The 144,179-nt window shown below is 41.1% G+C and overlaps 1 long non-coding RNA gene across 2 annotated transcripts; it reads left to right on the top strand.

The window, feature by feature from the left end:
• The first annotated feature begins 34,850 nt into the window (after positions 1-34,850).
• On the top strand, positions 34,851-114,261 carry LOC143677037 (uncharacterized). 2 transcript variants are annotated; one of them, XR_013172355.1, is made up of 4 exons: positions 34,851-35,297; positions 75,277-75,430; positions 112,042-112,152; positions 113,908-114,261. It is a non-coding gene; the product is annotated as an uncharacterized LOC143677037 (long non-coding RNA). The 2 variants fall into 2 exon arrangements; XR_013172356.1 differs by lacking the exon at positions 113,908-114,261 and adding an exon at positions 112,705-112,744.
• The last annotated feature ends 29,918 nt before the right edge of the window (positions 114,262-144,179 follow it).

Raw genomic sequence — 144,179 nt, 5'->3', positions numbered from 1 at the left:
TACACTCTAGGCATTCCTAGATTATATCATCTCAGTCTTTATCATCTATCTTTCTTTCTGATTTCATTTGTGCCCCCAGCCCTCCTCTCTCTATCATTCTCACATTCAGCTTCATTCAGTGTTCTAACACAATAATTTACAGTTAAGTAATATTGTGCTTTGCATTTCTGAGTTTTTGCAATCAGTCCTGTTGCAATTCAGCTCCAATTACCCAATATCTTACCCTATTTCTATCTCCTGATGGTCTCTGTTACCAATGAAATTCTCCAAGTTTATTCACTAATGTCAGTTCATATCAGTGAGACCATACAGTATTTGTCCTTTTGTTTCTGGCTAATCTCACTCAACATAATGTCCTTAAGGTCCATCCATGTTGTTACATACTTCATAACTTTATTCTGTCTTACAGCTGCATAATATTCGATTGTATGTATATACCACAGCTTGTTTAGCCACTCATCTGTTAATGGACATTTTGGCTGTTTCCATCTCTTTGCAATTGTAAATAATGCTGCTATAAACATTGGTGTGCAAATGTCCGTTTGCGTCCTTGCCCTCATGTCCTCTGAGTAGATACCTAGCAATGTGTATTAGTTAGGGTTCTCTAGAGAAACAGAATCGACAGGGAACACTTGCAAATATAAAATTTATAAGAGTGTCTCACGTGACCACAGGAATGCAGAGTCCAAAATCCACAGGGCAGGCTGCGAAGCCATCGACTCTGGTGGATGGCCTGGATGAACTCTGCAGGAGAGGCTCACCAGCCAAAGCAGGAACAGAATGAAAACTGTCTCCTCTGAGTCCTCCTTAAAAGGCTTCCCATGATTAGATTTAGCATCACTAATTGCAGAAGACACTCCCCTTTGGCTGACTACAAATGGAATCAGCTGTGGATGCAGCTGATGTGATCATGACCTAATCCTATGAAATGTCCTCATTGCAACAGACAGGCCAGCACTTGCCCAATCAGATAAACAGGTACCACCACTTGGCCAAGTTGACACATGTCCCTAACCATGACACAATGGTATTGCTGGGTCATAACACAATTTTATACTTAGCTTCCTGAGGACCCGCCAAACTGTCTTCCACAGCGGTTGTACCATTTGACATTCCCACCAACAGTGGATAAGTGTGCCTCTCTCTCCACTTCTTCTCCAGCACTTGTTGTTTTCTGTTTTATTGATAATGGCCATTCTGGTAGGTGTGAGATGATATCTCATTGTGGGTTTTTTTTTTCTTTTTTTGGCATGGGCAGGCACTGGGAATCGAATCTGGGTCTCCGGCACGGCAGACTAGAACTCTGCCTGCTGAACCACTGTGGCTTGCCCATCTCATTGTGGTTTTGATTTGCATTTCCCTAATAGCCAGGGAAGTTGAGCATCTTTTCATGTGCCTTTTGGCCATTTGTATTTCCTCTTCTGAGAAGTGTATGTTCAAGTTTTTTGCACATTTTGTAATTGGGTTGTCTGTCTTTTTGTTTTGAATATATAGAGTTGAACAATCTCTCTATATATTCTGAATACTAGAACTTCATCTGATATATCATTTCCAATATTGTCTCCCATTGTGTAGGCTGTCTTTACTTTCTTGAAAAACTTCTTTGATGCACAAAATTGTTTAATTTTGAGGAGTTCCCATTTATTTATCTTTTTCTTCAATGCTCTTGCTTTGGGTGTAAGGTCTAGGAAACTGCCTCTTATTGTGAGATTTATAAGATATTTCCCTACATTTTCTTCTGACAGTTTTATGGTCTTAGATCTAATGTTTAGGTATTTGATCCATTTTGAGTTAATTTTTGTATAGGGTATGAGATATGGATCCTCTTTCATTCTTTTGCATATGGATATGCAGTTTTCTAGGCATCATTTATTGAATGAAGAGACTGTTCTATCCCACGTGAGTTGGTTTGACTGCCTTATCAAAGATCAATTGCCCATAGATGACAGGGTCTATATCTGAACACTCTGTTCGATTCCATTGGTCAGTATATCTATCCTTATGGCAGTACCATGCTGTTTTGACCCCTGTAGCTTCATAATACGCCTTAAAGTCAGGTAGTGTGAGACCTCTGACTTCATTTTTCTTTCTCAGGATACTTTTAGCTATTTGGGGTACACTGTCATTCCAGATAAATTTGGTTATTAGTTTTTCTACTTCTGAAAAGTAAGTTTTTGGGATTTTAATTGGTATTGCATTGAATCTGTAAATCAATTTAGGTAGAATTGACATCTTAACTATGTTTAGTCTTCCAATTCATGAACATGGTATGCCTTTCCAATTATTTAGGTCTTCTGTGATTTCTTTTAACAATTTCTTGTAGTTTCCTTTGTATAGGTCTTTTGTCTCTTTAGTTAGATTTATTTCTAAATATTTTATTCTTTTGGTTGCAATTGTAAATGGAATTTTTTTCTTGATTTCCCCCTCAGATTGTTCATTACTAGTGTATAGATACACTACATATTTTTGAGTGTTGATCTTGTAACCTGCCACTTTGCTGTACTCATTTATTAGCTCTAGTAGTTTTGCTGTGGATTTTCCAGGGTTTTCAACATATAGTATCATATCATCTGCAAACAGTGAGAGTTTTACTTCTTCCTTTCCAATTTTGATGCCTTGTATTTCTTTTTCTTTTCTGATTGCTCTGGCTAAATCTTCCAACACAATATTGAATAACAGTGGTGATCGTGGACATCCTTGTCTTGTTCCTGATCTTAGGGGAAAGGTTTTCAGTTTTTCCCCATTGAGGATGATGTTAGTGGTGGGTTTTTCATATATTCCCTTTATCATTTTGAGGTAGTTCCCTTGTATTCCTATCCTTTGAAATCTTTTCAACAGGAAAGGATGTTGCATTTTGTCAAATGTCTTCTCTGCATCAATTGAGATGATCATGTGATTTTTCTGCTTTGATTTGTTGATATGGTGTATTACATTAATTGATTTTCTTATGTTGAACCATCCTTGCATACCTGGTGTGCATCCTACTTGGTCATTGTGTATAATTCTTTAAAAATGTGCTGTTGAATTAGATTTCCTTGAATTTTGTTGAGGATTTTTGCATCTATATTCATTAGAAAGCTTGGTCTGTAGTTTACTTTTTTTGTAATATCTTTGTCTGTCTTTGGTATAAGGGTGATGGCTTTGTAGAATGAGTTAGGTAACTTTCCCCCCTCTTCAATTTTTTTGAAGAATTTGAGCAGGATTGGTAATAATTCTTTCTGGAATGTTTGGTGGAATTCACATGTGAAGCCATCTGGTCCTGGACTTTTCTTTTTGGGGCTCTTCATAGGGACTGATTTACTTTCTTCACTTGTGATTGGTTTGTTGAAGTCATCTATTTCTTCTCAAGTCAATGTTGATTGTTCATGCCTTTCTAGAAGTTGTCCATTTCATCTACATAATCAAGTTTACTAGCATAAAGTTGTTTATTGTATCCTCTCATTACTTCCTTTTTATCTGTGGGGTCAGTGGTTATGTCTCCTCTTCCATTTCTGATTTTATTTATTTGCATCCTCTCTCTTCTTCTTTTTGTCAACCTCACTAAGGGTCCATCAATCTTGTTGATTTTCTCATAGAACCAACTTCTGGTTTTGTTGATTTTTCTCAATTGTTTTAATGTTCTCAATTTCATTTATTTCTGCTTTAATCTTCATTATTTCTTTCCTTTTGCTTGCTTTAGGGTTGGTTTGCTGTTCTTTCTCTAGTTCTTCCAAGTAGACAGTTAATTCCTCAATTTTTTCCCTTCCTTCTTTTTTGATATAGGCATTAGGGCAATAAATTTCCCTCTTAGCACTGCCTTTGCTGCATCTCATAAATTTTGATATATTGTGTTTTCATTTTCATTTGCCTCAAGATATTTACTGATTTCTCTTGTAATTTCTTCCTTGACCCATTTATTGTTTAAGAGCGTGTTGTTGAGCCTCCATATATTTGTGAATTTTCTGGCACTCTGCCTATTATTGATTTCCAACTTCATTCCTTTATGATCTGAGAAAGTGTTTTGTATGATTTCAATCTTTTTAAATTTATTGAGACGTGCTTTGTGACCCAGCATATGGTCTATCCTTGAGAATAATCCATGAGCACTTGAGAAAAAGGTGTATCCTGCTGTTGTGCGGTGTAATGTTCTCTAAATGTCTGCTAAATCTAGCCCATTTATTGTATTATTCAAATTCTCTGTTTCTTTGTTGATCCTCTGTCTAGATGTTCTGTCCATTGATGAGAGTGGGGAATTGAAGTCTCCAACTATTATGGTAGATGTGTCTATTTTTCTTTTCAGTGTTTGCCTCATGAATTTTGGAGCATTCTGTCTCAGTGCATAAATATTTATGATTGTTATGTCTTGTTGAATTTTTCCTTTTATTAATACATGATGTCCTTCTTTGTCTGTTTTAACTGTTTTACATTTGAAGTCTAATTTGTTGGATATTAGTATAACTACTCCTGCTCTTTTCTGATTGTTATTTGCATGGAATATCTTTTCCCAACCTTTCACTTTCAACCTGTGTTTATCCTTGGGTCTAAGATATGTTTCCTGTAGACAGCATATAGATGGGTCCTGTTTTTTTAATCCATTCTGCCAATCTATGTCTTTTGATTGGGGAGTTTAATCCATTAACATTTAGTGTTATTATTGTACAGGTAGTACTTTCTTCTACCATTTTACCTTTTGGATTTTATATGTCATATTTACTTTTTCTTCTTTTTTACCTTTACTGATAGTCTTCATTTCTACACTCTTCTCCATACCTCTCTCTCCTGTCTTTTCATATCTGCCTCTAGTGCTCCCCTTAGTATTTCTTGCAGAGCTGGTCTCTTGGTCACAAATTCTCTCAGTGATTTTTTTTGTCTGAAAATGTTTTAATTTCTCTCTCATTTTTGAAGAACAATTTTGCTGGATATAGAATTCTTGGTTGTCACTTTTCCTCTTTTAGTAATTTAAATATATTACCCCACTGTCTTCTTGTGTCCATGGTTTCTGCTGAGAAATCTATGCATAGTCTCATTGGGCTTTCCTTGTATGTGATGGATTGTTTTTCTCTTGCTGCTTTCAGGAACCTCCCTTTCTCTTTGACATCTGACATTCTGATTAGTAAGTGTCATGGAGTATGGCTATTTGGATCTGTTCTGTTTGGGGTATGCTGCACTTCTTGGATCTGTAATTTTCAGTCTTTCATAAGAGTTGAGAAATCTTCAGTATTAATTTCCTCCATTAGTTTTTCTCCTCCTTTTCCCTTCTCTTCTCCTTCTGGGACACCCACAACACGTATATTCATGCGCTTCATATTTTCATTCAATTCCTTGAGTCCCTGCTCATATTTTTCCATTCTTTTCCCTTTATTTTCTTTAGCTTGTCAGATTTCAGATGTTCCATCCTCCAGTTCACTAACCCTATCTTCTGCCTCTTGAAATCCGACATTGTAGGTTTCCATTGTTTTTTCATCTCTTCTACTGTGACTTTCATTCCCATAAATTCTGTGATTTTTTTTTTCAGATTTTTGATTTCTTCTTGTTGTTCATTCCTTGCCTTCTTTATATCCTCCCTCAATTCATTGATTTGGTTTTTGATGAGGTTTTCCATGTCTGTTTGTGTATTCTGAATTAATTGTCTCAACTCCTGTATCTCATTTGAATTGTTGGTTTGTTCCTTTGACTGGGCCATATCTTCACATTTTCCTAGTGTGATTTGTTATTTTTTGCTGACATCTAGGCATTTAATTACCGTAATTAATTTATTCTGGAGATTGCTTTCACTTCATTTACCTAGGATTTTCTTGCTGGATGACTTTGTTGTCTATCTGTTCCTTGACATTCAGTTCATCTTATTCTGGACCACTAGCTTAGGTTTTGTTTAACAGGGCAGAATTTTTCAGTTCTTGTTTTCTTGTTTTTTGCCCTGCATGTATGGTGCCTTCCCCCCACCCTTTCACCTTTAGGAAGGTCTACTTAGGTATTATAGACCCCAGCCAGATTTTCCCAGACTGAACTGGCCTCCTGTCAGGAGGAAAGAATCACCTGCATCAGTTTACCCTGAGGGTGAGACCCAGCAGGTTGAGAAACTTTCCTATGAAGTCTTTGGACTCTGTGCTTTTCCTATCCTGCCCAATATGTGGCTTGTCTGCCTGCAGGTCCCACCAGCATAAGGTGATGTGGTACCTTTAACTTCAGCAGACTCTCCCTGCTGGGGGCACGGTGGAGACAGAGAGGTTGTAGGCTGACTTTAATCACTTAAATTTTCCAAACCCTGGGGTCTGATTTCTTTGAGGGAGGGAATCCACTGAGCTGGTCCCCACCTCTCTCCTGGGGAAGGCACAGGCTCCAGACAAGCTCTCAAACAAACCTGTTTGTGCCTATGTCTGGGGCAGCTGTAGCCTGAGAAGCCCTGCTGCTGTATCCAAAGGCAGTCAAGCCTTTGTAGAAACACAGCCACACACACGAAAAAGAGAAAAATCCTTCTCAGAGTAGGACCTCATTCCTTGGGTTTGCCAATCAAGAGCATAAGTTCATATGCTGCTTTGTGTACCTTCAGATCCTATGTGCCCCCTCATTTCCTTCAGGGCCCAGACTCTTTTAAGTGTTATGTGCTATCCAATCCAAAAAACCTCTGTTTCTTTTTTCCTTTTCAGTCAGCCCTGCCCCCTTGGCACCAGGGCAAAAATCAGCAATCTCCATTTTGATGAGGTTCAGCTGAACTGGGGGCCTATTTTTAGTAGTCAGAATTTGTGAATTAATTCCACAATTGGAGCTTAGTTGCACTCAGCCCCTGCTGCTAGTAAAGTCCCTTTCCTTTCCCCTCTGGAAAGCAGCTTGTGGGGGAGGGGCTTGGGGCACTCATGGTTCTGGGGGGAGGCTCACAACCAGTCCAGCTGGTCCAGACTGGGGTACACTATGTGTCCAGTCACTGATGTGGCCCCAGCAGTTGTTCTGTACTATTCCTGGCTATTTAGTAGCTGTTCTGGTGGACGAACTAAATCCCACACCTAGCTAAGCCACCATCTTGGCACCTCTCCCCCTGCTTTCAATTCTTGTGAGTATATCCTAGAATTGGGATTGACAGGTCATATGAATTGTAGAATTATGCTTAACTTTTTGAGGAACTGCCACTCTGTTTTCCTCAGCTGTTACACTATTTTACATTCCCACCAACAATGAATGAGAGTTCCTATTTCTTCATATCCTCTCCAACACTGGAAATTTTCTGTTTTTTTCATAGTAGCCATTGTACTGGGTGGGAAATGGTATCTCACTGTGGTTTTGAGTCCATTTCCCTAATGGCTAATGATGTTGAACAACTTTTCATGTGCTTATTAGCCATTTTTATATCTACTTTGGAGAAATCTCTTCAAACTTTTGCTCATTTTTAATTGTTTTTTTTGTTTTATTGTTGAATTATAGGGTTTCTTTTCATGTTCTGGATAGTAAACCATTATTAGATTTGTGGTCTACAAATATTTTCTCCCATTCTGTAATTTGCCTTTTAACTTTCCTGATGAAGTCCTTTGATGCACAAAAGTTTTTAATTTTGAAGAAGTTCCATTTTTCTACTGTTAAATTTTGTTTCTTATACTTTTGGTATGAAGTCTAAGAAACCATTGCCTGGTGCAAAGTCCTAAAGATGCTTACTTATGTTTTCTTATAGGAGTTTTATAGTTTGGGTTCTTATATTCAGATCTTAATCCGTTTTGAGTTAATTTTTATATATGGTGTAAGTTAGGGTCCACCTTTATTCTTTGGCATATAAATATCGAGTTTTCTTGGCACCATTTTTTTGACAGACTATTCTTTTCTCATTGAGTGAACTTGAGGGTGAGCCAGAGATGAGTTTCCTGGTCAGTCTTTCAGGTTTCCACTGATAGCTTGGCACCAACATACAGGCATCCCGGTATGTGCATAGGGGTTACTCTATTCCATCCAGAAAAGGACCAGTGACCCATAATGATAGCACAGTATGGTTCCACATCATACCATGGAGAGGATGGGAAGGAGTCAGAACTAAGTATCGCTAACTTCTCCTACCAGTTTTAAAGCTGCATTTTCTTAATTTAGTTCTCACCCAGTTACTAAAATCTTTTAATTCTTTTCTGGAGTTTGGAAGACTAGTTTTTGCTAGTTGTACAAAGATTCTGTGGGGGAACAATACCGTGGAACATTTTATTCTGCCAACTTGGTCATGCTGCTCAACTTTTAAATATGATTGGGAAAACAAAATGATAAAATACTTTGGAGGACATATAAGAAGAAATGTGCCAGTCCTATATGAAGAAAATGATAAAATACTTCTGAGAGACACAAAAGTAGACTTGAACAAATGGGAAGGCATACCATGTTTTTGTGTATGATGTCTCAGTAACATCAATATGGTGTCAGTTCTCCTTAAGCTAACATAAATTTAATGTAATCCAAACAAAAATGCTAATGTGCATTTTTTATTTCTAGACAAAAGCCATGTGTTGGTGATTGGGAGCCAGAGAAGGGAAGAAGAGAGGGGAGGAAAAAGTCTCTATAATTAAAACATCATAATATTGGAATACAAATAGACAGAGCAATGGAATGAAACAGAAAGTCCAGAAACAGGCCAAGTACATATAGAAATTTAGAGTATGGCATATAAAATCTTTGACAAAAAGAAGCAAATTTTAGTGAATAATGTGGGACAACTAGCTAGCCATATAGTTAAAAACAAAATTAGATCTATACCATATACAGTAATAAACTCCAAATGGATCAGAAGCAGAGTAAAACTTCTGACTGTGGTGGCATCATGATAACAAATGCTCTATGCCCCCAATATAAGTAAACAACCAGGCAAATTGTAATAGAAATTATCTTGGGAACCTAGAAGTCAACCATCATTAGGAAACAAATTGAGAAGTATTTATTCAAAAAATCTGCCAGAGCATTGGGTAAGAACAGCAAAGTGTACAGACTACTTGCTGAGGCTGCTAGTATCATCCTGTCCCAAAACACGCACACATCTGTTGGCAAGAGGTGTGATGTCACCAGTGCTGAGCTGGTCAGGAAGAACAGTAGTGTTGCTACCCAGGAGTTGGATGTGATATGAGGCAGAGGTAAAGCCCTATTGTGTTAGTACAGACATACCACATTTCACTGTACTTCATGCTATAGCACTTAACAGATATTGCATTTTTTACAAATTGAAGGTTTATGGCAACCCTATGTCAAGCAAGTCTATTGACGCATTTTTCTAAAAGCATGTGCTTACTTCATGACTCTGCCACATTTTAATTATGTACATTGTTTTTAGACATAATGCTGTTGTGTACTTAGTAGGCTATAGTATACTGTAACCATAACTTTTATATGCACTGAGAAAAAAAATTCATGTAACTTGCTTTATTGTGATAAATTCATTTTTTTGTGATGGTCTGGAACCAAACCTATGATACCTTTGAGGTATGCCTGTAAAAGTAGCAAACTCAGTAAAAATTGAACATGGGAAACCTACAGTTCTGATACCCTGAGGTGGTCATCCCAGGGCAAGGCAGGGCAAGTGCTGGAAGAGTCAGAAATTTAAAAGGGAGATCCTGGAAATGAAAGAGCCATAAAAGATCTAGATAAGTTCTCCCACACAATACTGACTGACTGGGAAAATATGTACCATGCTCATGGTGACTCAAAGGAGTCCAGTGAAAAGTGAAAGCCAAGGCATACTTAAGAACTGACTGAACTTTGAATGTGCTTCCCAATCTATACAAACATAGATCAGCAAAGGTGAGAGTGGAAGCCTTATGGAATCCATGTGTTTCAGGACAACCTCTGCCCAAATCATTGGTTGTCTACTAAACTATGTAGTCTCTGGAAAGCCAGATTAAAAAATTAAGATTAAAATTTAAAAAAATGGAGCAGAGACACCAGCAGCTACTCAACATGGAACAATTCTACAGCTGAAGTCCTGGAAAATTAGGAAAAAAATTCCTCAGAAAAATATTGGAATCCAGAGTTATTGCAATGTATTTCCAAAAATGTCCCAGGTTCAACAAAATTATGAGGCATGCAGAAAATCAGGAAATTATGATCTATTCAAGAAAAAAAGATGTCAATAGAAATGAATTCTTGAGTGGGCCTAGAATATTGGACTTGGCAGACAAAGACTTCAAAGAGCTATTATAAATGTTTTCAAAGAACTACAGGAAACTGTATTCAAAGAATTAAAAGAAAGTATAACAGTGACTCAACAGTAGATAATAGATAATATCTAATCCTTTTAATAGATAAAAGGAAACTGCTTTTTAAAAACAAAATGGAATTTCTGTGATTGAAAAGCACAACAGTTGAAAATAAAAATCACTAGATTTTCTCAGCAGCAGATTTGAGATGGCAGAAGAAGAAACCAATAAAATCAAAGACAGTGCTATAACATTTTTTAAAATGAAGAATAGAAAAAGTAATTGAAGAAAAATGAGCAGAGCCTCAGAGACCTTTGAGAGAATATCAAACATAACAACATACCTGAAAAGGGAGTCCCAGAAGGAGAGAAGAAAAAGAAAAGAAAAGAACAAATATTTAAAGAAATAATAGTTGAAAATTTCTCAATTTTGTTTAAAAATAATGAATCTACAGATCCAAGATGCTCAGTGAACCCCAAGTAATATCACAAAGAGTTACAGCTAGCTATATGATAGTTAATGATAAAATCCAAAGACAGAAAATCTTGAAATCAGCAAGAGAGAAATGATTCATCATACACAAGGCAATAAAAAGTGATTAATGGCTGACTTCTCATCAGAAGCAATGAAGGGACGGTAGTGGAAAAACATATTCAAAGTACTGAAAGCAAAAAATAAAAGTGCCAATCAATAATTCTATACCCAATATATTGTCCTTTGAAAGTGAAGACACACAAAAAATAAATATTTTCTTAGAGAAACAGAAAAATAGAGAGCATTCATTGCTAGCAACCTACAAGAAATTCTACAGAAATTCTAAAGAAAGTCCTTCAGACTGAAAGGAAATGATTAAGTGTTAATTTAAATCCACAAGAAAAAAATGAAGAACAGAAGAAATAGTGAATATGTCCTTAAAGTATAAATGAGTGGAGAAAATGGAGCTATAGTGCAGCAGATTTGCTATGTTTTACTACATTAACCTGAAATGGATTGTATTTAGTTATCAGTATATATTATTCTCTCTAGAGTGACCACTAAGAAAATAACTAAAAAATATATTTTAAGATTCAACTGTGGAACCAAAATAGAACACTAAATTATTTATTAATACAAAAGGCACTAAAGGTGGAACAGATTAAAAAAATGGATAAAGGAGACATATGGAAAATAAACAGCAAAATGGAAGACAAAAATCCAACCATATCAATAATTACATTAAATATAAAGGGATTAGATACTCCATTTAAAAGGCAGAGGATATTAGATTGGATTTTAAATGCAAGATATACCTATATACTGTCTATAAGACATTCACTCTAGATACAAAGATACAAATAAGGAAAAATGCCATGCAAACAATAATCAGAAGAGAACTTGAGTAGCTATAATTAATCTCAGACAAAACAGATTTGAAGACAAGAATCATAACTGATGGCAAAGAGGCATACTTTATGAGGATACCAGCACAAGTACATCAGGAAGATATAACAATTATAAGTATATACACACCCCAAAACAGAACCCCAACATACATGAAGCAGAAACTGACTGAATTGAAAGAAGAAATAGAAAATTCAATAATGATAATTGATTTCAATACATTCCCCCCAATAATAAATATAACTAGGCAGAGATGGTGTGGAAGATTTTATATGACATTGTAAAATGTGCCACCCAACAGCTGGAGAACATGCATTATTTTCAAGTGCACATAGAATATTCTCTACAGTAAAATTTAAACAAGGGGCAGTGTGATGGTGGCTGAGTGGCAGAATTCTCATCTGCCCTGCAAGAAACCTGGGTTTATTTCCTGGTGCCTGCCCATGTAAAAAACAAACAAACAAAAACCCTTAAGCTAGGTAATATACAGGTCTCAGTAAATTTACAAGGATTGAAATCATATAAAAATATTCTATAATCATAATGGGAAAAAATTATAAATCAATGACAAGGAAATTTGGAAAATCCCTCAATATTTGAAAATTAACATGCATCTAAATAATCCATGGGCCAAAGAAGAAACTATAGGAGAATTTAAAATTAACTTAAACAGAATGGAAATGGAAGCACAACATATCAAAGTATATGGTCTATAGCTAAAGCAGTGTTTAGAGGAAAATTTCTAGGTTTAAATGCTTATTTTAAAAAGGAAGAGAGATCTAAAATAATGTAAATTTCCGGTTCAAGATGTTAGAAAAAGAAGAGCAAATTAAACCCAAAGTAACTAGAAGGAAAGAAATAATATATTTTCAATGAAACAGACCACAGAAAAAACAATAGAGAACCAAAAGTTGGTTATTGAACATATCAAAAAATGGATAAACCTTTAACTAATCTGACTTAATAAAGAGAGAAGACACAAAGATCAAAATCAGGAACAAAAAAGGAGCATCACTACAAATGCTACAGGAATTAAATGAATTATAAGTGAATGTTATGAATAAGTCTATACTAACTGTGTTAGTTTGAAACTAACGTACCCCAGAAAAGCCTATATTGTTTTAATCCAGTCTTGTTTGGGCAGACACGTTGCTGGGTAAGACCTTTTGATTAAATTATTTCCATGGAGATATGACCATCCCTACCACTCAAGGTGAGTCTCAATCCCATTTACCAGGGCCTTTTAAGAGGGAGAGATTTTGGAAAGAATGTAGACAGAATGTCCTGGGAGCTGAGAGAGTTGTTTTGAACCAACCTAAGAGAAGGGCCAGCAGATGTCACCACATGCCTTGCCATGTGACAGAGGAACCTCAGATCTAGTGGCCCTTTTTTTTTTTTTGGCTTAACTTTTTTTTTTTTATTAATGGAAAGAAAAAAAATTAACACAACATTTAGAAATCATACCATTCTACATATGCACTCAGTAATTCTTAACAACATCACATAGATGCATGATCATCGTTTCTTAGTACATTTGCATCGGTTTAGAGGAACTAGCAACACAACAGAAAAAGATATAAAATGTTAATATAGAGAAAAGAAATAAAAGTAGTAATAATAGTAAAAAAAAAAAACAAACAAACCCTATAGCTCAGATGCAGCTTCATTCAGTGTTTTAACATGATTACTTTACAATTAGGTATTATTGTGCTGTCCATTTTTGAGTTTTTGTATCTAGTCCTGTTGCACAGTCTGTATCCCTTCAGCTTCAATTACCCATTATCTTACCCTGTTTCTAACTCCTGATGGTCTCTGTTACCAATGACATATTCTAAGTTTATTCTCGAATGTCAGTTCACATCAGTGGGACCATACAGTATTTGTCCTTTAGTTTTTGGCTAGTCTCACTCAGCATAATGTTCTCTAGGTCCATCCATGTTATCACATGCTTCATAAATTTATTCTGTCTTAAAGCTGCATAATATTCCATCGTATGTATATACCACAGTTTGTTTAGCCACTGGTCTGTTGATGGACATTTTGGCTGTTTCCATCTCTTTGCAATTGTAAATAACGCTGCTATAAACATTGGTGTGCAAATGTCCGTTTGTGTCTTTGCCCTTAAGTCCTTTGAGTAGATACCTAGCAATGGTATTGCTGGGTCGTATGGCAATTCTATATTCAGCTTTTTGAGGAACCGCCAAACTGCCTTCCACAGTGGTTGCACCATTTGACATTCCCACCAACAGTGGATAAGTGTGCCTCTTTCTCTGCATCCTCTCCAGCACTTGTCATTTTCTGTTTTGTTGATAATGGCCATTCTGGTGGGTGTGAGATGATATCTCATTGTGGTTTTGATTTGCATTTCTCTAATGGCCAGGGACATTGAGCATATCTTCATGTGCCTCTTGGCCATCCATATTTCCTCTTCTGGTAGGTGTCTGTTCAAGTCTTTTTCCCATTTTGTAATTGGGTTGGCTGTCTTTTTGTTGTTGAGTTGAACAATCTCTTTATAAATTCTGAATACTAGACCTTTATCTGATATGTCATTTCCAAATATTATCTCCCATTGTGTAGGCTGTCTTTCTACTTTCTTGATGAAGTTCATTGATACACAAAAGTGTTTAATTTTGAGGAGCTCCCATTTATTTATTTCTTTCTTCAGTGCTCTTGCTTTAAGTTTAAGGTCCATAAAACCGCCTCCAGTTGTAAGATTCATAAGATATCTCCCTATATTTTCCTCTAACTGTTTTATGGTCTTAGACCTAATGTTTAGAGCTTTGATCCATTTTGAGTTAACTTTTGTATAAGATGTGAGATACGGGTCTTCTTTCATTCTTTTACATATGGATATCCAGTTCTCTAGGCACCATTTATTGAAGAGACTGTTCTGTCCCAGGTGAGTTGGCTTGACTGCCTTATCAAAGATCAAATGTCCATAGATGAGAGGGTCTATATCTGAGCACTCTATTCGATTCCATTGGTCGATATATCTATCTTTATGCCAATACCATGCTGTTTTGACCACTGTGGCTTCATAATATGCCTTAAAGTCCGGCATCGCGAGACCTCCAGCTTCGTTTTTTTTCCTCAAGATGTTTTTAGCAATTCGGGGCAACCTGCCCTTGCAGATAAATTTGTTTATTGGTTTTTCTAATTCTGAAAAATAAGTTGTTGGGATTTTGATTGTGTCATGGTTAGGGACAGGTGTCAACTTGGCCAAGTTGTGGTACCTGTTCATCTGATTGGGCAAGCGCTGGCCTGTCTGTTGCAATGAGGACATTTCATAGGATTAGGTCATGATCACGTCAGCTACATCCACAGCTGATTCCATTTGTAATCAGCCAAAGGGGAGTGTCTTCTGCAATTAGTGATGCTAAATCCAATCATGGGAAGCCTTTTAAGGAGGACTCAGAGGAGACAGGTTGCATTCCTGCTTTGACTGGTGAGCCTCTCCTGTGGAGTTCGTCCAGGCCATCCATTGGAGTCATCGGCTTTGCAGCCTGCCCTGTGAATTTTGGACTCTGCGTTCCTAAGGTCACGTGAGACACTTTCATAAATTTTATATTTGCAAGTGTTCCCTGTTGATTCTGTTTCTCTAGAGAACCCTAACTAATACATCTTGGTACCAGGAGTGGTTCTTAAGGAACAGAATCTTAAAAATGGGTTTTTATGAATGGTTTTCTACTCTGACTGGGCTCAGAGACACTAAGGACTCTGATTCCCATAATCAGAATGACACTCCCAATCCATGGACTGAGTTGGCAAAGGAGATAGTCAAAATATCATCATTCGATTCTCCTAATGCTTCGCTCGTACGAAGCCAGACTCTGGGGGATAATGTTTTTGACACCTTTACAGAGTTTTGTAGGAATAAGAGTTATAGAGATGTTGGGTGGTTGTTGTTAGATACACTGTCTACATTAAAGGGTGAAAGGGATGGGCTTAAGGCTTCAAACAAGAAGCTTAAGTGCCGTCTGAAAGATGTAGAGGTTTCTATGAGTATCCTGAAGGAAAATTTTATTTCCTGTAGCCGTAGACTTGAGATCTCTGAAAATCAGACTCAGAATCTTATTGTTAGAGTAGCAACTTTACAACGTAAACTGAAATCTCAGTCTTGCATGGTGTCTGCCGTTAAAGTGAGGGCATTGATTGGAAAGGAGTGGGACCCTGAAAAATGGGATGGTGACATATGGATTGATAATGATGTTGGGGGTGAGGTTGAAACCCTAGACCATGCTGAGCCTTCTTTAGATAACCCTGTAATAGTCTGCCCTGAGGACATAGCCGCCCCACCTCCAGCTTGCCTTGAGGAATTGGCCACCCAACCTCCTCCTGAAGGGATTAGCCCTAGAGTTATTAATCCTGTTTCACCAGATGAAACTGCAAATGAAAGCCCTGAAACAAATGGCTTGGAAGATATTTCTAATTCTTTTCATGACCCACCCCCACCACCCCTCATTTCTTCTAGACCTATAACTAGACTAAAGTCCCAACAGGCCCCTAAAGGTGAGGTACAAAGTATCACACATGAGGAGGTACGTTATACTCCAAAAGAACTGTGTGAGTTTTCCAATTTATATAGACAGAAATCAGGGGAATATGTGTGGCAATGGGTCTTAAGAGTGTGGGATAATGGTGGGAGGAATATAAGGCTGGATCAGGCTGAATTTATTGATATGGGCCCACTAAGCAGAGATTCTGCATTCAATGTTATAGCTCGAGCAGTTAGAAAAGGTGTTAACAGCTTGTTTGGGTGGTTGGTTGAAACATAGATCAAAAGGTGGCCAACATTACCTGAGGTTGAAATGCCAGAACTGCCCTGGTATAATGTAGATGAGGGGATCCAGAGGCTTAGAGAGATTGGGATGTTAGAGTGGATTTATCATGCAAAGCCTGCTCTTACACCCCAGGAATGTCCAGAGGATGCACCTTTTACTAGAACAGTGAGAAATAAATTTGTGAGACTAGCACCATCATCCCTCAAGAGCTCTGTGGTTGCACTTCTCTGTAGGTCAGATATTACTGTAGGAACTGCTGTCACTGAGCTGGAATCCTTAAACACAATGGGGATGACAGGATCCCGAGTTGGCAGAAGCCAGGTGGCAGCACTTAATCACCAAAGACAGGGTAGACGTGGGTATTATAATAGACAACAAACTCAAAGGAGGCATCAAAATTATATGACACGCAGAGATTTGTGGCATTGGCTAGTAAATCATGGGGTGCCTAGAAATACAATAGAAGGGCAGCCTACTAAATTCTTGTTGGAGCTGTATAAACAAAAGAGTTCTAGGTCAAGGGAACAGAAGTCTAACCTGAATTACAAAAACACAGAGTCACGGCCCCTTAACCAATTTCCAGACTTGAAACAGTTTACAGACCCTGAGCCCCTTGAATGAAGGGGAGGCCAGGTCCCTATGGGGAAGAAACCTGTTACACTGCCACAAATTTATACTGTTAACCTTCCTCTAAGTCTTCCCCAAGGAGACCGACGGCCTTTTACCAGGGTAACTGTGCATTGAGGAAAAGGAAATGATCAGATATTTCGGGGATTATTAGACACTGGTTCAGAAGTGACATTAATTCCAGGGGACCCAAAACGTCACTCTGGACCACCAGTCAGAGTGGGGGCTTATGGAGGCCAGGTGATCAATGGAGTTTTAGCTCAGGTCCGTCTCACAGTGGGTCCAGTGGGCCCCCGGACCCATCCTGTAGTTATTTCCCCAGTTCCGGAATGTATAATTGGCATAGACATACTGAGCAACTGGCAGAATCCCCACGTTGGTTCTCTAACTCGTGCAGTGAGGGCTATTATGGTGGGAAAGGCCAAGTGGAAGCCACTAGAACTGCCCCTACCAAGCAAAATAGTAAATCAAAAGCAATACCGTATTCCTGGAGGGATTGCAGAGATTACTGCCACTCTTAAGGACTTGAAAGATGCAGGGGTGGTGATTCCCACCACATCCCCATTCAACTCTCCTATTTGGCCTGTGCAGAAAACAGATGGGTCTTGGAGAATGACAGTGGATTATCGTAAACTCAACCAGGTGGTAACTCCAATTGCAGCTGCTGTTCCAGATGTAGTATCATTGCTTGAGCAAATCAGTACATCCCCTGGTACCTGGTATGCAGCTATTGATCTGGCAAATGCTTTTTTCTCAATAGCTATTAGTAAGGACCACCAGAAACAGTTTGCTTTCAGCTGGCAAGGTCAGCAATATACTTTCACTGTCCTACCTCAGGGGTATATCAACTCTCCAGCCCTATGTCATAATCTTGTTCGCAGAGACCTTGATCGTTTCTCCCTCCCACGAGACATCACACTGGTCCATTATATTGATGATATCATGTTGATTGGACCTAGTGAGCAAGAAGTAGCAACTACTCTAGATTTACTGGTAAGGCATTTGCGTGTCAGAGGATGGGAGATAAATCCAACAAAAATACAGAGGCCTTCCACCTCAGTAAAATTTCTAGGTGTCCAGTGGTGTGGGGCATGTCGAGATATCCCTTCTAAGGTGAAGGATAAATTGCTGCATCTGGCCCCTCCCACAACTAAAAAAGAGGCACAACGCCTAGTGGGTCTTTTTGGATTTTGGCGACAACATATTCCTCATTTGGGTGTGCTACTCCGGCCCATTTATCGAGTGACCAGAAAAGCTGCTAATTTTGAGTGGGGACCTGAACAAGAGGAGGCTCTGCGACAGGTCCAGGCTGCTGTGCAAGCTGCTCTGCCACTTGGGCCATATGATCCAGCAGATCCAATGGTGCTGGAAGTGTCAGTGGCAAATAGAGATGCTGTCTGGAGCCTTTGGCAGGCCCCTATAGGAGAATCACAATGCAGACCCTTAGGATTTTGGAGCAAAGCCTTACCATCTGCTGCAGATAACTACTCTCCTTTTGAGAAACAGCTTTTGGCCTGCTACTGGACCTTAGTAGAGACTGAACGCTTAACCATGGGCCACCAAGTTACCATGAGACCTGAGTTGCCTATCATGAGTTGGGTGTTGTCTGACCCACCAAGCCATAAAGTTGGGCATGCACAGCAGCACTCTATTGTAAAGTGGAAATGGTATATACGAGATAGAGCCAGAGCAGGTCCTGAAGGCACAAGTAAGTTACATGAAGAAGTGGCACAAATGCCCATGGTTTCCACTCCTGCTGCCACATTACCTTCTCTTTCCCAGACCAGAGCTATGGCCTCTTGGGGTGTTCCTTACAGTGAATTGACTGAGGAAGAGAAAACTTGGGCCTGGTTTACAGATGGTTCAGCATGATATGCAGGTACCACCCGAAAGTGGACAGCTGCAGCATTACAACCCCTTTCTGGGGTGTCCTTGAAGGACAGTGGTGAGGGGAAATCCTCCCAGTGGGCAGAACTTCGAGCAGTGCACCTGGTTGTTCATTTTGCTTGGAAGGAAAACTGGCCAGAGGTGCGTTTGTATACTGACTGATGGGCTGTTGCTAATGGTTTGGCTGGATGGTCAGGGACTTGGAAAGACCATAATTGGAAAATTGGTGACAAAGAGGTCTGGGGAAGAAGTATGTGGATAGACCTTTCTGAGTGGGCTAAAAACATGAAGATATTTGTGTCCCATGTGAATGCACACCAGAGGGTGACTTCAGCAGAGGAAGATTTTAATAATCAAGTGGATAAGATGACCCGTTCTATGGATACCAGTCAGCCTCTTTCCCCAGCAACTCCTGTTATTGCCCAATGGGCTCATGAACAAAGTGGTCATGGTGGTAGGGATGGAGGTTATGCATGGGCTCAGCAACATGGACTTCCACTCACCAAGGCTGACCTGGCTACAGCCACTGCTGAGTGCCCAATCTTCCAGCAGCAGAGACCCACACTCAGTCCCCGATATGGCACCATTCCCCGAGGTGACCAGCCAGCTACATGGTGGCAGGTTGATTACATAGGACCACTCCCTTCATGGAAGGGGCAGCGATTTGTTCTAACTGGAATAGACACATACTCTGGATATGGGTTTGCTTTCCCTGCACGCAATACTTCTGCCAAAACTACTATCCGTGGGCTTACAGAATGCCTTATCCATCGTCATGGTATTCCACATAGCATTGCTTCGGATCAAGGAAAACACTGCACAGCAAATGAAGTGCGAGAATGGGCACATGCTCATGGAATTCTCTGGTCTTACCATGTTCCCCATCATCCAGAAGCTGCTGGATTGATAGAACGGTGGAATGGCCTTTTGAAAACTCAATTACGGTGCCAACTAGGTGGCAAAAACTTGAAAGGCTGGGGTAATGTTCTCCAGGAAGTTGTGTATGCTCTGAATCAGCGTCCACTGTATGGTGCTGTTTCTCCCATAGCCAGGATCCATGGGTCCAGGAACCAAGGGGTGGAAATGGGTGTGGTGCCACTCACTATTACTCCTAGTGATCCACTAGGAAAATTTTTGCTTCCTGTCCCTGCTACCCTGAGTTCTGCTGGTCTACAGGTTTTAGTTCCAAAACGGGGTGTGCTTTCTCCAGGAGAAACAATAGTGATACCACTGAACGGGAAGTTAAGATTGCCACCTGGCCACTTTGGGCTACTTATGCCTCTGGATCAACACACCAAGAAGGGGATTACATTATTGTCTGGGGTAATTGACCCTGACTATCAGAAGGAAGTAGGACTGCAACTACATAATGGAGGTAAAGAAGAGTTTTCTTGGAATATAGGAGATCCCCTGGGGCGTCTATTAGTACTACCATGCCCTGTGATTAAAATCAATGGAAAACTGCAACAATACAATCCAGGCAGGACCACTAATGGCTCTGAGACTTCAGGAATGAAGGTTTGGGTCACCCCACCAGGCAAAGAACCACGGCCAGCTGAAGTGCTAGCTGAGGGGAAAGGGAACATGGAATGGGTAGTGGAAGAAGGTAGTGATAAATATGAACTTCGACCACGTGATCAGTTACAGAAATGAGGACTGTAATGCTGTTTTGTTTGTGTTATACTATTTAAGTTGTAAGATATCAAGTTTAAGAATGAATGTTGCCCAAGGATTTGCACCCTATCCTGGAGAGATTTAATGTGTTTCCAGTTATATGCAGGACAGTTGAGTATTGTCAGGAAAAAAAAAATGTGCGTTTATTTGTTTTCATTTGGAAATTAAGTATGGTCTAAGGTGATTATATATATATATATACATATATATTTGTGCCAAGTTGACAAGGGGTGGACTGTCATGGTTAGGGACAGGTGTCAACTTGGCCAAGTTGTGGTACCTGTTCATCTGATTGGGCAAGCGCTGGCCTGTCTGTTGCAATGAGGACATTTCATAGGATTAGGTCATGATCACGTCAGCTACATCCACAGCTGATTCCATTTGTAATCAGCCAAAGGGGAGTGTCTTCTGCAATTAGTGATGCTAAATCCAATCATGGGAAGCCTTTTAAGGAGGACTCAGAGGAGACAGGTTGCATTCCTGCTTTGGCTGGTGAGCCTCTCCTGTGGAGTTCGTCCAGGCCATCCATTGGAGTCATCGGCTTCGCAGCCTGCCCTGTGGATTTTGGACTCTGCGTTCCTAAGGTCACGTGAGACACTTTCATAAATTTTATATTTGCAAGTGTTCCCTGTTGATTCTGTTTCTCTAGAGAACCCTAACTAATACAGATTGGTATTGCATTGAATCTGTAGATCAGTTTAGGTAGGATTGACATCTTAACTATATTTAGTCTTCCAATCCATGAACACGGTATGCCCTTCCATCTATTTAGGTCTTCTGTGATTTCTTTTAGCAGTTTTTTGTAGTTTTCTTTATATAGGTTTTTTGTCTCTTTAGTTAAATTTATTCCTAGGTATTTTATTCTTTTAGTTGCGATTGTAAATGGGATTCGTTTCTTGATTTCCCCCTCAGCTTGTTCATTACTAGTGTGTAGAAATGCTACAGATTTTTGAATGTTGATCTTTTAGCCTGCTACTTTGCTGTACTCATTTATTAGCTCTAGAAATTTTGTTGTGGATTTTTCTGGGTTTTCTACGTATAGTATCATATCGTCTGCAAACAGTGATAGTTTTACTTCTTCCTTTCCAATTTTGATGCCTTGTATTTCTTTTTCTTGTCTAATTGCTTTGGCTAGAACTTCCAACACAATGTTGAATAATAGTGGTGATAGTGGACATCTTTGTCTTGTTCCTGATCTTAGGGGGAAAGTTTTCAATTTTTCCCCATTGAGGATGATATTAGCTGTGGGTTTTTCATATATTCCCTCTATCATTTTAAGGACGTTCCCTTGTATTCCTATCTTTTGAAGTGTTTTCAACAGGAAAGGATGTTGAATCTTGTCAGATGCCTTCTCTGCATCAATTGAGATGATCATGTGATTTTTCTGCTTTGATTTGCTGATGTGGTGTATTGCATTAATTGATTTTCTTATGTTGAACCATCCTTGCATACCTGGGATGAATCCTACTTGGCCATGATGTATAATTCTTTTAACGTGTTGTTGGATATGATTTGCTAGAATTTTATTGAGGATTTTTGCATCTATATTCATTAGAGAGATTGGTCTGTAGTTTTCTTTTTTTGTAATATCTTTGCCTGGTTTTGGTATGAGGGTGATGTTGGCTTCATAGAATGAATTAGGTAGTTTTCCCTCCACTTCGATTACTTTGAAGAGTTTGAGGAGAGTTGGTACTAATTCTTTCTGGAATATTTGATAGAATTCACATGTGAAGCCATCTGGTCCTGGAATTTTCTTTTTAGGGAGCTTTTGAATGACTAATTCAATCTCTTTACTTGTGATTGGTTTGTTGAGGTCGTCTATTTCTTCTTGAGTCAAAGTTGGTTGTTCATGTCTTTCCAGGAACCCGTCCATTTCATCTAAATTGTTGTATTTATTAGCGTAAAGTTGTTCATAGTATCCTGTTATTACCTCCTTTATTTCTGTGAGGTCAGTAGTTATGTTTCCTCTTCCATTTCTGATCTTATTTATTTGCATCCTCTCTCTTCTTCTTTTTGTCAATCTTGCTAAGGGCCCATCAATCTTATTGATTTTCTCATAGAACCAACTTCTGGCCTTATTGATTTTCTCTATTGTTTTCATGTTTTCAATTTCATTTATTTCTGCTCTAATCTTTGTTATTTCTTTCCTTTTGCTTGCTTTGGGATTAGTTTGCTGTTCTTTCTCCAGTTCTTCCAAGTGGACAGTTAATTCCTGCATTTTTGCCTTTTCTTCTTTTCTGATAAAGGCATTTAGGGCAATAATTTCCCTCTTAGCACTGCCTTTGCTGCGTCCCATAAGTTTTGATATGTTGTGTTTTCATTTTCATTCGCCTCTAGGTATTTACTAATTTCTCCTTTGACCCACTTGTTGTTTAAGAGTGTGTTGTTGAGCCTCCATGTATTTGTGAATTTTCTGGCACTCCGCCTATTATTGATTTCCAACTTCATTCCTTTATGATCCGAGAAAGTGTTGTGTATGATTTCAATCTTTTTAAATTTGTTAAGACTTGCTTTGTGACCCAGCATCTGGTCTATCTTTGAGAATGATCCATGAGCACTTGAAAAAAAGGTTTATCCTGCTATTGTGGGATGTAATGTCCTATAAATGTCTGTTAAGTCTAGCTCATTTATAGTAATATTCAGATTCTCTATTTCTTTATTGATCCTCTGTCTAGATGTTCTGTCCATTGATGAAAGTGGTGTATTGAAGTCTCCAACTATTATGGTATATGTGTCTATTTCCCTTTTCAGTGTTTGCAGTGTATTCCTCACATATTTTGGGGCATTCTGGTTCGGTGCGTAAATATTTATGATTGTTATGTCTTCTTGTTTAATTGTTCCTTTTATTAGTATATAGTGTCCTTCTTTGTCTCTTTTAACTGTTTTACATTTGAAGTCTAACTTGTTGGATATTAGTATAGCCACTCCTGCTCTTTTCTGGTTGTTATTGCATGAAATATCTTTTCCCAACCTTTCACTTTCAACCTATATTTATCTTTGGGTCTGAGATGTGTTTCCTGTAGACAGTATATAGAAGGATCCTGTTTTTTAATCCATTCTGCCAGTCTATGTCTTTTGATTGGGGAATTCAGTCCATTAACATTTAGAGTTATTACTGTTTGGATAATATTTTCCTCTACCATTTTGCCTTTTGTATTATATATATCATATCTGATTTTCCTTCTTTCTACACTCTTCTCCATGCCTCTCTCTTCTGTCTTTTTGTATCTGACTCTAGTTCTCCCTTTAGTATTTCTTGCAGAGCTGGTCTCTTGGTCACAAATTCTCTCAGTGACTTTTTGTCTGAGAATGTTTTAATTTCTCCCTCATTTTTGAAGGACAATTTTGCTGGATATAGGAGTCTTGGTTGGCAGTTTTTCTCTTTTAGTAACTTAAATATATCATCCCACTGTCTTCTAACTTCCATGGTTTCTGCTGAGAAATCTACATATAGTCTTATTGGGTTTCCCTTGTACGTGATGGATTGCTTCTCTCTCGCTGCTTTCAAGATCCTCTCTTTCTCTTTGACCTCTGACATTCTAACTAGTAAGTGTCTTGGAGAACGCCTATTTGGGTCTAATCTCTTTGGGGTGCGCTGCACTTCTTGGATCTGTAATTTTAGGTCTTTCATAAGAGTTGGGAAATTTTCAGTGATAATTTCTTCCATTAGTTTTTCTCCTCCTTTTCCCTTCTCTTCTCCTTCTGGGACACCCACAACACGTATATTTGTGCGCTTCATATTGTCCTTGAGTTCCCTGATACCCTGTTCAAATTTTTCCATTCTTTTCTGGATATTTCTGTTTCTTTTTGGAATTCAGATGTTCCATCCTCCGAATCACTAATTCTATCTTCTGTCTCTTTAAATCTATCTTTGTAGGTATCCATTGTTTTTTCCATCTTTTCTACTTTATCCTTCACTTCCATAAGTTCTGTGATTTGTTTTTACAGTTTTTCTATTTCTTCTTTTTGATCAGCCCATGTCTTTTTCATGTCCTCCCTCAATTTATCGATTTCGTTTTTGAAGAGGTTTTCCATTTCTGTTCGTATATTCAGCATTAGTTGTTTCAGCTCCTGTATCTCATTTGAACTATTGGTTTGTTCCTTTGACTGGGCCATATTTTCAGTTTTCTGAGCGTGATCCGTTATCTTCTGCTGGCGTCTGGGCATTTAGTCAGATTTCCCTGGGTGTTGGACCCCACAGGTTGAAAGATTTTTCTGTGAAATCTCTGGGTTCTGTTTTTCTTATCCTGCCCAGTAGGTGGCGCTCGTGGCACACGTTTGTCTACAGGTTCCACCGTGAAAGTTGCTGTGGGTCCTTTAACTCTGGAAAACTCTCGCCGTAGGGGAGGTTCGGCAGCCGAAGCATCTTGGAAGAGTGCCAGCTGGCCCGGGGGTCCGAACGCGGGGAGGGTCACCGGCTGCCGCAGGACGGGAGAGCGCCCGTCCGAATTTCCTAGTCGGCCCGGGGCGCCAAGCTTGGCGGGAGGGCACCAGCTGTCGCAGCCTGGGAGAGTGCACTGTTCCCAGCCGGACCGGGGAGTCACGTGTTTGGAAGGGTCCCCCCGGTCACCGTTCTCCGCAGTCTGGGGATTTCCAACCCAACTCTCTCAGTTGGTCCAGGGGGCCTCGTGTGGTGGGGGCGCCAGCCGCTGTGGCCCAAGGGGACCGCCTGCCCAATTCTGCCAGCTGGCCTGGGAAGGAGGAAGGGAGGGACTCCGGCCGCTTGCCATCCCGCCCAGGAAAGCCCGCGCCCCTCGGTGATCTCACCGGAGGTGGTTCTTCCAGACAGTCAGCCGTGCCAGGATGGGGTACGCTGTCCCTTTGATCTCCGTCGTGGCTCCGGGAGCTGCTCTGTATTGTCTCCACTCCCCCAGTAGCTGTTCTGGAGGAGGAAAGGTGAGGGTGGCAAGGCTGTCGAGGCCGGTGGCGGAGGAGCCGGTGAAGGCGGAAGAGGGCACGGTGGTGGTTGGAGAGCCGCCGGAGCAGGAGGGGGAAGAGGGAAGAGGGGCCAGTGGACAAAGAGGGGAGAGGAGGGCGGGCGGGCCGGCTGGCTGCTGTGGGGCGTGGGCGCCGCGCGCCGGGGCCGGCGGACAAAGAGGGGAGAGGAGGGCGGGCGGGCCGGCCAGCTGCTGCGGGGCGTGGGCGCTGTGCGCCGGGGCCGGCGGACAAAGAGGGGAGAGGAGGGCGGGCGGGCCGGCCGGCTGCTGCAGGGCGTGGGGGCTGCCTGCCGGCGGGCAGTCATAAAGAAAGAAAATACATCAGGAGGGAACATCCAGAAACTGGAAGTTAACAGAACCCAGAAGAAAAGAGAGTGTTCAGGAGAGGCTTCCATGTGCATTTCCATGTGACCAAGGAATCCAGGCTAAGGATCACCAGCAGCCAGCCCAAGAATGCCAGTCTTCAGAAAGAATGCATTGCCTTGATGATGCCTTGATTTGGACTTCTAGCCTCCAAAAAAATTTGCATTTTATCAGCTAACCCTTTACATAGTGTTTGCTTTAGCAATGAAGAAATTAAAACACATTTTGCTACATTCAGAAACACTATTAGAAAACAGAAATGTTCATATATTGCTGGTGGGAATGTGAAATGAGATAACCCTGGTAATGATCAAATTTTATCTGCCATAAAAGGTATATTCATGGGCCAATCCCTGGTCCTGTGGAAAATGTTATTAGGTAATAAGTAAATAGGACCTTGGAAAATGTTATTAGTTAAGGTGTGTCCAAACTGAATGACACTGAGGGTGGGCCTTAAGCCAGTATGGCTGAAGTCATTACCAGCAAAGGAGACTGATGTGGAAGAGGAAGGGAAGGAACCAGGAGCTGTGAGTCAGTGGAACCCAGAAGAGAATTGAGAAGGTACCATCACGTGCATTGCTATGTGCTGGAAATGCCAAGTACCAAGGATCACCTGAAGCTTGCCCCAGAATGCCACTGATTTTGGACAAAAAGCATTGTCTTGCTGATGCCTTGATTTGGGACTTCTTCTAGTCTCAAAACTATGAGCCAAGTAATTTCCCACTCTTTAAGCCAACCCACTGTATGTTATTTGTTTTAGCAGGTAGGAAACTAAAACAACCCTATGAGGGGAATTTGGTGATATCTAACAAAAACTCTATATGTATTTAACTTTGATCTAGCTATTCCTTAACATATAACTCCAACAATAAAGAATACATATATATTAGGTCATTTATTACAGCACTGTTTGTAATCATAAAATATTGGAAACAAGGAGTGTCGCAGTTTGCCAGGGCTGCTAAGACAAATATCACGCACTGGTTGAGTTGAACAATAGGAATTTATTGTCTCACAGTTTTGGAGGCTGCAAAAAAAATTAAAAAAAAAATCACTCTAAAGAACATTATTGGGACAAGTAATGAAATTAGAAAATAATCCATAGATGAGATAAAATGTATTAATGTTAAATTTTTGAATTTAATGAATGTACTATGGTTTACAAGGAACTATTTCTGTTCTCAAGAATATACATGAGAGAATTAAGGGTAAAGGGGCATGGTATATAACCTACTTTTAAATGGTTCGAATAAATTTTTATTTATTGTATATATATGTATGTGTGTGTGTTTCTGTGTACAAAGAGCAGGTACAGAGTGAGAGAAATGATAGAACAAATTTAGCAAAATGTTAACAACTGATTAATATGGGTAAAGGCTGTATGTATGTTGTATTAGTTTCCCAAGGCTGCTATAATAAAATAACCACAAACTGGGAGGCCTAAACAACAGAAAATTATTCTCTCACAGCTCTAGAGGTCAGTAGTCTAAAACCAAGTCACCAGCACATCTGTTCTTTGTCGAGGCTCAGAGGGAGACTCTGTTCAGTGCTTCCAGCTCCTTCTGCAGTTGCTGTAGCCTCCGCTTCTGCCGTCTCATGGCCTTTTCCCTGTGAGTCTCAGGGTCCAGCTCCCCCTCTGTGTTCTCTTATAAAAATAGCAGCCATTGACTCAGGGCCAGCCCTAATCCAGTACGACCCATCTTAACTTGATTACATCCGCAGAGACCCTGTTTCCAAATAAGTTGCCATTCACAGGTACTGGGGGTTTGGACTTTACCTTTTTGGGGGATACAATCTAATGTACTGCAGAAGTTTTTTCTGCTCTGCTTGCAACTTCTCTGTATGTTTGAAATTATTTAAAATTCCAAAATTATCAAAAATTTTAACATTTAACAAAAAACTTAACATTTAATATTCAAAGCTCTGTTAAGGCTTATACTATATTATATGTGAATTAGATTACCCTTTGGCTAAAAATAGGGTATATACCACACCTGGAGACTCTTCATAATTTTCTTGTAAATAATATTAATTTTGTTTAAATAAAAAATAACCAAACTCATATATACACATGGTTAAAAAAAATCAAATAGCTCAGAGGGCTTTTAATAAAAACGAAGTTTTCCCCCAACTCCCTGTCCTTCCCGTCTTCAACCTCAGTTCTTTTTTCCTCAGGAACAATCATTTTTAACTCTTCCTGGTTTTAGTCTGGTTCCCATTGTATGTTAAATGACAGATACTCCTTTCAATTTGTGACAGTGTCAGCTGACTTCCACCTATGATAAATGAGGATTCGCGTATGTAGAGTATCATTCTCTTTTCCCTCCTTCCAGAAGAATTTGTTGCTATTTTCAGTCCTTTAGATGTGGCATTTTAAATAACGTATTTAAGTCTCTGCATCTCACATCAGCAAGAACAGACCATACCTGTGAACTTAAATAAGAACATTAACACTCCATTTCTCTCTACTTCCTCTTCCTTCTCCTAGTTTTTGTGAGCTAAACTTTTTCTTTTACATCGTTAAAGTCGTGAGTATATAAATTATATTCTGCAATTATAATTCCACTTTTTTTGCTTTGACTATAAGTTGATTCCAAAGTAGAAACCAACACAAAGCCTTTATCCTATTAAGACAAGGTGCTGACTCTTTATTGCAGAGCCAAGTACTGTGTCAGGTTACATTTCTCATTTTGTGTTTGCAATGTCTTTACTCCTCAAATGGATTTTTCCTTTCATTCCACCAATTGCTCAAAATCATATGACATTTTAGCTGATTTCATATTTGGACTCTGCTTTTCTTGTACTTGCCCTTCCCCGTTCCCCATCCTAAAATCCCCGATTGCTTTGCATTTTTCTTGTTAAGGGAAAAAAAAAACATGCTTTTCACCTTATTCCCTTTACCACCCGATCTCTCTGTTGCTCCACATCCATTTCATTCTTCTTCAAGTACACTGACCTCATTTTGTTTTGGACTAGCTATTTCATATTTTGATCATAGCTTTTTCAAGAGCTTTTTGTTTTTTTTTCTGGAATATCAAAGTGGTACTTTTTACTCCCGTGCTTTTTGGGCTTTCCTCATTCCTAGTGTGTTTTCAAATTCTCTCTTCTGTCTAGTCCCTTTCCTCCCTCCTCCCTCTACCTCTGGTTTTTGTTCTTACACCCTTCCTTCTCTGAAGTCTCTTTTTCCCTGATCCCTTCTGCACTGTTTGCTAAGCCTGTTTCATAGCTCTCATTCTGGGAGTTCCTTCTACCGTAATCCTGGACTGCATTCATTGTTTCCTGGATCTCACATCTTCCTCTTTCTTTGCTTCCTCCCCTGTTTTGTTGAAGTGCATCCTCAGGAAACTTAAGAGAGGATACATGGGATATAAACTTTTGTGCGGTTGTTGTATGTGTCAAAATTCTTTTATTCTTCTTTTGCACTTGATTAATCAAGTAATAGAATTCTAGATTAAAAGCATATTTTCCTCAGAACATTGAAGATCTTCTTCCATCTTCTAGCATCCCACATGGCTGATGAGACATATGGTTTCAAACTGAAATTTCTTTCTTGTAGGTAGCTCCTCCCCCATTAGTTTTACTGCCTTCTTGTTTTGGTTTTCTGGATTGCTCAAGCAAATGCCATGTGATGGGAATTTATTTGCTTACAATTTTGAGGCTAGGAAGAAAGTCCAAATCCAGTCATCATCAAGGCAATGCTTTTTCTCTGAAGACTGTGGCGTCCTAAGGCTGCCAGTGAACCTGGGCTCCTCTATGACAAGGCACATGGCGGCATCTCCTGGTCTCTCTCTTCTCTTCTGGGTTCCAGTAATGTTCAGCTTCTGGCTGCTTCCTCTGACTTTCTATCTGTCTGAGAATTTAATTCTGCTTCTAAAAGCTTCCAGCAAAGGATTAAGACCCATCCTGATTGAGGTGGGTTCACACCCGCAGGAATAGATTAAGATTAAGGACATATTTTTCTGGGGTGCTGTACAGCTTCAAACCACCACACTTCTACTTAGGCTTCCTGGTCTAAAATCTGGTGGTGATGTATCCAGGTGTGGGTCAGTACCCTCCATCCTCCTTGGCACACAGTTTTCTCTCTTAGGTACTCTCTCAATTTGGTGTAGACTTTCTGAATTGACCACGATTTCTTTTTATCCTTTCAAATATTTTGTATCTCTTTGTCTTCACAGTCCACATTCTGAAAGTTTTTCTTAACTTTATCCTCTGTTCTATTTATGTATTTTTACTGGGGGGATATTTTTAATTTCCAAGCAATCTTTTCTCTGAATGTTTCCCACCTCCTTAAAAAGAGCTACCCTGAACTTGTTTTAAAGGGGCAGCATTTTCTTGAATTCCACTGGAATTCTTTTGATCTTGATGTTTCTTGATGTTTTTCCTTTATACCGCAGGCTTTGCTTGACCAATCATTTTTTGACTGAGGCTCAGGAAAGGCTTATTAGGAGCACCTTGTATTTGTTTGGTCTTCTTGCCTGGCAGCTTTCCTTAGGATATGTAGGCTGAAAACATTTACCCTGTGCTTTCCCAGATGCCCAAATGGGAAAGGCTGACCTGTAGCTATGAGGGACACAGCCCTCATAACAAAGAAAGTGGTGCTCCCAAGATAACTTTTTCCAATCATTAGAAATACTTTCCTTATTAGTTCTTTCCCCAGAGTAAATGTCTAGTGTCTAGTCTTCTGCATATTAGAGTAGGTATAAATTATTTCATAAACAAACTCACCTCTAATTTTTGCTCCATTCTGACTCCCTCTGTGCCTCCTGTATCAGCCAGGGTTTTCCAGAGAAACAGAACAAAAAGGATACACACATACACACACATATATGCATATACACACACACACACACACACACATGCTTATACATAGGTATATAAACATATACATGTATGTATAAGAGATTTATTATAAGAAATTGATTTATTTGATTGATGTGATTATGGGGGCTGGCAAGAATGAATTTTGTAGGGCAGGCAGCAGGCTAGAAATTCTGATACATGTGACATTGAAGTCTTGAGGCTGAATTCCTTAGGGGACGTCTGGCAGGTGGGAAATTCTAGTAAGAGTTGATGTTGAAGTACTAAGGCAGAAATCCTTTTGATCCTCATTTCTTGCTGTTTAAATATCAGCAAGATTAAAAAATGATTTAATGTGGCCCACCCACATTATGGAGGGTAAGCTCTTTTACTTAAGATCAATTGATTGTAGATGCTAACCCCTTCTATGAAATACGTCCAACAGTAACCACTAGGCCAGTATCTGACCAAAGAATTGGACACAATAACCTAGCCAAGCTGACACGTAAAATTAACTATCACATCTCCTTTGGAGAGCTGCGTGTAATTTTGTCTCTATCATCTGTAGCCAAATCTACCTGATTCTTTCTAGGCTGCAGTTTCATCTGTTATCAGTAAAATACTCGTCTAAATGCTTTCCTTCTGTCTTTGTTGAACTCTTTTGTCTCCTGATGGCCCCCTCCTATTTAATGAGGTCTTGGGATGAATAAGTTATATGTTCTGTCTAATATCTTTGGGAATATGTTTTAATTATCACCAGTTTTGTAAATAGGGGACATTGCTCAAGTTCTCTGCCTCGAGGTAATGATGCCCTTATGCTGTCCTGGGCAGGTCGGAGAAATCCTTGTTTTAAATTTAGAGGTAGAAGTTCCTCAAGCATTTATTTCAACACCCCATTAATGCATTCCGTTTTTTAACTTTTGGAGGTATGATCTTACTCATTCTTGAATTAGTGATTCTTCTTTCACCAAGAATCAAAATTTATCATTTGATAAGTAATTCTGGTTTCCTGAAAGCTCCCCCAATCCTTATTTTTCCGGCGGCCAAGCCATGATTACAGGATGTAGAGTAATAGCCTTGTCTTAGCCACTGTTGTCTCTGAACTTTTACGCATCCTGTTCTTTCCACTAGAATGCTCCCTCCTCTCTCTCCCACCCCACCTGCCATCTCCTCCCATAAAAAAGTCCCCACCTGGGCCTTCCCAATTGCATGCACTACCAACATCCTCCTTTTAATGGAGGGGGTCACTGGAGGTTCCTTAAATGAGTACTGCCACGCTGGTACCCTGTGTGCCCCCTCCCCCATCACAGTTGATTGACTGAGGCCTGGCTGTGACCCAAGGAAAGGCAATTACAGTTGTGACAGCAGCCTGAGAGGTGGCCTTGCCTCGTTTTATCTGACAGGATCGATGGCGGCTAGATTGGGTGCGTTACTCTCTCTTGGTAGTTAGGAGACGGTGGGGAGGGTGAGCAAAGACCCGTGTGATGAGAACAGGCGCAGGGACATGAGCTGAGCCACTCTAACAGTGGGGCATTCAAGAGAGAAAAAAAAGAAAAGGCACTCACTGGTAGTATATTGGGTCCCAAGTGACCTTTGTCTTGCTTGAGACTCTGAAGCTCGGTTGTGCCAGGGGCCCATTAGACCCGTGAAGCCCAGCCGGACTGATGGTTTTCCAGGGTGGGGCTTGCAGTATGGCCTAGCAGAGGGCTAGGCAGGCGTCTTTTTCCGCACGACTATCCACATTCTTGAAATTCGCCTCCCATTTCCTGAGGGTAATGTGAGTAGGTTTTAGAACCCAGGCTGATGTGAGACGAACCCAATGCCCTGTTCAAAGGCCATGCACTCCAGGAAGCTGCATGCAACTCCAGAGAACTTTCCTTCCTCTAAACCCAGAACTGTACAGGATATAGTCTGTGCTGCCCCTGGTTTCCGCTATCAGAACTGTGCAATTACTTTCTCCTCCGGATTTGAAGAAGGTGAGGACCGTGTCTTACACACCATCGTGTCCGTCCTGGAGGGGGGTTGACACATAGGGAATATTCGGCGAATTTGCTGACCCAGAAAATGAAAAGATGGAAGGGCAAGAAAAGGAGAGAGAAATGGCAAAAGTGATTTGAATTAAATACATGTGAAAGCTTCTTTTTAGCTATTATTTGTCCCACTAAGTAAACGGATGCACACCTTTTTTCTTCACCTTTGCTATATATCATGTTATATGTACAAAGAAAGATAAGAAAGACACAAAGTTTCTTCTTAAGAGATTCTGTATACAATGGAAGAAAGAGTTATCCAGTAATAATTACAATATAATAAGATTTGGGTTCTAATACACAGACAATTCTCTGAAAGTAAAAGAGGAGCCGAGACACAAACCAGGAAGCTGTCACTAAAGAGAGGAAGGATTAAGGTCCTATTATGTCCCTGTTCTCTGTATACACTATCTCGGTCGGTTCTCAGTCATGTATTCATGTTCTATGGGTCCATCCTTTGTTCACTTTATAAATGAGGAAGCAGGCTCAGAGTGATTAAGATTTTTGCCCTGGGTCACACAGCCAATAAATGACAAATGCATCACTCATGTCCAACTCTTCTGACTTAAAACATTCCTACTCTTTTGAGTGTTGGGTACCTGACACAGGTAACCATTTCCAGAGTTGAAACCTACTCAGACCTAAGATCGCAGAGAAGAAAATACCAGGCTTGATTGAAGAAGATTGTCCTGGCTGTAACTAACACCCTTGGGGCCTTTAGGGGAAAAACAAACCCAGCTGGCTTCTGTGTTAAGGAGGCCTGGTTTTCCTATTTCGCACCTGGCCTTCAGACTGACATATCCAGGCCCCAGCTGCTGGGCCCCCAGGGAGGTGCAGACACAGGCTCCAACCTGCAGCTCACCCCGTGCTGCTCTGGACATGGGCTCTGCAAGGCTTTGTTTAGTTATCACGTTCCTACTGACTGAGTGTTTTTATTTTTTAAGTCTTAGATACTTAGGTTCGGGAAGGAGGTGGAAGAAGGAATAAAACATTAATCCACCATTGGCAATGTCATTACCAAGAGCAATTGGCACCTTCCAGGTCAAGGTCATCCTGGACCCAATTTGAAGCTAGGCCTGGTTCCAGGACAGGAAAATGGAGACAGTTGTTGGGGAAGGGGAGGCTGGGAGCCCTGAGGGACTGCGAAGCCCCCTGTTGCTACCAGTAGGCAAGCACCCAAACACAGGGGCTGGTGCTCCAAGGCATAACCTAGCGAAAGTGGGGATGGAGACACAGATCTCAAATGTCCATCTATGGGGCCCTGCAAAGATGCTAGCTTTTGCAAAATGTGGTGATGTGGCAAAGTAAGTGGAGAGGGTGCAAACAAATTGCCTTGCCCTCAGGCACCATGTGTCTTTCTTGCTGCACCATGAAGCAAAGGCTAGACCTCTGGGAGGAGGATGCTGCTGGTAGGCCATGGCTGTCCATGGCCCTCCTGATAATTTGCCCTCAAGGTTCATATATTTCTCCTGAGGACATCATATTTGACCCCCAACCCCCACTCTTATGAATGCTCTGAGTGAAACTGTATGTCCCAGGTTGGTTGAGAGAGAAGCTCACACTCTTCCAGAGAGGGTTAAGTGTAGAGGTTAAGAGCATGGCTTCCCAGTCAGAACAGATACTTTTCTAACTCCACCTCAATCACCTCCTGTCTGTATGAATTCAGACAAGGAACTTAGTTTCTCCAAGCCTTGATTATCTATACATAATGGTTAATGCTACCTACCAGTAGTTTGTTCTGAAGATTAAGTGAGATAACATATAAGGGGCACAAGATAAATAATAAAAATTCACTAAGCAATGGCTATTATAGCTGAAAAGAAACCGAGTAAAGGAACCTTAGTCTCACCCCATAAATAGGCCCAAGAGTTTTCTCAGACCCTTAGTGGGCTCCAGGCTGAGAGTCCATGCCTGTTAGATCCTCTTTGTTCCCTTTCCTTGTTTGGATGGGTTTTACTAGTCCCCAAATACCCAACAAAAACATTTCTCTCTCTGGAACTTGCCTGGACCTCTCACTAGGCTGAGCTGAATGTCCCCCCTCTGGGCTTTCGTGATTTGCCCTGTATACCACATTGCTTTAAACTATGTTTGTGTGTTTTTCTGTCTGACCAGGTCACATACTTCAGGAAATCAAGGACTATATAATTTCTCTTTGTCTTCCTGACATCACTCAGAGTTCATGACACAGAAATGGCCATTATGAGCTGATCTGAACTCAGGGTCTGGGTTTGTCCCTTTCCTCAAAGGTCAGGGCAAGGTACCTGCTAAAGGAGGGAGGATTGATAGCATCATCTTTTACTTTTAGTAGAACAGAATCCCAAAGAGGAACAAAACTTTTAGTCCTGCCAGTTCCTATCTGAGCTAGCAATATTTGTGCTGGCCTCTGGCAGATCTAAGATATTAAAAGAAAGAGAAAAAAATGGAAGAAGAGGAGAAACAGAAAGAGGAGAAGTAGAATTGTAATGGGTCCATCACAGAACTTTAGTAGTTGCTGATTGAGCATGAAAGTAGAAGAAAAGTATTAGGGAGAGGACAACCAAGTAATGTTTTATAGATTCAACCGCCTCTGTGAAAAGACTTGACTCCATGCAATGCCATAGATAAGCCTCAGTGAAGTCTCAATAAGTGGAAGGCAGGAGGGTACGGGGTTGAGGTCTCTAACTCTGGAGTCAGATTCCACCAATCACCATTCAGGTAGCTCTTAAAAGCTTTATTTTCAGATTCATACAATGTGGATGATAATAATAATGTCTATTTCAAGGTTGTAGTAACCATTAAATGAGACGATCAAGGTAGAAGCAGTTGTCAGAATGCTTGGTATATCAATTATATAAGTGTTGACACATTTTTTTGAACTTCCTGAGCCTGACTCTGGAGCCTCAGAAAGTAGGGTAGGAAGGTGAGATGAAGGAGAATCCTTTGGATCTAGGACAATATAGTATAAGAAATCTCTAACCATCCTCTGCCCCCAGATTTTCACTAAGACACTCAAACATTTTCACTGTGACTCTAAGGAAATTAGCCAGATGGAAAGAAAGCCCAATGGAGAGAGGAATCCTGGAGTCAGGATTCCTGAGTTCTGGTCTAATTCCCACCACAGCTGTTTTGTGACCTCGGGCAAGTTCTGTAAGCTCTCTAGGTCTCTGCTCACTCATCTGTCAAATAAAGGAATTGGTCTGTAAGGTCTTTTTTGGCTACAGCAATCATTGATTCTAAAATTCAGCCAAACTGAGTTGAACATATTTTTTTCCTTCTTGTCTACATGTACTTGCTACCCTATCCAGTTGGCTGGAGGCTATGAATTGATTAATAGGCTATGCAAACCTCAACAGACAGGCTCTTTTGTAAAGGGAATTGATGGTGGAATAAATACAGGCTACATCTATATGTTTAAGTACTTAAGTTTAAGAACCCAAGATTAAAAAGAAAAGAACCCAAAGATTTCTGGGCCAGAGCTAGGGGAGGGGTGGGAGAGGGCATGAGAAATGCATGGCTTCCTCAGAATGCAGAGCAGGACCCAGCCTCTATGTGGATGGTAGAGAGTACAAATAGTGACTGAACAAGGAAGGGGTTCTCAGACTGGGGAAGGGAGAATCAAGAGCAAACCATAAGGGCTGACCATACATAGCCAAAGGGCTCCCTGATGGAGGAGGGTGTAGAGCTGTCTGATGGAGGAGGATATAGCCTCCCTTGGCACCCCAGGGAGAAAAAGGCTATGACCAAGAGGGCAGATTTCAGTGCAAAGTAAGAAAACCATCCTTTATCTCTTAGAGTGGAGTTTGGCAAACTTTTACCTCTAGAGGGTCAGATAGTAGATATTTTAGGCTCAGTGGGCTGTGCAATTTTTGTCAGTAATTCACCTTTGCTGCCATAGTATGAAAGCAGCAATAGACGATGTTCAATAGGCATGGCTACGTGTCAATAAAACATTATTTACAAAAGCAGGTGGCAGGCTGGATTTGACTCATGGCTATACTTTTCTGACCCCTGCCTTAAAGGAGCATGTGGGGGACAGGCAGCAGTTGGAAGAAAGTGGTAAAGTAAGCCCCCTCCCTGCTCTCAACTGGGAGCATAGTACTCTACTGGAAGCTGAAAGACTCTCTCTCTCAATAGGGTGTGGGTATATTCCTGTCTTGGGTGGAGGTTCTTATTAGATGCTCTGTGAGGGCCTTTGGAACACTAAATTGGAGGGTAGATTGAAGGAAAGGCCGTGGAGTCCCATAAGTGTCTGTGAGGGGGACCTTGCAAGAAGAAGGGGGGCTCATAAGACAAACTCCACAGTTTTCCTGAGGCTGCTGCAGTCTAATTTGATGTTTCTGGGTGTATTGATTCCTCTTTCTTTGAAGGACCATTGTCTGGTGTGCCAATTTGAAACTGATATGTATCACAGAAAAGCTATGTTCTTTATCCTAATCCAGTCTTATAGGGACAGACCTATTGTTGAGTGGAATCTTTTTGAATAAGTTGTTTCCATGGAGATGTGACCCACCCAAGTGTGGGTCTTAATCTACTCACTGGAGTCTTTTAAGAGGGAACCGTTTTGGAAAAAGCTCAGGGTCGACACAGACAGAGACATTTGGAGATGCAGAAAGAAAATGCCCCCAGGGAAGCTTTTGAAACCAAAAGCCAAAAGACCAGCACATGCCAGCTATGTGCCTTCTGAGCTGACAGGGGTGTTCTGGATGCCATAGGCCTTTCTTTTTTTTTCAACAATATTTTTATTGACAAATCTTCACACACATACATTCTGCACAAGGTGTACAATCTATGGCTCACAATTTCATCACATAGTTGTGTATTCATCACCATGATCATGTTTAGAACATTTGCATCACTCCAGAAAAAGAAATAAAAAGAAAAAACTCATATCTCACATACACCTTACCCCTCCCTCTCATTGACACTAGTATTTCATTCTACCCAAATTATTTTACCCTGTATCCCCCCCATTATTTATTTATTTATTTTATTCATCTGTCCATACCCCTGGGTAAAAGAAGCATCAGACACAAGGTTTCACAATCACACAGTCACATTATACACGCTATATTGTTACACAATCATCTTCGAGAGTCAAGGTTACTGGAACACAGCTCAAAACTGGGTACTTCTTTCCAGCTATTGCAATACACCATGAACTAAAAAGGGATATCTATATAACACATAAGAATAACCTCCAGGATAACCTCTTGACTCTGTTTGAAATCTCTCAGCCACTGAGACTTTATTTAGTCTCATTTCTCTCTTCCCCTTTTCGGTCAAGAAGGCTTTCTCAATCCCGTGATGCCAGGTCCCAGCTCATCCTGGGAGTCATGTCCCACATATCTAGGGAGATTTACACCCCTGGGAGTCATGTCCCATGTATGGGAGAGGGCAGTGAGTTTACCTGCCAAGTTGGCTTAGGGAGAGAGGTTGCATCAGCCTTTCTTGAGTCAAGGCATCTTTATCTGGATGCCTTAGTTTGGACATTTTTATGGCTTTAGAACTGTAAACTTGTAAATTAATAAATCTCCTTGTAAAAGCCAAACCGGTTCTGGTATATTGCGTTCTGGCAGCATTAGCACACTAACACACCTGGAAAGGATTGTTCTTATATTGACTGATGTGAAGAGGATCTCAGGGATATGGTCAATTAGTGATAGATCAGAAGGGAAAAGATTCCTCTCTTCTTTCTTCTAATACTTTGGTTTTCCCTTCATTTCATCTGCCTAACAGACACACATGCACACATACAGACTGAATCCCTTGCTAGTTGTGTTTACATCTTCATGTAGAACAACTGAATACAGAAAAGGTATCCAATAAACCAAAAAAGAGCACAGCTTAAGTAGAGCACTGTAGCTCTGTGACCCATCTCCCTAAGGCCTCTTCTTCATGATTTGGTTCCCCTGAACACCTTTTGGGGTTTCTTCATGTCTATTTAAAATTCTACAAAAATAGAGCAGGACCTCAGAAGAAATCTGGGGCTGCTGGGGGTAATATTGCGTGCACACTCCCCCAGCTGCTATCTGATGAGTCTGCCAGGCACCGCTACATCTGGAATGGGAAGGCAGTGGGCTCCTCCCAGGGCTATCAGCATCTCATTTTGCATCCCATAACACTAATAAATCAAGCCCTTGTAAAGCCCAACTCAAGTGGAGCCAGGCAAGATTTGAGGCCTTTATCTGGTCATTTTCTCCAGGAAGAGTCAGGGGAGGCATTTTAGTAGAACTGTGCTGAATTATCTTTCTGCCTCACAGTATGGCTGGCTACTGGTTTCTAAGATCTGACCTGTTGAACACTGAAATTTTAGCATCTGCTGCATTTCAGAATAAAAAAAAGTGGTGGGATTTGTGGTCAGACCATTTGGGTTCATATCCTGGCTCCGTCACTCAATAGATAGGGACTTTGGCATGTAGCCCGGGGAGAGGTAGGCTACCCATTTGTGAGATGGAAATTTAAAAGTGAAACAAAATAAAGCCAGTTTAAGTACTTCAGAGGGTCGTTGTGAGATCTGTTGTGACAGAATCCAACAACCCTGCCTACTTGCACAGCCATCTAGGAGCCTATGTCCAGCCTACTTTTCCAGTCCCTCTCACTACTGCTCCATGGCACCTATTCTGTGCTTCACCTGTTCTTGCTGCTCTCTGATCAGGTAATGGTGTTTCTGGCCTTAGTGCCATTGCACAACCTGCACTTATCCTCACAAGGGTGAGCTGTTATTATTCTCAGTGGATACCAGTGGGTAGGGAACCTGGTCTTCCACACAGTGGTGAACTGTCTTTATGTCTGGCTCAGGATAAAAGGGCTTGACTTTGAAGATTTCTTTTTAAAGGCACACTCGTTTGTCCCATGAGAAACAAAACCTGTTTTCATTAAGGACCTGTTTGTTCTGTACCCCGCAATCAGGGAGAAAAATCCTGCTCCATTTTTCTAGGCTTTTAAACTCATGATTTTGGGAATCTTCACCCCTGGCCTGTAGTTTCCTCCTTTAATATATGCTTCATCAGGCAAGACCCTATAGAAAGGTGAGGTTGGAACAATTATCATCAAAATAGCATTATCAATCAAGACAATCCTTTATATTTCAGAATGCAATGACTCCAGGTCAAGGCTGGATGTCCTGGGGATGGAAGAACCAGTGATACAGAAAGCTCTATGAGTCTGGCTCCCAAGTAATGGCCACTGAGCAGCTTGGCTAGATGTCACTGCCAGCTGGGTTTTGACTCCGTCTGTTGCCTACCCTTTGGACATGAACTCTCAGTTCCTGCCTTGTTTCATGCCTATCTCTATCTGGTTCTGGGGCTCATTTCCATGTTTGTTTCATCTTCACTCTGGCCAGCTAATTTCCATCTGCTCCTGGCTTCCTTCATCTCCATACTTCTTGCCAAGGCTTTGACAGTACCATCTAATACCAAGAAGAAGTGGCACCAGGTAGTGAAAAGGACACTGCTTTCGGGTTAAAGCATGCATGAGTTCTGATCCTGTTCCCTACCTCTAATTATCTGTGTATTCTTGTGCAAGTTATTTTAGTTTTCTGTGCCCCAGTTTCCCCATCCATAATAAGGAGGGTTTGACCAGACTACTAAGGCCTATACCAGCATCTACATTGGGAGGGAGAGATGGGGGTGTGCATAGGTGGATGAGCTACACTTGCTGGCTCCAGGTCTAATGACAAATTTTCTCCATGGTTGTTAGTTTGAACAAGTTTAGTGTACAGATCTCTGTCTCCCCAGGCTTGGTGGTGACAATACCAGTATAAATACTGACTGTCAACAAAACTGAAAATTAGGCAAAAGCAGTAACAATATGTAATTTGGTTTTCAAGGTAATCTCACATCCATTTGTTACTCACCTTTTGGAGGAAAAAACCTCACAGGGTATCAGAGAGAGGCTTACTATTCAATTTTCTATTAATGTTTGGTGGCTCAGAGATTGGATTGAAAAAAAAATACATGCAGCCATATACCCATGAATCAAGGAAAGGGAATCTTCACACTTTAGGACATTTATAGTTTAAAATAAACCATGCATGATGATATTGATGCTGCTGCTGCAGGTAGTGATGGTGATGGTACTGGTGGTGGTGATGGTGACAGTAGTGGTGGTGGTAATGGCGATGGTGGTGGTGGTGGTGATGGTTGTGGTGATGGCGATGGTAGTGGTGGTGGTTGCGATGATGGTGGTGATGGCAATGATGGTGGTGGTGGTGATGGTGGTGGTGGTGGCAATGATTATGTTAGTGGTGATGGTGATGACGATGGCGGTGTTGGTGGTGATGACAGTGGTGGTGGCGGTGGTAGTGATGGTGGTGGCGATGGTGATGATGGTATTGGTGGTGGCAATAGCGATGATTTGATAGTGGTGATGGCAATGGTGGTGGTGGTGGTGGTGGTGGTGATGGTGGTGGTGGTGATGATTGTGATGATGGTGATGGTGGTGGTGTTGATGGTGATGATGGTGGTGGTGTTATGGTGATGGTGGTGGCGGTGTTGGTGTTGGTGGTGGCGGCATTGACGGCAATGGTGATGGCGGTGGTTGTGATGGTGGTGGTGGTGGCGATGGTTGTGGTAGTAGTGATGGTGATGGCGGTGGTGGTGGTGATGGCGATGATGGTAGTGGTGGTGGATTGATGATTGTGATAGTGGTGATGGCAAAGATGGTGGTGGTGGCGATGGCGATGATGGTGGTGATGGTGATGACAATGATGGCCAGCATATATAGAATGTTTATTATGTGTCAGGAACTGTGCCAAATTTATTTTCATATTATGAACTTTAATCTAACTGCCACATTAGATTATCACAGGTCACATTTATCACAAACAACAATACTGTATAGAAAACAAACCCAGATATACTTAGGGTAGAATGGTATTCCTAGTGATAGTATTTTAAACTTATTTTCATTCTATAAATTATTGCTTATCTGTGATCATCCTTCTGTTTGGCTTTGACAACAACCCTGAGATACGGATGGGGTAGGTGTATGCCACTTTATAGATAAGGGAATTGGAACTAGAAGAGGTTAAGTGAGAGGCCAAAGACAAGCAGGAAAAAAGTGATGCTCACCCCAGGGGGACTGGGTTGGAGATTTGAGAGGGACAACCCCATCATTGTACAACACTAAGGAAACAAAATGTTTACTCTTCTTTTGCAAAAGGATTTGCTTAATTGCATGCCCTTCAGCTGTGTGGAAACCTGACTTGAAAATATTTAAGACTGAAAAGTTCCCAAAATTCTTTAAAGAGAAAGCCATCCACTTTTCTCTCCATGGCCCTGGGCTCATTGTTTTTCTGTTCTGGTAGGATGCTGGCTTGGCCTCCCTAAAGTGCCTTCCTTGGGTGAGCTGAGGCGAGGTGGCTCCATCATTCAGCTACTGCTGTCTCCTACCCCCAGTGATGCATACTTTTTCTGCTGAGGTTTTCTTCGAAGTCATTTGACCTTTGAAATTCTAGCCCTGCTACATCTCCAGCCTGTATTGCTTTGGCTGTGGCCAGCTCTTAGACATGTGCTGTGCAAAGGGCAGGGATGGGCAGTGGAGTGCAGCCCTGAAACTTGGGTCCTCCCCCTTTCCACGCTGATTTCACTTCTCCCAAGTCAGGCAAAGGGCTATGAAAGACTAGAAGACGATCTCTCTGCAGTCTCTTCCAGTTTCCACATTCAAGAACTTAATGGACATGACCTTTTAATCTTTCCTAGCATTTCTACCTTTGTCTCAGCTTAGTACCATGTGCCTTTCTGAATAACTTTCTTCTTATTTTATCTTTTAGGTCATTCATAAGGATGTTAATTATTTAGAAAGATAGGAGTTTTCCCTACCTGGAGAATGCTTTTTCTTGAACTCATTGAAAATCTCTTTGATTTGCCCAGCAACTAAGAAAATAAAACCCAGACTATGTGGGAAAATATTCTGTGTGAATAACATATTTATAAGCTCTGGGTGTTGTATCAGATTCCCTGTAGAGGCCTGCTGGCTGCTCCCATTGGCAGAGGAGGTGGATGCCTGGAGTGTGTTTTCAAGTTTGCTGGGAAAAGCTTCCTGCCTCTAAGCATATTGCCTTGGAGCCTGCCATTACAGATATATAGTTCAGTGTGAAGTCTGTTTGTATGTTGGGGATGAGGACCTCTTTTAAAATCAGAATACTCTTAAGGAAGTTATCAGTCAGAATTGTGTTTGGGGTAAGAGTATGGATTTTGTTTTCGCAGGTATGGCAGGTGCTGCTAGTGCCCGGCTCCTCCATATCTGTCTTTAAGTTTCATACCACTTCCTGCAGGCACCCCTGACTCTCAGTCCTTGGGCATTTTCTGGCCTATGTGCTGAGCAGGCTGGAATGCTGGAGAACTACTGTCCCACAGAAACAGGCATCCCACAAGGACAGAGGGGATTTAGTGGGTTCATACCCCAGGTTCATCACCCCTTGGTGGGATAATTCTAACATATGTTCTAGACTGTCTCCCAGATGCATAGGTGGGATGAAATTCCAGTTTTCCACTGTATAATTGATTTGATGATACACCATTATAGGCCTCCTTCCCTTCCCTGTCACTTGCCACTCTATGATGGTATCTCATGGGATCAACTCCCAAACCAAAACCCAAACTCTTATCTCTGGGCTACTTCTAGGGAAGCCTAAATGAAACAGCAGGTAATGATAAAACTGAAGGGAGGCACTTGAGGCATTGGAAGGCCAGCTGCACGTGGCATGCAGGACCTTGCGGGCTGCTTCCTCCAGTTCTTCTGTCTTGCATCTGTGGTTTTCAACATCATGGTAGTAAGATAGTTGCTATACCTCCATGTGTCTGTCCTACTTTTCAGATGCCAGGAAAAAGAGAAAATACCAAAACTAAGACAGAGTCTAAATCTTCTCCTCCAGAGGTTTTGCCATTTAAAACAAGAAAGGATGCCTTCTCCAGAGAGTTCTACTTATGCTTCTGTGTTGGTTTGAAAGGAAGTATGCCCCCTAAGAAAAGCCATGTTTTAATATGGATCCCATTTCTTAAAGGTAGAATAGTCTCTATTCAATGCTGTGTATTTGGGACTGTGATGGGATCATCTCCCTGGTTGATGAGATTTAGTTAAGAACGATTGTTAAACTGGATTAGGGGATGACATGTCTCCACCCATCTGAGTGGGTCTTGATTAGTTCTGAAGTCCTATAAAAGAGGAAACATTTTGGAGAATGAGAGACTCAGAGAGAGCAGAGAATGCTGCAGCACCATGAAGCAGAGAGTCCACCAGCCAGCGACCTTTGGAGATGAAGAAGGAAAACGCCTCCCGGGGAGCTTCACGAAATAGGAAGCCAGGAGAGAAAGCTAGCAGATGACGCTGTGTCTGCCATGTGCCCTTCCAGCTGAGAGAGAAGCCCTGACTGCGTTCGCCATGTGCCTTTCCAGATGAGAGAGAAACCCTGAACTTCATCGGCCTTCTTGAACCAAGGTATCTTTCCCCAGATGCCTTTGATTGGACATTTCTATAGACTTGTTTTAATTGGGACATTTTCTCGGCCTTAGATCTTTAAACTAGCAACTCATTAAATTTCCCTTTTTAAAAGCCATTCCATTTCTGGTATATTGCATTCTGGCAGCTAGCAAACTAGAACAGCTTCTTTTGCCAAAATTGTGTCACTCCTGTCCGCAAAGGACACTAGGGAATTGAACAATTTTAGTTTGGCATTTTGCCCTGCCGAACAAAATCAGGGCTCTATAAAATAGGAAGAGAATGGATACTGGGTATGCAGGTAGCAGTGTTTGTCACAGAAGTTAATGCCGTATAATGAGTTACTAACACCTGCGTGTGACATCTGTTATCAGAGCCGTGGTACTGATCAGTAGCATTGGCATCACCTGAGAGCATGTCAGAACTGCAGGATCTCAGGCCCATCCCAGACCTGCTGAATCAGAACCTGTGTTTAACAAGACCCCCACGTGATTTGTATGGACAATCAAATTTGGGAATCACCATCTTAGGTTACATTCTTTGGAGTCAAGATGAACGAAAGTTTCCCTGGCTCCTGGTCTCCTTTCCCTGCTCTTGCCCAGTGCTTTGCCAATGGCAGATTTCTGCTGAATGACTGCATGAGCCATGTCACCCCAGAAGACCAGAGCTAGGGGAGAAGCTCTCTCTCTCGTCCTTCATAATCACAGTGTCCCCTCTCCTTCACACTCTGCCTCCAGTGCCCTTTGCGTCTCTCTTTTCTGGATCATGGGCAGTTTTGAACTGCTCTCATTGTTCTCTTGGACCAAAAGGCATAGGATCTTATCTTGTTCATCTCAGAATTACCCCACCCTGTTGCTTCCCAGGATCCAGTAAACCTTACTGTCTTTGTGCCCAGTTCCACCTTTGTTTTTTTATGTTTGTTTGCTTTTGGTTTTGGCTATTCATATCCTTGTTTCTTTTCTTAAAATAGAGCAACAATTACTACTAACAAGATAGTGTCTTCTTTCTGGATTTGTCTAGCATTGTTTTAAATAATTCTTGTATTTGATAAATAGGAAAGTGTATTGCAAATTAGAGATTTCAGACAATATTTGGAAGCAGTGTTCTTTCTGCAAATATGGAAATTCAGTGTGCACCCAGATTGGAGACAAACTTCTGTATTTGGATGAAGGGGTGGGGGTCCTGGACCCCCAGCATTGGCTTCCCATCAGTGTCTCACTCAACCCCTCTAGTCCAAATGTTTTGACCATTGTCTCCTTGCGTGGAGCAGAAGACTTCATGGTCCACCTTGTTTCCCTTTTTAGTTATCAAGAAGAGTTGGTGGGAAGAAAAAAGAAGTGAAGAAGAATTTAACTCAATAAATTATGGCAAACTTGTTGCCAGCAAGAAATATTTATCATTTATTATTTGTATTGTAAAAGAAGAAAATGAGCATATATAGGAGTCAATATATGCTAAAATAATGTCCTAGTGATTTTTATTATATTTTCTTTGATAGATGGTTCAAATTTTTCAAATGGCATGATTTCAGAGCAGCACATTACAAATTAAGAGCCCTTATTAAAGCAAGTCAGCACAGAGATATGGATAATTAACATTAAACTTTAATTATCAGAAAAATTATAGGCCCAAAATACTGTTAATGTAACTGCATTACACTATAGAGTTAACCAATAATTGATATCTTTAATTGATGATAATAAAAGTAAATGGGCAGCAATTTATATTTTAAAAAAGCGAAAGTAGCAGCTCTTGAAAACCTCACCAACTCACAGTAGCACTGAAAATCCAGTGATAAGCAGGCAGACTTTCTCAAAATTGTTCGGCTGCAACAACCCATAAGGCATTATACACGCAGTGGGAGCTGGTAACATGGCCAGGCTTTGCAAGACGTCCTCACTTTTTAGTGGGTACTGATTTGGACTCTTCAGCTAACTCTGAAAGTGAACTGATTTCTGTTTATGAATGCCAAAATTGGATCACCTCAATAACTCAACTTAAGTTGTAACTAAGAAGCACAGAGTCCCATGTCAAGAGGAAAATCTATAGAATTGTTCGTTGTTCTCTGCAAGAAGGGAGAGAGATTTGCATTGGCCAGGTTTTGAAAGTCACTGCTGCAAAGAAGGCAGAGAACGAGTGGAAAAATGATTCACTTTTCTCAAAGGAGGCGCCTTCATTATGTTGTGCTGCTGGAGATAGAGGCTCAGCTCACCAGATGGGCTCTCGGCAACCTCCACGGGCCAGGTGCGCATTCGTTTCTCTGTGAACTTGCCTTGATGTGGTGTGACTCACAGAGAAGTGACTGCTGTCAGTGCTGAAGGTTCATTAGCAGAGTCCCCTAAGGCCCTGGGAGGCATGTCGGTGGGACAGCTTCTGAATGCAGGTACTTTAATAGGCTGTTTTTTTGGAAAGCCATTTTACTCTTTTGCTTAAAGATCAACTTAAAAGCAGTTCAACAGTTTGCCACTCTCACATCACCCCCGACTCCGGCCACAGGGAGGCCGCCCGTGGGTCTCCTCAGTGCTCTCAGCCTCTACCAGAGCAGCCTCTGACTGCATGTGAGCTACCAAACATTTTGTAAATATGATTGTTGTTCATTTCAAAGGGTGCACTTCCTTACCTGAAGCCATAACTCTAGGCGGGCTTGCAGGTGAGGTCTGTTCAGCGTCATCAGGCTGTGGGGAAATGGAGGAAATAGAGGCTGGGCAGAGATGGGAACAGGGCAACCAACCCTTTTCCCCAAAAGTTACCAGAGTAACTAGGGGATGTAGAAGACACTCTCTTGGCTTCTTTTAACTTTAATATCTGGGGCAGTTCAGGAGCAGGCATGGGCTTCTGACACGCCAGGGAACTAGAGGCAGACTCATTCCATGTATATAAAGGTGCAGACCTAGCCTTGGGCACATGGTCTTTATGGCTAATCCCAGGAAAGTCTGATTACTCGAAAAAATGTATCAAGGGTACCTTATCTCCTTCTGGGTTTAGTGGACATGTCTTAGCCACTGTGTTAGATTCCATTAGAATCTATGTGCTGGGCATCCTTGGAGATGCCAGGTCAAGATAATTTTAAAATAGTGTTTACTCTTCCTAGGGTGGCCAGAGCACTTGACTAATTCTAGAGACAGCCTGTTGACTTAATCTGGACCTGAGAGAGTTCAAGAGCAAGGGTTAGATCTTCTAGGTCCTTGGGGGAAATTTTAGCAGTTCCTGTAGTACTGATAGAGCTATAAGGCTGTTTCACAAATGTTGGTGTGCATAAGATTCAGCAAGTCTTGGGTGGAGCCCAGGATTGTAAAGTTTTAAGCAAGCATTCCAGGCTGTTCCTATGTCTGTTGAGAAACACTGCTGTGAAGTGTAGTTTTATAGCCTGCACAGGGACAGCATTAGCTGGTTTGGGGGTCAGGATACAGAGTGTTTGAAATGATCATAAGGCCCGACTCAGCTATACACTGAGTCAGAGATAGGCAAGGGGTTATGGGGCTCAGTGGGGAGAGAGGCCTCTGATACAGCAATAGTGTATGGCTGTGGTTGGGTTTGCAGATTTTACAGGTGCTGTTTCCCTTCCTAAATTGCTCCTTGAAAACCAGTCATGCCCCCACAGTAACTTCTTACTCAGCAGCCCTAACCTGAAAGACATATAGTACTGATTTTTTGGCAATCCCCTTTAGAGGGAAATGTTTATGTATATATATCTTATCTTGGTCATCAGGCTGGAGTTTGCCACTTGAATCAAACTGGCAACCCTGGATGATGGACACATTCATTCCTCCAGTGTCAGATGTGTACACTTATTATCTGGCAGGTATAGGACAGAACCACAGGGATTAAATTGACTTGGAGTTTGAATTTTGCATGGGAACATTGAGGTGGGGAAAATAAGGGTTGTAATTCAATAAAAAGAGATTTCTCAAGGCAAATTCTAGCATCAGGCTTAATATTGAGATAGTAAAATCATTTCCATAAAGTTGGGAACAATAGAAGGCTCTACACTACCAGCACTATTACTTAACATTATTTTGGAGGAGCTAGCCAGTGAAATTTAATGAGAGAAAGAAAGGTGATAAAAAATTTGAAAAGAATAAGGTTCGTAGGTGATGGAATTATATATCTGGAAAATCTAAAAGGATCAACTGAAAAACTATTACAAGCAATGTTTATATTCAGTAGGAAAGCTGTATACAAAATGAATATAGAAAATCAATAGTATACCAATATATAAGCAATACCCAGTTAGAAATTATATGTGAAAATTCCCATTTACTAGTGCAAAAGAAACAATAAGAATAAACTTTATAAGCAATATGCAAAAATTACACGAAGAAGTCATTCAATGCTACTTAAGAACATTTAAAAAGACATTAAATTCTTGGGTAGAAAGACTCAGCATTATATACATGTCATATCTTCCTATGTTAATCTATAAATGTTAAATGATTTCAGTAAAGAGACAGGATTTGTCTTTTGTTTTTTTTTTTTTTTTGACAAGATGTGTCAGTTCTAAAATTCAAACGGCAAAATAAAGGAGAAAGAATAGCTAGGAATTTTCTGAAAACAAAGAGTAATTGGTAGGAAGTGATATCTTTTTACCCATTATAAAGCTAAGTATTGTAAACAGTGTGAACTGAGCAGAAGTAGACAGTTGATTCATGTAACAGAATAAAGGAAGCAGAAAGAGATTAAAATATGGGCAAAATTTATTTATTGATAAAGGTGGCATTTTTTATCAGTGGGAAAAGATGTTTTATGAAATAAACAATATTGGGGCCATGTAGGAAGAGATACAAAAGAATTTTCAAAATAGGAAAATATGCTTGACCTACTTATAATAGAAGAAATGGAATTTGAAAGCAAAGTGGGATAAGATTTTTTAACTTTTGATGATCGAAAGTTTGACAACACACTGGTATGGTGAAAATGTGAGGGAACAATCACTCTCAACTATCGTTGGTACAGAAATTGATAGACTTTATCGAAGGGAATTTGCCAGTGCTTCCTTTAAATGTACATGTAGTTTGAGCCAGCAATTCTGCCACTTAGGAATTTACCCTAGAGATATACTTGCATTTGTGCACAATGAAGAGCATAAAGGGTTTTTCTGTGCCACATTTTATTGTTATATAATGGTAATAACGCAAGAAAAAAGCCATAAATTCCATCAATAGGGGCTAGCTGAAGACATGTCGAACAACCATAATATAGAACGATATTCAAACCCTTAAAACCACCAAGGGGTTTTTATTGTTACCAATATAAAATGATATCAAAGATATATTGCCATATTAAAAAAAAGCTACAGTTAGTACATATAACATGTTACCAATTGTGTGTGCATACATATGTGCGTGTGTGTTTTTTTGAATTTTATTATTAATTAAAAAAAAATTAACACAACATTTAGAAATCATTCCATTCTACATATGCAATCAGTAATTCTTAATATCATCACATAGATGTATGATCATCATTTCTTAGTACATTTGCATCGATTTAGGAAAAGAACTAGCAAAACAATAGAAAAAGATATAGAATGATAATATAGAGAAAAAAATAAAAATAATAATAATAATAAAAGATAAAAAATATATATATAAAAAAAGGAAAAAGAAAAAAACAAAAAACACAAACAAACAAACAAACAAAAAACTATAGCTCAGATGCAGCTTCATTCAGTGTTTTAACATAATTACATTATAATTAGGTAGTATTGTGCTGTCCATTTTTGAGTTTTTGTATCTAGTCCTGTTGCACAGTCTGTATCCCTTCAGCTCCAATTACCCATTATCTTACCCTGTTTCTAACTCCTGCTGGTCTCTGTTACCAATGACATAATCCAAGTTTATTCTCGAATGTCGGTTCACATCAGTGGGACCATACAGTATTTGTCCTTTAGTTTTTGGCTAGACTCACTCAGCATAATGTTCTCTAGGTCCATCCATGTTATTACATGCTTCATAAGTTTATTCTGTCTTAAAGCTGCATAATATTCCATCGTATGTATATACCACAGTTTGTTTAGCCACTCGTCTGTTGATGGACATTTTGGCTGTTTCCATCTCTTTGCAATTGTAAATAATGCTGCTATAAACATTGGTGTGCAAATGTCCATTTGTGTCTTTGCTCTTAAGTCGTGTGTGTGTGTTTTAAGATCTATGCCAGAGGCTCTCAAAAGTTTTGATCTCAGGCAGCCTTTACTCTCTTAAAAATTACAAAGGGCCCCCAAGCATTCTTGATATTCTAATTCAATAATTATTAGAATATTGAATATTCTCATTAATAGAATATTCTAGAACCCCCCCCAATACATAAACACACATTCCATTAGCCATCAAAGTGATAACATCTTTACAGGTCATAAACCCTCTGGAATATTCCACTGTACACTTGTGAGAGGTAAAATGGAGCAAATGATGCTTTGATATTATTATGAAAGCTTTGATCTTGCAGATACCCTGAAAGGACCTTGGGGATTCTCAGGGTTCCCTGAGTCACATAATGGGATCTGCTGATCTACATATATATGCTTGTATGTGCAATGAAGAGTTATGCATAAATTTCCCAGAATGGCTAACAGTGGTTGCCTCTGGAGAAAAGAACTGGGGGGACCAGAGAATTCTAGTGGGAAAAAGATGTACTTTTCACTGCATGTCCTTTTATAATGTTTCAATTCTAGTCGTGTGTTAGCAATTACATTTTTTAAAAAATGAAACTTAAGGATCTAAAGAAATAAACTGAGATGCAAACAGATTTATGAGCTATAGAATTAATCAGAGTTGTGGACAAAGATTGATGTACATGAATATTTGTTGCAGCATTATTTATAACAGCAAAGACTTGGAAACAACCCACATGTCTAAAAATAGAGATTGGGTGAACAAATCATAGTCCATCTATACCTTGTAATTCTATGTAGCTGTTAAAAATCATAAATTCCTAGAATGTTCTGTGATATGGGAAAATGCTCACAATATAATATAAAGTAAAAAATAGCACAGGGTATAAATTTGCATGGACCAAATTGTATTAATTTAAAACAATACTGGAAGGAAATACACCACAATTTGAGTCATTATTCTTGGGTGGTAGGAATATTAGTTATTTAAACTACCTTTTTAAAAAAAACTTTTTTATTGTATACTGCAACATATATGCAAAGCAAAGAAAGAAAATAATAATTTTCAAAGCACTCTTCAACAGGTAGTTACAGGACAGATCTCTGAGTTTGTCATGGGCTGCCATTCCATTAGCTCAGATTTTTCCTTCTAGCTGCTCCAGAACATTGGAGGCTAGAAGGAATATGTAGTTTTTTATCATCACAATTGACTTTTTTTTTGTGTGTGAAAAATAACGTATATACAAAAAAGCAATAAGTTCCAAAGTATAGTGCAACAATTAATTATAGAACAGATTTCAGAGTTTGGTATGGGTTACAATTCCACAATTTTAGGTTTTTACTTCTAGCTGCTCTAAGATACTGGAGACTAAAAGAAATATCAATATAATGATTTAGCAATCATCCTCATTTGTTAAACCCTACCTTCTCTGTATAACTCCACCTCACCTTGATAATATGGGATGGGGGATGGAAATAGTTGATGTTCTGGAGAAGCTGACCCCTCTAGGTTTCAGGTCTTATCTCACCCAGGGACCCATCTGGAGTTTGTAGGTTTCTGGAAAGTTACCCTGGTGCATGGAACCTTTGTAGAATCTTATATAATGCCTTAGGTGTTCTTTACGATTGGCTGGAATAGTTTTGGTTGGGGTTTAGCAAGTTATGATATATCTAACTGAAGCTTGTGTAAGAGTGACCTCCAGAGTAGCCTTTCAACTCTGAATTCTCTCAGCCATTGAAACCTTATTTGTTACACTTCTTTTCCCCCTTTCAGTCAGGATGGCATTGTTGATCCCATGGTGCCAGGGCCGGACTCATCCCTGGGAGTCATATCCCATGCTGCCAGGGAGACTTTCCCCCATGATGTTATGTCGCACATAGTGGGGAGGGCAATGATCCACTTGCAGAGTTGGGCTTAGAGAGAGTGAGGCCATATCTGAGCAACAAAAGAGGTCCTCTGAAAGTAACTCTTAGGCATACCTAAAGGTAGGCTAAGTTTCTATACTACATACATAAGCTTAACAGGAGCAAGCCTTGATATCAAAGCCTTGGCCTATTGCTTTGGGTGTCCCTAATGTTTGACACAGTATCAGGGGTTTCCTTGCTGGTAAAGCTTAGTAGTTCCATATTTTTTCTCCCATCCCTCAAGGGACTTTGCCTTTCTGATCATCTGCTTAATATACTCTGGCATGTATTCAGGCATTACATTAAGCTATATAGGATTAAAGGCCCTCATTATTATTCTGGGCTCCCTTTGTTTGGATTGTTTAAATTATCTATCCAGACAGGTTGAGTTAGATTATGTGATACAAAAAATTTAGGTTCTGGACAAAATAAACTTTTCTTCCAAAAAATTTAGGCTCTAGACAAAATAAACTTTTCTTCCTTTGGTCTCAAAAAGTAGATGAGGTCCTAAAAGATAGACAACGTTTTCCTTACCCCTGTGTTCTGAATTACCCTAATCCTGACCTGATTGATTTTGTTCTTATCTCTAAATACCAGGTTATACATATATAAAACAGCCTTTCAATATCCAGAAATAATTACCACTCTGGACTAAATGCAACTGTTATAAGAACTTACAATCTAGGCCCCTGTTTTCTTATAAGCATTTTCTGGATGAGACTATGCAATACTTGCTTTTTTGTTTCTGGCTTATTTTGTCTCACCAAATGTCCCACAGATTCATTCACAATATTGCATGCCTCACAACTTCATTTCTTTTTGTAGCAGCACAATATTCAATCATATGCATACACCATCGTTCACCAACCTACTTCTCAGTCATTGCATTCTTCAGCCACCTGCATTCATTAGGCATGATGTATAATGTCCAAAGTCAACAGTCCATCAAAACTCTCAATTTTAGATACTTTCATTGTTTGCAAGAGAAAGGTAACCAATAAATGCACCCTCACCAAATAGAAAACCTAAAGCTACCTTTAACTCTTGTTCCTCCCCTCATCATTTACTCCCGGTATTGCTGTGGTACTGTTGAAGTTTTCCTGTTAAGCATAGCCCATAGCATACAATAGCAGTTTTCCCCCATACCCTGAATTTATACACTCTTTGTACAAGATTCATACCTTTGAAGTAGTTCATGCCGGAACTTATTATGTAGTGTTAATCAGTGGGACCACATGGCCCTATACAGCCCCTTTCAATCATGTTCACCTTCAGTACAGTAATATTACTTATAGACCCACTAGTGAACCACCTTTACTTCTGTCTGTTCCTTTACATTTGAGTTCAACTTCATTAGCTAACCATTCACCCATCTCTAGCTTCCATGTATGTATAGGTCCCTTGTATTCTGTATTATAAGCCTCTGAATTTACCTTTACTACGGTCATAAAAGTGGAATCATATAGCATTTATCATTTTATGTCTGGCTTATTGCACTCAGCATTATGTCCTCAAGGCTCATCCATCTTGTCATGTGCTTTAGGTTCCCATTTCCTCTTACAGCCATATAATATTCCATCATATGTATATACCATATTGTATTAATCCACTTATCTGTTGATGGGCACTTGGATTGTTTCCATCTTTTGGCGACTGTGAATAATGCTTTTATGAACATCAATATGCAAATGTCTGTGTCACTACTTTCAGTTCTTTTGGGTATGTACCGAGTGGTGCTGTTGTTGGGTCATGGGGCAATTCAATATTTAGTTTCCTAAGGAACTGCCAAACTGTCTTCTGTAGTGGCTGTACCATTATACATTCCCACCAGCAGTGCATAAGTGTCCCAATTTCTGTACATCCTCTCCAACATTTGTAGTTTCCTGTTTGTTTAATAGCAGCCATTCTTACAGATGTGAGGTGGTATCTCATTGCAGTGTTGATCTGCATTTCCCTTATAGCTTATGAAAATGAGCATCTCTTCAGTGCTTTTTAGGTATTTGTATTTGCTCTTCAGAAAAATGCCTATTCGTATTTTTAGCCCATTTTATAATTGGGTTGTGTGTTCTTTTGTTGTTGAGTTGTATGATTTCTTCATGTACACAGAATTTCAAACCTGTGGCTAATGTGTGGTTTCCAAATATTTTCTCCCATTGAGTTTGCTGCCTCTTCATTTTTTTGACAAAGTCTTTTGAGGCTCAAAAGCATTTGATTTTGAGGAGTTCCCATTTATTTTTTCTTTTTTTACTTGTGCTTTGGGTGTAAAGTTTAGGAAGCTAAATTTTTACTAGGTCTTGAAGATGTTTCCCTATATTTTCTTCTAGGCGCTTTATGGTACTAGTTCTTATATTTAGGTGTTTGATCCACTTTGAGTTAATTTTTATATAGGTTATAAGGTAAAAGTTCTCTTTCATTCTTTTGGCTATTAATATCCAGTTCTCCTGTGCCCACTTATTGAAAATACTATTTTGTCCCAGTTCAGTAGACTTGGGAGCCTTGTAAAAAATCAGTTGACCATAGATTTGGTGGTCAATGCTTCTATCTTTGTGCTAGTGCCATGTTGTTTGACCACTGCGGCTTTATAATAAGTTTTAAAATCAGAAAGTGTTAATCCTCATACTTTACTCTTCTTTTTAAGGATGCTTTTAGCTATTCAGGGTCTCTTTCCCATTCCAGGTGAATTTGGTAAGTAGTTTTTCCGAGTCTTCAAAGTAGGTTGTGGGAATTTTGATTGGTACTGCATTGAATCTGTAGATCAATTTGGGTAGAATTAACATTTTAACTATAACTTTCATATCCATGAGCAGGGAATGTCTTTCCACCCATTTAGATCTAATTTGATTTCTTTTAGCAATGTTATGTAGTTTTCTGTATACAAGTCCTTGGTGTCCTTAGTTAAATTCATTCCTAGGTACTTCATTCTAGGAAAAATAATAATAATTTGCTTCAAAATAGCAAATTAGTTGCTATTTTGAATGGATTTTTTTCCTTAACTGATTCCTCAGTTAGGTCATTGCTTGTGTATAGAACATTACTGATTTTTGAACATTAATTTTATATCCCACCACCTTTCTGAATTTATTAGCTCAAGTAACTTTTTTTTTGTAGATTTCTCAGGCTTTTCCAAGTATATCATGTCATCTGCAAATAATGAAAGCTTTACTTCTTCCTTTCCAATTTGGATGCCTTTTATTTCTTTGTCCTGCCTGATTGCTCTAGTTAACACTTCTGTACAATGCTGAATAATGGTGGTGAAAGAGGGCATCCTTGTCTCATTCCTGATCTTAGGGGGAGAGCTTTCAGTCTCTCTCCATTAAGTACAATGCTGACTATTGATGTGTTATATATGCCCTTTATCATTTTGAGGAAGTTTCCTTTGAATCCTAGCTTTTGAAGTGTTTTTTTTAAATCAGAAAAGGATGTTGAATTTTGTCAAATGCTTTTTCAGCATCAGTTGAGATAATCATGTGATTTTTCCCTTTCGGTTTGTTAATGTGCTGTATTACATAATTGATATTCTTGTGTTGAACCATCTTTGCATTCCTGGTATAAACTTCACTTGGTTGTGGTGTATAATTCTGTCATGTATTGTTGGATTCGATTTGCTAATATTTTGTTGAGAATTTTTGCATCTATGTTCATTAGGGAGATTGGCCTGTAGTTTTCCTTTCTTACAGCATCTTTACCTGGTTTTGATTATTAAAGTGATGTTAGCTTCATAAAATGAGTTAGGTAGTATTCCCTCTTCCTCAATTTTTTTTTTTTGGAAAAATTTGAGCATGATTGGTCTTAGTTCCTTTTGGAATGTTTGGTCCAATTCCCCTGTGAAAGCATCCAGCCCTAGGCTTTTCTTTGTAGGGAGATTTTTGACGCCTGATTGAATCTCTTTGCTTGTGATTGGTTTATTGAAATCTTCTATTTCTTCCTGAGTCAGTGTAGCTTGTTCATGTGTTTCCTGGAACTTGTTCATTTTATCTAAATTGTCTAGTTTGTTGTTCATAGCATCCTCTTATGATTTATTTTATTTCCTCAGGGTCTGTGGTAATGGCCCCTCCCCCATTTCTGATCTTGTTTTCCTGATCTTGTTTATTTGCATACTCTCTCTTTGTTTCTTTGTCAGCCTTGCTAGTGGCCCATCAATTTTACTGATTTCTCAAAGAACCAACTTTTGGGTTTATTGATTTGTTCTATTGTTCTCCCATTAATTTAACTCTGCTTTAATCTTTGTTATTTCTCTTGTTCTGTTTGCTTTGGGATTAGTTTACTGTCCTTTCTTAAGTTCTTCCAGGTGAGCAGTTAAGTCCTCAATTTTTGCTCTTTCTTATTATTTTTTTTATTAATTAAAAAAAGAATTAACAAAGCAATTAGAAATCATTCCATTCTACATGTACAATCAGTAATTCTTAATAACATCACATAGTTGCATATTCATCATTTCTTAGTACATTTGCATCGATTTAGAAAAAGAAATAAAAAGACAACAGAATAAGAATTAAAACAATAATAGAAAGGAAAAAAAAAACAAAAAACCTATACATCACATGCAGCTTCATTCAGTGTTTTAACATAATTGCATTACAATTGGGTAGTATTGTGCTGTCCATTTCTGAGTTTTTATATCCAGTCCCGTTGTACAGTCTGTATCCCTTCAGCTCCAATTACCCCTTCTCTCTCTCTTTTTTTTTTAATTAAGGGAAAAAAAGAAATTAACCCAACATTTAGAAATCATACCATTCTACATATGCAATCAGTAATTCTTAACATCATCACATAGATGCATGATCATCATTTCTTAGTACATTTGCATCGGTTTAGAAGAACTAGCAACATATCCGAAAAAGATATAGAATGTGGATATAGAGAAAAAAATAAAAGTAATAATAGTAAAATCAAAACAAAACAAAACAAAAACCTATAGCTCAGATGCAGCTTCATTCAGTGTTTTAACATGATTACTTTACAATTAGGTATTATTGTGCTGTCCATTTTTGAGTTTTTGTATCTAGTCCTGTTACACCATCTGTATCCCTTCAACTCCAATTGGCCATTATCTTACCCTGTTTCTACCTCCTGCTGGACTCTGTTACCAATGACACATTCCAAATTTATTCTCGAATGTCTGTTCACATCAGTGGGACCATACAGTATTTGTCCTTTAGTTTTTGGCTAGACTCACTCAGCATAATGTTCTCTAGGTTCATCCACGTTATTACATGCTTCATAAGTTTATCCTGTCTTAAAGCTGCATAGTATTCCATCGTATGTATATACCACAGTTTGTTTAGCCACTCTTCTGTTGATGGAGATTTCGGCTGTTTCCATCTCTTTGCAATTGTAAATAACGCTGCTATAAACATTGGTGTGCAAATGTCCGTTTGTGTCTTTGCCCTTAAGTCCTTTGAGTAGATTCCCAGCAATGGTATTGCTGGGTCATATGGAAATTCTATATTCAGCTTTTTGAGGAACTGCCAAACTGCCTTCCACAGTGGTTGCACCATTTGACATTCCCACCAACAGTGGATAAGTGTGCCTCTTTCACCGCATCCTCTCCAGCACTTGTCATTATCTGTTTTGTTGATAATGGCCATTCTGGTGGGTGTGAGATGATATCTCATTGTGGTTTTGATTTGCATTTCTCTAATGGCCAGGGACATTGAGCATCTCTTCATGTGCCTTTTGGCCATTTGTATTTCCTCTTCTGATAGGTGTCTGTTCAAGTCTTTTTCCCATTTTGTAATTGGGTTGGCTGTCTTTTTGTTGTTGAGATGAACAATCTCTTTATAAATTCTGGATACTAGACCTTTATCTGATATATCATTTCCAAATATTGTCTCCCATTGTGTAGGCTGTCTTTCTACTTTCTTGATGAAGTTCTTTGATGCACAAAAGTGTTTAATTTTGAGGAGCTCCCATTTATTTATTTCCTTCTTCAGTGTTCTTGCTTTAGGTTTAAGGTCCATAAAACCTCCTCCAGTTGTAAGATCCATAAGATATCTCCCAACATTTTCCTCTAACTGTTTTATGGTCTTAGACCTAATGTTTAGATCTTTGATCCATTTTGAGTTAACTTTTGTATAGGGTGTGAGAGATGGGTCTTCTTTCATTCTTTTGTATATGGATATCCAGTTCTCTAGGCACCATTTACTGAAGAGACTGTTCTGTCCCAGGTGAGTTGGCTTGACTGCCTTATCAAAGATCAAATGTCCATAGATGAGAAGGTCTATATCTGAGCACTCTATTCGATTCCATTGGTTGATATATCTATCTTTATGCCAATACCATGCTGTTTTGACCACTGTGGCTTCATAATATGCCTTAAAGTCAGGCAGCGCGAGACCTCCAGCTTCGTTTTTTTTTCCTCAAGATGTTTTTAGCAATTCGGGACACCCTGCCCTTCCAGATAAATTTGCTTATTGGTTTTTCTATTTCTGAAAAGTAAGTTGTTGGGATTTTGATTGGTATTGCATTGAATCTATAGATCAGTTTAGGTAGGATTGACATCTTAACTATATTTAGTCTTCCAATCCATGAACACGGTATGCCCTTCCATCTATTTAGGTCTTCTGTGATTTCTTTTAACAGATTTTTGTAGTTTTCTTTATATAGGTTTTTTGTCTCTTTAGTTAAATTTATTCCTAGGTATTTTATTCTTTTAGTTGCAATTGTAAATGGGATTCGTTTCTTGATTTCCCCCTCAGCTTGTTCATTACTAGTGTATAGAAATGCTACAGATTTTTGAATGTTGATCTTGTAACCTGCTACTTTGCTGTACTCATTTATTAGCTCTAGTAGTTTTGTTGTGGATTTTTCCGGGTTTTCGACGTATAGTATCATATCGTCTGCAAACAGTGATAGTTTTGCTTCTTCCTTTCCAATTTTGATGCTTGTATTTCTTTTTCTTGTCTAATTGCTCTGGCTAGAACCTCCAACACAATGTTGAATAATAGTGGTGATAGTGGACATCCTTGTCTTGTTCCTGATCTTAGGGGGAAAGTTTTCAATTTTTCCCCATTGAGGATGATATTAGCTGTGGGTTTTTCATATATTCCCTCTATCATTTTAAGGAAGTTCCCTTGTATTCCTATCTTTTGAAGTGTTTTCAACAGGAAAGGATGTTGAATCTTGTCAAATGCCTTCTCTACATCAATTGAGATGATCATGTGATTTTTCTGCTTTGATTTGTTGATATGGTGTATTACATTAATAGATTTTCTTATGTTGAACCATCCTTGCATACCTGGGATGAATCCTACTTGGTCATGATGTATAATTCTTTTAACGTGTTGTTGGATATGATTTGCTAGAATTTTATTGAGGATTTTTGCATCTATATTCATTAGAGGGATTGGTCTGTAGTTTTCTTTTTTTGTAATATCTTTGCCTGGTTTTGGTATGAGGGTGATGTTGGCTTCATAGAATGAATTAGGTAGTTTTCCCTCCACTTCAATTTTTTTGAAGAGTTTGAGGAGAATTGGTACTAATTCTTTCTGGAACGTTTGGTAGAATTCACATGTGAAGCCATCTGGTCCTGGACTTTTCTTTTTAGGAAGCTTTTGAATGACTAATTCAATTTCTTTACTTGTGATTGATTTGCTGAGGTCATCTATGTCTTCTTGAGTCAAAGTTGGTTGTTCATGTCTTTCCAGGAACCCGTCCATTTTGTCTAAATTGTTGTATTTATTAGCGTAAAGTTGTTCATAGTATCCTGTTATTACCTCCTTTATTTCTGTGAGGTCAGTAGTTATGTCTCCTCTTCCATTTCTGATCTTATTTATTTGCATCCTCTCTCTTCTTCTTTTTGTCAATCTTGCTAAGGGCCCATCAATCTTATTGATTTTCTCATAGAACCAACTTCTGGCCTTATTGATTTTCTCTATTGTTTTCATGTTTTCAATTTCATTTATTTCTGCTCTGATCTTTGTTATTTCTTTCCTTTTGCTTGCTTTGGGATTAGTTTGCTGTTCTTTCTCCAGTTCTTCCAATTGAACAGTTAATTCCTGCATTTTTGCCTTTTCTTCTTTTCTGATATAGGCATTTAGGGCAATAAATTTCCCTCTTAGCACTGCCTTTGCTGCATCCCATAAGTTTTGATATGTTGTGTTTTCATTTTCATTTGCCTCGAGGTATTTACTAATTTCTCTTGCAATTTCTTCTTTGACCCACTCGTTGTTTAAGAGTGTGTTGTTGAGCCTCCAGGTATTTGTGAATTTTCTGGCATTCCGCCTATTATTGATTTCCAACTTCATTCCTTTATGATCCGAGAAAGTGTTGTGTATGATTTCAATCTTTTTAAATTTGTTAAGACTTGCTTTGTGACCCAGCATATGGTCTATCTTTGAGAATGATCCATGAGCACTTGAGAAAAAGGTGTATCCTGCTGTTGTGGGATGTAATGTCCTATAAATGTCTGTTAAGTCTAGCTCCTTTATAGTAATATTCAGATTCTCTATTTCTTTATTGATCCTCTGTCTAGATGTTCTGTCCATTGATGAGAGTGGGGAATTGAAGTCTCCAACTATTATGGTATTTGTGTCTATTTCCCTTTTCAGTGTTTGCAGTGTATTCCTCACGTATTTTGGGGCATTCTGGTTCGGTGCATAAATATTTATGATTGTTATGTCTTCTTGTTTAATTGTTCCTTTTATTAGTATATAGTGTCCTTCTTTGTCTCTTTTTAACTGTTTTACATTTGAAGTCTAACTTGTTGGATATTAGTATAGCCACTCCTGCTATTTTCTGGTTGTTATTTGCATGAAATATCTTTTCCCAACCTTTCACTTTCAACCTATGTTTATCTTTGGGTCTAAGATGTGTTTCCTGTAGACAGCATATAGAAGGATCCTGTTTTTTAATCCATTCTGCCAGTCTATGTCTTTTGATTGGGGAATTCAGTCCATTAACATTTAGTGTTATTACTGTTTGGATAATATTTTCCTCTACCATTTTGCCTTTTGTATTATATATATCATATCTGACTTTCCTTCTTTCTACACTCTTCTCCATACCTCTCTCTTCTGTCTTTTCGGTTCTGACTCTAGTGCTCCCTTTAGTATTTCTTGCAGAGCTGGTCTCTTGGTCACAAATTCTCTCAGTGACTTTTTGTCTGAGAATGTTTTAATTTCTCCCTCATTTTTGAAGGACAATTTTGCTGGATATAGGAGTCTTGGTTGGCAGTTTTTCTCTTTTAGTAATTTAAATATATCATCCCACTGTCTTCTAGCCTCCATGGTTTCTGCTGAGAAATCTACACATAGTCTTATTGGGTTTCCCTTGTATGTGATGGATTGTTTTTCTCTTGCTGCTTTCAAGATCCTCTCTTTCTCTTTGACCTCTGACATTCTAACTATAAGTGTCTTGGAGAACGCCTATTTGGGTCTAATCTCTTTGGGGTACGCTGCCCTTCTTGGATCTGTAATTTTAGGTCTTTCATAAGAGTTGGGAAATTTTCAGTGAAAATTTCTTCCATTAGTTTTTCTCCTCCTTTTCCCTTCTCTTCTCCTTCTGGGACACCCACAACACGTATATTTGTGCGGTTCATATTGTCCTTGAGTTCCCTGATACCCTGTTCAAATTTTTCCATTCTTTTCCCGATAGTTTCTGTTTGTTTTTGGAATTCAGATGTTCCATCCTCCAAATCACTAATTCTATCTTCTGTCTCTTTGAATCTATCATTGTACGTATCCATTGTTTTTTCTATCTTTTCTACTTTGTCCTTCACTTCCATAAGTTCTGTGATTTGTTTTTTCAGTTTTTCTATTTCTTCTTTATGTTCAGCCCATGTCTTCTTCATGTCCTCCCTCAATTTATCGATTTCGTTTTTGAAGAGGTTTTCCATTTCTGTGCGTATATTCAGCATTAGTTGTCTCAGCTCCTGTATCTCATTTGAACTATTGGTTTGTTCCTTTGACTGGGCCATATTTTCAATTATTTGAGCATGATCCGTTATCTTCTGTTGGCGTCTGCTCATTTAGACAGATTTCCCTGGGTATTGGATCCAAAAGTTTGGAAGATTTTTCTGTGAAATCTCTGGGTTCTGTTTTTCTTATCCTGCCCAGTAGGTGGCGCTCATGGCACACGTTTGTCTGCGGGTCCCACCAGTAAAAGGTGCTGTGGGACCTTTAACTTTGGAAAACTCTCGCTGTCTGGGAGGTTCGCTAGCCGAAGCGGCTTGAGCCGGCCCGGAGTCCGAACGCGGGGAGGGTTGCTGGCCGCCACAGCCCGGGAAAGCGCCCGTCCGAATTTACTAGTCGGCCCGGGGCGACAAGCGTGGCGGGAGGACGCCAGCGGCAGAGGCCCGCCCGGGAGAGTGCATGTTCCCGGGGAGTTACGGGTTTGGAAGGGGCCTCCCCCACCCGTCACCGTTCTCCGCGGCCTGGGGATTTCCGATCCAATTCTCTCAGTTGGTCCGGGGGGCCGCGCGTGGTGTGGGCGCCAGCCACCGCGGTTTCAGGGGACTGCCTCTCCAATTCTCCCAGCTGGCCCAGGAAGGGGGAAGGGAGTGACTCCGGCCACTTGCCGCCCCGCCTGGTGAAGCCCGCGCGCCTCGGCGATCTCACCCGAGCGGCTTCTCTCAGCCAGCCAGCTGTTCCAGGATGGGGTACGCTGTCTTTTTTATCTCTGTTGTGGCTTTGGGAGCTGTTCTGTGTCGTTTCTACTCCCCTAGTAGCTGTCCTGGAGAAGAAACTAAGATCCGCGCGTCTTACTAAGCCGCCATCTTCTCCGGAAGTCCTCTTTCTTATTTTTAATATAGGTATTTAGGGCCATAAATTTCCCTCTCAGCACACTCTTTGTCCCATCCCATAAATTCTGATATGTTATATTCTCATTTTCATTCATCTCCAGATAGCTACCGATTTCTCTAGCAATTTCTTCTTTGACCCACTGTTTGTGTAAGAGTGTGTTGTAATCTCTTTATATTTGTGAAAGTTTGGAGCTCCTCGATTGGGAGTATAAACATTTATGATTGTTATTTCTTCTTGGTTAATTGTCCCTTTTATTAATATATGGTGTCCTTCTTTTTCTCTTATGATGTCTTTACGTTTAAAGTCTATTTCGTCTGATATTAGTATAGCTACTCCTGCTTTCTTTTGGTTACAGCTTGCCTGAAACATCTTTTTCCACCATTTCATTTTCAATCGATTTGTATCCTTGTGTTTAAGATGAGTCTCTTCTAAGCAGCATATAGCTAGATTATATTTTTTTAATCCATTCTGCCAATCTGTATCTTTTAATTGGTAAATTTAGTCCATTAACATTCAAAGCTATGACTGTAAAGGAATTTCTTGAATTCACCATGTTATCCTTGGATTTTATTTGTCAGATTTATATATTCTTTTCCTTCCTTCTCTTTTTATCCTTTACCTTACCCTTTCTGGTACTCTTCAATTCTGTGTCCTTCTCCTGACCTCCCTCTCCTGTCTTTTTTTTCAGCTGTCAGAACTCTCTTTAGTATTTCTTGTGGGGCTGGTCTTTTGTTAATAAATTCTTTCAGCATTTGTTTGTGAAAATTTTAATCTCTCCTTGTTTTGAAGGACAATTTGGCTGGGTACAGAATTCTTGGCTGGAAGTCTTTTTCTTTCAGAATCTTAAATAAATCATACCACTACCTTCTTGCTTCCATAGTGCCACTTGAGTTGTCTGAACTTAGTCTTATATGGTTTCCCTTGTATGTAGTAGATTGTTTTTCTCTTGCCTCTTTCAGGATTTTCTGCTTATCTTTGACATTTGACAGACTGATAAGTGTGTATCTTGGGGAAGCCCTATTTGGATTTATTCTATTTGGAGTTCTTTGAATTTTTTGATTTGCATCTTTATGTTCTTTATAAGGGTTGGGAAGCTTCCCCCATTATATCCTCAACTAACCTTCCTAACCCTTTAGTCTTCTCTTCTCCTTCTGGGATACCAGTGATTCTTATATTTGTGCACATTTTTGTCCATCATTTCCCTGAGATCCAATTCAAAATTTTCTTTTTTGCCATTTGCCATTTTAAGTGTTTGAAATCAGTTGTCTTGTCCTCTAGTTTGCTTATTCTTTCTTCTGCCCCTTCAAATCTGCTGTTGGGTGTCTCTACTATAAATATTTTTTCTTCTTTTTTTTTTTTTGCATGGATTGGCACTGGGAATTGAACCCTGGTCTCTGGCATGGCAGGTGAGAATCTGCCACTGAGCCAGCATCGTACCACCTTCTCATATATTTTTTATTTGATATACAGCATCTTTAATCTCTGTGATGTCTGCTATTTCTCTATTTATTCTTCCAAATTTCTCTTTATATACTTCTAGTGTCTTTAATCTCTTTTATGTCATTAGCCATCCCATTGATTTCATTTAGTAGAGTTATACAAACATCTTTGATCAGTTGTTTCAAAGTCTGTGTCTCCTCTGGTGTTTTCATTTGGTCATTAGACTAGGCTATATCTCACTGGATCTTGATATGCTTGGTGATCTTCTGTTGTCTTTGAGGCATGCAAATATCTTGGTAGGGTTACTTTGGAAGTTGATTTCCTTCAGTAGTCTAAATCTTTGTATTTGTGGGATGGATATGGAACAGGATATGGGACATTGGGTGGGGTGGTGGTGGGTTGCAGGGCAGGTACAGGCACAGGTTGGAGATGCTACACTGGTACATGTGAGCATGGGGTGTGGACCATGGGGTTGTAGAAGTGTGGTATTTGTCTGTAGGGATGGGGTGCAATTCAAGTAGAACTTGGAGCACAGAAGCATGGTATGGCATTGGGGACAAGAGATGGGGTGCAGAGGGAGGTGGGAGGCAGGGGGGTGCTGTGTGGATGCACAGGGGCTGGTATGCCTGTGGGATGTGGGTGGGTGTGTGACACAAGGGAGTCACGAGTATCAGGGTTTAGGGTTGGTGGCATAGAGGTTGGGGCACAGGGGACAGGGTGTGGGTGTGTCCTTGGGGAGGAGGAGAAGGGATCCAGGGGTCCAGGATGCAGATGTGGGAGTGTGTAGGGATGGGATACAGGCCATGGAGATTGTGGGATGTGTGTCAGTGGCATGTGATGTCAATTGGGCTGGGCCCTGGTACGCATGCACAGGTGTGGGGTAGTTGGAGCAGGTGGGCACATGTGTGCAGGGCAGGGGCTGTGTAGCACATATGCACACATAAGCACCTGCCAGGTTTGGGAGCAGGACACATGTGCAGGGGTGGGGGGGATTGGGAAGTGGTGGTGGGGAGGTGGGGGGACAAGGGTGCATGTATGCGGGACAGGGGGTTCGGGTGCAAGGGTCAAGAGGTTGGTGCATGAATGGGTGGGCACCTGGTGGTGGGGAGAATGTGGCTGTGCAGGTGTGTGGGTCTGGCTGGTAGGGCCCTGGTTTGCACTGGTCTAGGGGGCAAGGCCCTGGTGTGTGTCTTCAGAGTCAGGGGCAGCGGCTAGGGTTATGTCTGCATGGACTGGGGGGCAGGTGTGTCCTGAATGTGCAGGTAAGCACTTGCCCAGAGCTGGGGGGTGTGACAGGGGTGCATGCATGTGCATGCCCGAATCTGGGAGGACTGTAAACTGACGTACACACGCAGAGCTAGGGGGCCGCTGAGGGGGTGCATGACTGTGTGGGAAGATGGTGAGTCTAGCCCGGGTATGAAGGTGATTGCCTATGTCCTTGATGTGCCTGGTGACCGCCTGCATGGGGCAGGGAGGTGGAGGTGAGGGTTGAGGGTCTGGGAGTAGGTAGGCGGGTGTTGGGAGGGGTGGGGTGAAACTCTGTGTTTATTCAGGAGAGGTGGGTTGGGCTGGGGCAGGTGTGCACATCGAGGTGGGGATGCTTGAAGCACAGTAGTGGGGGGCAGATGACAGGGTTCAAGTGTGTGCGGTGGGGACGGCGCACCTGAGGGTAACACATTCAAGGAATGTGGTTTGGCTTACTTCCTAGTCCTAGTCTCCCTGTCTCCTTGTCCATGTCCTCCTGAGGGCTCCAGGCTTCTGTTTGGAAAGGAATGCATTAAGCTGTTTGCACTAGCTGGACAGTTCTCTGCATCTCAGTTCTTCAGCTTTTGCAACCAGGGGCTCCCTATGTGGTATCGAAGATTCTCCCAGGTGATTTTACCCTTTGGATTCACTGTCTCATTTGCTTTTCCATTCCTTCTCTAGCTGTTTCTTGGAGCAGAGGTGAACTCAACCTATCCTATTCCTCCATCTTCCTGGAACTCTCTTAAACAATCTTTTACATTTATTCCTGAATTTTAAAAATATCCCCAAATTAATATTGTGATGGTGCCCTGTTGTCTGATCAAGTAAGCACTGGTCTGTTACTGCAAGGACATTTCATGGCTAGTTAATAAACCTGAAGACTAGTTTATTAAATCCTCAGTCAGTTGATTGCATTTATGGCTGATTATATCTACAATCAACTAAGGGAATGTCTTCTGCAATGAGAGAATCCAGTCAGCTGAATTTAACCCTTAATTATCTGAAGACTTTTAAGGGAGAAGAACTTTCCTTTCTTCGGCAAGCCAGCCTCTTCTGAAAGAGTTCCTCTACAACCTTCATTGGAGTTGCCAGCTAGCAGCCTGTCCTACGGAATTTGGACTCATGCATCCCTACAGTTGCATGAGACATTTTTATTAAATCTCATATTTACAGATATCACCTGTTGATTCTACTTCTCTAGAGAACCGTGACTAATACCAATATGTATTAGAAATAATATGCCTTATAATCAGAAAAATGCTCTAAAGGAAAGGAAAAGAAACTTAGAGGACCGTGAGGGGATATGCATCTTCAGTTCCTGGTGCTAATGGAATAATGACGTGTTTCTGAGGGGGTATCCTGCCTCTGGCTGCTGAGGCTGAGGGGCTGTAGCCTGTGTAGTGAACCCTATCTTGGTAGAGGTTCAATGTAGCACCAGCCATGGCAGATTGGCCTTCAAAGGCATAGCTTGGTTGGGGAAACAGGTGAAAGAGAAGATAGAAGAACTTGATGAATTGGAAAAGGTGGTATATTATTTCTTACTGCTTAACAGATTAATCCCAAACTTACTGTAGTGGGTTGAGTTGTGTCTCTCAAAACAATATGCTCAAGTCTTAAACCCTGGAACCCTATTTGGAAATAAGTTCCTTGTGGATGTTAAGGTAAGGATTAAATTGGTTAAGGTGGCCCCTAAATCCAATGATTGGTATCCTTCTAAGGAAAACACACAGGCACACACAGAGAAGGAGGTCATGTGAAGACAGAGGCAGAAACTGGCATGATACAACTACAAGCCAAGGAGCTCCAAGGATTGTCAGCCATTAGCAGAAGCTAGGAAGAGACAAGGAAGTCTTCTTCCCTAGAGCCTTCAAAGTGAGAATGGCCTTGCTAGCATCTTGATTTCAGATGAGAGAATATATTTTTGTGGTTTTAAGCTACCCAGATTGTGGTACTTTGTTATGGTGCCCCTAGGAAACAAATACACTGAACAACTTAAAATAAAATAAACATTTATTATCTTACAGACTCTGTGAGTCAGAATTTAGCTTAGCTGGTGGGCCTGTCTCAGGATCTCTTATGAGTTACATTTAATATACCATCTGCAGCTGCCATCATGGAAGGCATGACTGGGGCTGTGGGATTCACTTCCAAGGTAGCTAATTCACTGGTCTGGCAAGTCAGGGATGTTTGTTGGCAGTAGGCTTCAGTTTCTTGTCACATGGACTGTTCTTAGGGCTGCTTGAGTGCCCTCACAACATGGCAGCTGGCTTTCCCTGGAGTGAGTGATCCAAGAGAGTCACAATGTTTTTTATGACCAGGATTCAAAATCATACACTCTCATTTCCACAGATCCTATTGGTAATATTGGTTAACCCTATTCAGTGTGGGAGGACAATGCATGAGGATTCAAATACCAGGTGGCAAGTTTAATTGAGGGCCATCTTTGCGACTGGTTACCAGAGGTAGATACTTACTATTCAAGGTAGTGGGCAAAGCTTCAGAGCTAGGCTATCCTAGAGCCTGACATCCTGGACTGGTAGGAGGTCTACAGGTCTGTTTTGAAGACTGGAGACTGGCTAGCTGGGCCATACTGAGGTGTCTAAGCCTCCAAGAACTGTCAAGCAGAGTTTGACACATGGAAAGGAGAATGAGGTACAGAGGAGACTTTTCCCTCCCATAACATGATTGTTCTCCCTATTTACAGGACTGTTCCCCTGGATGTTTTGCATGAGCCTTGATATAACTTTATTTCCTGTAGTACCTTGAAATATCTGCAAGACATGAACATTGCAGCATCCAAACTACTTCTCCAAAATTGCCTCAAATATGGAAACCTGTTATACACAGAAGTTGTATCAGACCACACGTCCAGATTTGTGGCTCTGAAATGGTCATTGTGGACCCAGATTTTTCCAGTGCTAGCAAAATCCATTTGCTTTCTCAGTTCACAATCAGCATAGAGGTGAAAGCACAGGACTTGGGTTCTGTTGTAGTGGGGAGAACCAGTACAAACATAGATATCAGGGCAGGCAGGTGCTGGGGATCACGTATCTACTGGACTTAGAGAACAGTGTCCAGGCAGGGCCATCATTGGGCATCATCACCAGGAGGACCAGTGAGAGGGAAAGGGTGAGCATCCCAGCTTGTCTTAGTTTGATTTCCTAGGAGCAAAATCCACCCCATATTAGCTCTGAAAGTAAGGTGTTCATTACATGGCCACAGATCTGTTGGAAACCATCAGCCCTCAGGGAAGGGAGCATTCTGGTATTCCACTATGAATGTGATTTACATGCCCATTCCATGAAATCTCTGTGCTTCCTGGTTCACATTTTGGAGAGGGAAGCTGATGGGTTGAACTTGGCCTGGGTTTCCTTTGGAGCTCACTTCTGATCTAAATAGTCATGGCCAGTGTTCTTAGGGTAATTAGTGATGCCCCTTCTTGACTATGGGCCCAGTCAGAAGAAGAAAGGAAAGGAGGAAGGATGGGTATCTCTTGTTCACACCCCCTAGGAGAGAGGACCAAGAGCTAGCGTACATACAGCTGAGATGGTGGGGGAATGGCATCAGGGAAGCCTGTCAGTGGGTAGTAAAACTCAGAGGAAGAATATTAAGAAGCTAAATTGAGCCCTTTAAGAAATTGGGGATAAGGTATGGCTAAGGCAATAAGAATAAAAAGTTTTTAGAAAGGATGCAGAGAAAGAGGGGGATTAGCATGAGAGTCACTTGATGCTGAACTACTTGATCTTAATTCTTCCTAAATAGGGACAGAATTGGCTTCTGAACTGGGGCAGAGCTCAATTAAAAGGGTTCAGTCAGCCCTAGAGCTGAATAGGAAAGGGAGGCCGAGGTAGGGGCTCAGGTTGGACAATTCAGATATGAAGTGATGGATCAGATAAGACTGGCCAGTGGGAACCATCTTTTATTTTGATAATTAAGATAACCAGAGCAGGTCAATTGGATGTAACCCATTGCTCAGAGACTGACTTGCCAATGGTCAATATGATCCATCACATAGACATGACTTGGCTTAAAGGTACCAGAACCTTCTCTCTGATGCCACTACAGTATCACAAGCCAGGGAACTAACCCAAGTTGGCTGATAGTCAGAAAGAACAGAATGGAATGGATATTATACATTGGTTTGGGGCCATTTAAAATATTTTTCAAGAAGGCTATATTGATAACCAAATTACCCCAAAAGATTTTCTTTCATCTTCCTCAGCCAAAAAAGGATATTTAAAAAGGCAAAAGAACATTAGGAGAGCAGCAGGTGATAAGAACAACACTTAGTTACAAGAATAGCTCATGCCCTTCGTTCCTAATGTACTGTGCTGCAACAAACCCAGGGATTGCTGCGAAATGTGTAGTGGTGAACATAGTTTGCTTTTATCTCTTGTTGTTTCTCCCACCCACCACCCTACCCCCAGTGGATATGAGGTTGTTTAGAGTTTCTAGGAGTGAACTATTGCTCTTTGATATTTGGGAAGGTCTTTGTGTGTTTTGCTGCCTCTAATGTACTGCCTCGGGAAGGATCAGAGCAAGCTGGGCTCTTTCATTGTTTCCATGCTGATGTTATGCAGGGAATTGAGAGCCTGTCAAGGGAAATCTGTGCTATCTGATGGTGCCTGGGCTAGCTGTGGACCCCTGGGGAGCTAAGGTCCTTCTCCCTCTGGGTAGCACCTGCCTTCTTTCCCTTCTTTGGGAGTCAGTATAGCTGTTCCCGAAATACATAGGACTCTCTATGCTTGCAAGCTTATGTGATATTAAACTTCTTGGCCCTCTTTTCACAGGGTAGGGCCATGTGACTATTGCTGAACAAAAACTTGTGAGTGGAAGTGACGTGTCATTTCCTGGCTGAAGTGTGTACTTGCTGGTGCAAGGCCCTCCAAGGTCACAACAGTTGCAGCTCCATCAACCGGGGTCCCTAACTGATCACCATAGTCAGACTGTCTGTCCACCCGAAAAGGGCATGAACTATGAGAAAAGGTACAGGTCATTATTTTTATGCTGCTGAAACTCTTTGTGATTACAACACAACCCACCTATCCTGATTGATACACTTTTCTGGGGGAGTCCAATTTTATTAGTACTTACTACACAAAACCATTTAGAAGTTACATGTAAAATGAAAAAGAAAAGAAAAAAAATTCTGCCACCTTCAACAAGTCCAGCCATTTCTATTTTTTTATGTTTCCTTCCAGTTTTTTTTTTTTTTAAGTAATTTTTTCTTAATTGTAACCATTCATGGATTCAGTTTTGTATTGTGGGTTTTTTAAGTTATTTCATCAAGGTCCCACTGATAGTAGAAAGCTAGGTGGCTTTATTTACCACAAAATCTGTCCTTGGCACTCATGCAAAGGGAAGCACAGAGTAGGCGCTTAATAAATAATGGATGAATCAATATCTAATATTTTTCTTTCTTTTTAGCATGAGGATTCTTAGAAGATGACATATGTGTGACTGGTCAGCAGCCACGGCTCTGAGTAGACGCTAAGCTGAGGTTTGTCCAGTGGCAGAGAGAGATTTTTTTTTAGAAATCTTTATTTTGATTTGCTTTTTCTCGGTTCAGCATTAGATCTAAGCTTTCCTCCTGCTTCCTGTGGAAGTTCATAAGGCTCTTTCTAGTACTTTGTCTACTTCTGTCTCTAGTCTTGGATGAGGCCGCTTGGCTGCTTTCACATGAAGAATCTCACATAGAATTTCAGAGTGGACTTCTTTTTTTGAAGAGTATACCTAGTTCTTTATTCTAATATGATACATGGTACAAAGTTTTCCCATGGTCACGGATTCTCTCAGTGGCCTGGCTGTGATTAAAATACAGTTTCCTAAATCCAAATGCATGGTTCATTTGAATGTCTCTTCTGCAAACCAGTTTCCACTCTTGGCCCAGGGTAAGTTACTTTCCTGGTTGCCAGTTTCCAAGAGTCTTAGCAGTAGAGATCTTGTAGTGTCTAGCTGTGGTTTGGCTTACTGATTTTTCTCTTGCCATTTTTCTCCTTTTCCTTTTTTTTCCTCCTTCTCCTGCTCCTCCTCCTTCCTCTTTCCCCTTCTCTGCCTTTCTCTCGTTGTCTCCCTGTCTCCACCTCTCTCTCTTCCTATCTCTCTGATACCTGCATACCTCAGATTTATTGTTAAGGGTAATTTCCAGGTCAATCCATTTATGCTAAGGTATCCAGAAAGCCAAGGTCAGCCCGGCCCCCACCAGGCCCATATAAATCACAGTTTGCCTCAGTGCAACACATCCCTATCCTGGGCCTCCTTTTTGAAATTTGACCAGAATTGCTTACTTCCTTTATCCTAGCAGGCACCGATCATGTGTCAATTCTGTACTAGGACCTTTCACATTTCTATCATAGTTCATCCTCACGACAACTTTGTCAGATTATGATCTACTTTTACAGATGAAGGATAAAATCCAAGGGGTTAAAATTCTTGCCCTCGCCCGAATATTGTCCAACAGAAATATAATAGGAATCACGTTTCTAGGAGCTACACTAAAAAAAGTAAAAAAGAAAATAAGGAAAATCAATTTTATTTATTGAGTTTAACCCAATATATTCAAAATATTATAATTTCAGTGTGTAATCAATGTGAAAAATGATTAGTGAGATTTTTGCGTATCTTTTGTACTAAATCTTTGAAAGCTGATGTATGTTTTTTTTACTTACAGCACATTTCAGTTTGGACTACATACATTGCAAGTGCTCAGTAGTCACATGTGGTTAATGAGTTCCATATTGGACAGTGCAAATATAAGGCATAAATAAGGTCATGTGATTCCTCCATTAACCTATCCAGTATCTTCTCATTGCCATCAGAAGAAAGTTCAAAAATTTTTTTTTGCCATGGTTTATGCAACCCTAAATGACCTTAAGAGCTACCTCTCCAGCTTTACATCCTCCATTTACTATGTTCCACCCATACTGACATTACTGTCCCCTGCACGTGCAAACCTGTTGCCATCTCAGGGCTTTTGTTCCAAGCAGTTTCTTTGCTTGGAACACTTTCCCTTCAGATCCTCTAAGATTGCCTCCTTACCACTATTCAGGACTTAAAGCAAATTTCACCTCCTCCAAGAGGCCTTCTCTCACTATTCTAGCTGAAGCAGTAAACCCCGGTCCTGGCTCTGTCCTTGTCTACTGCATGACCCTTTTTTTATGTTTTTCATAGCACTTATTATCATCTTTAATTATTTTGTATGCTTGCATGTTTATTTTTCGTCTCCCACCCATGGGAATGTTGAGTTTAGGAACTCTGTTTATGTTTCAAAGTAATATTCCTGGAACATAGAATAGCATCCTGCATTTAGTAGGTGCTCAAGAAGTATTTGTTGACTAACTGAATGCCTGATGTATTGAACCCTGAAGCTCTCAGTCAGATTTTGCAATTTTGGGGTATGTTTTGCCTTAAGGCACAATGCCTGGATTTGAAATGCTGTTTTACATTTTTCTTTCTTTCTTTCTTTTTTTTTTGACATGGGCACCTCTGGGAACTGAACTTGAGTTTCCAGCATGGCAGGCCAGACTTCTGCCACTGAGCCACCATTGAAATGCTGCTGTTGTTCATTTCCCTTGTAGAGAAGGACTAAAATCCCTCCTCTGTGACAGAGTTGCTTACTACCCCATTTTCAGAAATTGAGAGTTTTCTGAGGATGGCCATGGTGGCTGCAGTGCCCTGCTTGGCCTTTTCCTCTCTGGGACATGAGCAACCCGCTTCCCTCCTCTCCATCCTAGCTACCCAGGTCATCTTCAGAGCAGCCCACCTCAGTTAACTGTCTAGTTGGGACTTTTACTTTCTCCTGTGTCTGCCCTCCCTGCCTCTCCCACCTGTTTTTTCCTTCATCTACCTCTTCTGGTCTCACTGCACTCCACCCCACTCCTTTTTTGTCTCTTGTAAAGTCACCCAGAGCTTAAGATTTTGAATTTCTTAGCCAGATATCCAGGTTTAAATCATGGGTCTACCTCTTGCTATCAGTGCAGCCTTATTTTTGGAAGTCATTCTCTCTGAGCTTTAATTTTTGATCTGTAAAATGGAAACAACCATATTACTTTCCCTTGGAGGGTTATAAGTGAATATTACATAAGATAATGCATGAGAATTATTTTGAAATACACTGGCATATGATAAGTGCACAAGACATGTAATTTATCATTGCTTGCCTTTCTCTCTTCACTTCCCCCACTTCTTCTTTACTCTCTTTCCCATTTCCAATCCTCTAGATGACAATGAGACAGGGCAGAGGTGTCAAAATTATAGCTGTAGGTATGAGGAAAAGGGGTAGTTTGCCTCAGCGGGATGTGTAAATTTTAGAGGGAAAGACTCAGTGGTTTGAATTTGAACTCTGTTATTTATTTACTTTGTAACCTCGGGTGAATTATTTTGCCACTTTGAGGCCTCGTTTTTTGTCTCTGTAATGCAAATAATATATAATAAGTATAATAATATATATTTAATGGCCAAAATATATTAATGGCCAAAAGACCACTGTGAAATGCGATATACATACATGTATTTACAGATGCATGTGTACAGTGCTTGATAGATTCATAAATGTTCATTTCTGCCTCTTTTAAAAAATGATCTAACTAAAAGGGAAGCAAAATTTTTTAGATTCAGGGTGATTTACTCCACAGAGAAACACATTTGTCTCTTCCAGGGGGAACTTTGAAATAATTTATAAAAGTTCCATAACTAATTGGGGTCTCCGTGTCCATAAAGTACAAAAGAAATGGTCAGGGACCTTGTTAGGGCGATCTTAAACCCTGGCAGCTCCTCTGGTGTTTCAAGTCTCTGCAGCCCCCTAGTGGCTGCCGATTACAGTGGAGGATTCATAGTTAAACTGCCAATCAGTTTGCCTTTGGACAGTGTTATATAGAAAGGCACAAGGGCTGGTGGGTGGGGTGGTGGAAGGGCCCGCATCTTAGTCCTTTCTACATTTCAGAGAGAAAAGTGCTTTTCCACCAGTGTGCGTACTGGCAAAATCTGATGAAATTCCAAACCTGTATGCACAAAATAAACATTTGCTTCCATACCCTTTCCCTCCTCCCTTCTTTCTCGCTCACCTACCTTTCCCTGTGGGTCAGATAATTCTTTGCCTTTAAACCTGTAAAATTGGCATACCCAATCTAAGTTCCTGGGAGTGACCAGATGCCTGTCAACATAAGTGAGTTGCCAGACATAGAGCAGGAAGCAACTGATTCTGAGAACTGATATTCCTTTGATACTAGGAATTATGACCAAAAGGCATTGCCACAATGCTGGAAAGAGCCCAAGGCTTGGGAGAGCAGAGGCCCTTCTTTGGAGCTGTGGGCAAGTCACTACAACCCTTTGGGGCTCAGAGAGGGGGATGCCTCTCAACTATGTGACTCTGAGGAAGCGCCTCTGCTACCTGAATGGCTGTGAGCTCCTGAGGGGGCGTCTTGCCTTATTTTTGGGTGTGCCAGCACAAGGCCTGGGGACCACACTCTGAGAACTGAAGGATTTATGTAAACCAAAGATTGTGACCTTGTCTATGGGTTTAATGAATCACTGGTTTTGGAAGAGAGGGAGTGAAAGGGAGAACAGAGGTACTTTGGAGGTAAGTATGAAAGGCCTGGAGTTCTGAACTCCCACCTCCAAGGCTTGACATGGAGTGTCCAGTCCTTATTCCTTCCAGCTGTATCCCCCCTACATCTTCCTTGCTCTTTATTCATGGAGGGGTGCAGAGGGGAGTGGTTAAGAGCAATGAGTAAGGGCTTGGGAGTCAAATCAAGTAAATTCATTGAGACTCAGTTTCCTGTCTATAAAACTGGAATTTAAAATATTTGCCTTACAGGGAGGAGAGGAGATAACTATTTTCAGGCACCACTGTAAGAAAACACGGGCTGACTGATGGAAGCGCTGAAATTTATTTGTTGTAGCTCAAGAACAACTCTGAGCCTCCGGCCACTCTCCCCCGAATCTGCCAGTTCCTTCTGCGTGGATCTCAGGTAGGTTAGGTTCTCAGGTATACATTCAAATAACAGAAGGATCAGAGACGTTTCTCTCTCATTCCCTAATTCAAGCTGTTCTTGGGTTTGCTAATGTTGTGCTGCCACCCTTCCTCTCCCTCCCACCCGACGTCTTCCCCTTCCCTTCCCCTCCGGTTTTATTCGGAATCTGCTTTTCATAAGTCGGACCCGTTTAATCTCTTAAATACATAATTAGGGAGAGTGCTTGATTGCAAAGGCTTCTTCCAGTTCTCCCATTTGTTCAAAACACGCCCCTGACTTCACACAGCAGAGAAATAGGGCAGGAATCTGGAGGAGGAGGAGGAAGGAGGGAGAGAGGAGGGAGAGGAAGGGCGGACGCGAGGGAGGGAGGGTGGGAGGGAGGGAAGGGTGAGCTCTTCGCTTTTCTCAATGAATGCTGAGGCCTCTGCAGATTTGCATAGAAGTCGACCTTGCTGCGCGTGCCATTGGCTGGCGGGCAGGGGCGGGGGTGGAGCGAAGCAGGCCGGCTTGGAGCCCGGTGGTGGCAATGAGTTGGCGCGCGAGCCCCGCCTCCGCCCCCGCCGCGGCCCCGCCCCCTCGCGGCGCGCGCTCGCGGCTCCGCCAGCTGCAAGTGGCGGGCACCCAGGCAGATGCGATCCAGCGGCTCCCCGGGCGGCAGGGCGGTAGCAGCTGGCACCTCCCGCCGCCGCTTTCTGGGGGCTCGCGAGGCAGGTACTGTGGTTTCTTCTGTCCGCCCTGTGTCCGACCACCGGAAGCCACGGAGGCTATGGGTGGGTAAGCTGAGGACAGCAAAATTTCGGGCCCCCTTGCCCTGAATGCTTTCACCCTGCTGCTGCGCCGGGGCTGTTTTGGTGTCTGTGAACTCTGAGGAGCCAAGGAATCTGCGGGAGCAAGGAAGCTGCAAACTTAACGCTGTTGCTACCGAATTCTTCACTGCGCAGCGCCGGGGATCGGATTCAAGCCTAGAAGTTCAGTGGACAGCGATGTCCAAAGGCTTCCCGCTGCGAAGGGTCGCCAGAGGGTAAGCGAGAAAGCAGCCCCCTCCTTCAATTCCCGTCTTAAACGAGGGGAGAGAAGCCCAGAGCAACCAAAAGCAGCGCAGGGGGCCGCCAAGACCACGAGCACCAACTCGGAGCCTTGGTTTTCAGCTCGGGAAGTTGCTGACAGTGGGAGGCCTCCCCGAGAGCGGACAGACCCCAGCTTTGGCTGCGAGAGGCAGGAGAGGACAGTACCCAATTGTCTCCTCCCTTCAACAAGAGTAGTTTCTCTCCTCCCTGAGCGCAGCGAGCCACCGACGGGGGCGCGGCACTCGCGCAGCGCGTGAGAGGCACAAGGTCCCAGCTGCTGAGCCCCGAGCTCTTCAGGGTCCCTGGCCTCACTCTCTGAGCTTTCAGCCTCTTTCTCCCCATCCTGTTCGCATCCTTGGAGTTGAGGGAAAGCGAGAGGATCGAGTGCACGCCCAGTCACACACAGATCAGGTGCAAGAAGCCGTTCAAGACCAAGTACTGTTTGGAGCCTTTTCCCATTTGGTGGGAAGTGAAGGGCGAGACTGGGCCCGGGAGAGACGGGAAGGAAGTACAAATAGCCCTTCTCTGGCGGGATGGGAGCCATCGGGCTCTTATGGCTGCTGCTCCCGCTTTTAGCAGCAGTCTCTGGCTCCGGGACCGGGACTGGCCCGCGTGCAGGCCCACCAGTCATGGGGGCGCCAATGCAGCCCCGGGAGCCGCTCAGTCACTCGCGCCTGCAGAGGAAGAGCCTGGCGGTGGACTTTGTGGTGCCCTCGCTCTTCCGCGTCTACGCCCGGGACCTGCTGCTGCCGCCGCCGTCCTCTTCGTATCCCCGGGCTGGTCCACCCGAGGCGCGCGGCTCGCTGGCACTCGATTGCGCCCCACTGCTCAGGCTACTGGGGTGGCCGCCGGGGGTCTCCTGGACCCCAGGCTCCAACTCGCCGGCCCCAAACCGGACACTGTCCAGGGTGCTGAAGGCAGGCTCGGTGCGCAAGCTGCGACGCGCCAAGCAGCTGGTGCTGGAGCTGGGCGAGGAAGCGATCCTTGAGGGTTGCGTCGGGCCCCCGGAGGAGGCGGCTGCAGGGCTACTCCAGTTCAACCTCAGCGAGCTGTTCAGCTGGTGGATTCACCACGGCGAAGGGCGTCTGCGCATCCGCCTGATGCCCGAAAAGAAGGCGTCGGAAGTGGGTAGAGAGGGAAGGCTGTCTGCCGCGATCCGTGCCTCTCAGCCCCGCCTTCTCTTCCAGATCGTCGGGACCGGTGAGCACCTCCTATCTGAGCGTGTCCGGAATTTTATTTTATTTTATTTTTTACACCGGTTTGCAACTGCTAACTAACTCCTTTTGCCAGAACCTCAGTCTCTGGTTCTTAGCCCTCTTTCCTCCTTCTGCAAACATCCTTCCCCAGTTAGACCGATTTATAAAATTTTCTTCCTGGTCACAATGACTCCCCAAGGGCTTTTCATTCTCTTTAGCAACCAAGTTATGAGAAAAGTCTCCTACTGTCAGGGGAATGCCTTTTACTGACTTATACACTGTCTGAACCAAAATTGAATGCCCTTCCTCCTGGGTCCCTGGGGTAGTTATAATGCCCCTATTAGTTCTAGATTCCAAGCTTAGTTCTAGACCTCAAAACTATTTTTGCCCTTCTCCCCTCCCCCTTGTTCCTCTTCCTGACAGCACAGATGAAGGGAATATGGTATACTTTCTCAGGGAATATAAAGTTCCTTTTCATATTATTGAGTCTTACTCAAATGTAGGTCTACTCAAATGTAGCCTACAAAATGTAGATTTTAGCTTGCTCAGAGATTGCCTTTTCTGTATTGGTTCATTCCCCCCCCCCCCCCCGACTATCCATTCTTAAATTCTTGTTTTTCCTCTCAGCTGTTGTTAGGAGAGCTCCACAGGGACTAAGGGACAGGGAACAGGAGATAGATGTCAAAAGAGTTGTCAAGATTTTGGGAGTCAGAGAGAGACAATAGTTGGTTTCCCTGCTTTTATCCCCTGCCCCTTTTTTCTCTCTGATTCTTAGCTAGTCCGCAGCAACAGCTCTCAATGACAGTCTCTGGCAGGTCTGTTTCATTGCAGATCTTTCTGCTGGAGACTCCTAATATTAGAGTTCTGTTTCATTTACTCCCTCATTTTCTTCCCCTATTCACTGTGTGTGTGTGTGGTGGGGGGGGGGGGGCAGTGGTGTGGAGAGGGTGAATGTACTTCTCTTCCCAGAGTATCCTTTGACAGGAAAACCAGGTGTTTTTAAATGGATGTTTCTCTTGTAAGACCACTGAGGAAGGATTTGTGAATAAAATATGCAATGTAAATGAATGAGAAAAGCACGGGAAAGAAATCATGCCATTTACACTAATTCCATTGAGCAAACCTATCTTCTTTTCCATCATTTTCATTGTTAGAAATAAATGAAGTTCTTATGCTTCACTGGTTACTAATGTCCAGTATTAATTGGATGGAAAGCTTTGCAAAAGACCCATTGTAGTGCTCCAAGTATCTCACGTGCTTGTCCTGACACATACACATGCTTACACACACACCCAATAATCTCCATGCAACAGGGATATTCAGAAGCAGAGGTTCCCTAGTATTGCACAGAAAACATACTGGTGTGGTATGTGGTCTTCAAGGAAAACAGAGTCTGGATTAATTGGATGTTTATTTTAGCATTAGCATTAATGACATTGACAACTAAAAGCACCCCTTTGTATTCAATGATGGAATGCTGCATTTCATAGAAAGAGGCAAGACATGATGACTTTGATAGTGCCTTCTCTGGACTAATTTGGGAAACCAATACTGTTGTCTCGTCAATGATACTTTCTTAAAGAACAGCTGAGTTTTAAAGCCATTGTGGCTTTGTGGTTTATACATGGAATGTCCTATTTTAGTACCCAATATTTTTGTAATGGGTATATAAGTTAGTTCTATGGAAATGCAGATTTTCTTCCACTTTCATGTCCATGAGCATCTCTGGATCTTCCTCATCATCTCTTGTTAAGTGACCATAGGCCCCAGAAGTCTTTATCAGTGCTACCAGATGCTGATAACAGGCAAAAGGGATCCTTTCTACTACCTCAAATTTGCCCAATATAAACCTGCATGATGCTATCAGTGAGTATCTCTGAAGAGTCACACACTTAATGCATTCAAAGAATATGCTCCAGTCAAGCCTTAGAGAAGGAGTCAGAGCTCCTGAGTGGGGGAGTTACATGTAGAATGGAGTGCACTGCTATTGGCAGGAGGCAAACAATGTGAGCATCCCACGTCCTTCCTCAGTATCGTGGTCCATTTGGCAGCTGTACCAAGCCCTTATGCATCATTTGACACATCTAGCAGGGCTGATTTCAGATGGAGCCAGGATTCTTCCATTAAAAGACTAGAAATTTTGGCCAAACATTTTTCAACAGGATTAGGATGAAATGATTATTGATGAGATCAAAAAAGACACTAAGTGTAACTGGATGAGCTCCCCATGACCTCTAGAGAGACAGGCAGCTTATTGAAAAACACTTTGGGCCTCATGGTGATCACACTTGGAACAGGCTGGTCTCCCCAGTCTCTGAGGACATATTCTATCTGCAGTTAGGCTGCTGGCCATGCAGGACTGGCCTTTTGCCTTACCACTGCCTCCCCAGCCTCATTCAGAGGAGTCTCCACTGCAGACCACCTCATGGGCTGGACATACCCCTGTGTAATATGCTTTTTGTTTGGGGCAACATATATCATTGTGGTTCCATCCATTTTCTTGTATGAATATTCAAGCTTAGGTCCTGCCACTTGAATTGATTTTGCTATTTATCACTTTTGGGGAAAATGGTTTTATTCCTTTTATATAGACCCTGATTTATAGAAAAAGCATTTAACTCTTCTGTGACATGGGATTTCAATTACACAAAGGAAAGGTGGGCACGAATCAGCTCATTTCTCCCTGCTTCTGTTCAAGTGACCGGTGATCTGTCCAGAAGGTGCATGATCCTACTGATAGGACTGTTTGTGATAGGGGAGGGAGGGATGGTTTTTCTGCTATCCTTTGTGGTGAGGGGCCTAGAGCTGCCCATGTGTCTCAGGCTGAAGACTGTTTCCCACACCCGAGCAGGGCTATCCATGACTGAGGATGTAGTAAAATGGACAAGCATCCAGTTAGGACAAAGAAATACTTTCATATTGCTTGTGGTTTGGAATGTCTGAGATGACAAAAAGATGTCTGAAAGTCCTTATAACATATGAATGGTTTCTCTTTGTGGTTGCTTGAGTTCATAAATGGGATCAGTGTTTCAACATCTAAGGCAGTGCCCCAATGCATTCATCTATGGAGAAGAGGTAGAGAGAAGCAGTTCCTGGGACTGTATGAATGATGATGCACCTTTCTGGGACTGTCCAAATCACCAGAGGCTAGCACGTTACTCTCAGCTCCAGTTTGTATCCTATTTTGTAGGTTTTTTGAGATCTTTGCTCTCCCACCCCAAGGTAGAAATCTGGAGGGTGGTGACCTGTGTGATTGGAGGGTGTGTATTATTGTACGCAATCCCTCCTCGCTACTACACACCTGACCTTGACCCCATATATTTGTCAGTCCCTTCCCATTTCATTTTTGGAAAGGGCAGAGAAAGTGAGAGATGATAGAGGGGAAATTGGAGCTCCCAGAAGGGATATCAGTTATTGTAGGTGAATTGGAAGAGTTGGAACTAGTCCAGAGAAGAGAAGAGTGTGATTTAAGAGTTGAAGGGACTGATTTATGATGAAAGATGAAAAGAATTAAATATATATGGCTGGGCTAAGTGGTGATGAAGGGAAAGCCATGGTAACAATCTACAAATCTCTGAGGACAGAGAGTGGCAGTGAAGGAGAGGAGTTATTTCATATGACCCATAGAAGTAATAAGATGAGACTTGCAGAAGGAAACTTTAGGTTAGATATCAGGGAAACCTTCTCATTTTCTGAAATTGATATTCCTCTGACTATGGAATGGAATTCCAAGGGAACAGGGAGCAGGGTGAGATGTGGGTCAGACAAGCCACAGCATTCATAATTAATCTGTTCTATATTTTCAAATGTTGAGAAACCACAACAGGCAGGAGAGCTGGAAAGGGGAATGACAGCAGGAAACAGGATCTCTTTGGATATAACTCCTGAGAGCTTTGAGCTTTAGAGTTTCCAGGGGGAAAAAAATAATTACATATGTACCTTTGAAGTTGATGGGAAGAGCTTACAAAAAGATTGTTCGTGAAAAGAGTATTTTGAAATTACTGTGCTTATTTTCCTTGACCCAACATTAAACATAGAGTTAACAGCTTGATAGCCTCCCTTTGTGGACGTTTGCTCAGCCTAACTTGTAAAGGACATTTTACTTTGTTTTATAAACATTATTAATGTCCTGTCATAGTTGTATAAGACTTTACAATGTATAAAGCATATTCACATATATCATTTTTATCAATTCTTTACAGTAGGCAGGGCAATATATATATATTTTACAGATGGAATAAGTAGAATCTAGATGTTGGTAACATCCTCAAGGTCACACAGGTAGAAAGTGGTAGACCTGGAAACTTTCATTTATGTGTTGAGAAGTTATTAGATACTGATTAAGTTCACAGGCCTCCTTGCCTGCAATCAGGGCCCTTTCCACTAAGAGAATTATCCCAAGTTATAGATTAAAAACAGCCAAGACACTTAAATAGATGAAAACCTTCACATTACCCTTGTCAGAAGGTCACAGGTAGAGACCTGAGCGTTAAGATATCAAGGATCAGGTGGGCCATGGTAGCTCAGTAGGCAGAGTTCCTGCTTGCCATGCCAGAGACCTGGGTTCGATTCCCAGTGCCTGCTCATGCCTATATATATATATATGTGTGTGTGTATGTGTGTGTGTGTGTATCATTTATATATATATATATATATGTGTGTGTATATCAAGGATCCCTATAGATGCTTTCTAGCTTTGCACCATTTGCTGTCTTGCAGTATAGAATGCAGTCGACATTTCTTAACCTAATGACAACCTTGACTGTTTCACTTTAAAAGAGAGTATTGGCCTGATGCTGAGAGATCCTAGTACCCTTTCTGCATTTCTAGAAAGAACAATTATTTTTTCTTTAGAAAAACCATGTGATTAACTTTCCAGCTGGGTTGTTATGAACCTAGGTCCTGACCCAGGAAGATCCTACCCAATTCACTTAGTGATATAATGTAGGCACTCCAGAAAGTGGGGGTCCCCAGATGAGAACTCCCCTGGGGACAGATACACCAATCACTGGGCTAATTGAGCCTTTAGGTTGCTTGAACATTACCTTTCTGGCTAAGTAACAACAGGTTCAGGAAGAGGTAGGCAGTCAGCTCTTCCCTGAAGTAAGGAAAAGCCTAAAGGGGGGGGCAGTATGAAAACATTTGAGCTTAGAGGACAAAGGAAATCTAGGCAGGCTTAACGGAAATCAGGTAAGTAGCCAAAGGATATCGGAAGGAAAATTTAAACCATTGACTGTGTTTTCCTTTTCCTTCTATCTTTCATTCAGTTTTCATTGGGATGTGGGTTGATGAGGGTAGGCATGGAGAAGATTCCTTTATACTCCTTTGTAAAGCCTTTCTGCATTCTCAGTCCAGAAAATTAAAGCAAGTGTTCTGGTGGTGAAAGAACGATGGATTAGGAGCTAGAAGATTTAGATTCTATTCTGGTGATTTGCCTTTTATTAGCTTTGAAACCTTGGGAAACTTCCTTAAACTCATTAAGCCTCTGGGTCTTTGCTTCTAGAGGAGAGAATATAGTCCTGTTTTGATTACACTGTGGAGTCATTATGAAGATTTTATGAGATAAACTATGTGGAAAGCTCCAGTTTGGATACGGCAGTAACAAATTGAATATACAGGATACTAATAATGGCTGAGATTCTGCTTCATCCATTCATTCAACCCTTGGCAATAGGACCAGAAGTTCAGTGCCCCAGAGTTTGAATCAGGCTTTGGGATTCTGTAAAAGCCCAGCAGCACTGGAAAGGAGCTGTGTGATCCCTCTGCAGGGTTCCACAAGATGGGTTCCTTACACTGAAATAATCTTCTCCAACACCAGACCTACTGCAAAGGAATCTCTGGTAGTGGGACAAAGGAACCTACATTTTAACAACAGAAATGACAAATACAAAAACTGCACTGAATACTTTGGTCTTTGCTGTGTAGCTTAATGAAAATTTATATGTATATTGCATCCATATAAAGATACAGGATTTTTCTGGACTCCCAGGAAGCTCACTCAAGTCCCTCTTTCCAATCTTGATCCACCCTCCACCCAAGATAAACTTCCTTCCAGTTTCCATGCCATCAATTAGTTTTGTCTGTTCTTGAAGTTCATGTAAAGATATAATCATGTATCATATATTCCTTTGTGTCCAGCTTCTTTCATTCAACATGAATTCTGTGATATTTATGGTGTTGCTTTGTATAGAAGCAGTGTTCATTTTTATTTCTATATTATATTCTCTGTATGAATATAATACCATTTATCCATTTTTCCTACCAAAGGGTTGGATTTGTGGGAAATCAAAAGTAAAAGAGTCTGTTTCAGATAATGGATAGAATAATTCACAGATCTGGGTTTGAAGCCCTGCTCTTCCATTTGCTGGCATGATGCTATTTATTTTCTTCCCCCTGAACTTCAATTTTCTTATTTGAAAGTGAGAAAAATAATATCCAACTCTGTGGGTTATTGTGCTAATTAAATGGGATAATGCATATAGTAGACCCTGACACACAGTCAGTGTTCAAGTGTTACTTTTTCTTCCCAGCTCTTGATTATATTTTCCCCCCTCATTAAGAATGGATGCTTCAAAAACCATTCCTGGAGCAGGGACAGAGAGCCTTTTTCAAGCGATATCATTAAACTATAGAGGGAAAAGTAACAACCAAGGACTTTATAGAAACTAAAGTTTTCATTTTTAATAGAAACACAAACATTTCTTACATTCAGTTTTAAATTTAATAAAGAAATGATTCAATAAATAAACCAAATAAAAAAGAATACTTTTGATCTTCTAATCCTACCTGTGAAAGAAAAGAGAAATGTGTAAAGGCAGAAAAAAAAATGGAGAGGAATACAACCATATTTACATAAGGAATGAAACAAAATGACTGTGAATAGCAAAGATACAAGTGGATAAACCAAGTAAGGAATGGGCGAGAAGAGGTGACTGAGGAAAAAAGAAGATAGGAATTATCACCTGGGTACTGAGATTCATGAACACTGTTCCAGTTTGCTAGCTGCCGGAATGCAATATACCAGAAACAGAATGGCTTTTAAAAGGGAAATTTAATAAGTTGTTAGTTACAGTTCTAAGGCCAAGAAAATGTCCCAATTAAAGCAAGTCTATAGAAATGTCCTATCAAAGGCATCCAGGGAAAGATACCTTGGTTCAAGAAGGCCAGTGAAGTTCAGGGTTTCTCTCTCAAGTGAGAACGCACATGGTGTACAGTGTCACAGTTTCTCTCTTGGCTAGAAGGGTACATGGCGAGCAAGGTGTCATCTGCTAGCTTTTTCCTGGCTTCCTGTTTCATGAAGCTCCCCAGGAGGTGTTTTCTTTCTTCATCTGCAAAGGTCGCTGGCTTGTGGACTCTCTACTTCTCATGGCTATGTCGTTCTGCTCTCTCTGAATCTCTTGTTCTCCAAAATGTCTCCTCTTTCATAGGACTACAGAAATTTATCAAGACCCACCCAAACAGGTAGAGACATGTTGTCACCTAATCCAGCTTAACAACCACTCTTGATTAAATCACATCTCCAGGGAGATGATCTGATTACAATTTCAAACATACAGTATTGAATATGGATTATTCTGCCTTTGTGAAATGGGATTTAGATTAAAATGTGGCTTTTCTAGGGGACATACATCCTTTCAAACCAGCACACACAGAAAAAGAGATCAAAACAATAACAGGAAGACAGTGGGGGGGGGGGAGGTGGGAGGGAAAAAAGGAAAGAGAGAGAGGAAGGGCAGGAGAAAGGGAGAGAGATAAATAGAAAAATTTAAAGATTTGGGGGAGCACCTTTGGTCTCTATGAATTGTTATGGAATGCTGCTAGGCTCATCTTCCAAAGCTTGGTCATATTTATGACCAGGACATCTTGGTGCATCCCTTGATCCTTTTCCCTGTCAGAGCCCAAATCATGAAAGGGTCAAGGGATCCTCACTTCTTCTGTAGAACACACTCAGGAGTCATCCATTCTTTCCCTTGATTGTAGGAAAAAACTGAAAAAGATGCCTGCTCTAATAGGCTTTCATTTTGTCTGCAGTCCAGGATGTATGTACAGCAATTAATTCTTGTGGTAGGATTCTGAACTGGTGTCAAAGTCTGCACCCTGCAGCAATGATCAACATTGTATGATAACTCTTTTCAACTCTATTGATGTATAACTCATATTACAATAAAATTTGCCCATTTTGAGTATAGTTTAATTCATTTTGATAAGTATATACACATGTATAACCACCACCCCAATTAGGATATAGGGCATTTCTGTGAATCCCTCAACTGTTTCTGGTGGCCTTTTGCAATGAACCCCCTATACTTCTTGCTCCAGTCAACTTCTGATTTGAATAGGTGAGTTTTGTCTGTTCTAGAGTTTCATATACATGGAATCTTACAATAGTTCCCTCTGTGCCTGGCAGCTGTCACTTAGAATAATGTTTTTGAGATTTATCTGTGTTGCTTTTCTATAGATTTGCAATTTGCTTCTTTTTATTGCTGAATAGTATTCGCATTATATGAGCACAGCATTATTTGTTTATCCAGTCATCTTTTGATAGACATTTAAGTTGTTTCTAGTGTAGTGTTTCGTGAGTAAAGCTGTTATGAACATTTTGTGTACAATTAAGTCATTTTGTGGACACATCAATTATCTTAAATACATTGTGCAATTGTGGAGTCATATGGTAAATGTATGTATCACTTTGTAAGATACTATCATACTGTTTTTGAAGGTGGTTGTACCACTTTACAGTTCCACCAGTAATTTGTAAGATTTTAATTACTTCATACCCTTGAAAATACTTGTCAAGATGTGGTTATATCTGATTTATAGTCTTAATTTACTTTTCTTTTGTATTGGTTATCCACTATTGCATAAGAAATCACCCCAAAACTTAGTGGACCAAAGTAACAGTTGTAATTTAGTATCTTTCATGATTTCTATGAGTTAGGAATTTGGGAAAAGCTTGGGTGATTTTTGTTTGGAGTCTGTCATAAGATTGCAGTCAGATGTTGGCCAAGGTGGCAGTCTTCTTAAGATTTGACAGGTGCTGCCGGATGGCATGTCTGACAAGCTGCTGCTGGATTTCAGCAGGTGGTCTCATTTTTCTCTAGCTCTCCATAGGGCTGCTAAACATCTCCATGATGTGGGGACTGACGTTTTTCAGAGTGAGCATCTTTTGAGATGATTGTATGGTTTTTCTTTAGTATTCTCTAAGTATGATTGCTTGTTTGATATTTGAATGTTGAATTGGCTTTACATTCCCAGGATAAACTTACATGCTCATGACATGTTATCCTTTTTGCATACTGCTGGATGAATATGCAAACTATTATGCAACTACTATCATGTTGAGGATTTTTGCATTTATATACATGAGGATTGTTGGTCTATAGTTTTCTTTCCTTGATTTTGCTTGGTTTTAGGATCAGGGTAATGCTGGCAGTGTAAAGTCAGTTGGGAAGTACTCTCTCCTCTTCCATTTTTTCTGGAAGAGAGTGTGTAGAATTGGAATTTTTTTCTTTCTTAAATTTTTGTTCAATAAGACTTTGCTGTTGAAGACATCTTGGTATACTCTTTGTTGGAAGGCTTTTAATTACTATTTTTTTTTCTTTTAAATTATAGGATTGTTCAGATTTTCTGTTTCTTTTTGAGTTAACTTTAGCAGTTTGTATCTTTCAGGAAACTGGAAGTAAATTTGTTCATATTATTCCCTTATTTTTTGTGTCTGTAGGATCAGTAGTGATGTTCTCACTTTCATGCTTGATCTTTGCATCATCTCTTTTTTGATTATGGTTATTATGGCTAGAGATTTACCAATTTTATTGATCTTTTCAATAAGCCAGTGACTTTTGTTTGGCAGTGATTTCTCTATAAGTTTTCTGATTTCAGTTGCACTTCTTTCTGTACCTATTATATTTCCTTCATTTCACTTGCTTTGGGTATAAGTTGTTATTGTTTCTAGTTTCTTTAGAGGAAAGTTTAAATCATTGATTTGAGACATTTCTTCCTTTTAAGTATAGCATGTAATGCTATGAATTCCCTCTAATTTTAGTTGCATTCCACAAATTTTATGTTGTATTTTCATATTTATCCAATTTTAAGTGTTTTATTATTTTCCAGTTGACTTCTTTGACCTGTGGACTAAGAAGTGTTATTTTATTTTCAAACATTTGAGAATTTTCCGGATACCTATATTTCTCATATTGATTTTGAGTTTAATTCTGAGCACACACTTGGCTTGATTCAAATTATTTAAAACATTGAGATTTGTACTATTGCTCAGAAAATGGTTGTGCTGGTTTGAAAGTGTTATGAACCCAAGAAAAGCCATGTCCTTTAATCCTGATTTAATAATATAAGGTGGAAACCTTTGGTTAAATTGTTTCCATGGAGATTGATCCACTCAGTTATGGGTGTAATCTTTTGATTAGATTACTTCCATGGAGATGTGGCATGCCCAATTGTGGGTATGGCCTTTTGATTAGATGGAGATGTGACACTGCCCATTCAAGGTAGGTCTTGATTAGTTTACTGGAGTCCCAGAAGAGGCGGGATATTTTGGAGTAAACACAGTGGCTTCAGAGTTGCCAGAGACATAGACATTTGGAGATGCTTGGCGGACTGACAGACAGAGCAGATACCCAGACATGGCTGTTTGGAGATGTAGAGCCCAGGAGACATTACCAAGTACCTTCCCATGGGATGTTAAGTAAACCAGGACCCAGAATTGTGTCCTGGAGGAGCTAAGTGAAGGCCCAGAGACACTTAGAGAGGAAACCACTGGCATCAGAAGCTGGAAGCAACAGAACCAGGAACAAGGACCAGTAGATGCCAGCCACATGCCATTTCGTGTGACAGGTATCAGCTTTCCATGAGTCAAAGTATCTTTCTCTGGATGCCTTAGTTCAGGTATTTTTATGGCCTTAGAAATGGAAACTTGTAACTTAATAAATTCCCTTTATAAAAGCCATTCCATTTCTGGTGCATTGCATTCTGGCAGCAGCTTTAACAAACTAAAACAGTGGTCTGTCTTGCTGAATGTTCCAAGTACATTTAAAAAGAGCTTGTATGTTACCATTGTTAGATGGAGTGTTCAATGAGTGTCAGGTCAACGTGGTAAATAGAGTTGTTCAGGTACACCTACTGATTTTCTGTATGTTATTATATGAATGGAGGAATGCTAAACTTTCCAAGTTTTTGTTTTGCCTATTTCTCCTTTCAATTCTATCAACTTTTGTTTCATGTTTCTTTCTTTTTTTTTTGCATGGGCAGGCACCAGGAATCAAACCTGGGCCTCTGGCACAGCAGGTGAGAACTCTGCCTGCTGAGCCACCATGGCCCACCTTACTTCATGTATTCTGAAGCTCTATTTTTAGGTAGGGGTGTATCAATTTAGGATTGTTATGTCTTTTTCATGTTTGACTCTTTTATATTTCGTTATATCCCTTTTTATCTATGGTAATATATATGTTATGAAGTTTGCTTTGAATGATATTAATATAGCCACTTCAGTTTTCTTTTGCTTAGGACTTGCATAATATATCTTCTTTATCATTTTAATTTTAATCTATCTAATCTATATCTTTATATTTAAAGTAATTTTCTTGTAGAAAACATGTAAGCATATAGTTAGATCTTTTGCATGTCTTTTGGAACAGTTATGCTGAAAACAGATTCTCTTAGTTTTCCTTTATCTAAGATGTCCTTATGTCATCTTCATTTCTGAAGGAAATTTTTACTAGGCATAGAATTGTAGTCAATTCTTTTCTTTCTTGAATAATGTTGGTCCTCTATCCTTCATAGTTTCCAATGAGCAGTCTGCTGTCATTTGAATTGTTCCTTTGTGTGTAGCTGCTTTCAAGATTTTTTCTTTGTCTTTGGTTGTCAGAAGTTTATGATTTGTCTGTGAATTGTTTTATTTGATTTTATCCTATTTGCTGTTCATGGAAATCTTGAATCTATAATGTATGCCTTTCATCAAATTTGTTGGTTTTTCAACTATTATTTCTTCAAACATTTTTTTCTGTACTGGTGTCTTCTGTACTCTGGGATTCCAGTGACACAGATGTTAGACCTTTTAATATTGCACCACATACTCCTGAGGGTCTATTATATTTTTTCAATTTTTTCCCTTCTGTTCTGCAGATTGGACAATTTCTATGATCTCTTCTCAAATTTATTGAGTCTTTCCTCTCCATTCTGCCATATTTTTTAATTTTAGGTATTGTATTTTTCAGCTCTACATTTTCCATTTCTTTTAATAATTTTCTTCTGTCTGAGAATGTCTATCTTTCCACTCATTTTTTTCCAGTCTGTTTACTTTTACCTCATGGAATATAGTTATAATAGTTTCTTTGCAGCCTTTGATAATTTCAACATCTGGATCATCTTGTGATCAACATTTGTTGATTGTCTTTCCCCTTAGGAATTGGTCACATTTTCTGGTACTATGTATATTTTGAGTAGTTTTAGATTGTGTCCTGTAAAATGTGAACATATGTTGCTTAGTCTAAGACTTGGGAGTGGTTTAAACCTTAGTCTTGTTCCCAAAGTCTTCACAACATTGTTTGTGGAGCTCAGAAGTTAGCTGGGGTGTTTTTCTGGTTCCTTCACAGAATTGTACATTTCCTTTTCCAGCTCTGTGTTCTTTAGGATTATTACCACCCTCTCAGTTTTACCTACTTGCACTACTGCTACACAGTCCCCACTACTGGAATTGCCCTGCCTCTTTTCTTCTGCAGCGCCTAATCTGTTAAGCCAGCCTATCCAGTAAGTTTTTATTTTCCATATTGTATTTTCTGTCCTAGAATTTCTACTTCTATTTGATTTCTCTCCTTATTATGTTTGTTTTTCTTTAAGTCTTTGAATATGTCTATAACATCTCTTTTAAGGTTCCTGTCTGCAGGGTGGGCCACGGTGGCTCAGCAGGCAAGAATGCTTGCCTGCCATGCCAGAGGACCCGGGTTTGATTCCCGGTGTCTGCCCATGTAAAAAAAAACATAATAATAAATAAATAAAATAAAAAAGAATAAAGTTCCTGTCTGTGAGTTCTATTATTCTGTAATTTCTGTGTCTATTTCTATTGATCAGTTTTTCTCATGGCTATAGGTCACATTTTTCTGCTTCTTTGTATTCCTCGTAGTTTTTTTTATCATATGCTGTAAATTACCGATGTTACATTATAAGTACTACATTGTTGAATGTTTGGATTTTGGATTTAAAGACTGTTGAATTTTGTTTGACAGGCAGTTAATTTACTTGTCCATTATTTTGATCCTTTCAAGGATTATTGTCAAACTGTGTTAGAGGTTCTTTAGCAGAGTCTTTATTCTATAGTTTGTCTTAAGATTTGGCCTTTCTGTCATATCCACTGAACGGCTCAGATGTTTAATGAGTTTTCTCAACTCTGGTTATTAGGTACTTAAATGTTTTCCAATCCTGTGTGAGTTCCAGAAGTTTTCTCACTTGCAGTTCCCTGATTGATGTTCTTTACCTGGTAACTGTTCCTTGCCCAGCCTTGGCAATCTCACCCTATGAACACACAACTTAAAATTATCTCACCCTATGAACGCACAACTTAAAATTCATACAGACTCCAGGGGCTCTCTGTGCAGTTTCATGGAGTGTTCTCTCTCTGTTTCTGTCTGAATCTGCCGCTTCTCTGGTTTACTCCTTGGAAATTCAGCTGCTTCAGCCTTCCAAAATGCCAATCTCTGTTGCCTCAGGCCCGTAGAGCACCACGCTCTGTTTGGATCCTTCCTTCCCATGTGGGGGTTTGGTAAATACTTCTAGGCAGAAAGTGAGAGCAGTCATACGGCCTATGCCCACATTTGTTTTCCCTCTCTCAAGGATTGTAGCCTTGTGTTCTCGTTATCCAGTGACTAAACACGCTTTTTTTTTTCATGTATTTTGTCCAGATGATAGCTGTTTGTGGCTGGGGGACAAGTCCGGTGCTAGTTACTCCATCATGGTGCAAGCATCTATGATGAACTGTGAGATCACGGCCATATTGGCCTATTTCCTGGGACACCATATAGATCAGTATGGGAGGTGCTCACCTAAGAGAAATTAGACAATGGAATCCTTTTTATTGATATCTGTAAGTTTGTACTTTTGCCCAAGAAAATACTTATTTTTGGCTCAGTGTTTTTTTTAACAGTTTGAATGAGGTACAATCTCTTCCTTCCAGGAGAAGTTCACAAACTAGATGGGGGGAAATGCAGACAAGGGCAAGCTGATAAAGAACTACAGTAAAGACAGTACTTGAATGCTGAACAAATGATTCAAGGGTTATAGAAGTTCAGTGGAGGCTTGGAGAGGTCACTTTCTGCTGGCATTATTAGGGACAGTTTTATCCTCAACCTTCAGGTCTCAAAAAGTATTCCCTAAAAGTCTCCTCTTGTTCAGTGTGTGATAGGATTGGTATGGGGTTCCTCTGAAACAGGAAATTGTAATTCTGGAACTTTATAAATGTAAGTTTGTTGCTTTTTTGCAAGGAGTCAAGTCAAAGTGTAGCTAAAAATGATGGTTTCCTTTGGGATTGATAGAAGTGAGCTAGGGAAAACTTCCAGAGGGAGGAGATTTGAGAATAAGGTCTTAGAGGAACTGAAGAATTTGGCTTGGAAAAGAGAAGGGCAAAGGGCCTTCCAAGTTGGGGCAATGATACATGCACAGACATGTTCATAAAAGGAACAGTTGGTGAGAGAGAGAGAGTAGAGAGAGAAGGAGAGAGAGTAGAGAGTGTGTGTATCTGTGTAAGAAAGTAGGACTGTCCAGAGCAGAAAGATCTAAGGAGTATTGGGGGTTTGGAAAGATGGCTCAGAAGTGGAGATGGCTTTTGGGTCTCAAATTTAGATTTGATACTGAAGAACTCAGAAAGTTTTTAGTTCCTAAGTAGGGAAGATACATGTTGACTGCATGGTGACTGCAGATTCTTTAGGAAATGTAGTTTGGTAGTGGTCAAGCCTGGAGTGCAGAGAGCTGGTGGCTGGAGTGGAACTCAGAGGCTGTTGCACTGCCTCAAGTGAGGGGGGTGAGACCTCAGCCAAGAGAAGCCCAGATTGAGGGGAACAAAGATATAAAGGAGTCATTAGCCTAAGGTTTTGGCCTAGGGACCTTGAAGACTGGTGATGTTACTAAAGAAAAAGAAAATTGGGAAGATAATTTGGTTCAAGGGTAGAGCTACTGGCATGATGACAATTGTGATGCGGTATCTATTTGAAGATCAGGTTCTGTGGTACATACATGAAGATACAGGCCTGAAGCATGAACAGGGGAGAGGTCAAGGCTGAAGATATTCTTTATGTAGACCTAGTGGTTTAATTCTTGAAAGTAGATGAGTTTTCCTGAGGAATAAGAGAGAAGGGAGAAGGTCTTACCTTGGCTTTAGGAAAACTAATAATTAGATGGTGGGTCAGAGTCACTGATGTCACCAGAAAGAACTTTTTACAAGTAGGAAGAGAGGCCTCAGGACTCTGTGGTGTTATGGAAGCTGGGGGGGCGGGGGAGGTGTTTCAAAGATGAACCCAAAAGGCTAGTGTTTGGTCAGGAAGATTTCACTGAGCCAAGAGGAGATGTAGGCCAAAGAAAGTTTAGAGGGAGTGCTCAATAAATAGAGGTAAAGCGTGTTCAAGTACTGGCTCAAGGGATGTATCTGGAAGGAAGAAGGGAAAATAAAGAATAAAGTCTCACAGTGTTAGAGGATTCAACAGAATGAAGAGAACATGTATTTAAATATAGATGAAATTTCTTAATGTTGAAAATCAGAAGGGACAATGCTAAAGAAAAAGGAGGTTTTGGGTATCAGAAAGGGAGGGGATAATGGTGTAGCAAAACCACTCAATCCAGACATTGCAGACCTTTATTATGAGAGGTCTTAGATGCCATTCTGTCCAGGTCCCTGTCTAATTCAGGAGACTTTCCTTAAAATAGATCTTTAAAAACATTTCTGTGGAGGTAGAGATCCCTGTGTGTCCTGAAGAGAAAATATTTAATACCAGCTGAGTTAGACTTTTCTGTGACTTACTACTACCAGCTGCCATTGAACAATTTTACCCAGGTCACTTGATTTGATCACCACTATGACATGATAGAGCTGATTTTATTATTATCTCCATATTACAGATAAAGAAAGCAAGCTTCAGAGAGGTTAAGTAATTGGCTAAGATCACATAGCGAGTAAGTGATGGATCTGGTATTGAACCCCAACTTGTTTAAATCTACACCTATGATCCTTTATGCCTTATTGCCACTCCTTGTGATGCTAATTCTGCCTCCAGGCATTGTCCTCTTTCCAACATCAGGGTCCTTCAGATGTTTAGAATCAGTTGTCTCATTTATCCTCCATAATTTCCTCTATCTTCTCCTTTCCTCCTCCTCCTCCTCTTCCTCTCTTTTTTTCCTTCCCTTATTTTTTTAATTGTTAATTTAGCAAATAGCTATTGAGTACCTTTAGCTTTTCAAATAATGTGCTAGATGCTGCAAATACAGCAATGAACAAAACAGGCATGGGCTTTGCCCTCATGAAGCTTACAGACTGGGCAAGGAGACGTTAAATGTGTGGATTAACAGGTCATGTGTAATAAGAAGCGATGATGAGTGCTGTGAATGAGTGAACATCTCCAGCTCTCCTTGCACACCTCCTCATACACTGAGGATTTCAGAGTATCTTTCAAGGTACTGCTGGCATGCTCTGACCACCCTGGACCAAGTGCTGCTCTTGAGCTGGAAAACCTTATGTTGTTGCAGCCTGGAGTTCTGAACGGGCAGAACTGCAGGCAGGGGTGCCTGGAGAGGATGAAAACAACCTCCTTCTCTGAGATGAGAAGACAGATGTGCACAGGGCCACATTGAGGTGAAGTGAAGAGAGTTCAGGAGTCAGGCCAGATGGTCTCAATATGTTTTGTGTGGTAAGACCAAAGGTCATGCTAAATAGATCATGCAAGCATGCACCCCCTGCCATTCCATGGATGCTGCTTTTCCCTTTATGCTCCAGTCCCTTGCACCCCCACATCTGCTTGACAGATGCAGCTGAGGGGGAAAGCACAAAGGTTTACTGACTACTCATATACTGTCATTTTGGACGACTAAGGTGGGAGATGTGCTCCAGGGAAAGTCTCCTTCTCCTCCCTTCTCTGTCTGTCTATCTCTCTTTGTCTCTATCTCTATCTTAATACCATAATTTGGAAGAATTTGGTTGGAGAAAAATGTCATGAAGCAAAAGTACAGATTTTGTACATCTGACCTTTCTTCTTTTCAGAACAATAAATGTCAAATAGCTTTAAATGACAGCCAGGATGGCTAGAGATTATAATGTGCTTAAATATTTAGGCTAGAAACACAATTTGAACTTAAGTGTAATTTACATGAAGATTCTGACCTATGTGGGTCACAGGCATTTTTTTTAGGAACCAGCACAAGCAGTGATGTTCACATTTCAGAAAATAGCAAACCCAAAAAATCAGAATAGAATGAAGTGGTAAAAGATCCCCAAAGATAATGGGAACACTTGATAACATGAAGAAAGGATTTTGCTGCACAAAATCGTGTTTGCGTTTTTTCATATCTGAAGGGTGTGGTATGGTGGGATTCCAGAGAGAGACCCACTGCCCATATCCCCTCTCCTTTGATTCAGTACAGAGTATTTTATATACAAATGTTTACTCATATGATTTATCCCCCATTTACTCAAAACATTTTATTGTTAAAACAGAAAGCGAGCGAATCATCTTGCTCCAGCTGTGTAAATCCTGATAGAAGCGTCATCCTCCAGGCTGGAGTATGAGTCTCTATTCAATCTCATACTCAATTATTATCAGAAGCAGCAACACCCCTTTCTGAGTGGAGGCTTTGAAAGGTGGTTTGGTTTTCTTTTAAGAACTGTGAACATTAGTTAACCCATTGACTTCTGAAAGTGTTAGGAATATAGACTCTGGCGTTGGTTCCAGGTTTTAGTACCTAGTTCCAGAACTCACTAGCTGTAAGTCTCTAAGCTAGTAATACAACTTTTCTGTCCTTGGAATCTTCATCTGTAAAATGGGGGTTATTGTAATGCTTATTTTATTATAGGGTTCTTGTGAGGAGTAAATAAGATAATTTTTATAAAGAGTTTAGCATAATGACTGGCATATGGTTAAAGCACTGAAAATGTTATCTTAGCCATTATCTTCCATTATTATTGTCGTTAATAAAGAAATTCTGCCTAATTTTTTTGTGGCTTCCTTTCCATACCAATTTAATTATACTTAAAATTGGAATTTATCTTGTAAAACAATACAATTAAATAAGTGAAGGTCTGAAGAAAATCTATAGATATTATAGACTAAAATAGTCTTTTTTGCTCAAAGAAGTAAAGTCATCAGAATATCAATGCTGTTCCAGTGTCCATCACATAAATGTTCTTTCAGAAAGAGCAAATGTTTATTATTTAATATCAAATAATTTTAATTACCATAAAGAATATGTCAGAGCTTTCAAGGTAGTTGTTATATAAGATCTTATACTTTCAATACCTAATTAATTATGAATTTTGAAAAACTAAAATATAAGTTGAGACAGTGGAAGAACGGGAGAGTTCTTGACCACTAATCATGGTATTAAATTTTCATGTATCATATTTGAATTGGGACAAATTATCTAAACTTCTGAGTCTTCATTTTTGTAATAGTAAATAAGTGAGTTCTAATCTCTATTAATCCTTTCATATCAAAATTCTGTGATTCTAAGCTTTTTTGGGGTTGGTGCTGAAGCATTCCCAGGAAGATGTTATTTCTATAAACAGCTTCAGGGTCAATTAGAATTTCACAGAGCAGTGATAAGAAATGATAATCTTCTATGATTCTTATACAATAAGTGACTACTAGGTAATGATAAGAGTTATTTATCCTTAACTAATATACCTTATAAAGAAAATTCCATAAAATTAAATAGACTCACTTTCATTTCCACCTAGATGGAAAATTCAAGTTGTTTTGCTGCTTTTTGGGTTGCATAGTAAACTCACTCAAGCTCTTCTGTTCATGTCATTACAGCCATCAGGAACCAATTGTGTAGACAGAGGCAATGGCTAGATGATAGGAATAGATAGATAGATGACTGGTAGATACATAAAACCTGTATTTCTATTTCTTTCTTGAGAAAGGATAGGTTAGAAGTGGAGTTGAAGGATATGGGAGTGTCTCACCACGTTTCCAAATGAGGGGGCAAAGCAGTTGCTGACTCAGCGAAGAAAGGTATAAGGAATGAAGGATGTATAAATATGGTATGTGAAAAATGCTACTTGAGCAAGTCCTTTTCATCTCTTATGATGTAGACCCCAATGAGCCCAGCAGGTCTCTTACAAGTTCAATTTGTTCACTACTTAATGGCTCATTGACTCTTTTTTTTTTTTTATCTTTTTAAAAACTTTTTATTTTGAAATACTTTCAAACTTACAGTTACAAAAATAACACAAACCCCATACTAAGAACTCCAGCGTACCTCTCCTCCCTGATACCCTGGTCCGCCACTTTAAACATCTTGCCACATTTGCCATATTATTCTATCTCTCAATTCATTTTCTGAACACATAGGTGTAAGTTTTATATATCATGCTCCCTGAACACTTAATACTGCCAGGTACATTTCCTAAGAATAAGGAGATTCACTTATTTGATCAGCTTAAGTACAGCTGTCAGGTTCAAGAAATTTAATAGTAATATAAAGCTTGCAGTCTATTTTCCATTTTTCCCATATATCCCAATAAAGTCCCTTTCAGCCTTTTCTCCTGCCTTGCTAAATCCCATCCAGGATCATGTGTTGCCTTTAATTGTTATTGCCTTTTTAGTTGCTTTTTTTTTTTTAAATTGTGGGAACATGTATCCAAAATATTTGCATATTCTCTGATGATTTCTTTCTAGTTACCATGGGGTTTTATATTTAGCATCTTAAATCTATAACAATTCCTTTTACTTTGCCACCAACTTAACTTCAATAGTATACAAAAACTATTTCCTATATCTTTCAGGTTTCCTGCTTTTATACAGTTCTTGTCACAAATTACATACTTATACATTATGAGTTCAAAACCATTGATTTATCATTGCATTTTATGCACTTGCCTTTTAGATCCTGTAGAAAGTAAAAAGTGGAGTTGAAAACCAAAAATAAAATTGTACTGGCATTTGTATTTACCCATGTGGCTACCCTTACTGGAGATCTTTATGTCTTCATGTGGCTTTGATCTCTTGTCTATTATCTTTTCCGTTCAACCTGCTGAACTCTCTTTAGCATCTCCTGTACGGCCAGTCTAGTGGTAACAAAGTCCCTCAGCTGTTGTTTATCTTGGAATGTCTTAATCTCTCCCTCATTTTTTTAAAAACTTTTTTATTGTATAATATAACATATATACAAGACAAAGAAAGAACAAAGCAATAGTTTTCAAAGCACTCTTCAACAGGTAGTTACAGGATAGATCCCAGAGTGTGTCATGGGCTACCATACCATCATCTCAATTTTTTCTTTCTAGCTTCTAGGCTAGAGGGAATATATATATTTTTAACTATCACTTTTCTCCTTTTTTTTGTGAAAAATAACATATATACAAAAAAGCAGTAAGTTTCAAAGCACAGCATAACAATTAGTTGTAGAATAGATTTCAGAGTTTGGTATGGGTTACAATCCCACAGTTTTAGGTTTTCACTCCTTAGCTGCTCTAAGATACTGGAGACTGAAATATCAATATTATGATTTAGCAATCATACTCGTTTGTTAAGCCCTACCTTCTCTGTATAACTCCACCATCACCTTTGATCTTTCTCCTAATCTTTAGGGGTATTTAGACCATGCCCATTCTACTTTTTTCATTTTGGAAAGGTTGTCGATAATAAGGGGTAGGGAGATGGAACTAGCTGATGTTCTGGAAAAGCTGGCCCCTCTAGGTTTCAGGACTTATCTGGTCCAGGGTTCCTTACAATCTGGAGGTTGTAGGTTTCTGGAAAGTTGCACAAGTGCATGGAACCCTTATGGAATCTTGTATATTGCCCTAGGTGTTCTTTAGGATTGACTGGAATGGTTCTGTTTGGGGTTTATCAAGTTATGATAGTAATAATGTCTAACTGAAGCATGTTTAATAATGACCTCCAGAGTAGCCTCTCGACTCTATTTGAACTCTTTCAGCCATTGATACCTTATTTGTTACACTTCTTTCCCTCTTTTGGTCAGGATGGTATTGTTGATCCCATGGTGCCAGGGCCAGACTTATCCTGGGAGTCATCTCCCGAGCTGCCAGGGAGACTTTCACCCTTGGATGTCATGTCCCACATAGATTTCACTTGCAGAGTTGGGCTTATAGATAGGCTAACTTTCTCTGCTACATACATAAGCTATACAAGGGCAAGCCTCATGACCAAGGGCTTGGCCTATTGATTTGGGTGTCCCTAATGTTTGACACAGTATTGGGGATTTCCCCTGTGGTAAAGTTTAATAGTTCATATTTTTCTCTCATCCCTCAAGAAACTTTGCCAATATTTTTTTTTATTATATGCTTAATATATTCTGGGATATATTTAGCCATTATATTAAGCTATACAGGATTAAAGGCGCTCATTTTTTATTCTGGGCTCCCTGTGTTTCAATGGCTTAAATGAGCTATCTAGATAGATTGAGTTAGATTATGTGCCACAGAAAATTTAGGTTCTGGACAAAATTAACCTTTTTTTCCTTTGGTCTCAAAGAGTAAGTGAGGTTCTAGAATAGAGACAACGTCTTCCTTACCCCTGTGTTCTGAATTACCTTGATCCCGACCTGATTGGCTTTGTTCTCACCTCTGAGTACCAGGTTACACGTCTATAAAACAGCCTCTCAAAACCCAGAAATAATCATCACCACTCTGGACTTAATATGGCTGCTCTAAAAGCTTGCAATCTAGGCCCCTGTTTTCTTATAAACATTTTCTAAAGGTGACCATACCATTCTTGTTCTTTTGTTTCTGGCTTATTTTGCTTCACCAAATTTCCCACAGTTTCATTCACATTGTTGCATGCCTCACAACTTTGTTCATTTTTGTAGCAGCGCAATTTTCAATCATATGTATACACCAGTGTTCGCCAATCTACTTCTCAGTGCATCATTTAGCCACCTGCATTCATTAGGCATCATGTATAATGTCCAAAGTCCACAGTCCATCAACACTCTCAATTTTTTAGATAATTTCATTGTTCCCAAGAGAAAGATAACCAATAAACATAACCTCACCAAATAGGAAATCTAAACTTCCCCTTAACTCTTGTCCCTCCACCCATTATTTACCCCTGGTGTTGCCGTGGTACTACTGAAATGTTTTCCTGTTAAACATAGCCCACATTATGCAATAGCAGTTTTCCCCCATATCCTGAACTTATTTTTTTCTGATATTAGTATAGTTACTCCTGCTTTCTTTTGGTTACAATGTGGAACTTTTCCCCATAATGTAACTTTCAATCTATTTGTATCCTTGTGTCTAAAATGAGTCTCTTGTAAGCAGTATGTATCTGGATGATAGTTTTTTTTTTTTTTTTTTTTAATATGGGCAGGCACCGGGAAACGAACCCGGGCATGGCAGGCGAGCATTCTTGCCTGCTGAGCCACTGCGGCCTGCCTTGGATGATAGTTCTTAATCCATTCTGCCACTATGTAACTTTTAATTGTCGAAGTTGGTCCATTAACATTTAAAGTTAGTACTGAAAAGGCATTTGAATACACCATCTTATTCTTTGAATTTTATTTGTAGGAACAATATATTCTTTTCCCTCTATCTCTTTTTATCCTTTAAGTTACCCTTACTGGTACTCTTCAATTCTGTGCTCTCCTCCAGACCTCCCTCTCCTGTCTTTTTTTTTCAACTGTCAGAACTCCCTTTAGTATTTCTTGTAGAGCTGGTCTCTTATTGACAAATTCTTTCAGGATTTGTTGGTCTGTGCAAATTTTAATCTCTCCCTTAGTACTGAAGGACAATTTGGCAGGGTACAGAATTCTTGGTTGGATGTCTTTCTCTCTCAGGATCTTAAATATATCATACCACTGCCTTTTCACCTCCATAGTACCAGTTGAATAGTCAGAACTCAATCTTATGTGGTTTCCCTTGTATGCAGTAGATTGTTTTCTCCCGCCACTTTCAGGATTTTCTGCTTCTTTTCAACATTTGACAGACTGATTAGTACGTGTCTTGAGGAAGGCCCGTTTTTGGAGTTTGTTGGGCTTCTTTGTCTTGTGTATTCATGACCTTCATAAGGGTTGGAAAATTTTTCCCCATTATATCTTCAAGTAATCTTCCTAGCCCTTTACTATTCTCTTCTCCTTCTGGGACACCAATGATTTTTATATTTGTGTCCTTTGTTTTGTCCATCATTTCCCTGAAATACAATTCAGATTTTTCAATCCTGTTTGCCATTTGCTGTTTTAAGTGTTTGAAATCAGTTGTCCTGTCCTCTAGTTTGCTTATTCTTCCTTCTGCCCATTCAAAGGTGCTATTGTGTGTCTTGAGTATATTTTTTATTGGTCTAAATCTTCTTTAATCTCTGTGACATCTGCTAATTTTCTATTTATTCATTCAAATTCCTCTTTATGCTCCTCTAGTGTCTTTGAGATCTCCTTTATGTCATTAGCCATCCCATTTATTTAATTTAGTAGAGTTATATGAATATCTTTGACTAGTTGTTCCAAGTCTGTTTCTCTTCTGGTGTTTTAATTTGGTCATTAGGCTGGACTATATCTGTCTGCATCGTGATGTGCTTAGCGATCTTCTGTTATCTTCGTGGCATGTAAATATCTTGATTGGTTTACTGTGTAAGTTGATTTCCTTTGGTAGTCTAAAGATTTGTATTTGCGGGATGGATGTGGACCAGGATGTGGGGTGCAGAGTTGGACACAACAGCTGGGTGTTGCAGTGCAGGTACAGATACAGGTTGGGAATGCTACACAGGTGTCTTTAAGCATGGGGTGCATGTTGCAGGGTTGTAGTGTGTGGTGTGGGGCCAAGGGTATGTGGTGCAGCTCAGGGTGACTTTGGAGCACAGGAGCAGGGTGTGGCGTAGGAAACACAGAGATAGAGCATTCCTAGTCCTGGTGTCCTCATCTGTGCACTTCTGAGGGCTCTGGACATCCATTTGAAAAGGGGCACATTAGGCTGTTTTCACCAACTGATGGTCTCTGGTTCTCTGCCTCTCAGTTCTTTAGCTTTTGTAACCAGGGCCCTCCTACGTGGTTTAGAAGAACCCTCTTGCATCACTAACACCCTCGAATCGCTGTCTTGGTTGCTTTCCTGTCCCTTCTCTAGCTGTTCCTTGGAGCAGTGTTAAGCTTGACCAGTCCTATTCCACCATCTTCCTGGACCCTGGGGTCAGCTCTTTTGCAGTATTTTGTGCTCAAAATGCCTTGTTTTTCCCTTCAGTCCTGCCCCCTCTCTGCTGGGGCAAAAACTCCTAGTATCTCTAACCTTATTCCAGGTTGATCTGTGTTGGAGCCCTATTTTCAGTAGTCAGAATTTTTAAATTAATTCTGCAGGTGGAGCTTTGTTGAGCTAAGCCCTTGCTGCTAGTAAAGTCTACTTCCTTTCCTCTGGGGGAACCGGCCTGCCAGGCCCATGGGGGAGGTTTGCTGGCCTATATGGCTTGGGGGGCTTACAGTTCTGTGTGGGGTCTCAGCCACTACAACTTTTCCAGACTGGTGTACACTATGTGTGTGGTCACTGATGTAGCCACAGCAACCCTCCCCATGGGCCTGACAGGCTGGTACTGTCCCTGGCTATTTACTAGCTTCTCTGGAGGACAAACAAAATTCCATACCTCACTAAGCTGCCATCTTGCCCCGGTTCTCTTCCTCTTTTTTTTTTTTTGCATGGGTAGGCACTAGGAATCGAGCTCTGCCTGCTGAGCCACCATGGCCTGCCCTCCCTCATTTTTGAAAGATAGTTTTGCTAGAAACACAATTCTCGGTTGGCAGTTTTTTGCTTTCAGCCCTTTAAATAGGCCATTCTACTTGCCTCCGTGGTTTCCCATGAGAAATCAGCCCTTAATCTTACTGAGGCAAACCTGTATGTGACATGTTGCTTCTCTCTGCGGTTTTCAGAATTCTTTCTTTATCATTGATATTTTTCAGTTTGATTAAGATATATCTCAATGTGAATCTATTTGTACTTATCCTGTTTGGAATTTGTTGAGCATCTTGGAAGTGTATATTTATGTTTTTTTGTTAAATTTGGAAAGTTTTCAGCTGTTATTTCATTGGATATTCTCTCTACTCCTTTCTTTCTTCTCCTGGGATTCCCACAGTGCATATATTGGAACATTTGATGATGTGCCCACTGGTTCCTTAGGCTCTATTCATGTTTCTTCATTCTTTTTTCTTTCTGTTCCTCAGACTGAATGATTTCATAGTCTCCAAGTTCTCTGATTCTTTCTTCTCTCAGCTCCAATCTGTTATTGAATTCTTCTAGGGAATTTAAAAGCTATTACTGTGATATTCAGCTCTTTTGGTTTCCTTTTCATAATTCACATCTCTTTAGTGATATTATATTTTATTCCTGTTTATCTTCTGTTTTCCTGATTTCCTTTAGTTATTTGTATATGTTTTTCTTTAGCTCTCTGAGCATATTTAGGGCCACTTTTTTTTTTCCTTTTTGTCTGGTATGTCCCAGGTCTGGTCCTCCTAACTGACGGCTTCCAATGCTTTAAATTTCTCCTTTGTCTGCGAGCCATCACTTCTTGTTCTTTTGTCTGTTTCGTAACCTTTTTTTCCTGAAATGTGGACATTTTTATATTTTAATGTGTTATTGCTGGAATTTAGACTCTGAGACATCTGTTCCTTAAGCCTGTATACAGCTGGTGTTAAGGTAGAACTTTCCTTGAATGCCAGGAGCTAACAAACAAACAAACAACAGAAGGAAGAAAGAAAAAAGAAAACACCTTTAACAAAAAGGAGACTGACCTGCACAAGTGCTCTCTTTTAGGTCCTATCCATATAATGAATTTCAAGACCAGTTCAAGGTCAAAATGTTCCAGATCCTTTCTGTGCATGTATGTTATCTTGGACATATGCACAAGTGACACTAGGAATTCCCCCTTTTACAGGTTCCGAATGTGCCCTCTTCCCTAGGAAATAGTTTCCTCATGGTTCAGGGCACCAGAATGCATGTCCTACAACCATCTATCCGTTGCTCCAATAGCACAACTCAACTGCTCTCACACAGCTTTCTGGGAGATTCAGTGAGCCGCCTTCTATGCACAGAGCAAGTTTTGGGATGGTGAGTCCCTCAGGCCACCTCTAGACAAATTGGGCCAGACGTACATACCCACAATATGTATATGAGGGTTACTTGCTCCCTCCAGAGCCGGGTCTTGGGAGAGCAGACTGGGTCCATTCTGAGCTGATGAGAGATGGGGGAGGGCCAGCCAATGCACCACAAGAACCTACCACTTTTAAGGTGCTTTTTCTTGGTTCAGTCTTGCCCTTTACTGCAATCCCTTAGCAGTATGCCAGAGCTGTGAGAAAGATATTTCTGCCAATTCTTTCTGGTTGGTCAGTGCTTCTGTGAGTTGACAGAGCCTTGAGCATCTCAATCAGCCATTTTGAGTGGGGCTCTCCTTTATTATTATTATTTTTATTAAAGAAGTTGTGAGTTTACAAAACAATCATGCATAAAATACAGGATTCCTATACCCTATTCCATTACTATCACCTTGCACCAGTGTGGAATATTTGTTACAGTTGTTGAGAGCACTTTTTAATAATTATACTATTTTTAACAGTAGTTACATTTGTTACAATTGATGAAAGATTACTTTTGTTCTAGTTTGCTAGCTGCTGAAATGCAACACACCAGAGACAGATTGGCTTTTAATAAAAGAGGATTTATTTTGTTAGTTCTTCAGAGGAATGGCAGCTAACTTTCATCTGAGGTTGTTTCTTATGTGGGAAGGCACAGGGTGATCTCTGCTGGCCTTCTCTCCAGGCCTCTGGGTTCCAACAACTTTCCCTGGGGTGATTCCTTTCTGCATCTCCAAAGGTCTGGGCTAAGCTGTGAGTGCTGAGATGAGGTATGTCAAGCTGCTTGGGCTGTGCTACATTGCACTATCTCATTTAAGCACCAGCCAATTAAATAAAACATCATTCATTGCAGCAGGCACGCCTCCTAACAGACTGCAGATGTAATCAGCAACAGATGAGGGTCACGTACCATTGGCTCATGTCCACAGCAACAGAACTAGGTGCCTTCACCTGGCCAAGTTGACAACTAAATCTAACTACCACAACTTTAATAGTATTATTAACTATCGTACATAGGTTACATTAAGTTTATATGTATAGTTTTATATATACCTCCCTATTATTAACACCTTGCACTAGTGTTATTTGTTATAATTTATGAAAGAACATTCTCATACTTGAACTATTAACTATAGTCCTTCATCTGTAACAGGGTCCATTGTGTTGTATAGCCCTATGTATTATCCTTCAGTTATTATTCTAGTAACATAAACATCCTACAGTTTCCCCTTTTAACCACATTCACCTATACAATTCAGTGCTGTTAACTACACTCCCAATAATGTACTTCCATCATCACCACCCATTTCCAAATCTTTACCATCAGCCCATAAAGAAAATCTGTACAAAAAAGCATTAACTCCCCATTCCCTAAACCCAGGAAGGTGAGTGTGGTTAAAAGAAGAAACTTTAGGATGTGTAAACTATGAGAATAGAAATTAAAAGATAAATCATAGGACTGTACAGTGCAGTAAACCCTATTGTGGATGGTGGACTATAGTTAATAGTACAAGTAGAAGAATGTTCTTTCATAAATTGTAACATATATGTATGGCAAGGTGATGATCATCACCATGTAAACATGGATGATAGAACATTTTTTCTAACGTGGGCAGGCACTAGGAATTTTTTTAATTATTTTTATTTTTTTTGATGATGGAACTTTAAAAATAATTTTTCATCAATTGTAACAAAGGTAACTGCTATTAAAAATTATTAAAAAGTACTATTATTAATAGTAACAAATGCAAGGTGTTGGTGGTGGGATGGTGTATGGGAATCTTGTGTTTTATGCATGTAATCTCACAACTTCTCTGATAAAAAAAAATACAAGAGTGTGTGGACTTAAGGGGGCTGAGTGTTATTGGCAAAAAGAGTAGACAATAGGGGTGGTGAGCAGAGACTTCCTAATGGAGTTGAAACTTGATGAGCCCTGGATGAGTAGGGTTTGGATAGTTGGGGTGAAAGGAGGAGAACATTCCAGGCAGGGATCAATATGAGCAGGAATAAGTATGGAGTGGCAGGTGATCAATACTTTTTGAGTAAATTAACTTGTCTTCGTGGGGTATGGGCCTCATGTTGTGCTTAGGCCACTGTGCTTGAAGTAGATATTTTGTGTTGGAGAGTATAGTCGGATGGGCTGGATGTGATCAGGATATGATAGGAGGGCCTTGGAGAGCAAGCAAGGGTCGTTGACCTTCTCATCTTGTTAGGAGGAGGGGCCTGATGTTAATAGCATTTTAGGAAGATGAAATTGCTAACTGTGTGCAGTCTTGATTGGCATAGAGAGCCTGGAGTCAGAAAACCCAGCCAGGAGCCTATGCAGAGATCTTAGGGGGTGGGAGGGGATAGATTTGGAAAGGAGCAGATTCAGTGGAATGGGACAGGAAAGGATGACTCCAAGCCAGATTTACAGACTTTGACATTAGAGGCAGAGGAGAGGGAAGAATCCACATTTTTTAGATCCTTCTGTCAGCAAAATTAGAATAATAGTGGTTCATTTCATAAGGAAGAGAGATGTGTAAAGCAAAGAAATTTGGGAGGAAGACTTGAGTTCCCATTGTACTTGGGTTGCTATGATGATGACAGACTGAGGCCCAAGCAGCCAACTCCTATATATGGAAATGCAGGACGAGAAGCCATGTAAGAAGTCAGGACTAGGGTGGGGATTTGGGAATCATTAGTGCAGAAACTTTTCATAAATTATGCATTTTCCTCAGAACTTAATTTCTTGTTTTTTTTTAGAAGATAAGAGAAATGAAAAGCTTGCTGAATTATGGATTATTAAAAGTAATTCTGCTTTTCCACCTCCCCTCTGCCTCCCTGGTGATTTTCGTGTTCCGCTCTTTGCTCTGATCCACTCCCCTTTCCCCTAATACTTCATAAACTAAGGGACACAATAAATTATATTCCTGTCATATCAGGAGATTGTCAGTGAAGGGTTAAGGTGATTGGGGATGTTCAGAAAGTACAGAGGCCCTCCTGCTGCTCTCTCCAATCCTTCAGAGATCAGAGGAATGGAAGCTTTCTTAAGAGGGAAGCATCCATTTATATTTATGGGGGGAAATGTTTAAAAAGCTAAATTCTCAGTTCCCTGGGCATAACCATTGCTTGATTTAAGTAAAGCACAGCTTTTCTTAAGTAAAGCACTGATTCTCAACAAGAGATCAGTGCTTGGTGGATAACGTGATCAGAGAAATTAGCACTTCTCAGACCTGGTGGAGGGGCATGAAGCTGAGAATCCCTTCCTGTCACCAACCTTTCATTTGTGGTTTGAAACAAGTCAGTTGAAACAGTTTAATCATGTTCTTTCTCTTCATTCAAAGTAAAAGATTCCCAGCAATTTTCATAGACATTCTCAAGCATTGTTAGACATCACCATAGACAAGGTGATGCTTTGGATCCAGGAAACCAAGACATGGGGGTTGAGAGGAAAGCCACACAGAGCTAACATTAATTGAACATCTATCATATGCCAGACATTTTATAGATATTCTCTCATTTAATTTTTATAAATGCAAAAGAAAAGTATTTTAATCTTTGCTTTAGAAATGAGGATCTAAAGGGTTAAATGAATTGCTCAGGTCCTAGCATTATTAAATATCTCAAATGGGATTTGGCTATAAGGTTCCTAAACCTGAGAATCCCTTCCTTGTTCCAAGTTTGTGCTTCCTTCACATCCCTCGAATAAGAAACTCATGGTTATAGTTTTCCAGAGGCCCATCATGTAGGCTGAGAATCATCCTGACATCTGTCTACCCTTTGCCTATGACACTCCCTCTTTCCTTTCTGCTTTCCCTCCTGTTTCTCTGCTACCTTATAGTGTGGTGCCCCATTCTCTTCTTATATTTATCTCTCTTGAGGTTGATGGGTTAAAGGATGAGGCAGGATGGTGAAGTACTATAGCATCAAGTCTTTCATTTTTCTGGGTGTCCTGTGCACATTTGAGTGACTTTCCGTGGACCAGGTCAAAGATGTTGACATGTGGAGAAGGGAGAGGAGCAGGTAGCCACCCAGCTTAGAGGCTAACAAGTTCCTTGGGATGAAAGGCAAGGACAATTTGATGTGCAGCTCCCAGCCAGCTTCCCTGCTCCACTGCAGGGTCACTGCTTAGTCTATAGCCCTCCTGTGTCCAGGGCTTCCCACTTAGGCATCCACAGTTGGTGTCCCCATGCAAATTCTCAACTTCCTTCCCTTTTCTTCCTCCTCCGGAATCTAATACATGAATGGTCTGCCCTCTCTATTCCCTCCAAGGCCGGTAATTCTGGGCAATACTGGGAAATTGGAACTGGTCAGAGTGCCTACCCTGCCCCCCCCCCCCAACAAACCACTCCCAAGTCCAGTGAAGTGTTGCTAATTGTGAGGATTTTAGGCCAGTTCAGAGGAGAGGCTAACGGTGAAGATGAATTGAGAAGATGCACATGTGGTCATCACTATAGTGCTTAGCACATTGTGAGTGTGCCTTCAATGTTATTAGGGTTGTCATCATGCTGATTCTCGTTTGTATTGGTTAGAATGCTCTGGGCTGCAAGTAATAAAGCAGCTCAACAATAAGGGGTATGTTATCTCATATAACAAGAGGGCCAGACTAATTCATGTGACTCCAGGGTTGGTTAATTGAGCTGCACAATCATGAATTCAAGGACACAGACCCCTTCTGTATTTCCACTCTGCTTTCCTCAGGGTTGGTATCTCCCCCAGGTTTACCAGATGGCTGGTCCACGTATACCAGACAGCACCTTCACACATAGCTGCTTTCAGAGACAGAAAAAGGGGCAAGTGTGTCCTGTGTTCCTTTGTGAAGAAAAAGGAAACTTTTCCAGAGGCCCCAGTGGATTTTTCCTTGTGTCTCATTTGCTAGCGCTGCCTCACATGATAATGCCTAAGTCACTTATTAGAGGAAGTAACTCGTTTTGTCTCACACTGGAACCATCACAGAGACTTGTTAAAACAGAGATTGCTGGATCCCATCACCAGAGTTCCTGGTTCAGTAGGACTGGGTTAGGGTTTGAGAATTTGCATTTCTAAAAAGTTCTCTGCTGGTCTGGGGACCACACATTGAGAACCACTGGCTTAAACTATTCAGCAGTCGCCTTCCAGGCCCATGGCAGTGCCCTTCAAGTATGTGGATGCCCCAAACCTGAACTGTGGGGAGGTTCTGTTCTCAAGAAGGACTTGAAATATAGTGCCACCTGGGTAGCTGCTAAGAGCTACATATCATTGTTAATTTGGGGAGTTATCTATGGGTAGAAATTTCATAAAGGGGCTTTTGACCTCCTTTGGATCACATGGCACAGAGGACTTCCTCTTCCTTAGGACTAGTCACAGAGGTTGTCTGGATTACAGATCTAACTCAGGTGAAAATAGGAGGAATTTCATTATCATTCTGATAGATTGGCTCATGGATATCAAACATTAGATTAGCAAACCACTAGAGGTGGTGGCTGCGGCTTCTTCCCTCTTCTCCTTTCCCCTACCCTCTTCCTCCCTCTAACCCTTGTGAATATAAATTTCACTCTTCAGAAGACCAAATTCTTCCTTGCCCTGTAAAGAGTACCCTTCAAGCTCCCCACTTTGGGGGCACTCAGCTCCTACCGCAGCCGGGGATGCTGGCCCTTCGGCTGGAAGCTGAGCAGGACGTGTTCAGCCATCTGGGAGCTTGATGCTGTGGTTACTTCTAAATGAGTGCTCATTATTGATGCTAATTGAACTTGAAGTTAATGAAAAAGGATTATTTTACAGGGCTTAAGTTGAGGCCAAAATTGTTATTACAGGTTAATTATTCTCCTTAAAAGGCACCATTACAGCCATGATTGTTTTTTATCAGCTCTTTTCTCTGGTGCTGAAAGAGATTTCTTTGAAGGCAGATTCCTGATATAATTAGTCACCTCATCTAATTCTTAATCACCAATCATTTCTTTCCAGATAAAGGTTAATCAAAGGTATATGAGTTGGGTACTCTACCTTAATTGCATTTGATCAGTTTCAAAGAAACACTTTTTTTCTTTCATTTTTGGTTGGGAGTGTGGCCTTCCCCTATCCTTTTAAACCTAAAATCTGCGTGAAGGAATCAAAATAGGCTCATTGAGAAAACGGGCCTGTTCTACTCTGGAAAGATGCCCCCTGTGGTTCTGTGGCCAGGAAGCAGCTGGGTCATCTGCTACTCATCTTCTTCACTTTCCTTCTTTCTTTCTTCCTTCCTCTCTTTCTCCCTCCCTTTACCCTTCTGTCCTTCTCTTATCTTTTCTCCTAGCCTTGCCTCCGTTATTTCATCTTGCTTCCATTCTTCCGTTCCCTTTTCACTTCTTTGCCTTCTCTCCTTCCCCCTTTCCACCCCTGTCAGCAGCACAAGCCTGCACACCCATCTGGACCGTGGGGGTCCTGCGAGGCGGCGGCTGCGGAGGGAACGACGATGTGAACCAAGATGGGTTTTTAGGGGACTGAGGGGGCGGGTTAAAGGTCAGGGGAGGGGCATTGAATATGAGGAAAGCCTGAAAAAGGGCCAGGGCTTTTCCTCGGGAGAAGGGGAAGGCTGAGGGGTGATGCGATCACAGCCACACAATGAGAAAAAGGCGCAGATGGGGGGTGGGGGGGTGGGATTCAGTCTCCAGGTCCTAGGAAAACTAAATGAGAGAGGAAGTCTTGGCCTTGAGGAGGTGCATTTCCCAGGGCAGGACTGCCGACACCGTGGGGCTGGGACTGCAGCGAAGGCCTGGGGCACGCCTCCCCCTTGAGGGGCTGAGTACTCAGGTAACAGAAAAGTCACACCGGTCACCTCCTCTTTACAGCGGCTTTTACTATTTAAGTTTTATTTCTAAATGCATGCGTCTGAATGTGCGTTTTGTTTTTGTTCTCTGTTGTTGTTTGTTTAAGGTAGATTATAGATAAAGCCAAGGGTTCCCTTTTTATGAAAACCTCAATTTAGGCCCTCTGCTCCCTTCTTCAAAGGAAACCAGTGTCAATAATTCAGTGTGGTCTTCCAAATATTGTCCATGTATTTACAGGACACCTTTAGAAAGCATAAAGCACCTGCCTGTGTGAAGCAACAATTGTCATATAGAACGTATCTACTTGCAAGTGAGTTTTACTCAAAAGGGTATCATGGAAGCATATTGCATTAGAAAGACCCTACTAACAGCTGCACAATCCTCCATGGAGGATGCACAATTTGCCTTCACAGTCTGTCCTTTGTCGCTCTGCCGCTGCTGCCTCCTGGGTTGCCCTTCCTATCGCCAGCCTTTGCTCAATTGTCAGCTCCTCCAAGACATGTCTCCTCTGCTTCCACCTCCCTGCAGCCACGAGAGAGACCTACCCCACCTCCCTGTCCCCCAAGAGCCTATGATTCCATACCTGGTATTGCAGTTTCCACGGTGTCTGTCTTCTGAACCCCCAGTTCCATTCCTACCTGCCCACTGGAGGGCACAGTGTATGAACTTTAGGGGGCCATTTAGCAAGCAGCCCTTGCTTCAGGATGGAGAAGCCTGTGCTGGAATCTTCTGGTCCTGGGCACCGTACCTGCTCCCTGCCACAGATGCAAGATGACAAACCTGTTACCTCAACCAGCCTCCTTTCTTCGCCCAGAGACACTGGGGCTTCCCATCGGGCTTCCCCCAATGCTTTTCCTTTCAAAGGCCCACTAACCACAGGGAGAATGCTGGGGGGCTCATACGCCACTAATTGACCAGATGGGGCCCACAGTTAACTGTGGACTAGAAATGGCCAGGGACTTCCTGCATTTAGCCCCCCAGAAGTAATATTACAATGTAGCTAGTATCTAGGAGGAATACGAGAAGACACTATAGCTGATCACCCAGTGCTCCCATAGAAGATGGTGGATTCTCTCCCTCGTCCCCTGACCAGTCAAGCAGTAGACTTCTGAGCAACTGGTACAGGGCCAGGCTTGACTGTGGCTTAGTTGGGTTCACAGCTGCAGCACTGGGGCTCTTCTACCTGCAGCTCCCTGCTTCCATTTGCAGTTCTTGTTTCCCTGCCAAGCCTTTCAGTCTTGTAACTTTCACCTCCCAGCCAATTCCCTTTAAAAGAAAAGCTTTGTCTTTTAACCCTTGTTCCCTTTCAGTTTCTTTCAGAAAGGAAGAAAGATTTTCTAATGGAATCCCGATTCACTCCAGCACGATCTGCCTCCCTAGCCTGTCACCATTCACAGCACAAATGCTGAGAGGATAGCAGTGTGAGCAATAACTTTTAGGGCTAATTAAGGTTTTAAATCATCCTAGAGAATTAGGATCAGCCAGTGGTCCCCATGTGTGCTTCTGTAACTTGCCAACCCCAAATCCTGCCTTATCTCCAGGCATAAAAGCTACATTAAGTTTTAAGACCTGATTCAAAATCACATTATGGGTAATGATGACACCTTGATATTATGTCTTCAGAAGGGAGTCTGGGCATATGACTTGACATATTGAGGTTTCACCCCTCATAGAAAGGTTAAGGCTTTTGTTTCCCACTGAATGTTAAATGAATACTATTTCTTTCTTTAGGAAATATTGATCCAAATGTACATTTTAAAAGGAGTGTGTATAAGCGGTATGTGTGTGTGGGTATGTGTTTGAGACATCACCATTCTCACAGATATTGGCATTTTCCCTTGTCTTCCTCTTAATGAAAAAGCATACTTGAGGATTTAAAGTGAGGCCAGGGTCAAATAAGTGCTTAGGAGTAAAAAGGAAACATGAACTGACATTAGATCATATTGGTTTTTTAAAATTTTATTTTCCTACAGTAGAAGAAAATATCCTAGACTAGAAGTCGTGCTCCTCAGGTACTCCCTGCTCTGCTACTAATTAACTAGATGATCTTAAATAAGTTCTTGATGATTATAAGAGATAACATTTTATTATTATTTCTCCCCCACTCTCCACATTATGAGATAACATTTTATTGTTATTTTTTCCCATGAGAAAATGTCCATTTACTCATATAACTCTCCCAGCAACCCTGTATTAGGTATTAGCACTATTCCCATTTCCAAGAGGCTTAGAAATGTTGAGACGCCTGCCACAGGATCTCACTGATAAGTAGTAGAACTAGGAGTTTGCACTCAGGCCCCCCAGACTCCCAAACACACATGTGCTCGGCTGCCTCCCCTGAATTCAGTACCACCATTCACAAGAACTGCAAATATGCACTGAGTGTCTACCGTGAACCAGGCACTGTGAACAAGGCAAGCAGACCCCCTGCCCTCAGTTTATAGACCAGCACAGCTCAGTGCCCTGGGTTTCCTGATCTACCTCTACTGTTAGAGGAAAACTTTGCATCTTTGATATCCCTTTCAACCTTGAAAACTTAAGAGCATTCAAACTATTTGCATTGCATTCTAGTCTTCTGTTTCTGTGTTAACATTATTATTCACACAGTTTTATTGGGTAACTGTCAGGTGCCAAGCACTCTGCTAAAGGCTTTTATAGGACCGCTGAATTTAGTCACCCACCCGTGTGAGGAGAGACTGCAAATGAGGAAACACAGGCTCAGGGGGGTTGCTTGGCCAAGGTCATTCAGCTGGTAAAAGGCAAGGCTTGTATTTGAACCCAGCTCTGCCAGTCCCCAGTCCGATGCTTTCCCCCATATAAGCCACTTCTTGGGCTACTGCTGTTGAAATGTAATAAGTGCCATTCATTTAAACAAGCCAATTCCTATTACCAGAGATATCATGGAAACAGAAACCCATGTAACCAAGCAATCTTGAAGCTGGGGCAGCAATCTGCTTATAGTATAGGCAGTATTGCGGACCAGAGAATTCAGCTCCAAAGAGCATCAGCTGGGATGTTTGTTTTGTTCAATGCTGAGCATGAATCCCAGAACCTTCACAGCAGGGAGAGTTAACGTTTACCGTGGTGAATTGAACTGGGAAGGCTATTAGTTCTAACAACAACAATAACAGCAACAAGAGGAACTAATATTTATGCACCTCTTTATCGTTTCCCAGGCTCGTCACATCCATTATCTCGTTTGATAAGAAGAGAAGAATAATGGAATGAATTGGAGGCCTGCAAACATATAAAATTATATTGAGTCTGCCAGGGAGAAACTCAGAACAGTGAGAAAAAGAAGGAGGGTCACCCGTCAGAAGCAGACAGGCTTATCTTTAAATACCTGATCAGGAAGGCGGCTGAGCAGGAGATAAATGTAAAAAGGACCATGAAGCTGAGAATAAATGGAGCAATCTTTTTCTGAATGGGAAGTAGCTGAAATTCCAGGGCCAGGGAAAGGATAGGGGTGGAAATATTTAGAAATTATGGCCTCAGAAAAACCTCTAAAACAGAGGCGGCAGGCAGCAGGGGTGACATCGGCACATCAAGGTGGCCCAGAGTAGATAGAGTGCTAAATCAAGGGGGGAAGTATTATGGCCACTGCAAGGCACTGCTCTCCCCTAATGGGGGCCTGGCTGGGGAGCTTTATAAAGCTGGGCCTGTCGGGCTCCGGCCATGATGGAATGTACTGTGCCAACCTTGGAATGGCTCAAAGTTCAACTTGCTCTTTAAAATGGGTTTGTGGGGTGCTTTGATCATTTTGAAGAGGCACAGTTCATTTTACTTTTTCTCCCAAGAGTCTCCTTAACAGAAAAAGGATTATATTCTTTCAGGAAGGAGCGTGTGTTGGAGTGGTGGAAAGGTTCCAGGACTCCAGGCCCCCATATTTTTTTGATTCCTTCAGTGCCCATAGAAGCAGTCTGCGGGGCTGTAGGAGCTTAGCCTCTGGCCCGGGTCTTGGTTTCAAGTCATAGCTCTGCCAATGACCAGTTATGTGACCTTGGGTGAATGGCTGAATTTCCCTCAGTTTCCTAATCTGTAAAATGGGGCCAATAATATCTCAGTTATAGCTCACTGTAAGGACTCAATGAGCTAATGATGTAAAGTACATGATCAGAAGCAGTCATTAGAGGGAAGAATAGGGGTTTCCTTTCATTCTTGACCACAATCCAACAAAGTGTGTAATAGACAATTTTCATTTGGTTATGCTGCAGGAATGGCCACAATCTCTTATTGTTTTACAACAACATTGTTTATTTCTCATTCACGTTGCTTGTTGGTGCCATAGGGTGGCTGCTGCTACTTTGCCCCAGGCTGTCAGTAGGTCAGAACTGCTCCATAGGTATTCTCGTTCTGGAATCCAGAAGGAAGGAGCATCTCCTATTTGAACTTGATGTTCCCATGATGGAGAGGGAAGCTGGTCCAAGAGAGCTGGTGGAGACATGCATTGCCTCCAAGAGCCTCTGCCTGGAAAAGGCTCCTTATCACTTCTACACACATTCCAAGTGCCAGAGCTAATCCTGAGGCCGAGGGGCTGGGAAGTAGGTCCTCCCATGGAGGATGGGAGGGGAGACTGAACATGAGCATAACAATAATATATTTCTTCCACAAGAAGTATGCTTGAGACCAAAGCCGCTTGACTGGATCCAGGAGATGGGTTTACCCAAGGAAAGCATGTAAGGGCAGAGAATGGGCTTTTGCTGACCTCATGACTCTGGCATTGAGTGGAAAGAGGCTGGATGTCAGGAGGATGCTCCTGAGCTCTCCCCACCACTACTGCCTTCAGGTACAGCTGTTTCTGTGCCACTGCCTGTGCCATGGCCGTGACAGCCCTGACCAACCTCTTTGGCTCTCAACCCTCAGCTAGCTTGTAGTTCCAGGCTGTGTGGGTTGATGGTGAGTCAGTGGGTCTCTAAGAAGTTTACTGTAAATGTTAACACTTGTTTCCCAGGAAGCGTCGGAATCCGGCATTTTCTTATAGTTCTTGCCAGATTCATAAAATGTTCTTTATGGGCCTCAGACTTTTCATTTTTAAATGAGATGTAGTATAGTGATCTCTAAGGCCATTTCTATTTCTTATGGTCTATCACCACGATGACTTGACAAGTGTTTAGGAGGTGTGTATGAAATACTTGATCTGAAACCAACTAGTGTAGATAAGTGTTAATCTCAACATTGTGTCCATTAAAGAGGCATTACATTACCCAAAAAATTTTTATTTCCATAAAAGAGTAATTATATCAGAGCCTTCTCTATCACTCACCATCCTCTCCAGGTCTCCTGTTACCTCCAGGTGCTTTTTCTCCTGCCCCATCCCTTTAAAAAAATCTGCTGCAAAGTGTCACTAAAGTGTTCATAACTGACTGCTATTTACATCCTTGGAGAAGAGGAATACAGATACATGAAGCGACAGGTATGGGGAGGAAGATGTTAGTACAGGAAGGTCCCTCCCATTGTACGACTGTGACAGCCACCTCTTCTTCTTTATTCCAGTTTGATAAATATTGATGGAGCTCCCACTGTGTTTCTCACCAAGCCGTGTGCTTTCACTTATGTCATCTCACTTAATCCTCATGAAACCCCTTGAAGGAAGAATTGGCATTCCTATTTTCTCAGATGGGAAAACCGAGTTCCAGAGAAATTAATTTATAAAACGTTGTACAGCCAGGGATGGCAAATCTAGGATTCAAACTTAGGACTTTTTGGCTGAAATTTCCACCTCCCTTATTACATTTTGATGGAGTTGTACAATAAGCTAAGAGTTGGGGGCCTCCATCTAAGACTTGAACCTGCTTCTGGATTGTGTAACCCAAGGCTGGCAGATCTCTGGCAATACAGAATTAAGGCAAGGGAACATTTAGCTACGAGGCCCAGCTTTATGGCTTATTAATTCAATGGCTTTGGATCAGTCACACATATAAAACAGAACTTATAATACCTACTTTGCCCACTTCATAGAGATTCTCAGAGTGTCCAAGGAAGGAATGCATGTGAAAATACATTGCAAACTATTTAACATTTTTCAAATATATGGTATTGTTGTTAATTCTCCTTGGAAGGAAATGGGAACAAAGCTAACTGCTAATTCTATTTTGAGAGGTTCTGCCTGAAAAGGAAATCTCCCACTCCGAAGTGTTTGTTTGAGGGTTCCAGGGCACAGGGGAAGTAGTATCATGTCTTTAGCTTCTGTGTGGTAGAGAACTACTCTAATTTCATAGAAGGCAAGTTTAAGACATGTATGTGATTTCCTATTAATTTCCCAAAAAGGACTTACTCTTGCTACACATGCAATCACTGAATCTTTTATACTTTTGAAATAGGATTTGAAATCCTATCTCTTGAGAGAACAGAAGATAGGATTTCAAATTCACATATAAAAACTTCAAGGTGAAGAAATCCAGATTTCTAGAAAAGGCATTCTGGGATTTAGACCCAGGCTTATTTGACTTTGGAAAGTCCACTTTTTTATTATAAAACACTGCTTAGGCTAAGTACTAAGGAGGTTGCCAAATATTAGACATGGTCGCCTTCATTTTAGCGGCATACATCCTAATTGGCGGGGGACACACTTACATGAAATGGCTATGGTATGCAGTCTATTGCCAAAATTAATGCATGGTTAAAGCTAGAAGGCAGAGCTAGTTTCTCTTCTATTTGAAAATGCTCATGTTCAGCTGAAAGTGTAAATAGCCAGGAAATACTTGTTTAGGGGATGGAAAAACCTCTAGAAGTATTTATTTATTTATTTATTTGCATGGGCAGGCACCGGGAATCGAACCCTGGTCCCTGGTACAGCAGGTGAGAACTCTGCCACTGCACCACCATTGCCCACCCTAGAAGTATGTATTTTTCAAAGAAGCATTTGTCTGTAACATATTTGTAAAGGACTTTGCTTTACTCACAGTAGAATCTAGAAATAGGAGGTGGTGGTTGTTTTTCTTAAACAAGCTGGGTCATAAGGAGGTGATGTCGCTGCTCTGCCAGCCAGGCTAGGAGAATGTGAAGCCAGTTCTTCATCGGACAGTCTTCATCAGCATCACCTTACCATCTACCCTTCCTGGTTTTATTCTCTCTCTCTCTCTTTCTATCTCTTGATCTCTCAATCCCTTGTTGTCTCTCCATCTTTCTCACTCTCACTTTCCTTTGCAGAGAAACCACTCTATAGCTCTGGAAACATTCAAATGTGCTTTTATGAAATATAAGGATAGAACTCTTTAAAGAGAAGCTTCCAGACTAGTTTTCTATTTAAAGTAGCTTTTTGGTTCAAATTAACTTCTAAACAGTGGTTTTCAAACCATGTTTTGAGGTAGAGACACCCCCACTTCAGAGTCAGCCTTAGCTATTCACTTATATGTCGGGGTTCCTTTGGGATTTCATGTGATAAATGATACCAAAAAATGAACAATCAAAAGCTTGCAAATCTCTCTTTTACACTAACTTTGAGTCTTCCACGAATCAGAAGGAGATGGCATGAAGACTGTTAGGGTAACATTTTCTTGAGTGTAAAGAAACCATGTTAGAAATTGCCATGCAACTTGGTATTGTTTTTCCAAGTAGTTTTTTAACGAAAGTGTAAAAGAGTCAGTGATTGTGGGTATAGTAAGAGTGAGTATTTTTTTGGAAATTAATAGGAAATCATGTACATGTCTTGAACTTGACTTCTATGAAATTAGAATGATCCAGAGTTAATTAGGTAAACTAAAAAGAAGCATTAATGTTTTCTTTTGGGTAAGTTATAACACACATTTCAAGGCTACTGGTGTCCACGTGCCTCTGAAGTTCTGAAGTGGGTTCAGTAGCTGGAGTGGCATAGCTCCTGGGAGTTCTGCACAAGACAAAACCTGCACTTGTCTGGTGAACAAAGGGAGAAATCCTTTTAGGGAAAGTAGATTCTATGAAGATGGTCATTTATGGCAATTCAGAATGAACACAGAAGTCACCATATTGTATCTAGAGGTTTCTTTGAATCCTGCTTTGAATTGTATCTTTGAATGCAAGTAAATATTGATATTAATTAATAAAGTTGCATTAACTCTAGTGATCATTGGCTTAATACCTAGGTTCTTTATTTTTGAAATAGAAAAACGTAATTGGTCAGACCATGTGCTCGATGCCTTGAGTCTCTATACCTTGGTACAGCCATGATAAATGAAAAATTCACTTAATTTATCAGAATCCAAGGCATCAGTATTTACTGGTTAGCAACTAACTGAGACAGGTATTGTCTGATTTTCAAAGAGGTGACAAGTCGCCAGTGAGTACTCTTGTCACAATTATCTTTTTGGACTCATTTGCCACTCAAAGTGTATGGTGAAATAAGAGGTACCCAAAAGGTTTTATGATTATCTGACCTGACATTCTCAGTTTCCAAAGGGATTTCTTTCGGTCACTTTAGGCTCCCTTGTAAAATCTGCAAAGAGGGGTGTTGGTTCTTTTTGAAGTAAAGGTCTTTGAACAGAGCAGTCCTTCTAGTAATCTGAGAGAAGACTGGCTGGCAGTGTTTAAAATAAACAAAGCTACCAAGCAATGAGACATAACAGAAATAGTAACCCATTGGGTTTTGGTGGAACTGAAGATGCGATACAATTGGTTGTTGAAACCCTTTCTTTGCTAAGTGTCATTTATGGGAATTTGTTAAAAATGCAGAATCCCAGATCTCACCCCAGACTTAGTGAACTAGAATCCATATTTTGACAAGATCCCCCAGGTATGGCAGTTTTAAAATATGGTCCCTCATTCTTTGAGGGCTCTCATGAGAAGGGGGTGGGCTGAGTTGTTGTCCATACCCTCTCCCCTTCAATCTGGCAAGCTTGGGGCTATTTAGACTGAAGGAATGTGTAGTATGGTGGAAAGGACTCTGCCTGACTTCTGAGGGCAGGTCAGAAAAGGCCATATAGCTTTTTCCTGATTCTCTTTGGGGTTCACTCTGTGGGAAGCCAGCTATCATGTAAGAAGTATGTACCCTGAGACAGCTGTGCTGGAGAGGTCTCAGGAAGGTACTTGGGTTGACAGTCTCAGGTAAGCCCAGACTTGGGTTGACAGCCCCAGGTAAACCCAGATGTGGATTGACAGTCCCAGGTAAGCCCAGACTTCTAGCCATTCTCACAAAAGTACCAGACATATGATGAAAGCCACCATCAGCTCTGCAGACCAGCCTCACTGTCAGCCGGCAGCCACAAATGACACCAGGGAATACCAGTGATTCCAGTTTGAGCAGAAGAATCCCCTAACCAAGCCCTGCCTGAATTCCTGAACTGCAAAATTCATGAGATGTCATAAAAGGATTGCTGTTTGAAATCACTAAAGTTTGGAAGTAGTTTTTTTGGCAGCCAGAAAATGAACACTGGGTGAATTGTATGCCAAATAAAATTTAAGAAGCACTGGGCCAAGCAACAATAATAAATCACTTAGGGAGGCATTGAGAGAATGTCTACAAAGCAGGCAACATGCTAGAGTGGGTTAAGATGTTCCCGATTTCAAGTGGAATGTTCCTCTTTCAGTCTTTCTTTTTTCATCTTTATTGTGTAAACCATGGCAAGCCTAGTGATAAGAATTCTGAAACTGACATTTATTAGGTATCTACTCTACCAGGTATTGAGCTAAGTGCTTTCCTGTGTTCTATCAGTTAATCTTCATAACAGTCCTATGAATTAGGTACCAAGGCCGAAAGAGGGTATATAATTTGCCTAAGGTAAACCAGCTGGAAGGGAAATGTAAGTCTATCTGACTTGAAAGGTGCCTTTCTGCAGGCTTTTGCCACTTCTGGATGGCACAGGGCTGATATGCATTTGTCCTCAGGCCAGACAAAGTGCTGTCAGCTAAGGACGCTTTTCCTCCTCCTTTTCCCTCCTGGGAGGAGGTGTTCAATGCTCGTCTGAGTTTTATCTTTTTTCATATTTACTATCTCATGAAAGGGCTAATGGCCAAAATGCAGGCAATCGAGAGGTATGGAGCACACACGTGATCGATTGTTCTTAGGCAAAAGGTGCAAAGGTAATTAATTGGCCTAAGAGAAAATTCCATCTTACTCTTTAAAGAATGACTAGATCTGAGACCAGTTATTTATTTATTTATTTTGACCTCTTTGAGTTGCCCGGCTCCTCTGTATTTATCTCTGGAGCGAGGAATGCGTGTCAATACAGCATCTTCTGCTGAGGGCCGCAGGCTGCCTGGTTCGGTGCTAGGCACTGCTGGGACTACAATAGTAAACGACACACTCAGGGATTCACTGTCATCCACTAATCCTTGCCACTGGGCACACTGAGAAGATGGGCTAAGTGCAAACAGAGGCAGGAGGATGGAGAATCTGGGGAGGTTAAGGAATACTTTTCTTGAGAGGTGGCCTAAAATGGGCCTTGAAGGACTTTGCTCGACAGAGATGAAGCTAAGGACCTTCAGGCAGGGGAATTCCCAAAGCAAAAGACTAGAGGAAGGAGGGGGCAGAGGAGTTGGGGAATGGAAGCAGCCCATAGCAGGTGGCGTTGGTACAGGCTTTCTGTAGTGTGTGCCTGTGGGAGGGGGATGTGTGTATGGGTGTGGCGAGTATGGACAACCATCTGTTAGTCTCCCAATCAGAGAAATAAGGGACATGGCATCCCTTAAGTCTTCTGTTTCTCACCTCTCCTTCCTTCCTTCCTTTTCTTTTTGAGAGAAAAATTCATATCCACATCACTAGTAAGTTTACTTGTTCTTCCAGTTATGACCAATCAAAAAGATTGGGTATTAAGTAGGATTACCAGATTTAGCAAATAAAAACACAGCATGCTCAGTTAAATTTTAATTTCAGAGAAACGTGTCCTATGCAATATTTGGGACATACTTGTACTAAAAAGTTATTATTTGTCTGAAATTATAATTTAACTGGGTGTCCTGTAGTTTATCTAGCAATTCTAGTATTAGGTAAACACAAACAGCCCTCTTTGATGCCTTATGTCTATCTAGTTCACAGGTGACATGAAACTTAGTATTGTCCAATTTTTATAAATCAATTGTTTCAATTTAATCCAGTGTGATATATTACATTAAGATATTATGCTTTAAGACATTATTTTTTATTGTTTTAATTTTTTAAAAAGGGCTGTTTGCACTCTGTCAACTGTTTTCTTCTTATATGCCTTTATTCTCTGGACTTTTAATGCTTTTAAGTTTGATGATCCTGGTTCTGGAAGGTGTTCAGTGCCAAGCCAAGGTTTGTTAAGAGTGAACATCCTGGCTCTCACACATACAGGCCTTCCCAATCTTCCATTTCTTGCCAAACTTGGAAATGATTGAGATTATTTAGGCGACCCCAGACAGAGTCCCTGTTTGCAGACAGACAAATTGGGTAGGGCGTGTGGAGTGGGTGGAAGTCTTAACCAGGCTGCTGAAGAGCTGAGGGTCAGGAAAGGAGGCAAAAAAGGCCTGCACCCCTCACCCACCCTAGGACTTGCTGGAGGAGGCCTTAGCTGGTTTTCATAGATGTTTCACCTTTAATTTGATGGGAGTAGATGTTATAGAGAATTTGAGGTTTAAAAATAGTGAAAGGTGTGTCTCAGTGTGAAGGCTGCTGTGAAAAATACCCCGCAAGGGGTTGGTAGTCCGACATGAAGATGTCAACAAGGCCATGCTTTCTCCTGGAGTCAGTAGCATTCTAATGGTGGCTGTTCTCCGTGACATGGCCATGTCCTTGGTCTCCTCTTCTGGCCTTCTCTGACTTCTGGCTTGTATGTCTTCTAGCTTATCTGAACACATGTGAAGTTCCTCTCCTGTAAAGCCTCCACTGATACAGATTACAACCCACCCTGATTCAGTCCAGCCACATTTTCATAATATCTTCAAATGCCCTACTTACAAATGGGTCCACACCCAAAGGAACCTGGACTAAGATTAAGAACGTATCTTTAGTTGGGGTACGTGATTCAATCTACCACAACATGCAACGGGAATAAGGATTGGAAAGCGATTGATTTTGACCTGGACACGTTGAAGGGAATGGGGAAGGATGGGGAATTGGGAAAAGTTTCATAGAAGAGGTGGCATTTCAACTGAGCCTTGAAAAGTTGGGTAGAATTCTTGCCTGTGGATTCTCATTCATTCTCTCTGTCTCATCCTGTTACTTTAAGAAGAGGATGAGAGCCCAACTGTAACAGCACATGGAGGGCTCAGGGAGACAGCCTGCAGCCTGTTGTGTCTGGATGAGCTGGCAGGGAAGCCCGCCCCGTGGGCACAGAAGTTTGCCGTGCTCAACAATGTTACCCTGCCCTTTGCTCCAAGGTCAGAACAATTCAGTCCCATCCATGTCTCCTGTAAGATACAGAAATACCGCTCTTTGAAACTTGGTGAAAGCACCAACCTGCCAATCAGAAGAGGAAAGATCATAATTAGTGATAATAGCCTGGTTTTAATTATAGCCATTTAGCAAGTTAGCAGAACAATACGAGTAACACAGTGCGACACTGAATGGATCAGGAGCAGCCTGCTGCTTCTCTAAGCATTCACGCCATGCCCTGGAACTTTGCAAGGCTCAGCTCCCTGTAACTATATCTCTCCCTTTCCTGAGCTCTTTCTTCCTAGCTTTGTTCCATACAGTTTGCAAGTGCATCTGACATAAGTCAGTGGCCACAGTGAGCCCTTGGTGGTCCTACATTCTGTTGGGGTAGAGGCAAGAGGCAGAGAATGCAGGTCCCAGTGAGGCCCATTACTGAGCCACCCATTCATGGCTCATCTGTCTGTCATGGCCAGACCTAGAATCCTAGAGTTATCTCTGGAAGGGACTCACAGATCCTCTAATGCAGGGACCTTCAAACTTTCTAAGACCAGAAATGCCACTCTAATGAAGGGAAGAGGTGATAGAAGGGCCCCAAAACCCTGCTCACCAGCCTCCAGCTTGCTCCTGACTATAGCCGCGTGGTTACTCCGTGAAGCCCCTCAGAATCCATGAGGAACTAATTCATCATGCTCATTTAAGGTGACTTCCCTATCCCCAAGCAATTAGATATTGGAAAAATTAAAATTCAGATCTTCTCCCAGGCATGTGCTCTTATTACAAACTAATTTAGGTTGTTCTTTTGGCTTGACAAATCCAAATCCATCTATGCATAGAATCTCAGAGCCTTAGGAAAGTAGGAGCCTAGTTAGAGTTTGTAGGGTGTCCCTAAATCAGAAACTTTTAAGCTGTGGTCCTCAAGTGGATTTGGGAATCGTATGTGTGTGTGTATGTGATGTGTGTGTAAGTGTGCAGCACTTACGGGCACCTTTTTTTTTCCTTTGTGCAGAAGAGGGCTCATCCTTTTCAGTGGGATCCATGGCTCCTGAACTTTAGGAATGACTGCTCTGAGGTCACTGAGCAAGTCAGTGGAAGCCTCTGACAGACCCTCTGCTCTGACTTCCTTCAGAAATCGGGTTTTCACACCCTCTTCTATAAGGCACATCAGCCTCCCCAGATAGTTCTTCCCACTTCACAGGTAATTCTGAAATGACCGCAGAACAAATTAAGATAGAACCTGACAAGTAGCAAAGGCACAAAGCAGAATGAGAGAGGCAGCTTCCTCCTCAAGACAGCTAGAGGAAGGTTTGCTCTGAGAGATGACAAAGTAGCCTTGTCATTAATGAGGCCAACATCTCTCCATGGATGGGTCTGCAGAAATGATGGCATTTCCCCAATCCCTGTTCCGACAAGACAGCAACTTTAAACAGATGCAGAGGAATTTGTAGCACAGGGCTTTCTTGGATCTGCTTTAAATCTTCCATGGGGCATTGGCAGCCAGAGAAAATCATCTTAGGTGACAAAGAGTTGGATTAGAAAGATGTCTCTGAAGTAATATTCATCCCTTTGAAATACTTGAGGTGGTCTTTTTTCTCTTTGACAGAGTCAGCCCATGAAGTCTCAGTCTTGTTAGTTACCAGATTTACAGGAGACTTTCTGGCTGCTCCTTGCCACAGGGAAGGGAGATATTTTCCTCCTAAAAGACTTTGGTCTGGCAATCTTCCTTCTCTTCTGATTCATAAGATGGCATGTCCTCTTTGTTTCCAAAGAACAATAGCTCTGTTACTTTGGGGAGCAGAAGGATGGAAGAAGCTGACACATTCCAGCCACTTTATCCTTTGGGTGAAGGTGAATAGACCATTTTCTAGAAGGCAAGTCCTCAAGACTCTGATTCTTCAGCATTGTCAGCCTCCTGGACGTGGGTAGAATTTCTGGATTGGTTTGGGAGGGGAAGAGCATTAGGGTCTGGAGGAGAGTAGAATCTGAGAACAGATGTTCTCAGATTCTGCCAGCCCCCAGACTGTAAGTATGATGAGGGAAGGATCTTGTACCAGAATGTACACAAACTTTATCACTAAGTTTGCAGGTTAGTTTAGTAGACATTTTTTTTTTCATGGAAAGACTCTCTTGATGGAGAAAACGTGTTGATGCATGTTGTGATGCAAAATCCTGATCTCATCATGGACTGGCACCTTGGGAGTAATTGGGTTAAAACAAAAGCATTTCCTTAAGCTGCTTTGTCTAAGAGTTGGACGTTTTCCTGCACAGATGTTCTCAGATTCTGAGGATTGATTGGAGGAGGAATTCTTGTCCTCTGGGTCAGGTCTCCAGGCTGCTATGAAGGTCCAGAGTGCAAGTGGATGGTAGCCCTTTAGGACTATGCAGGCGAGAGCTGAGTGTCCTGGTTCACTGAGTTCAAAGGACCTTGTGGTTCTAGAATGGTTGCTGGCAAAGTCTGGGGTTGAAATTGATGTCCTAGAGGAACTTGACCCTCAGAGCTGGCACTCTCTGGCATTGCCAGCTCACTGCTTGGCCCCTTTGCCTGGACTCTATCCAACAAGCCTGCTATGTTCCTAGGCAGCTCTGTTCCCTGGCTGCTCTCCTTGCTCCCTCTACCAGCCTTGCTTTCTTGACTGTGAATTCTTGGCCAACGTTGTCTCCTGATGCCACTTTCCTCATAGATCTGGTTACCATATACTCCAAACACCAGTGATTATAATGCTCCCCAGGTCCCCACTCCAGGTCTCTGCTGAGCCTAGTCCCACTGTGCTGGCCTAAGTATCATATTTCTTAGTTCTCTTTGCTCCCTAATCCTGCAATAAGAGAATTCGTTCATCATAGTGATTGCTAACTGGCTGATTCTCCAGAGTAGACCGGAAATACTTCAGCCCTTATAGAGATTTGGGCTCATAGGTAACTCCTGATCTGAGCTGGGTGAAATTGTATTTGAAAATGCTCCAGCAGGACAGTTAAGCATATTTGACTAACAGGGATTATCAAAGAGCAAGAATTTAGGCTTGTGATTACAAGCTGGGCTTTACAGTTTACCACTTGTGGAATCTCAGGCAAGTCATGTGGCTGCTGAGCCTCAGTTTTTCCATCTGTAAAGTTTAGATGATCACAGGATTGTTTGAGGATTCAGTGTATAACATACCTAACATCTGGCTTATAATAGTTTCCATTATTATTACTCAGTTTAGGGAAAATGAATTTCCCCAAAGGCTCATAACTTCCCCCGTGGCCTTTTTTCTTAAATTTCTGTCTCTTGCTCTTTCTCAATGGATGTAATACTGTAGCCCCACACCAGTATTTCTCAGAGGCAATCAAGTCCCTTTACAAATGGTAAACAGGTGATTTCTGGGTAAACAAAAAGCTGTTGTATTTGATTTATCCTGTAATCCAACAAAATGAGAGAGGCAGCTTTTTATTCTGTACAGTAGCAGAAAAGCCATTCTTGCCAAACAATTCTTTACTCAGATTGTTTCCCAAGTTTAGATGGATGATATAGTGGCTGCTAATGACTCTAATAAACAGGTGGACCCACCACCCTCCAGTTTGGTGGTCCATATCTCTCCCCTGAGTCTTGGAAGGAGGCCATTATCCTGGTGTTGGGCAGACAGCAGAGGGACTTCCTTGCCTCTGCCTTGCAGAGAGCCACGTGGTAGCCAGTCACTCCACAGGGAGTGGCAATCTCCTGGGCAGTCCCTTGCATTCTCCTCTGCGGAGCTGGAGAGCAACCATGAGGAACAGCGTTAGTTCTCTTGCCCTAAAGGCCAGTTTCGCAGGCAGAGCAGACTAAGGTGAACTTCTGTGTGGAACAACTGGGGAATCAGGTTTCCTTTCCAGAATTTGCCACACATTCTGTGATAGTTTGAACCAATTAAATAGATGATGAACTGGGGCTTGGGAACTCATTCAATAAACTTATGACTTAGGAATGAATGAGTGAACATATGATTATTTAATACCTGTCATGTGCCAGGCATGGACTGGACACTAGGAATACAGCAGTAAAAAAGTTCCTGTTCTCATGATGTTCATATGCTAGAGGGAACAGAAGACAATAAGCCAAGAAATACATAATACGTAAGATGGAGATAAGAATTAAGAAGGAAATAAAGCCTTGGAAGGGGACAGCAAGTGATGGGGGTGGGATGGTGGTGCTCATTTACATAGGATGGGCAGGGGGAACCTCTGCAATGAGCTGATGTGAGAACAGAAATGTAACATAAGAAGTAGAACCAGGTGGATCTCTGGAAGAAGAGATCTCAGGCAGAGGGAACAGCAACTACAAAGTGTCTTAGGTGGGAGTGGATTTTGGCCCTTATCGGTCCCCAGCTTTAGCTTATAAACAAGCAGAAAAAATGTTACATGTTTATTTCTAATATGTAAGTGTGACACTGTAGGGGTCAAAGGAGATATTGATCCTGGAGCAAGTTACTTCAATGGACCTAGTTTATTGATTCATGATATAAATGTGTTGGATAGGCTTAGACCTCAGCTCCCTTCTAATTGGAGACTGGTTGTTATTATGGGTACTGGTAGGTCAAATATTGTAGGAAGAAACCAGGATCAAGGAAAGTGAGAAAGATTGGAGAATGGACAGAGAAAGCCGGACCTGGGACAAGGCCTGGGAGCTGGGTCAAGGCAGAGGTGGGACCACCACAGCTGGGCAGTCTAAAACGGGAAGGAATCACTGCAACCACCACACCATCATCATTGCCACCACTACCACTGACATTTAATGGTTTCCCATGTGCTGGGCATTGTAATGATCACCTTCTCTGCACTATCTCCTTCACACCTGACAACAATTTTATGGGGTTGGGACTATTATTATCCTCATTTTACGGGTGAGAAAACTGAGAATCAGAAAGTAACCTGCCCCAAGCCTCTGAGGCTACCTGGTTGGTGGGATGGAGTCCAATTACCCCAACATGGCATTCAAGGCAGTCCAGATCTGACCTCAGTTTCCAGCCACATCAATAGTCATGCACAGAACTGATTGTGATTTCCCAAATGCATCAGATCGTCCCCTCTGCCTAAATGTGCTTGCTACGCTCCCTCCTCTGGGCACTTATATTTGTTTACTGGGTCGAAACTGAGGGATCTTCACCACTGGGAAGACATTCTGACTCTTCCTCATACACCCTAAGACTGCCCCCCACCATCGTGTTCCCGTGATCCCTTCTGGAGCATTATACTTAGGTGTGGTATCTTTGTTTATTTTAACCCATTAGTATTCATGCCTGACAAGTAAGAGGTACTCAGTAAATGTTTCCTGAGTGAATGACTTAGAAGTCGGGCAGATAGCTGGGGGCTGGGAGGAAAAGCTAATGTTAGCAGTAGAGTAGGTACTCGGGAGTGAAGGGAATGGGGGTTATATATGGTGATGTTTAAGGTTTTTTTTGGTCCTGAGAATCTACTTCAATCCAGTGTTTGAATATAGGTTTTAATATCCCAAAATTTAGTGCAGCTTTAAACAACAAGCATTTATTATCTCAAAATGTTTCTAACGGTGAGAAATTCAGCATTGGCTGAGCTGGGCTTCAGTGTGCCTCATTAGGTTGTTGTCCAGGATTGCATTCATCTCAAAGCTTGACAAGGCCTGGAGGATCCCTTTCAAGATGGCTCACTCACATGGTTGTGGGCAGGAGGACTCGGTTTCTCATCGTGTAGGCTCTACATAGGACTGCTGGGGTGTCCTCACTAGGGCCAGACCAGGGCCAGGCTCAGAACTAGGCCTGAGACTGGAATGACACAAGTCCTGGCCCTGGCGCTCAGGACAGGGGAACTAAATTCTCCCAGGGGAAGTGATTCAGGAGTGAGGGAGTAAGCAGCAGTGCTTTATCCTAGTCTATAGGAGTCAGTCATTAAGTCCAGCCCATACTCAAGGGAGAGGGAATTAGGTCCCACCTCTGGAATGGAGGAGTATCAGAGAACTTGTGGACATTTTAAAATCACTACCTCTACTTTTTAGCAATAAGCCCTTGTCATGTAGTTAACTTTTGATTCACAGGTGCTCATTTCCAACTCTTTTCACTGCTTGAAACATGCAAGAAACTTAATGTTTAGTCATTTTTTTAGGAGAAAAGGCAAAAAAGGATCATCAAAAGCCAGAGTGGGTGGTAAGATATTAAAAAACACCTCACCCATGTCCCAAAAGATTCTGAGTCAATTGGTCTTAGGAGATACCTGGGTGCAGGTATGTTTTAAAATCTCCTTAGGTGGTTCTAACATGTGAGGTTGGCCTGATGGGAGCCGGGAGCTAAGTGTAAAGGCAGGTCTTGGTGGTTATGTCCAAGTGTCTGTACTGTGGTAACTCACCTCCCCTACCATTTACAAAGCCCCTTCTGATATGAGGACTGACTGTCTGGGAGTCCAGAACCCACTTTTTGGCTTCCCGTACCATTATCTGAAAATGACTCCCCATATGCATCATGCCTGCTCCTCTTCTTCTTTCTGGCATGTTGTGAAATGACATTGCTAATGCAGAGACAAAACCTCTGAAGAAAAAAAGTTCTTCAGAAGTATAAACAGCATTTCCTCTGGATACAGGTAGGCCAGAAGCCCTGGCCATGCTATGCTAATTGCTTTAGGTTAGGGATCCAGCAGTGTCCATTAGTTAAGTTTTCTGAACTTTCATTGTTGTCTAAGTCCCCTCAAAAGGGAGAAAAATGTCTAATCTGTAGTGTCTGATATTTCACTTGGTCCCTTTGGACTCAGTTCCTTTCAAGTGCTTTAGCCTTTGTCATACCAACAGAACATTTTTTTTTTGTACTGGGCTTAAGTTGGCAGATGTCAAGTGTTGTTTGGTTCTGGGTAGTGGGGATGGGGTGGGGCCAATGAAGGAATCCATAGAGGAGGAAGTAATTTTATAATCTTTTTGAAGCTTTCAAAGCAATCAAACCAAGAAATGTTTCAGGATGCATGAATCCTGGGATAGCAGTACAAAAGGATTTATATGCATCTTGTTGCCTCAGTAGATTTGGTCAGTAGCTAGAGGATACTTTGATGGTATCAGTATTTCTTTCATTGCTAAACTGGGCCATGCTATAGAAGAGCACTTCCAGTTCCAGCAAGGTTCCCCATGACACATGGAAAAATTGCTGTTTTAATTGGCCAGAGACTGTCATTTTGTTGGGGATATTAAAAGGGTCAGGTCTTTGAAGCCCAACACAGAGCAGAAGTGATTATCAGGCAATTGTGGTCTGGGTAGTGAGAAATCAAAGGGAGGACTGTTCTGGTGGCCATTTCCACATCAGAGGAGCTCAGGAAGGGTAACTTCAGTTCCAAGATCCTGCTTTGCCCGGGAAGAGGCCACTGTAAGGCATCTGCTTCTTTCTGTTTGGCTTTATTTAAGAATCTGCTTTGACTCCGATGCTGAATTTTCTTCCTAGAATTTGGCTTTAGTCACTCTCTGGATTCTGAATCTGGGCAGATTTCTAGCATCTTGTTTTGCTCCATTGATTTTCGTTGCTTCTATACCTCCTGTCTCTGACCTGGAACAAATTTTTGAGTATAGTCTTTATTACTGCCTCCCCATCATCACCACAGAGTTTTCCATTCCTGGTGACCATACGTGCCAAATGCCAATATTCTGGTCCTGCCTCAGCTTCTGTTGCTTTCTTGGCATGGGCTGATACGGAGGCCTGGCCTCAGAAGCCCTTTGGATCCCAGTGCACATCTTCCCCATGGTTTCTCCACCCCCTTCAACTATCATCCTGGCTCTGGAAATGATCTTTGTTAGTACTGTAGCATCTGAATGAGAAGAAGCACCTGAAACTCAGCCATCAGATTCTTGACTTCCTATTGTTAATCATGAGAAATGAAACTGGGACCTCTTGCCAGTTTGAAACAGGAGCCCATAGCACTGAGCTGTCACTTTGCCGAGACATCAGAGTCAGTGGCCAGAGCTGCAGTCTCAGGTGGACCCCACCAGTGCCTCTGATTCCTGGAGGGGAGGTGGATGGGAATAGTGAATAGACTCGGCAAGCTGAGGAATTCCTATCGTTTAAACTGTTTCCAAAGAAGCTTTTAGGAATTCCACTCACTGTGTCAATTAAGAAGAGAAATGCTATTCATCTCATAAACTGCTTACTTTTTGACTGATAAATGTGCCAATCAACTTGAAAACGAGAAGAGCTACTTTTAAACAGGTCTAGAGCAGAGATGAGCAAGAAGAAATTTTTAGTAACGTATATAGAGAAGAGACCTTGGTGATTATCTAGTTTGTTTACTTGTTCTGTCTGTTAACCACGTGAGAAAACTGAGACTTGGAAGGTAGGATGTCACACCACTCTCTCACCACTCAGCAGCATCCCCTGTCTACTTGTAACCTTAAATTCCTTGGATTTACAAATCCCTGTTTTTCTGAATTGAGGATGTTCTGGGTATCTGTTCAGTCAACGTTTTGTTACAGTTCAGATATTCTGGGGTCTGTGCTCCTGAAGTATCTGGAACTTAACCTCCAAAAGAGAGTTAGGTGGAAGATATGAAGTTTTCTCAACTTGGGGCTGTGGGTCAGCATGTAGGCATGTTCATGAGATCTTCAGCTATGTACTTAATGATATTCAGTCTGGGACTTTGAAGGCAACAGCCTGCATCATTCTTTTTAGCCAAGAGGGCAGGTTAGAAAGCCCACCTCTCTAGCAGACCTGGATGGTTTCTCTCCACCCCCATGATGTAGGTGCTATCATTGTTCTGAATTTGTGGTTGCTTCAAAACTAATACCATATTTGGATCAGAATTGGCCTAGGATCTGCTGCAAACCAGCTCTGTGACCTGGGGCACGTCACTTTCCCTCTCTGGGTTTCAGTTTGTCTCTTCTATAAAGCAAAGGGAATTTCTGATATCTAAGATGTTTTAGTGGTTCATTTTTCCATGTCCTGTGTGGTATTGGTAGCATCCACTATGAAGAAATGCCTCTTTTTAAGCTTTTTAAGCAATTGAAATCAGTATTGAGAATTGATTCCAGAACCAGAGGTGTTAGATGCTGGCCTGCCTCTGCTTTGTTTATTTTTCCTTTTCAAACTCCTTTCACCTAATGGACCTAAGCTTCCCACTGCTGCTAACTCAGTCAATGGCCAGATGTTGACACTCATTTATGGGGACTTGGTGGGCAAGGGTGGGAAGACTTCATGAGGGAATGTAGTGACTGACCTGTTCTAAGACTTTCCATTAGTAAGATTCCAGGAGTCGGTGTGTATGGGAATAGATGGGTATGTGATAGCCTGGGTATGAATTGCCCTTGGAAATAACCAAGGGGAGTCTGGACTAGTCTAGATAAAACTTCTGTACCAAAGGATGATCGCCTGATGGTTGGTTCATAGCCTTGATCTCCCTGGAGATCTCTCCTCTGCAGACTTTCCTAAAGCCAACGGGGTCTCTATCAGGGCTCATAGGTGACAACCAGCCACTCCTTTCTGTTCCCTCAATAGATGGAAAAAAATAACATAAACCACATCTATGCACACTGAGGACTGATGTGCAAAAGAGTTCTGGATTCATCAGACCTGGCCCTCTTTCCTCCTAGGATGGTTATTTGTATTGTCCTATGATCCTGCATGACCTTGTGATTCCTGTGGGCAATGACAATTGTTGTTCATCAGAGACTTGTAACACTTAGCTCCTCTTACAAGAAAATCGGTACACAGTCCTTGATGGGTCTTACCTTGATTTTAAAAAATTCCACCCAAATGGAAACGTATAAAATAGACAAAATCACCAGTAATCCCTAGAGATAACTAGCACTATTAGTTTAAGGTTCATCTTCCTTAGACTTTTTCTATGCTTTAGCATACATACTTTGCATATTTTAATTTAAGGTTTGATTGCATTTTCCACATCATCAAAAATACTTCGTAAACATGTTCTAACAAATAGTTCTATTTTCTAAAATAGATATATCATAATTTGTTTAACTATTTACCTAATGGTGGAAATTTACCCCAGATGTTTTTCTTTTGTTTAATTTGCCATTATAAATATTGCCAACTTGCTTCACCAAAGGTTATTTAAATGCATACTTCTACCAGCAATATATGAGACTACCCACCTCAAAACACACCATGATTATCATTTTGCTATTATTCTAGATGAATATTGTTATTATCTCAGTATTATTTTAATTTAAAATTCTTTGATAATTCGTCAGGTTGAACATTTACCATTTCGCTTTTCTCATTTGGAGTTTTTCTCTGTGTCCTTTGTTGATTAACTGATTGAGATTTTATTGTTTTCATTTTCTTTTGTTCATTTGTTTTTTGGTATTTGTTATTTGCTTATAATCTTTGTTGCAGATATTATTCCTAGTGCTTTGTCTTACAGTTTTTTTTTTTTTTTGGCATGCAACACAATCTATTATTTTCCTTTGCAATTTATTTGCTATAAAATTTAGGAAATCATTCCCCTGAAGAAATCAAATAAAACTTTATATGTATGCTATTCTTCTTCATTATTTTATCTTTTACATTAGGCTTTTTGACTCATATTAAATTTATTTGTGTAAGATCTAAATTGACTTTCTTCCAAATAATTAATTGATTGTTCCAGTATCAATTTTTACATAATCTTTCCTTTCCTTACAGATTTGTGATACTTCCTTTAACTTTTATTTAGGTTTGTTTCTGGGCTATTTGTTCTCTTTCTCTGATCTTTGTTAGGGGTAATATTGGAACTCTTATGTAGTTATTAGGTCAAGGACATATAAACACATTAATCCTTCCTATGAGGTTCCTGAAGAAGACATAGAAACAAGGGACAAGCAAACCAAAGTAACATTTTTAATATTAGCTGGGATGGGACTCTACACTTTAATGTAAATACTCCAGTTATCTCTTGCTGCATAACAGACCTCCCAAACATAGAGGCATATAACAACCATTTTATGATGTCTATGGATTTTATGGGCCAGGGATATGGAAAGGACACACCAAGGATGGCTTTTCTTTACTCCCTGATATCTTGGGCTTTAGCTGGAAAGATTCAAAGGCTGGGGGTGGGGGTGACTTGATGGCTGAGGGCTGGAATCCTCTGAAAGTTTGTTTATTCACATGTCTACTGGCTAATGATGGTCATCAGTTGGGACCTTAGCTGGGGTTGTCAGCCAGAAGACCTACATGTGGTCTCTCCATGTGGCTGCCTGTGCTTCCTCACAGCATGGTGGCTGAATTACAAGAGTATCCCAAGGGAACCAAGAAGAATCTTTACTACCTTTTATGGCATAGCTTCAGAAATCATGTTGGGTTACTTCTGCCATGCTTACAAGTCTGTGGAGATACTGTTGTGGCTGTGTTTGGATGAAGATACAATTTGTCGCAGCAGAGAACTTTGCAAGCTGGGCTGAAACATGAGGCTTAGGCTACTTCTTCTGATTAATATTCTCTTCCCCTAGATACCTACATGGCTCACTGCCTCACTAACTTTGGATCTTTGCACAAGACCACCTTCTCAGTGACCACCCTATTTAAATTTGGCTAAACCTACATGCTGGCACTCTTTATTACTATTCCTTGCTTTATTTTTCTTTAAAACACTTATTATCTAACATGCAATATTATGTTATTATTTATTGTCTGTCTCTCTTCTGCAGAATATAATCTCCTCAAGGGCAAGATCTTTGTCTCTCTTATTCACAGAGGATCCCAAGCTCCCGTAGCAGTGACTGGTACATAGTAAATGCTCAAAATTATCGATTGAATGAATTGATGAATGTAGGGAGGGGTCCTACCTCCTCTTCTCTCTCCTGGCCACTCCTTTCATGGGGCATCTTTGGAAGCCAAAAGAGACAAACAGCCCATCTGCTTTCATTCCTTTTCCTTTTCTTGGCTTCCCAGCTCTGCAGCTTCTTGCCTTACTCTTTTGCCTCTCTGCTTGGCTCTCCCTCTTTGATGACCAGCACTTGCTCTGCCCTAGGTGAAATTGGGAGTGCTCTCTAGGTTCTTAGCCTCCCAGGTCAGACAGGCTCTTGCCACCCTTGCTTTCGATCTGATTTTGCAGGGCCCATATCTTCACTGTGCTTCACCTTCTGCTGGAAAGGGAGGGCATTGCTCTTTGGGCAGCTATCCACTTGTCCTGTGCTCACCAACTGTGGCTGTACCATCTTTTTCCACCACCCACTGACTAAGGAGATTTGGTCCTCAGAACAGTCCTGAGATGCAAAAAGATGAGGTATGGAGATCCCATTTGCAAATGAGGAAATTAAGTGCAGTAAAAGAGCTTGCCCAAGGTTATAAAGAATGGAGCTGGAGGCATGATGCCCTGACTTTGAGTCCATGAATCTCGATTTATATGCCTCAGTTCCTTTCTCAATATGGTGGCTATGTTATTTTGGTGAGTCTGGGCTACTTCTCAGTCTCTTTGTGTTTCAGTTTTCTCAAAAGAAAATTAAGAAGGATTCTGAATTGTAAGACAATTGTAAACCCTCAAGTTGTCAAAACCAGCACTGCTGTGATTCATGCATCGGTTCAGAATGGTTGAATATCTCTTTAGGACAAGTGAACCTTGTAATTTGATCAAATTACCTTCCAGAAATGCTGTTTCGGCTATTTTTAATATAGAACTTACATACTGAGCAAATGACTATTTTGGTTATGTTTCTTCTACTCTTGCTACCTTTGCCCTAGAGAACATTTTGACAATCTTGATTTTTTAAAAAGGTCTAAATGTCCTTGAAGGGATATGAAGACAGACCAAAAAAAAATAACTTTATTTCACTCCTTTGACATGCCGATTTGAGCTCTGGGTCTCCCTAAGGTGGAAGGCTGTTTTCCGGAAGCTCGTAGCTTTCCACTGTCATGTGGCGGAATGTCCTGCAAAATGTGGAGTGAACTATGAAATGTGGAGGTATTTCTTCTCATAAATATCTTCATCCTTCTACCAAGCTGGAGACTTCCATCCAGTGCCAGGAAGAGACTCAATTTTGTCCTTCAAGTATTGAGCTCATATGTATCTTTGAACCTCAGTGTAGAAACTGGATGGTTTATAAGTGGCAAAAAGGACTAGAAATTTATAGTTTTAACAGGTTCCCTGGGGTTGTGGTTCTTGCTGCTGTCTGTGAACCACAGTATTAGGGGGAGCAGGAGCCGAGAGCCCTGGTGAGCCTCGGGAGGTGTCCCTTGCTTGCCCCTAGAGATGGGGAGGAGTTTTGGAGTTTCCAACAGGTGATTTGTACTCTGTGTGGCTCATATTCAACAGGCCTTTAAGACCTTTTTCTTTCACTCCCTTCTGTGTGTCAGTATGTCTCTATCCTTTAATCATAAAGTTCTTTTCATCTTCTAACTCCCATTCCTGTCTCATAGGTTCTCTTTAGACATCACCAACCCCTGCCTGAATCCGCATATCGAGGTGATCAGCCTGGGGCATAGGGATATGATTCATAAGTTTAGCCTGTAATTAGAACTGGAGCTTGAGCTCCTTATTAACATAGAAATTGAAAATTCTTCCAGCCGCACCTAAGTTTGGTCCTAAGACAGTGTCTGCGAAACCCGCCAGCTCCTAGTGGGCTGTAAAAGCCTGTGCTTGTCACACGCTGAGCTGGCACCATCCTCTGAAAGACATCGAGGTTGCCAGCTCCCACTGCGCATGGCCTCCAGCCTATTGTGTACCGGCGCTGTCAGATGTTGCTCTGTAAACATGAATGGATTTCACTGCCTTTCCTTTCATTCCCATTGCCAAAATCAGTGGGAGGGAGTTCAGTTCCTGAAGCTGTGCTGGGGATGAGAGACTGATGTGGAGGAGGAAGGACCTGTCTCACATGGAGGAGGAAGGACCTGTCTCCTGGGGGGAAGAGGAGCCCTGCTCCATTTCCTGAGGCCTGGGAGGAGCCCCTTTTTGTTGCCTCTGGTTGGAGTTAGTCTATAGGTTCCCCCCATGCCCCTTCCTTTCTCTGCCTTGTCTTGAAGGACATGATGTTGTGGTTCTTTTAGAAAACAGTGGAAAGAACTGTTATTTTGGTTTAAAAAGAAATTGAAGAACTAATTCACTGCCAACCACAGTAATAGATGCTGAGGATGCAGAGGCTTTCGGGCCCAGAGGGAGAGACCGAGGGCATCAGAAGACCTGGTTCCAAGCTCTGATGCTTCCCTTTCTGGCAATATGACTGGCCAATGATAACGATATCAATGGTGACAATAACCATGTTACTCGTGGAGGACTCTGTGCCAGGCAAAGCGGTGGGTGATTTCACACACATCATCTATTTACATAAATTTGCCTTTTCAGCTTTCAGCTTCTTCATATTAGACATCCTTTTGTTAGCCCAGCTTTCCTTCCACCCCAGTTCTCATCCTCCCTTTGTGGCCATTGTGGAATGACCTCAGGATGATGTCTGAGCAAAGATGGTCCAGCAGTTCCTTATCCAGGAGTTTAGGGACAGGGCTGAGTTGTGTCAGGAGAGAGAAAGAGGTGGGTGGAGGGAAGGAGGGAAGGAGAGAGGAAGAATGTGAGTCCATGAACCTCTGGGTGTGTGGATTGTTCCATTTACAACACGGGAGCAGATGTGGGGCAGAGTCTACACATGAGAAACATATAAAGCAGAATGACAGAGAAACAGAGACAAAGGAAGGTGTGAACGGCCCTGGGGAACCTGAGGCCATGTTCCAGTTTGCCTGATGCCCAACTTTTGCCTGTTCTTGGGCTTTGTGACTTAGCCCAAGTCCTAGCCAAATTCCTTTTCTTGGCTGGAGTGAGGTTGAATTGGTTCTCTAGCCATTGCAATAAAAATATCTTTTTCTTTTGTGTAAAGTGGTGAGATATTGTCAGCAGTAAATGAGATCACATGTCTGAAAATGCTTTACAAGCTGTAAGAGTTTATTTAAAATGCAAGGGATTATGGGGTGACCTTGATGATGATGACGGTGGTTATTGATATCACCTCACAACCACCGACAAGTTGTCTAGAAGATGTAAAATGAGATGACTTTTCTAATAGAGGCCAGATGATGCTGGTATTACCTGGTGACAGGGGAAGGGAGACTGGGCTTCTGTTCTGAACCCAGTGGCTTCCAGGACAAGTTTGAAACTGATCTAGAAGTTTGAGTATAATACTCAGGAGAATAATACTCAGGAGCAGTAGGGTTCCCTCTTGAGAGAGACCTACGAAATATTTCCCTTAATCTGTCAGAGTTGTTTTTTCCCTCCCTCAAAAGGTTCTGTTTCCCCTTCCTGCTCCTGTCTATTGCCCAACCCAACTCTAATCCCACTATCTTGAACTAGCGCTCGCCAGCTGCTTACTAAGATTTGGGGGCTACGTAGTATTCTCATGCAGTGCATATGCCCTGAGCAGTCATTTAGGGTGGTGGGAAGGTCAGGCGATGCTAGAAAGCCACTGAAGTCAGCCACCAGCTCTGTTAATTGCTGGCCAGAGAGCTCTGCCTTGGGATGACCGGGGCAAACCCTCTGAACTTGGTATCAGGCTAGAGTGTAGCTGAAAGATGTTGGCTGACATCTCTGACATCTTTGATGGATATCAGCCCCACTTGATCTCCAGTGTCCTTCAGCAAAGGGGATGGGAGATGTTTGTCATCAGGATGTGACTTGCATGTCAAACTGCTAGTTCTATACATATCTCTTCTAGGGAAAACACTGCCAATTCTCCAAAGATGCGATGTGTCCTTGTTGACCATGTGCTCTCCCATCGTTAAAGACGCCTGGACCCCCAAGGACATTTCGGGGTTGGAGGAAGGATTTTGTCCCCCCAGCCAATGGATTTAGCCTTTCTCTTTTCTTTCTTTTGTTTTCTCTTTGAATGAAGTGATATATGGGAAAAAATACCATGCAAATATATTCACTTTTCATCTATTCATTCATTTATTTCAGAAATGTTTATTGATTATGTGCAAAGCACTATCCTAGAATTTCCAAATATAATGGTAAAGGAGAAAGCCATGATTTCTGGTAAGATGGGACTTATCATAGGAGGAGAAACAGAATTAACTGAGACCATGCACAGAAAAGCAAACAAAACAATTGCATATTGAAGTGGGAGCCATGAAGGAAATAAACAAGGGACACAGGTAGAGAAAAACAGAAAGGCTATACCTAAACAGAAAGCACTCCTCTGCCAAGACTCCCCAGAAGGAGAAGGGGCCAGCTCTTCAAGAGAAGAGCATTCCAGGCAGAAGAAACAGTGTGGGCAAAGGTCCCGAGGTGGGACGAACTGAAACCGGTCAGTGTGGCAGAGGGTGGTGTGGCGAATGGAGAGGGAGGTGGCACATGAGGTAGCCAGGTGAAGAGCACAGACTCTGGGCTCCTATAGACCTCATTTGAATCCCAGCTTTGCCCAGGTACTAGCTGGGTGATCTTGGACAAGTCCTTAACTACCCTCTGCCTCAGTTTTTTTAAAATCTGAAAAATGTCGATAACAGTCTTCATGTCCTGGGTTATCATAATTTTCCCGTGGGATGAAATACTGTTTTCATTTGAGTCTTCTGAGAAGCAGAAATCAAGACGGGATTAGAGGTGCAAGAGATTTATTGGGAGAAATCCCCTGAAGGATAAAGGGGGGGGGGTCTGAAAAGGTGAAGAGAAACTCATATCTTGATGCAGGAGAAGGGGAAGTTCTAAGAAAGGTTTGTCCAGGCCAAAGGGATGTCCTTGAGTCAGAGGTGCCTGTCAGAGGAGTCTCACAACTAGAAATGGACCTGTACTTGTGTCACCGCTGTGCTCAGTCACTGGCTGGGAAGAGCCCGGAGAGAAGTGTGGTCTTGCTTTGCACTCAGTGGTGGGTCCAAAGGTGGGCTATTGCCAGTTGACTATGTTCCCCAAAGCAGAGGAGTTGAGCAGTACGTTTTCATGGTCACCACCAAGATGCGCTTAACAGACTCCCTGGTACATAGCAGGTGTAAAGTATAGCTTTGTTACTATTACCGAGCAGTCTTAACCATTATTTGCTATTCTCCTTTGCCTGCATTTCCTTTTCTGTTTCTTTCTCCTTTACCTTGTCTATTCCTGAGCCATCTGGCAGAACTACTGGATGGTACTCATTCTCATGGCTGACTGAGCAAGGGTGTTCCTCACAAGAGGCAGTGTAAGCAATTGCCATAATGGTAGAATTTGAGAGGTACTACTAAAGTTGCCTTTTTTTTAAAAAAAAAAAAAAAAGAAAGAAAGTGTCATACTGCTACACTGATAAAAGTTCATTGTTAAGAATTTCTTCCTTTGGGGAGAGATGTTTATTTGGTGCAAATTTATATTTTGGGTAGCGCTTATATCTTAGGCATTTGCATGTCTAACTTAACTAGGTACAGTCCTTGTTAAACCAGTATATCTAACTTTCACCTCTTCCAATCTCCATACCACATGTCAGCTTTCCCTGGGTCATTTCCTCCTAGGAGAAGTCTCAAGACCACTCAGTCTCAACATGATTAAAACAAACTCTCTTCTCCCCAAGACTTTCTTCTCCCTCTGCGTTTCCTGTTGACTCAGGCTGGAAATCTGGCTTCTCCCATCTTCCTGGTCACTTTGGGATTGAAATCTGGGATACATGTGTGGATTTTCCTTCTTCTTCCCCTCACATTCAGTAACACCTTGAGTCTCTTCTACTTATTTTTTCACAAGCTGATCACTCTCTTTCCTCCAGTTTCTCTGCCATCATCCTAGCTCAGGTTCTTTCCTTCTACTTCTGGTTTAGCTGTGGCACGCTTATAGCTGTATTGCTGGCTGTCCCCACCCCTTCTGATTTTTGGAGCCAACTGTTAAGTATTTAATGCATATGAGTGAAGCTAAAGTGATTTTGAAAGTTCTTGCAATTGTTTGTTTTCAACAATTTTAACCTCTTACGGTGAGTTAGCACACATCACTTGAGCTTGAGGTCTGGCTTTTATAACCAAGGCAGAGGCCAGCTTGTGTCCTGAGGCCTTCCTTTCAGGCCTGGCCTGACCCCACCCTGTTCTGGACTATTTGCTGAACTACTACTGCCTGCACCTGGTCTTTCAGACACTGTATCTCCTTTCCAGTCCTCCCGTCCTCTACAGGGGCTCCCGTCCCCAGCACATTCCCCCTCTGGTGGGACAGATCCAATTCTGAGCCCAACCCTGCCCTGTATCCTGCCTTACCCATTTACATTGTTAAATAAGTCAGGGTGGCCATTTCCTGAGAATGAAAAATTCTAACAGCATCCATATCTGTGTAGCCCACCATTAGAGGAGAAGAGACACTTTGTGAAGGGGTTAGTTTAACTTATAGACCTTAATTATCACCAGAAGTGATATTCTCCATCCTTAATTGTATGTTGTCATCCACGTCGTGTTAGAGCTCCTATGACTCCATGAATAAATTCTTGAAATGACAGAAGTATAGATTTAAAGATCGGATGAATGGTTGCTAAGAGTTAAGGACAGGGGGAAGTAGGGAGATGAATGTGGTTATAAAAGGGAAATATGAGAGATTCTTGTGATGATAGAGTTTCTGTATTTTGGCTGTGGTGGTGGATACTGGGCTGACACATGATAAAATTGCATAGAACTGATCACACATGCATGCACACATGCGCACACACAGATGCTCACAAATGAGTGCAAGTAAAGCTGAAGAATTCTGAATAAGATGTGTGGATTGTATCAATGCCAGTATCCTGGCTATGATATTGTACCAGAGTTTTGCAGAATGTTACCAGTGAGGGAAACTGGATGAAAGGTACATGGGATCTCTGTATTATTTCTTACAACTACATCTGAATGTACAATCATTTTAAAATAGAAAGTTTAATTAAAAAATGTTATCACGCCTTATTCTAACACTTAGTAGTATCTGTTGAACTGAACCATTTATTCTTTCAGCAAATTCTACCTCTTGGGAATAATAGATTTCATGGGATTTTTTTCACTTAATGAGAGAATGTTTCCACTTACTTTCCAAAATGTACCTCTAGGCCCAATTTCTCTGGCTTTCTCCTTATTCTTGAATTCATGATTTTATAGACATTAGTCATTCCTCGTTGGTGCTTGTGCTTATGGACTGAAGAGTCCCAGAAATTTTAGTCCAGTCTGAGTATTCCTTTGACTCTTTAAACTGCTCTTCTTTGGTACCTTATACCCTTTCAAGCTCTCTTTCTAAAGCCAGTGGGGTCAGGACCACACTCAGCTGCCACCTTAGGCACCTAGTAGTCTGGCTTTTAGTTTCCATCTTGCTCTTTTTTATTTTTTTGATTTTCTGGCAAAGAAACACATTAAATCGAAGCCTTTGGGAATCAATCTGGGAAAGTCTCCCAGCCAAATTCCCTGGGTCTTAAATGAATCCTTTCAGTTGGAGGAAACTCCTCTGCCACCTTTTCTACTCATTCGCGTGCTCTTGTGGGAGCTTGTGCTTTCCTCCTGTCGGTTTGCCAATTCAGTGTCCAAAAGAACTTAATGTTATCTACAAAATCCGAAATCGTGCTGTACATTCCTTCCTCAGGGTAATTTATAAACAAGTTAAACAGGTTTGCATCCAACTTTCATTCCACAGACACGCACATTCACCCTTTCCTCTACATCAGGACCTGTATTTACCAAATCCCACGCATACAGTCCTCTGCCCAGCACACACACAGTTATATACACAAAACTAAGGTGACTTGGCTGAAAAACAAAACTTCAAGCTGTGGTGTAACTCATCACCGAATCTTTGAGAGTCCCGAGGCAGAAAAGACTGTGAAGGCATCTCTCGGCATGCCACCCAACTCAGAACATCACTCAGACACTCTTTTCCTATGGTGAGTCCACAGCCAATAGCCCACTGGAGGGGGGACACCGGGTTTCCCCCACCTATGATAGCTTCTCCAGTAACAGAAGCACCTGTCTCCTTAGCATTGTGCTGTTCCCGCCTTCAGCCATTCGGTGCCCTTTGGAGGTAGACAGAGCACACCACCGGCCCCCTCCTTTTGACACTTAATGCTGAGTGTCTCCAAGGAAACGTGTTTGGTGAAAGCAGCCTGATGGAGTTGCATAGACTCCTGCACCTACTAAGTGGTTGACCTTAGACCGAATTACTAACTCACCTAAAGATTTAGTTTCCTCACATGTAAATCAGGAAAAACAAAGCCCACCTCAAAGGGTGAGAGGTGAGATCACGTATGTAAAGTACCTGGTGCATACTAGGTGCTATCGCTGCAATGACCCACATTACTAGTAGAAGCAGCCCATAATACTCTGAATACCTACTCTGTGCTGGATACTGCATTGAGCGCTTTGCATGCAATATCTGTCTTTACTTCTCACAAGCACCCTGTGATTATCCTTTCTCACTACATAGATGAGAGAAGTGGGGTCTGTTTAAGTGGAGAGCGATAGAACCAAGATTCAACCCTAGATTTGTCTGACACTTAGAAGAATGAATCCTAACTCACGGCGCTGTGTTGTCTGTTTTTTCTCCCTTCTCTCTTAGAGAATCTTAGCACACTAATCAAGCAGTCACCTCACATCGTTCTTGGGAAGCGACAGAGTATCAGTAAAGAGAATATGCATATTTCAACTGGAAGAAGCTGCAATACCTTCCACTCAATGTTTATGTAATTACCATGAATTTCAAATTAATGTCCTCTGAATTAATGGGGTCACACGTTAAAGAAGCACAACATGATCTTCAGGGTACTTTTTGGCTTTAAAATTTGATGATTCTATACACCTAGCAAATTACAGGGAAATAAACAACTAAATAATTGAAAGGTTGGGAAGATAAACAAAGTCTAATTTTGATCAGGATGGCTCTAGGAATCCAAAGCCATTGCCATATTAAGATAACATGGGCAGGGCCTCCAACCATCCAATCTTTGCTCTGACCTTGTGACCCCGAAGCATATACCAGACTTATAAACTCCTGTATCTACTTCTTTAAGGAAGGCATGGAGATTTTTTTGTCAGTGTGTTAATTCCTGCTAATTAATTTTTAGGAGCTCTTCTATTAATTCTTACCAAAGTTCAAGGGTGTGATCCTTGAATATTGACCAATTAATTAAAGGTTATGTGTGGGTCTATTAATCAAGGTTCTCATCTTAATACATTTCCATATCCCCAGGGGGGTTTGCAGCAGCCATTTCTTGATAGAAGGAAGAAAGGAGTAACTCTTCCCTTGTCATTCCCAAGGTATGGGCGAGCATGACCCTGCATCAAGAAATGGGCTGCTCATGCAATTGGGCAACTGTGCTGGGCAGAGGGAAGAGCATGGGCCCAAGAGACACATTAACTTAGGTGTAAGTCTCTTCACTTATGGGTGGGTTCTGTTGGT

Source organism: Tamandua tetradactyla, chromosome 3 (assembly GCF_023851605.1).
Source record: "Tamandua tetradactyla isolate mTamTet1 chromosome 3, mTamTet1.pri, whole genome shotgun sequence".
In the NCBI taxonomy this organism is placed as follows: domain Eukaryota; kingdom Metazoa; phylum Chordata; class Mammalia; order Pilosa; family Myrmecophagidae; genus Tamandua; species Tamandua tetradactyla.
The sequence above is the reverse complement of the archived record's forward strand: the minus strand, read 5'-3'. Positions and strand labels throughout refer to the sequence as shown.